This window comes from Brachyistius frenatus, unplaced genomic scaffold (assembly GCF_029030835.1).
Source record: "Brachyistius frenatus isolate BFR_SWC_R1_liver_20210118 unplaced genomic scaffold, ASM2903083v1 Contig_5, whole genome shotgun sequence".
Taxonomy (NCBI): domain Eukaryota; kingdom Metazoa; phylum Chordata; class Actinopteri; family Embiotocidae; genus Brachyistius; species Brachyistius frenatus.
The window spans coordinates 9,467,201-9,569,782 of record NW_027210604.1 but is presented as its reverse complement, the minus strand read 5'-3'; the positions used below and the strand labels follow the sequence as shown (position 1 = coordinate 9,569,782).

Sequence of the window (102,582 nt, the reverse complement as noted above, 5' to 3'; positions counted from 1 at the left end):
ATTCTTCAGCGCACATAAGTGTTAAGTGGATAACCAGGGGGTTCACTGGTGAGAAATAACGAACGACAGATTATTTAGGTTTTATCAAAAAGCCATGCAAAGACTCCAGCAGCCACAATCTACTTATGAAGATTAAGCAATTCAAACATTGTAGGGGGGGGGGGTATTTTCTGGACTCTGTTTCCACCTTTTTCCTGTACTCTGTGCTTTTACTCACAATTACTGTCATCCCTCTCACTTGTGTTCCTTTCTACTCTTTACCTTTGCATAAGACAATAAATAAGTATGGGATTGGGCTGCTCTTACCTGCACTTGTCTCTCCCACCACTTCGAAATTTTCCAGTGCTCATTCCAGTGCTCATTTTCTCCCCTGTAGGCACACATAAACACACATATAAGCTTGAATAAACTGTGCAATAAAAACAAAACAAAAAAAAGCTCATCCTTATTACAGTCTGTTTACCAGGACAATAGACCACCAGAGCCTGACAACAATAAACAAAAGAGACAAAGCCAAACCTGACAGCGAATCCTAAAAGTCATCTCTGAAATGGCTTTGTAATCATGTCTAATCACAGTTAGCCTCAGTCGTGTTAAAGTGACAGTGCCCTGAAGATCACATATAAACACACGAAGCACTTGGGAGCCATTTCAGGACATATTGTATAAAAGTTGTGGATGTATAAAAACTATACACAATCAGCCTTAACATTAAAACTACTGGCAGGTAAAGCATTAGGTAGCCTATATAGGCTATGTAACTGTCCAGCAATAAGTCCTCCATTCAAAAGGATTATGTTCAACTGTTATTCAATCATCACTGAGAGAGTTGTCGATTTATTTTAATGGTCATTTTGGAGACTATAATTTGTGGATCTGTTGAAATGCACTGGGTTACATTGAGAGGTGTTTCTAATGTTTTGTGCCTCCTATTTAAATGAATTGGTTTGACACCACTCAGTATAAACCAGTCGTTCAACAGCACCATCAGCTCCAAAATGACCAATAAAATAAATCAGCAACTCTCAATCAGATTGGATAACAACTAAGCATCATAATATTCATGAAAGGAGGCTTTATTGTTGGACTGTTATATTAAACTTTATCTTTCGTTGTTTTTTATGTTGTGGCTGATTAATAGATACAGTACTGCCAAAATGAATATGCAAGGGGATGAGTGAGTGCATAAAAAACAAACAGAAAATCTAACTAACTAACTAACTAACAGGGAGCTAAACCTGCACAGGAACACATTAGAGGAAATGTACAAAAGGAGCTGTGGTTGTTGGTACCCTTTTTTCTGCATATAGTTTTACAGTTGGCGGATAATTATCAGCAAATAACAATAGACTATTCATCATTTGTGACATAACTGTAACAGGTGCACATAATGTACACATACTTTTTGTAACTAAGATGACCAAACAATGTGACGCATTCAGATCATCATTTCCGGTAAGTGCACAACGATGAGACAACGCCACCCTGACGAAGTTCACATTAAATATAAACGCATTGACATGTATTATACAACATGTGGCCTATGTGTTCCAATGGAAGTACAGGAAATGAGATGCAGCTGTTAACTCAAAACTGCTCTCATTGCTTATTTCTTTAAGGGAAACAAAATAAGCTGAAAGCATATTTGTTATGGCAGTTACAAACTAACATGTTTACACATCCAGCAGAGATTTGTAATTATATTTCTGACCACAAAACACATGTAAGTCCAATATTGACTTAAAAAAAAAAAAAAAAAAAAAAAAAAAAAAAATCTATGTTAACACAAGAGGGAAACTGAACAATGTTCACTAGCTAGTCTTCAACTTTGTCTGCATACTGTTTGATGCTGGGCAAAAAATGTAAAGTTAGTATCAGAGTTGTGTTTTTTTGTGCCGAAAATGGAGATGTGAGTGGTGAGAATGAACTAAAACAGTAGTTGTGACCTGTAAAACCAAAACCAGAAGCTGAAACATGCTAAGTTTTACCACAGAGCCGAAGGTGACAACAAAGTATGGTCATGATTACCTCTACCAAGTGGGTTTTTTTTTCCAGTATGGTTTTGTTCGTCTTGTTTGTCTGTCAGCATGATTACGGAAAAACTCAGACCAGTTTTTATGACACTCGGTCGAATGATGTAGCACGAGCCAACGAAGAACCCCTTACATTTTGGGGCAGATCTCAATCACAAGGTAGAATCATGAATTATAATTCACTCCATTATTAAATATCATACATCTTAATATCCAATAGATGGCAGTAAAGTTCAATAGTGACAAAACATAGGCAGTTTTAGAAAAATTATGACTCTATATCACTGTCCACCTTCATAGGTACCAGTAATCATCTGGGATACACACGTACTTGTTCAAACTTTATACAGCTAGCAGTCATTACTCGGGGAAAGTGGTTTCATAGTGGAGAAAACAGAACTGCTACAAATGTGTTGCATATCATACAAGAATGAACTATTGACCTGGGCAGAGGTCTGCATGTTCAGAGTTCCCTTCTAGTTCTCTGTGTTTGTCTTCTTAAATTCCACATAGTCAACTGATCCATTATAAATAAATACTTGGATAACATCTTCAGCCATACCTGCTATCTGTCCAAATCCAACGCTTCTGATCCTTATAGTGGTAAAATGCCTTAATACTAATAGTCTAAACCTGAAGATAAATATCTATTATTTTATGAAAAAAAAAAAATGAATTAACATAAATGAAGCACTTGTCTGTGATAAAAGCATCCTTCTCTCAAATTCAGAAAGGTTTGTGACTTAAAAATAGTTTTGATATAAATATATATTAGTTAAAAACCTTTGTCTTATAATGTTTTTTTCTTTTCTTTTTGGAATACTTGCAGAAAACAAAAACGCCTGAAACAGTACCTTTGTCTGTGTGTTTGTCTTGTGGTGTCCGGAAAAAGCTGCAGACGCCGTGTGCACAGATGACAAAAGATCTCCAAAGGGGAGTCGAGAGACTGGATCTGTTTTCCTACGGTGAGTCCTGTTGTTTGACTGTTTTATTCTCTTTTCGGTTCCCTCACACGTTCTCAGCTGCTCTCCTTCTGGGTGCTAGGTCCCACACACAACCCCGGCTGGACTTAAAGCGTAACATCGGATCAAGCTATTATCCCAGGTTGGTTAACAACCCAGTGAGAAAGTGTTCATGAATGGACATGTCTGTTTATTGAATGTCACTGTGACGCATGGTATTTGTTACTCTAAAGCCATCTTTGTATGTTCTTAAATAATCTTTTACTTTCCTAACAGTATGGAATGTGTAAGGTGCTCTGCCTTACTGTGTGCTTTTTCAGTGTAAAACAAGTGGTGACTTTGGCCAGTGCCATGATGAAGAGGTTTTTTCACACCATAGAAAGCTCTGATTTTAATTAAGTGATTCCTGGCAATTGAAAGTATATGGTTTCTACTGCCTGGATTTAAATCATTTTAGCATTGAACAGCAAGATGACAGATATTTCCCAAAATTCAAATAGTCAGTAGTCAAAGACATTGTTTATATTTTTAGGATAAATTTGCTTTCTAAAGATCACTGTCCAATGTATATACAGGCCTTCATAATTTTATGAGTCTCCTAATTCATAAAAAGGATATGACATTTTGAAAAACTTTGATTTGCTTTCTTGTGGACATTTAAAGAAGATGATTTATATCACTCTCATATCTGTCAATATGCAACTATAAATCAGAAAACAGTTAGTATAGCATAAATGGGAAAACAGCATGCCTAGCTCCTTAAGAAAACACAAAATCAGCCTGCTAAAAGGTGCAAAACTCAATAATTAACTATTTATTTCTCATTCATTAAATCCATATAGAAAACGTCAATAAGCCCGGCACAGAAATAACACCTGAGAAAACCACAACTTACCGTTTTTACTAGAGGCTGGATGATAAACTGGCCGACCAATTCCAGTAGCTGATATTGGCCTTTAACATATAGGCATATCATTTAACTGATTTTAAAACTTTTTGACAGAACACAGAAAAATACACTTAGAGTGAATTAGAAATGGTTCTATTTGTGTTTCTTTTTGTTATTTATACACATAAATGTGTGTTTAAATCTCCCATATATACAGTATAAGTAAAGTGTATATATTATTCACAACTTCTTTAGTTTTCAGTCAGTTTTCACTCATAAGCTAAAAAACCTCAATAGGCCATAAAGGATTCATGTAGTTCCAAGTATTTCCTCTCAAACAGCTACAGACTGTGTAGAGTATCATCAACATCTCACAAAATGTGTAGCAGCTCTCTGTCCTGGCCCCTCTTGTGCCTCATAATCAGGATTTAAAGTAATCTTTGCCATTCAAAGCCTGATTAATTTTACCCAGCCTGCAGTGGCTGTGGATGAACGTGTGTGGTACAGTAGCTGCTGTCTGCTACTCTGTGGTTTTTGACAGCTCCACTGCGGGCACCAAAGAGACATTATCAAATTGCAGACTAAGTGGCCTTAATTAATTAAATTTGAGCAAATTATTGATTACATTAACCAGTTTATTTGTTTAATGCAGAGGTGTTGTTGTTCAATCTTGGAAATATAAAATGTATGCTCCATTACTTTATAAAGTGATTTTTACATCTATGGATTAAATGATAAATATATTTTTTTAAACATCACTTTTTCAGATCAAAGAAATTAGTTTTAACCATTTTGCAAGGCTCTGTGTTTCACATACAAAATGACAGCTTGAAGTGAATTTCAAAAATAGCTTTTTTATTGACCTTACCTCCTTGTCAATACTGATGAAATTCACAAATATGTCCAAGCTTCTCAAAGCTTTTCTAGAAATGTAAATATTCATTTTTAAATGTCCAACCTTCAAGTTTCCCAGAAAACTCACCTCCTTGTTTTTTTTTATGACTCTGTATGATATCCCTGAGGCTGCTACGATGAACTAAAATCCTGATAAATCATCTGTATCATTTATTTTCATTTCAAGAACATCATAGCTCGTGTTTAAAAAAACACATCAAACTTGTGTACAGTTGCTTTGCTTCTTTTTATTCATTTCTTTACGTCTCCAATGTACAGTAGTGTTATTAGAAGATAAGATGACAAAAAGGCACAAATTCACAATAAAAGAAAGAAAAAACAGGAGACAAGTTAACAGGAGTAAGAGAGAGAGAGAGAGAGAGAGAGAGAAAGAGAGCGAGAGAGATTTAACGATTTAAAAACAGTTTGGGATTATGGAATCATTTGGTTTCATACTCTGATTATAAATCGAGGAATCTAACAACAGATATCTATGAGATTGTCTCTGTTAAACCATGTTCTCTCACAACTTTGTATGTTCAGGCTCTTAAAATGGACCTAACTTTCACTATCTGTTTTCAAACAACCACATTTAATTGTCTTTGCTTTTTTTTTTTTTTTCCATGTGTTGCTATAAACTCCAACACTTCAGCACCCGGTAGAAGCTGCTCCAAAATGTAGAATAATTACCCTTCAATTGTCATCGCTAACCACAGGAGGGCAAAATCTAACTTGCATCGAGGCTCCACTGGGGGCCGACACTGTCATAATGTGGATCAATGAACTGACCCAAGCTGCCTTTATACGTTCCTTTTCGGTGAGAGAAGCGAGTGTAGTTCAGAGACTGACAACAGAGGTACAACAACATTCAGAACAAAAATATATATTTATACACTGTCCTGCCAATGAGAAGTGGTCCCAGTGAGGGAATAATGCGAGGAGGACAGGAAGTATTGAACAGGGTTTTTGCTTTGTTTAAAAAAAAAAAACATTTCCTCCAAATACAAACCGCACAGCAAGTCAGCTCTTCACTGCTTTGCTGGGGCATCCTAAAATCTGCAGCAACATCATCTATAACAGTATGTAACAATGCATTTATTCTTTTAAATGACTACAGATGACAATATTCCTAAAAATATCTTATCAGCACTATATTCCAGCAACTATAACTCTACAGTCCCTCACAATAATACTTCTGTGAGCGCGACTTGGTCGTTGTGGTCTGTGTAATACTGAATATTTAGCGATGGATTGAGAGGATCAAGTGTGCTGTAGGTTTGGCAGGACAGTCTGATCTATATATATATATATGTGTGTTCATCTACATTAATTTATTTACTATTTACAAAGTCAGTACATACAGTACATCCACAAATCTCCATGATTCAGTTGGTAGCCCCACAGACACTGAGTGAGATGCTTGATGGACACAGAGGTCAGACATCCATAGCCAGTGTTCTCTTCAAAGAGGAGGCAACAGAAAAGGGTTTGCAAGGATGGGCCTATAAACTTAATCAGATGTACAGGGAGATGAAAAAGCATCAAAAGATGGGACAAATTAAGTTATACATTTTTTTTTTTTAATCAAAGTCGAATAATGTCCAGAGCAGTTTTTAATGGACTTTTTTATGCCTTATGGCCAATAAAATAAAGTTGAATTTGAATACAGTGCGTCAGAAGATGACGGATAGTGATTGTGCAAAGACTTTGCTTAAAAATCTATATTTGTTATTATCTGTCAGATGATGAGGTCAACTCAGTTCCATGTTTACTGTGGAACCAACAAAGAAAAGCTGACTCTGAACAGATTAAATAAATTAAACTGAACAGACCTTTAGAATAATACAGGTGAACATTAAAGTAAAATGCCATTTTCAGGAATTTCATCAAGTTGATGGCAAAACAGTGATGACTCGACCTAATTCAAGAGGCCTTGGAATAAATAATGTCACTGCTGTTGAGTTGTCCATGTAGCTACAGTTGCCACTAAGGACAGATCAATATATGCTTACAAATAACAAAATAAAGGTAGTAAATATTGGGCCAAAACACTTTAAAAAAAAAAAAAAATTGATAACTGTACTTACTACAGGTTTTATTTGATAATTGCCAATAGAAAGCCCTTCAGTGGAACTGATATTTATACTGTTAAACATCCAATCAGATTCCACACAAGTGTGCATGATTATGCTTTTATAATGATATACATTTTGTACACACACTTCCAAAAAAATAGGTTTTTATTTCATTCGTAACTACAGATAAAAAAAATATGTATTTATTTCACATGAATTAACCCATTAGTCCAACCAGTGTAAAACGTTTGCTTTAGCATCTCTTTTGCAAATATCCAGATATAGGCCTCGTAACCATCTTCTTGTTCTGAGGGTAGTTATTTTTATAATTATGATCAAAATATGTTAATTGTGAATCAGTCAACATTATGGCATTGGCCTTATGACATTATCAGTTGCTTTCTCTTCAATGATTCCACACTGTTAACATATGTGGCGGATGTGATGTAAACAGAGGGTGGAAAACAGGACATTTATGGTAACTGAAGACAAATGAGGCCAAACAGACGTCAAGAAGAAGAAGGATAGTGCCCGCTGTTATCACTCCTCTAGCTTCATTTGTTCCTCGCTTCTTTACCCAGCTAGCATCAGCTCTCTGCAAAGACACACACTACTGTATATCACCCATGTACACCCATGCATATATCTAAAAACCACACAAATACAAATGACAGGCTTCAGATTCCAGCAGGAGGAAAACCACCTCGTCCAAAGACACGCAATAAAACCAGCATTTAATGAATCATTTTAGCTCGAGCTCTGCTTTGCTAAAACTGTTCTCATTATGGGAACAAATTAAAGATTAAGATAGATTTGGAATGATAGAGGAGAGACCAACGTGTCATGATAGTTATTGCTATTGCTGGATAAGACCATTTATCCACTGGAGATGACACAATGGGTGGCAGGGCAAGAATTGATGCAGAACGCGTGTCACCGTCGGATGAAAAAAGAGACAGTCCAACACTCGGCTATGGCTGTTCTAGTTGTCTACTGTAAGTTTCCACTGCAGTGATACCTTTTACTTGTATCCTTGTAGACCATCTCTCTTTCTCTGTAGTTGTGTATATGCATTACTGTATATTTGTATTCAGACATTTATCTTAACCTACTGCACTTTCAAGCAGTCTGAACAGCCTGATGAAACTGAAGCGCTAGCAATGATCTGTTGAAAGAAACGTGAAAAATATGGCTGGAAACCTTGATGACGTAACAACAACACACATACACGCACGCACACACAGAAGCGCACACACACACACACACGCACAAACTCACAAAGCAGCAGAAAAGCTAACGAATGCCTCGACGTATGAGGGGAGATACTGAGGGAAATAAAACATCCTATCTGGTAGATCAGGAGTCGAGCAGAGACAACGTAACACTCTCAGCACAATCCTGACCTTGCAGCTGTGGTTTGTAGACTTGCAACTTGATTTGAACAACAAAACAAAACACTGCGTAAAGCATGACACAAATGGTAAGAAGGTGGTACTATGACGAGTCAAAAAAACAAAAACAAAAACAAAAAATCACTGGATCAAAACGCAACACTGAGCAGACACAGCTTGGTCTGGAAAAGAATCAACATCCACAGACAAACTCACAGAATCATTTTAAAAACCCTGTTTATATATATTTGTATTTATATTCATATTTATATTTATATTTATACTTCAATACAATTATTCAGCTCCCCGATATACTGTATATATATACACCATTGGTATATCTTAAATAGAAATAAATCCTAAATTGCAGAGATTCATTTCACTATTCTCTGTAGTTTAGAACGATTTAGAGAGAGAAGAGAGAACCGACTGACAAGATCTATAATGTTGCTACTGGAGGCCTCAGAGCAGTTAATAAGATGGCGACGCTAGATGGAGAAAATAAATAGGGGACAAATGGGACTCGAGGAAGGAAGGATGGGGTGGAGGAGATCGGCTGAAAACTGGGAGTTTACTGGGTCCAGGTCCCTGAAAACCAGATTGTACTGCAGGAGGTGGATTTTGGACCGGCCGGTCAGATGTTGTATCAGTTGAGACAAAAGGAGGATGTGAATCCGCTGGTGTCTGGGTATTCTGGTCTGAAACATAGGAGAGAGAGACAGAGATAGGTAAGAGCATCAAGAAGAAGCACTCCCAATGTCTGATTTCCCTCATTCATATGCTTATTTACTATACATTACCTGTCCAACACCAAACAACAGATTGACAGTTTGTGAAGGATTTAGCAGCTAAAGAGTCACATAATTATCTCAGCAGCTGGTGGAAACTGAAACACAGCTTACTGTGTGAACATTGAATATGTGAATGATCTGTGTCTGCTAATTATGTAAGCAAACAACTTCCTAACAACTTTATAATGTGATAGTGTGTTGGTGTTGTTTGGTGATTGAAGAATTGTGACCAAGATGTTTCCTGAGCCTCACTTCAAACAACCTCAAACATATCTTTAGCATTTGGGCTAAAAATTCTTTTATTAGCTCTAAAACAATTGATAAACAATTTTTTTCAAGTGAAAATGCAAAACACTATCTGATTCCAACTTTTTAAATGTGAAGATTTTCTTTTGTTCTGGGTTTTACATCATTGTAAATGAGATATTTTTAATTTCCGGAATATTAGTTGAAAAAAATCCCGAAATTTGAAGGAATGACTTTGGACCTTGAAACTTGCCATGAGCAATTAGACAATCGATTACTCTAAAAAGAAAAAAAGAAAAATCACCGTTTCAAAGAATGTGTCTGCAGAGACTGTGAAACACCTACTGTATGTGGGTACAACTCTCTCACCTGATGAGCAGCAGCATTCACGGTCCGACACAACCTCAGTCCTCTAGAGCCACCATCCCTTTCACTGGGTCCTTCACTCTCATCTGACATACAGAAGAAACAACGTTCACACACAGAAAGACTGCAGATGATTGATAAATCACAGTTATCTGGAGACAAGTGCGTACATGTCTTCACTCCTTTGGTTTCAGACTATGATCGACTACTTAGTTTTAAGAAGTTTATATTTACTTATTAAAGGATTTATGATCCTCAGCAATCTGTCTGATTCTAAGTCTTTGGCTGTACTGAGCCCTGGAAACCTACATGTCTGTCAGTGAATGAGTAAAGTTACACCATTGGTTAGCCGAATGCCATGTGACTGAGTTTTTAAATGAAAAGCCCTCTAGCTTTTCATACACAATTCAGCCACATATGAGGTTTTGGCCTAGTCTGGTTTGGCTTACCTCATCTAGCTCCTTACGTGTCTCCTCTTCCATGCGACGAATGTCTTCCATGTTCAATTCAATCCATTTGTCGATCCAGCAGAAGAGCTGACGGTGGAAATTAGTGAACAAACGCTTCTCTTGCTGTCAAACAACAAAGGAGAATAAAGAGAAGTCTTGTTGTGGTTAAAGGAAGCTGATTTCCTTCCCTCTTTACCCTGTTTATCACCTAGCAGCTGGTGCAGCTCATATGTGCAGCATGATACTGAGTTATACTTTTCCCTTATTACCTGAAGCTGTCAGGATGTATTGTACGCATGCACAAGATATATAACACAAATGCACAACACACACAATGAAAATACTGTCCAGGAAGTTAAAATAACGCAAATATTTCCTGCAACACCAACATCATGTCATCAAACAGTTTGCGTTCAACAGTGGCTGACCTTTGCCCTCCTGGATGACAATTATAAAGTGAAAAACTCATAGTCAACAAACCTTTTGAATGAAGTTCTCCACTTTATTTTGCAGGCCCCACCACTTGAATTTGACAGTGACCAGTTTGTAGGCACACATGTGTGGGCAGTCTTTCTTGTTAGGAAGCTCCTTCTGCATGTACACAAATAGACATACATGGATGTTTGAATATTTAAAAGAGGTTGCTCAGTTATCATACGTATACAGTATATGGGCTCAATATTTTCTATTCATTTAATTCTATCAGCTGTGTTCAGGGCTGTTACCACAATTTTAGAAATACTATGGTCTTGTGCCCCACTGACACCCTCCAATAACTTTTTACTAGACCTCAATGATACAAACTTTCTATAGCTTATTTGCTTTTTTCATATCTATAAAAAAAAAAAAAAAAAAAAAAAATCCCATACCACTTGCAATTAAATTGATAGGGAAATACAAAAACCTTTATTTAACCCCCTCCCCCCCACCCTTCCAAAAAAAAAAAAAACAACTAATGTATTTGTTAGCCTAAAAACAGTTTAATTCAAATACATTGAGTTTAAAAAATATCTACTAATTGTAAAGGATATTTTGAGGTTGTAATATAAGCTTTTAACTGTAACATCTGACTCCTTGCCCAAGTGATAAAGGACATGACCTCAGCTACGCCTGGCTATGACAAAACGTTCATCCTGTATTGACCAGGAAACACTGAGTTCACAACATAGTTGCCAAGCAACAAATATTTGAAGTCTTTGTTTATTATGTGTTTAACAGTGGCTTTAAATGTATCTCAATCAACTGAGACATTTATAATAAAATAATAATATTAATATCAATAATACTGTACCTTCCAGTCTGGTCCTAAAGGTCCTCGTCCTGTCTTCACTGATTTGAACCTGCAAGGGTCCTCCTCTGGCTTGTAGTCCTGACGTGAGATGAGAAAAAACAGAATGAACAACATGCATAAGGTAACGCAGGAAGTAGCTGCTGTAATCATTTCAACATGGATCATAAGCTAACATATGCTCACCTTTTGCTCCACTTGGTGTCTGTCTGCAATATCAATATAGACTACATCCACCTTCTTCCAGGTTTCTGCATCCAAGCCGTGTACCTGAAACAGAACCACAAAGCACAGCTATGCGTAGGCACAAGTCTCTGCAGGCAGCTCAAATACAACAGAGGCTCAGGGTTTTGAAACATGATGCAAGTGGAAATGTAGAAAATTATACATGGGAGATGCATTCCTCTAATTAGTGTAGCTCTTTTTGCAGTTTTGCCTATTCTTTTTGCAGTTTTGCCTATTCTTTTGTGTGTGTGTGTGTGTGTGTGTGTGTGTGTGTGTGTGTGTGTGTGTGTGTGTGTGTGTGTGTGTGTGTGTGTGTGTGTGTGTGTGTGTGTGTGTGTGTGTGTGTGTGTGATCACATTCATATTTATTTATATATTGTAGCAATGTTCCAGTAATTATGAGAGCCTTCCACAATAATTCACAGAAACACTTTTGATTAGGAGACAACTAAAAAGACTGAAGTGGTGGCAAACACAGCAAACAGCTGAGGAAACAGTCTATAAACAAAAAACATTAATACCAGATGTGAGATACAGTAGGATTCCAAATCAAGAAGTGGAGATATAAAAAGAGCCCTTCTTTGCCTTGTACAATATTTAAAGTAATTCCATGAACAACACAAATTCTCAAATCAAAATTTCTGCTCGTACAAACATGCATAGAGCTTCACAGCTTATTGTTGTTTGTACTAATTACATTTTCAAGGTGTCCCAAGTCAGGTTTGTGCCATGTCTCAATCTTGATCAGGAAGTTATCTTTCATATACTCATTCTGCAGAGAAAAAGAGAAGTAAGCCTGAGTGAGGAGTAATTTACATGATACTATGTGAGCACGTAAAAAGACTATAAAAGTACAATTGACACGGCTCAGCCTCCTGCTCTCTCTCTCTCACACACACACACACACACGCCCACACGCACACACACACACACACACACACACACACACACACACGCACACACACACACACACACGCACACACACACACGCACACGCCCACACGCACACACACACACACACACACACACACACACACACACACACACGCACACGCACGCACACACACACGCACACACACACACACACACACGCACGCACACACACTTCACTGAAATAGATCAAATTTCTTTCTCAACTTTCAGAGGTTAATTTGCTCTCTCTTTGTGCATCAAAGCTTGGTGTGTCCCTTCTGTTGACATACATGAATTCTTTTAGATGTACATGGAAAATAAAAATACTTACAGTGATAACTGCAGAGCCGGATGAACGAAAGAGCAGCAGCAAACAGAGAGATAAAACAAATAATGCAGTTGGGAAACATTTTTGAGAATGTAAAAGCAGTTACAGAATTGGACAATGTACAGAGTTCAAGAGTAATTGTTAAAGTGTTTGTCAGTGAGTGGGTTCAGGTTGTGCCTCTGGCTGTCCTGTGTGTTTGTATGACAGATGGCTGTCTGGCAGCTGGCAGTGTGTGTGTGATATCAGCCTGAAAGGCTCGAATGATTGCATGGCTCTTCTCACTGGACATACAGTAAATTATTCAACTACTCCTTCAAGGTGACAGAGACACACAGGGAGAGACAGAGAGATACAAAGACAGATAGGTACCCAGAGGACGACAAGTGCTTCACAGATCAGCATCTTTGTCATTTGAGTCAATTCTATGCGTACTTTTCAAGGATTAAAATGATGATGATATTTAGTACCATTATTTTTTGGGATTAATTCACAAATAGGCCCCATCAAACTAATAAAATTATATTTCCTGTGCCACTAAAACTTTATTTGACATGGCCTGCATTTGAAAATATGAGCTTCAATATACGTCACAAACCACATCTGTACTCACTTCATATGACTTATACTGCAAAAAAGCATAATTACTTCTGCACAGAGCTTTGAAATAACATACTGTGTGCATTTTTTGTGCTAGTATGAAATGTCTGTGTGTGAGTGCCTACTACCTGTGCGACAGTATGGGTATGCGTTCCAGGCTTTCTCGTGGATATTGAGAGCTGAAGCTGGAGCCAGCATTCTGACGAATGATGGCACTTTACTGCAGGACAGAGATGTGAGTAGAGAGCAAACCTAGGTCAATTTAATGAATTAGAATTTTACTTATTTAACGACACTACAAATGAGGGAGCAGCAAGGTACATGGGCACAAAGGGCAGTTACTAAAATCAAGATAAGATCTCCATGCATGGTCAATAAAAAAGGAAAAACACCCTGCACTGTCATTATTCTTGACATGGTCCTAATCCTGAGGCTATCAAGGGTCACATACTTTCTTACCATAACCTTATAGACCAAACTTTTACTTGATGACCAATTCCACTGTAATCATAACCTAAAGATAAGGTTTGAAACATAAACATGAAGCAGTGCAGGTGATTGGCTTGCCATAAAGGACTGAGGCAGTGGGAAACTAGGATGATCAACATCGTAAACCTTATACCTGCTTCACGTCAGCATGTTAGCATTGTCAATGTAAATATATTAGCATGCTAATGTCACCTCAAAGGACCACTAACTGCTCCATAACAGCTGCAAGCACGGATTTGTTTTTTTCAAACTTTCAACAGAGTCAGACAAGCCTCGGCATCCAGTCAGCTATAAGGTAACATGGCTGCTGGTGGTAGCTTCATACAGTATGTAGCTACACATACTGGTATCAATCTTTTTATTTAATTCTTGGTAGGTAAGCAAATAAGCAGAATTTCCAATGTGTCAAACTATTTCTTGAGATGTAGTGGGTGTTTTCAGTTTTCTAGATGGGATGGAGAACCAGGAAGAAGACTTTAAAGTGATGGGATTAAATAGTCCAAAGCAGGTAAATGTATGAATGGATAGGAGCCAAGAGATGAGGCCTCGAGGGGGAAATTAATTAAGTCTTCCTGCGTGAACTTTGTAAGAGCCTCCTTTGAATCCTGTAGCATTTAAAATCTGTTGTAAAACTGCTTACCTCTGCAAATGGTAAATTTTGTGCGTGTACTGTCCCTTCTCCCCTTCTTTCTCATAGGGTTCATTTTTTAGCACCTCCACTCCTTCTCCTCCGCCCGTCTCATTCTTACTGGCCTCAGCCACGGAGTAGAGCTGACCGACCTGGTACTGAAAGAAAGAGAAAAGTGGGTTGAAGTAGAAAGTGAGATTGAAGGAGCTGTTTCCCCTCAAACCTTAAAAAGCTTAATTAATTTATGTTGAAGTCACCATGTATTTTGCCAATGAGGGAGGTTTCCCAGTAACCTACAGATATTTTCTCTCTTTTTTTAAAATCTTACATGGTGGATTACTTTCCCTTCTGATCCTTTCCCTGATCGCTACATTCTCCTTTCCTCGCCCCTGAATCCTCCTAATCTCTCCAGTTTACTGATGTCTGTCCTCCACCTTTTCTTCTCATCCCATCAACAACACTTTTATGCTGCTCACAGTCAGTTTTCTTTTTCACAAACTGTACATTGTCTCCTTCCCACAACCCCCTCTTCATCTCATCCCCCATCATCCTGATCTTGAGTGTGCATGTGATTGTTTAAACATAGGACAATGGATTCTTTCATTTCTTAATCACCTCTAATCCACCATATAACCTCTGCACAAAGCTGGAGCACACTTGCAACATCACAACAATGGAACAAATTGATGTAGTCTTGAGATAGTCTGTTATTTTCACAGGACAGCGATTACAGATATTCTTTATATAACATTGTTTGTAAGTGTAAAACAAAATACAATACAAAGAGAAAACTATCGATTTAAATATTTACACACATACAGGAGAGCAACAATGTTTCTTGTCCTCAACTTGTACACCTCGTTTGCAGAGAAAACCTACCAACAAGGAAACAGGATTTGACACTGAAAATGTATTACATTTATTTATTTTACATGAAGTTGGTAATAAGCCTGTCATGAAAATATTTAATCTCTCTTCAGTTTGAAGTAGTAAATGTTTGTATAAACCAATGATTTCCAAAGGTTTCTCTCTCTTTGATACCAAAGCTAACATTCATTTCTTGGATTCCCAAAGTGTTTTCTGTCAAACTCCATTATAACTTCAAATTCTCTACAAGGTTCAATAATGAAATAGCTCAATTCAATTCATGGTGGATTTTTGTTTAATTTAAACGACAATGAAACACTCGCATAGAATCATCTCCGATGTGAATATGTAATCATGCACCATAATTTATGTTGCTTGTAAATGTAGCTGCAGTTTTTACTACACTTACACGACAACATAAAACGTGTGACAAATCAGTCTATTTTTAGTAATCAATCCACTTAATCATATTAAGTAGTTTTTCCTCTGTCACCAACATTAGGTTTTTATCCCATATCAATTAATTTGACTGGCAGGAGGACATTTCAATGCTCAAACAGCTTCCTGAAACTTGGGAGCCTTAGAAAAGCCAATACTTTAGTAGGTATTCCAAAAACGTCAGATATCATTATAAACATAACTGAAATTAACAGTGATAGTGAATTGAAGCCAAATCCTCAACCAAGTTTAACCATCCAGTAGCACTGGAAGACTCAGTGGCAACTACTCACTGTGTTGAGCGCAGCAATGTCTGATGGTTAACATTGTAAAACTTGTTTTATCTACCTCAGGACTTCTGGGTGTTAAGATCGTGACTATAAAAGCATTTGTCAACAGAAAAGTTGCTTCACTGACTGCTCCTTTTAACCATGACCTTTTGCTGGCATTTAAAAGGTTACTCTGTCACAGCTACAGCAATGATACAAGGAGACAAAGGCAATAAACTGGGCCATGTGGGTTTAAATCACCTTCGTGTAAAGTGACCACTAAATGGGTAGTTCGGATTGATTTAAGAAGGGCTACATAAGGTTGTTATCCAGTCAGTGTATTTCTTGTAGTCGATGGGGGTTAGTATATCCACAGTTTGGACAAGGAGGCAGCTGCTTAGCAATGTACTGCTGCAATGTAAAATAAATCTATGTCTGCTTAGGTGTATTTTCACCATTTTGCTTTGTTGTCTGAGCCTTCTCCGACAGGAAACTGAAGCTGTTATATCCATCTACGCTCTCTTCAAAGCCACCAAACTCCTTTGACAAAAACAGTAATTTTACCTCTCAGATCAAAGGAGTTGCTGATTGACTCTACCTTGATCGGTTAGTTTGTTGGTATCATTGTTTGGCTTTGGTTTTAGCTAAACCACCAAAGTCACAATAACAAAAACAAACTAACCAATTGAGGCAGTGGTTGAAAAGCAACTTCCATTTCTGCAAAGTAAAATTACTTTTTTTCTCCGAGAGTATGGTGGCTTTGAAGAGAGCGATTTCACAGATTCAATTGGAAACGCTCGCCTGACAGCGAAGTAAAGAGGTGAAAAAATTATTCATACAGTGTACACATATACAGTATATATATCAGTTTAAGTGTACTCTGTATGAAGAATTTTTTTCACCTCTTTACTTCGCTGTCAGGTGTGTATATATACAGTATATATACACATATATATATATAAAACATTTTAGGTGGCTAAATCACATTTTGTGGCTGATCCCGTCCACAACAGAACATTGCTTAGCTTCTGTTGCAGTACAGCTGCCTGCTTCTCCAAACTGTGGACCTGCCGACCTCCATCTACAGCAGGTAATAAATACACCGACCATAGATAAGCACCTCATACAACCCCATTGAAAAAAAAAAATACAAACCATTTGTCTTAAGATAGTTGATGAAGATGGAATAAGTGTGACCATGGTGGTGAATTACGAGACACACTTATAAGAAACAAAGATTTGTCAAATGTAAACTGGAGACCGTTTCCTCTGATCATCTGTGGCTACTGTAACTATCAGCTAAATAAATGAGGTGCAGGAACAGCAAGGCCTCCTGGATAACAGTGTTGGACAAATCTGATTCTACCTTGCCTTGTCGGGTCAGTCTACGTCCAATTATGTCAGAACTCTCACTTTCACACAAATAAAGCACAGATAAAGCTTAAGCTTTTATGTTGGCCCATGACAAGACATTAACAGGAAATTCCATCTGAGTTTCACCACAAGGCTTCAACAGCCTGAACAGACAGTTATTCCCCAAAACAAAACCTTTATTCAAAGGTCATTGATCGTTCCGAAATGAAAGAATCTAACTTTAATCAAATTGATGACAGACTGAATCAAGTGTTTGGGTGGCTGCAAACCTCCATATATATCTCCATTTTGTGGTAAATAACACAAGACTGCTGTTTCAGATATTGGTATGAAGAGATGGAGATGGAGAAGATGAGATTCTAGAGGGTTGTGATTCAAGGGCAGCGGGGGGAGAGGTGGGGTACGTAACTCAACTGTCTTCAGGCTGTGTGGATCACATTTTAGTCAAATAATTCTTTTCTAGCACTTTTTCCGCCACCTAATCATAACATAGCTGACGGGAACACAATTTCCAGGCCTGCTGCTTGAGAGGAAACCTGCCTCATTATGCAGAGATATAATAAAGATAAAGGCTTCAAAAACACACAGTTAATGAGAAAGCAACATGTGTAGATCCGAAGCTTGCAGGATCCAGAGGAAATGCCACTGCAGTTAATCAGTGGAGCTTAATGCTTTGTCCACTGCCTTGTGGCTTTGAGTTTGGATGAAAATGTATAACATCAGAGGGTGTTTTCAAGCGTCATATTTGGCTTCTTGAAATCCTGTGACGTGGCACACTGCACAGACTGAGTGCCTTACACTTGTGCAGATTAAGTGGTCTAAATATTTATTTTGACATTAATAAATAGAGTAAGTCAAACGCATTTACGAAAATTAGATTACAGTCATGTAATAATCCTAAAATACAAGGCAGAAGACTCAGGGGGAATGAGGGGGGGGGGGGACACTTGCAATGTCATGGAAGTAGTTTCAGGTAACTCATTTACAATGCAGGCCTGAATAGAGGAGCTAACTGCAATGGAAGTGATGGTAAGACTGGACAGAGGCACATACAGAGAGAAAGAGAGCAAAGACAGTAAAAGATCCAGTGGTCTATCTGGATAGAACCCCCTTTACTATAATGGATGTTTATTGGATATCAAAATGTGAGTTTTTCCCGTGATGATTGCAATTTAATTTTTCTATGCATTGAGTAGATATGTGACATTCTCCTTGTAAATATCAAAAAATGTGACCAGAACATGTGGGCAGCCAAAATGTAAAAACACAGAAAAGTTCAACGGCCGCCCCCAAAAATGAGCAGCATTAATGATGCCGGCACTTGAGCTTCACTTTTCCAGATAAAGTGAACCCAAAAGTCAGATAACAAAAACTGAGCCTCTAAACCATTTTAGCGAACACATACACTCAGACACAGAGAAATATACCAAGCTTAAGCTTACCTCTTCCACAGAGATAGGAAGAATCACTCGACTGGAAGAGAAGGAATAATAAGAGAAGTTACTCAAAAAGTCAAACCTGAACTTTGTTACTACAGAACTTGTTGTGTATTAGTTAACTAGGGTAAAGGATTCATTTTATAAATGTTAACAATGCCTAAGCATACAGTAATTCCATTTAAACCAAATACAATGAAAAGACAGGGCATCAAGATCCAGATTTATTATGTTTTCTAGTTTTCTTGTCATTTTTTTGTGTTATTGTTACCTCCACCAAGGAAATTCTGTTTTTAGTGTTGAATGTCTGTTTGTCAGCGGGATAACACAAAAACAACCGGCCCAATTTTCATAAAACTTGGTGGAAGGGTGTTGCATTGGTCACAAAAGAATGCTGATATCTCTGTCAAGCAAATTTGTTCTTGGCTCAAAATGAGCTCAAGCTAATTTGTTTTGAGTGCACACTTGATCAAGTAGCAGCAGACCCATTGAAATTAAAATGGAAGATAATGGTAAAACATATGAGTAAGAGCATATACGTTACAGCATGTTGCACGACACAAACAATACAAATCATTTCCTGCAGTATTCTGCTGCGATATCTACTTCATCATTATGCTCAGTTAATGGGTTCAAGGTGTTAGGCTAATGCATTAAACCATAGGTAACTCAGCACTGCTGCTGCAGTGAAGCATAAAATAAAAATGATAAAATGATGTTATTCCTCTTGGTACAATTGAAAAAAAAAAAAAAAAAAAATCCATGCCTTGGTGTTTACAAGCTATTAATGTCACATATATGAATAATTTCAATAATTTTTGGTGGAAAATCCAAGCACAATTTACAGCCCCACCTACATGCATACATGAACATGTGAATGAAACCCTCATTTTGTACACGCATGCGTACACCACATCTGGCCTCATTCATATCATTCACATGCATTCAGCATCTTGAAAACGCTGCTCTGCCTCCTGTTTTTGACCCTCTTACATCTCATACTAAACATTGCACATGTACAGTATGCAGTTTTGTTGATTGTTTTGTGAGTGTGTGAGACATGCCCAAATTTGCATAATCCCACTGGCCTCTGAATGTAATCTGGGTCTAAGGCTCAGTCAGACACTGGATGGGAGACCAGATGCTCCAAGTCTGTAATGTCAAATGACGATATTAAAGGATTGAATTTACAGTATAGCTTTGATTTTTTTTTTTTTTTTTTTGTCGACTATAAAATTCTGTCAACTACATTAAAATATTTATAGTACATCTATTTTTTATTTTTTTTACAATGCTGACTTCTCCAAAAATTGGTTTTGTAATATTAAAACCTAGGCATCATTTTAAACACACTAATAGAGCTCAAGTAAAACAAGAACTGAAGTCACCATAATGCTTATCTACCGTTCTCACTCTGTCTCTCCCTCTGCAAGTCTCCTTGGTCTAAAGGTCTTGACAGGGAGATCAGGTGTCTCTCTGTTGCTTCAGAAAACAAACACCCCTCCTGCATCTTTTGTCTCCTCTCCTCTTCTTTTTTCACTCTGTCTTCCTCTTTTACCACTTCTATTCCATTCTCTTGGTCACATTATATTTTGTAGAGGCTCCTGTATTGCTATAAACCTGCCAAAGCTCATGGAGTTAAGAAAAAGTGGAGCAGGAGTGATTTGGGTCAGTGGTTCAGGTGAGCAGTAGAGTCCAGAAAAAAACCCTGTCTTTACTAGTCGGACAGGGATCAATTCACTGTCTCCTGACCCCCTTGATGGTATCTTGTGCGTGTGCGTGTGTGTGTGTGTGTGTGTGTGTGTGTGTGTGTGTGTGTGTGTGTGTGTGTGTGTGTGTGTGTGTGTGTGTGTGTGTGTGTGTGTTCGGATGTGCATGCACGCACAAGCCTCTTCGTGTTCTTGTGTGCTGACAGTGTGTAAGTGCATTTAGCATTTCATCGTGACCGATTTAATTAATTTCCAGGCAGACTGCTGAGGCCCAGACTCTCCCTAATCACTTCAGATCTTTAGCCATGCCATCACTCTGATCCTGAGCTTTTTTTGTGCTGGGCCATTTATTGATTAAACACGTGGTGGAAAATCAAGACAATAATTGGTGTTGATAAATTCACGCCCATTTAAACCAGAGTTTCAAGATGTGTGTTACATTTTGTAGTTCAGCTCTGACCTTGCCGTAGAGGCAATAAAAACAATCAAATTACATTTATAATTTGGAAAAAGACAAAGATATATTTTGAATGTTTTATTTAAAGAGGGTGCTGATCATCTAAAATTACTGTAAAGACGTGAAGGAAACCAGATTACTTTTTTACAGGTGGGTCATCACCTTCTTGGGACAAAGATAGAGTGATGTTGAAACCAAGAGCATACAAATGAATGACTATCCTGTCTGAAGTGATGACAATGACTAATATCAGATTTTGTTTTTTTGAAGGCCAATATCATCCCAATTCATCGGAAATTCATCGGCCTTGTCCTTATTCTAACGGCTAACTGATTCAGAGTATAGGCCTCAGTCAGTTTTCCTTACAGCACACAGAGGCCTGTGAAAACAACGTGTTAAAACAATGTGTTGAAAACTCTTTCCTTTCACACACACACACACACACACACACACACACACACACACACACACACTGCTAAATACACCCCAGCAGTCAAATTCTCAGAAAGATCTGACAGGTGCATCAAAACCTCGCCATTTGCCCTTTTTTTTTTTTGCCAAAGCTTTGCGCCCACTTCCTCTACTTGCCCACTCCCACCCTTTCTGCTCCCTGAGCATCCCTCCACCTTGGGTCATTCCACACCTCGCTATCCTCATTCCTCCAGAGGTAAATGCCGGGATGCTCCATCGGTCGTTTCACCTTCACCGCGCATCAATAACATGGCCACAGTGTCTTACAGAGATGGACGCTGGCACGGCACGACACGGCACGGCTTACGCCAGCCATTTCTCCCTCAGCATCACCGCTCCTCTCGAGCATCCGTCATTTTAGCACTACAGCAAAGGGAATTATACTATTCGCCACAGTGAAAGCCTCCCGATTACACTTGAGGGCTTGTGATGCAGGATGTGAAGGGCACAGCCATGCACCGGCTGCTGATGCAACTACAGCCGCCGCTTTATTATCTCTCGATTTATTCCGTGAATACTTTAGGGTGATGAGAGTGTCACATGCATGGAAAATGATCACGGACAAATAGGACGGAGTGTCGACATCACCCTGGCCGCACTCTTGTAATTCCCCTCTCGGGCGACTGGCCACAATGTCAGCGCTGCGAAACCAGACAGCCAGATAAACGCGCACACGTCCTTCTCTCTCTCTCTCTCTCTCTCACACACACACACACACACACACATGCACACATGCACACACAGCTACTTACAATTCCTTTATGAGCATTTTTTTTTTTGCGGTGCAGTAGACTATTTCCCAGAGGAGAGCGGCTCAATACCGGTCCAAAAACAGGGTCGATTCCTCCCTCCGTTAGTCTCTTCTTTCTCCGCTTGCTTCTCTCCCACCTCTCCCCCTCTATGTCATTCTACCTCCACAGTCGCTTATTTTCTTCAAATTCACTTCCTGATCGGGGCCGCGGCGCGGCGTTGCTGTTGCGCGCAGAGCACCGAGGCCTGTGCAGTAAGACTACACACAGAAAACGATGGTTCACTAGAGGAGTGGTCCGCGATTGTTCGGGTCGTAGCCTGCAGCCGAGACGTAATGAATGAAATCAATGAAAGAGATAGCTTAATTCTATATTTATATATAAATAGGCCGTAATGCTTACCCTAGTATTATTTTATATAAGCTTATTTTAAAAGTAGAACTACATTTATTTTGAAAAGTACGCTGATAATACAAAAGTATTAACTCAAAAGTTCAAGGTCGTTGGAACTAAAAAAATAACTATTTTTTTTTTACGTGACAGAAACTAAGATGAAGTGGCCCATCACATGATTATGGAATATTTCTAAACAGCAATATTGACATGTGCCATATAAGGAATAAAGAATCAGATAAACTGTTGATTTAAAACAAAATTAATATTAAAGAACACAAAATTGCCCAACACTTCTGATGAAGCTACTGGCCAAAAACTCATGAACTTCAGTGAACCGTTTTTCTTCAGAGTGTGCAACATTCTGCGTCATCGTGACAGCGATGACGTCGAAGCGCGGTTCTTCCCATCAGAGTATGACACGGAAACCACCGCTGGCTTAGACGCACGGTGCGTCAGCTCTCTAAGCCCATAGGCCCGGTGCACACTGGCTGCGTCGCGTGTGCGTTACCTCTTGCTGCTGGGTGTCATTTCATGTCGGCGTCCATATGAATGAATGAGAGCAGCCACACTGTACGTCTCGTGCGTCTCCTCTGCGTCTGACGCCTCGCGTGTGCGTCGCGTCATTTATCAAATAGACCCGACGCCTATTTTTGACGCGAGCCGCTTGCGGTTCCCAGCTAAAGAATACCTGGGAACGACCTGTGATCACATTTGTACTGTATAATCACAGCAGAAACCCGGTGTAGACTCCAATTATATCATGACCATCCTCAAACAGGTGAGGGGCGGGGATTTCTTCGCCGCTGTCTCTTAAGGGTAAAGATAAACCACCTGCCTGATTTTTGGTTGCAACTCATCACTTGTCGGACCTCAAAAACTTCTATATTAGTGGCCATTATCGAAAATAAACTCATTGATTCAAAGGTAGGACCTGCAGCTGCAGCACCGCTGCTGACACGCAGCCGGTGTGGATACACACACACACACACACACACACACACACACACACACACACACACACACACACACACACACACACACACACACACACACACACACACGCAACAAACTGCAGCCGAGACTTGCGTCTGAGGTAACGCACACGCAACGCAGCCAGAGTGTCCCGGGCCTTACTCGTCGCATCAGATGTGATTATGTGCCCCCACTTCCACTCCTCTCCACTACCTGTCGCTGATGGCGGACATGACATCATTGTGCTGTACAACGACTTTAAAACACGGCGGTTTTATTTGCCATAACGACCGGTTAGGCGGTCAAGTTTCAAAAGTCACCTTGATAGATCCACATAGAAATCACAGGCTGATCCGTAGTACTCTCAAGGACCCATGGAGGTCCCCAAACGATGCCTTTGGTCGTAGCGTATAGGACGGTGTTGATGCGTGATGCGATGACAAGGCATCACAGGTCCCTAATCCAGTCCCACCTCCCATAGAAAGCAGGATGTGAGTGCTTATGTGTGAGTCTAAAATTATGTAACGGGGAACTGCTGCTGTATTTATAGCGCATCTGTATCCGTCTGCCAACATCCGTTTATCATTCCTCTGTTTTCTCATCTGTAGGACCGCTTTTAGCCTCTGTAATACACATTATCTATCTATCTTTTTTTTTAATCTGCGTATCTATCTGTCTTACAAAGATAGAAAAGACTTTGTGCCCTTGTAGCACAAGCATTTTGTCTTATGGATTTGATCTGATAGAGCAGAGAACACGATGTGAATAGTCCACCTCTGACTTCATATGGCAGTGGTCTCATGTTGCTTCTTTGAACTCAGTGGGCTCACCTGAACAAACGGTCAGCCAACAAACAGTCGCTTCACCAGCAGCAGCAGCAGCAGCCGCCCCAGGACAGCAGAGCTCCAGCAGCCACTGTCCCTGATGTGAATGACGTTCTCACAGATCTCGTCTCAGGTGATGAGAAGGGCTGAGGTGTCAAGTGATAACCATCTGCTGGAGTGTAATATCAGGTGGCAGAGCAGAGTGCTGACAGACCTGGTAAAAAAAAAAAAAAAAAAAACTAACATGTAGTGAGAGTATGCCTGGAACATCTGGTGAAAATCCTGTTCAGAATGACTGTTAATCTCACCTCTGAACAAGATTCCTGGGAGATGTGGAGGCAGGAGACATCCTGTTCTTAAACACTGCTGTTAGCACAGAGCAGCATTTTGAACTAGTTTGAGTGTTTCTGGATAGCCTAAATGTACACATTTTTTGAAAGTTGTGCCAGTTATACCGACCTAATATTTCTTTTTGCACTTGTGTTTAAGATAAAATGAGAAATTAGTTTCTGAAATTATTTGCTCTCTCAAGAATTTGAAACTGACAAAGCAGTAAGGAAAACTGAAACTGTGAGTGATAGTCTGGCACAGGTTAGAATTTCACGTTTTTGTTGGATTGCATTCAATTTACAGCTGCTGGATGAAAACATCACTGATAAAGTGTTTCATAGTTATTTTGTGGTGCCAGGCTTGTCGTAGATGTTCGTTATACAGCCTTTTACAAAAATAGCTTTGTTGCTGCTCGTGTAGTAGACCGCCGTGTCTGCCTGGTTATTAGATAATGGCAGGTCACACTTTGCTTGCACTCTAGTAGTTTGTTGTTGTGCGTTAGTTGATGAAGCTTGATTGTGGCTATATGGCTGTGTGGCTGTACCGGGCATCAACATGAATGTCAAACTGTGAATTCATTTGTCTTCTTGGTTGCCTGCCCATTTATTTTAGTCTGCCTCATATTTCTATCCCTTATCTGACTAAGCTTGGAGCAAAAATTGTTGGTAAAAACCAAAGTGCCTACGGTGGTTCTGAAACAGCCATTCAGCAGGTGTGTGGTTGTGTTTAAAACTCCAGTAGATGGTAGTAAAGTTCAATAGTGGCAGTCAATGCTAGTCAACAAATACAATGACTCCATGTCACAATCCATATTGACTGATACCAGTGATTCTCTGTGATACACATACAGTATTGCTTAAACTTTAAACAGTACAGTCATTGTAGAGCACTCAGGGACGGTGTTTCATGGGAAGAATTAGAACCAATAGTACAGCTGACTATTACAGTTTCAGATCTACTTATCATTAAACAGTGGACTATTCACCTTGAGGTCTGCATTCTCTGAGTGCCCTTCAAGCTTGATGAAAGACACTACCCACTTCATCAGGAGGCTGACACCAAATTTTTGTATTTAGAAATTTGAAACCGTCAAAACACCAGTTGCAGTATGTGGAACAATTGAACTGTTAGACTGACATGTTTCGGCTTGTGGCCTTCATTAGGGTCAAAATGAAACACATTGCAACCAACAGGTCGGGATAGAGAGAAAAAAAAAAAAATTAAACAGGTAACTGGTGCATGACAGCCCTTCCTTACAAATTTGGGTGCTACCCCATGGGTACACCTCTCCAGTCTATGGAACAAGTATATCCCTTAATGGACACTCCCTTTGCCTCTTGTCAGTGTGGGGAAACAATGGACCTGGAGTCATATCAGCATATACCCAACCTACCTCTGGCACCCCATTGCCCCATTTTTTTTTTTTTACATTTTAGATTTTTTTTTTGTTTGTTTGTAGATTATTTTTCCTTCTCTGTGCATCTTGACAGTAGGTGAAGTTGTGCCAGAAAGTTTTAATAATTTTTTTTAGAAAGGTCATTTAATTTTTCTCAGTACATCTTTCATGTGGGAATAACAGTTCCAGCAAAAAAATAAATAAAAAATAATCAACTGTTCTCCCTGTGCTGGAGAACTGGGTTAATATCAGCTCTGTAATGCTAAGTTTTAAAGAGCCACAGCTTCTACAACCATGTAATAATGACACATATATTTAATGTAGCCTGATGAGAAGTGAATAAAGCAAGAACCTTTATTAAACCCCACAAATTCTTCCACATTAAACATGGTTTCCTGCTTAACAATACATGTCTACATCATCCTCAGTGATAGGAGGAGCTCTATGCAAACAACACAGTATACAATCAACGCATGAGGAGTTGCCGGCACAGCACCATTTAAATACAATTTAGGATGGAAACGTGAATGTAAAATAAATACACATATGAAGGCAAGAGGACCTCAAAATTAAAGTGGGACTATTGGAGAAGCATCAGGAGTGTTGATATGAGCTGAGTGTGTCTGAAAACAATTTAAAAGTACTGTATTTCCCTTAACAGTAGGCAGGCAGACTGGACAAAATATGGACTTTAAGCTAAGGCATCTGAATGATGACAGGAATATGGAAACACTACAGTACAAAAAAAAAAAAAAAACAGCTAAAGGAGGCATGAAATAAAATAAATAATCTAAACATACATGAACAATTTGCTTTTAGCAAAACATACCACAGATCCCCATAATACTGACCATTATCCAATACTACAGTATATGCTAAGCTACAGTAGTACTGTTATCAGATGTTAGCATGGCAAACAAAACAAAAATCCAGTTTAGTCAAAACTGTTGTCTCTACTCGCCTCAGAAACATCAGCAAAAACGCTTTTCTCGCCACTCTATCAATCATTAATGCCATTTACTCCATGTTTACCTCACACCATCTGTCAAAAAGCAAGATGAACAGATAGGAAGCACCGTGTTCCGGGATTTACAATCAGCATGATCTAAAGTTGACATATAACATAAGAAAGAGAAATGACTCATAACAATGGAATCGTTCATTAATTGGCTGGTTGTGAGGATGACATTTAGCAATCTTGCAGGTTTCTCAGGTGGAAAGTTATCCTTTTTCGGCTGAAGTGGGGAACATTAAAGCAGTCTCATGTGGAATGGAGCTGCCGTACAAGCGTGCCGCTCGCAGAGGAGGGAATAAAAAGAGACGTCAGAGGATTTGGGGGAATAACAGAGGGCAGATGCCTCTTTCCTTTCACAGTCTTTTCCTCTCTCTTTGTCTTCTTCTTTTTTCCCTCCACATTTCACTTTTCTCCTCACCAACTGTCCGTTGGACTTGTTTCCATGACAACCGTAGCATCCGTTTATCTTCGTGGGATTTTGGAAAATTGGGTGTGGTAGTGTGTTGATGTGTAATCGATGGAGAAGTACAACAATTATATGTTTAAATGTGATATATCAGTTGTACCTTTGTGACAGATTTCTTGTGTTTACGTGTATCATTGGATTGCCCATGTGTTGTCTTCGTTCTCCATTTTTTTTCATCTCCTTGTCCCTAGACGAACGCCTCAGGGATATCCGAACCGTTGATTTTGATGTAGATCTTGGCGTTGTCGTCTTTCTTGTGTTGCTCTTCGTGGAGCTTCAATCTGTACCAGATCAGGTGGAGAGGCAGCAAGAAGCCCAGCATACTGAGTACAAAGAGTCCGATATTGACCTGGAGGATGACACCAGAATTAGCCATGCCCAAGGGTTTCATTTGTATGTCTATGTGTGTTTGAATGTGTATGTATTCATACCCAGAAGGGATCTCCCCCCAGGGGTCCCATCATAGCCAAAAAGAGGGGTTGCTGCAGCAGAGCGAACACAGCACTGACCAGAGACTGCATGCCTGTTAAACTACCAAACTGGGAGGAGGGATACCTGGAAAGACAGACAAGCTACATTGAGTCTCAATTTGAAGATGCACTCCGCTGTGTGTGTGTGTGTGTGTGTGTGTGTGTGTGTGTGTGTGTGTGTGTGTGTGTGTGTGTGTGTGTGTGTGTGTGTGTGTGTGTGTGTGTGTGTGTGTGTGTGTGTGTGTGTGTGTGTGTGTGTGTGGTTACATTGAGACTTACACAGCAGCATAGAGGCCACCAACAGCAGAGTGAATGAATCCTCTTACCACAGTGTGCAAGACAAATGACACAATCTGAAAAAAGATAAAAGTAGAAATAATCACAGCAAATTTCTGGAGTGAAATATCCTGGTGGTAAACAAAGAGTTTGATTTTGGGAGTTTATTTTCTAAGTTAGACTACAGCTTGTGTTCAGTGTTACTCTTTGGTGGGTAATATTTTGGGGTTCATTCGCTGAGTGTTGAGGAGCATGATTCAACACTCCCAGTGTTGACTGCATAGCTTTGTTGCTGTATTAGCATTGCCCAGGATGCCTTAGTTATTTAATAAAGTAACCAAATTAAATCAAAGTGATGGGCAGAAATTATATTTAGTTTTGTTGAAACATGCTGTTTATTAATATTTCAATGATGACATAATGATAAATAAAATGGGGCGATCATTCAAAACCATAAGTGTACAAGGTAGGAACGTAACATATATACCAATCAGTCATATTAATATGTTGGTTAGTTTGCAACTTCTTACACAAAGTTTTCATGCAGCATTAATTGTTGCAAACTGTATAATCTCACTGCATATAATTGGTAAATATACATATATGTCGTTACCTTGTTGTCAGTCTCATCTAAAACCTTTTTAGTGTGATGACATTTTAACTCCATGAATGTCAAACAATACACACTTTTAAGTATTGACTGTTAACACTGTGAAAGAGTTCATATTCAAACAACTCAAGGTTAAAGTAAAATTTACTCTTCAAGGGCGTTGAGTTTTAACTCCCAAAGAGTTCACGTTCAACTCCTGAAAAGTGTTAAAAATCAACTCCAAGAAAAGAGTTACTTCCACTCTGCTTGAGAGTGTATTTGATGGTCTCACATGTACAAGCAAAAAGAGTTGATATGAACTCAGAGCGAATTTATTCCAAAGATATGAATTTGCTGTGAAGTATTCATAATCTTTTAAGGCATTGTAGTCAGATAGTTTATAAGAACCTTAAAGGAATAGTCTATTTAAAGAAATATGGCACTGAATTTCTTGAAATTATAGTTTACAGCATGAAGAAACAAACATCTTGTGGCTGGTAATCTGATTTGGTAGACAGGTTAGCTGTTTGTCTCCATTTCTAGTCTTTCTGCAAAGCTAAGCCAAAACTATTCAACTTCCACAATTCCTCTGACTGAGGAGTGTACTGTAATTTTAGAAATAAATTGCAGAAAATGTATCTGTTCTAAGTTTTGTAACATGTGATGGGAAAAACACTGTTCAGAAAATAAGCAGAAAAAAATTGTACAAATGCCGGAGGGTTGCAAAAGTTGATGATATTGACACATAAGTTGGACTTCTCACCTGCAGGGGGAGGTTGGGCACGAGACAGGTGATCCCGAATCCCACTAAAAGGACGTTTGTGAGGACAAATGCTCTCAGGGCGTTGGTCACCTTCTGGATCTTTTTGTCTCTGCGCTTTTTCTTTGGCTCACCCCTTGTAGTTGAAAGCACAAAGAAAGAAGAGAGGTCAGATTTTCAGGCACTGATGTCACACAGTTACATTTTATTAAAAAAAAGCTTCATTTATACACACTGTCAAATAGCATTAATGTCTGACTCTATAAATGGAAAGGGTTTAGGCCACAGGGTTTATCCTACATTGCAAAGGGACTACTCAGACTTGACTCACTTGCTGAAGGGTTCCTTTTCTTCCTCTCCATCGTCACATTCTTTCAGCTTCCAGTCCATGATCTGACCAATCACAGGAGTGGTCATCAGGCAGAGCAGCTGCAACACGCCGAAGATGGAGCTGTACAGACTCACTGAGAAAGGGATCAGAAGGAGTACAAGAGAAAAAGAAGAGAATAAATTACATTTTGGGAAAAATAAATGAGGATAGTGTTAGAGAGAAAAATAAAAAATATGACAAGAGTCTTTCTACCTGGTTAATGTGAGTCTACAGTTAATTATCAGTCCAAGGCATGAGAGCCATATTGAGTGAAACAACAGTGGATACAGAGATCTGGCTGTTCAAAAGTCAACAACATGCCATTATGAGCGTGATTTTATGGTTAGCGGGGTAATGATACATGACAAGTATGTTGTGAAATGGCTTATGATGTGTGCTCTTTGCTGGTGCTGAAGGGCAAAGTTAGTTAATGAGTACAACAAATGCTTCCTGGTGGTTGTAGATTAAACCTGAATGACAGCTGAAGGACTGGGTTATTGGTGTGGACAAGAGCCAAGGTCAACTGATGAAATAATGAAATGAGCTATGAGGGTCAAAAAAGCCAGGAAGTGGTGGAAGTGGAGCTACCATCTACTATACAGTATTGTGATGACAAAACCTATACAAAACTAGAGGTTAATGTTGTCAGCTTTAGCTAACTACCGATGCAGCTAGAGGCTTTTCATCTTACCAAGCTCCATCCTTTCCACTGAAAAGTAAATTTAAATCAAGTAAGTTGCTTTCAATTTTATATGATTCACAGTTACTGAGCAACAAATCACACACAAACACTCGAGTAAATGCTGGAAAACCGACCTGTGTTGAAGTCTCCATCACTGAGCGACTCCAGGACACTGTTCATGGCCCCCATGTAAAACAAGAGCCGAAGCTGAGTGATGGACATGGTCAACAGACTGAGCAGGAAAATCGGGGTTGTGATCGTTTTCAAGAATGACTGGGCTGCAGCAAAGAGACAGAAAACAAATAAGAAGAGGTAAATTACATGCATAAGAGTGAGATTCGAATTTTATTTAAATCCTGACTGCAATTTTGCACCAGGCGCTTTTTGATACTCTTACATTCTTCCTCAGGCTTGCAATCCATTTCCAGGTCCATGGTGGAGAGGCAGAGATTTCGTCCGTCTTTAGTAGCCATCTCCTTTTGCTTCAGGTTGCTGCTCACGCTCAGCCGACGGCCCACTGTGGTCACTTGGTTGTAGAACTGCTTCCCTGTGATTTTATGGTCAAAGCCCAACCAGCTGAACTTGATCTTCACACTGAAGTAACAGAGGAGGCGAGGGGGGATTAAAAAAGAAATGAGCGAAACAGGAATGAGGATAGAGGACAACGTGTGAAGGATAATGAAAGAAAATTAAGGGACAAGAGAAGGAGGTCATGGAGGAACTAACAAATGAAAAAAGTCATTATTACAAATAGAAATTGATGACTTGTCCCCTGCAAATCAGTTTAGTGGAAATGTTTTGCGCTAGCTTTAACATGGATTTAACAGAGGGATGACTTTAGTTGATGTATGATTATCAGCAGATAGACTTTAACCTGGCAGCCTTACTTTATAAATTTTTACACATATTACGCAATTATTTGTGAAACAGTTTCAACGGTGATGACTTCTCCTGCTTGGGAACATACATGGGACTACTTCATTAGTCCAAAGAGTTATTTATTGACTTTATTATTACTGATCTGTATCAGCACAATGCAAGTACATACTGTTACATCTGGATCTGTGTGAAGGCCTCCCAGAGTAGGCGAAAACTGTCTGGTTGTCCCAAAATGTTGCATGTTTTCATGTTTATTAGTGTTTTTGTGGTATCTGTGTGCCACTGTGTGTATCTTTGTTACTCACGTGTAGTCCATATCTTCAGGTCCCGGGAACGGTTCCAGCGGCCAGTTGAACAAGCAGTTGAAGAAGACCAGTCCAGCACAGGAAGCCCACACCACCAGAATAGTGATGAAAGATATGTCGAGGTCATAGATCACCTGCACACAAAACATGACCGATAAATATGAAATACAGTGGAGATGACAAATATACATTACATACAGATGAAATGTGCAACATTTTAGAATCATCAGTGGGATCAAGTAAAAAAATTCATGTTGCCATAAATAGGTGAAATGCCTTCATTCTGAGTTTGTGGTTGCAAGAAGAGTTACAGCAATCGATGTAAAATAGAATAATTTAGGTATACAAGTAAACAAATAGGAAAAGGGAAACTTTGTGAGGCCATTTCGCTTAGTTGTTATGATGCACTCTGTTAATATGCACTTTTTCAAGGCACTTTAAACAAATTGCCAGTGATTCAGTGTTTGTTACCTTGACACCAGGGAAGGTGACGGCAGAGGAGGCGTAGGAGCCAATCATCAGGGCGATGAAAGTCGAACGCATGTCCCCGAACATGCTCGGGAGCTTGAAAGAGAGGATTATCACATCATCACAACCTGTCCCTATTGTACTCCGTAATTAGGGTTTTGTGCAAAGTTGCAAGTGAAATGAGAGATATTGTGTTGTGTATCTAAGTATGAAATTAACAAATCTATTGTTAAGATTATGGTAATTGCAGCTACAGTGTATTTGAACTTAGAGATGAGGACAGACAGGGGACACTATGAGGATGGTGCTGACACAGATGGTACTGATCCTGGGGTCAGAGTTGCACAATGGGAACCAATTACCAAGCAGAACGGGGGGCTTGGGGGGTGGGGGGGGGGCACAACAAAGTGACATAGAAGCAGTAAAAACAATATAACATACACAGTTGTCTCACACATGAGACACTGCTGACAGATTCTATACAGCTGAAACAATCAGAAGGGGGAAACTGAGGTGAGGTGATATCTGAAAACAGAAGAGATGAAGAAGGTGAGGGATTTTTTTTTCTGTCTATTATATCCTTCACTTCAATTTGAGGAAAAAGAAAATACAGTTGAAAGAGAAAACGGGAGACAGTGGGTGACAAAGCACCCAAATACAAAGGTATTCACAAGCTGTTCTGGCTTCAAGAGACTGAACAACAACAAGCACATCCAATTATATAAGACTGGGGAAGCTAAGGAAGAGGTACGTGTATGTGTGTGTGCTAAATTGAGAGGGCATGTGCACTGAAGCGCCCAGGTTACAGTACTTCTCAGGACCGTCATCAGGAGAAACTGGCAAACTATTCCAATAGATTTTGAAACATTACAGATACATTAGCAGCTGCTGGGTGAACCTGAAGCGGAAAGGTGACCTGACAACTGACATTGGCAGGGAGCCAGCAGTGGCCGCTGAGGGCAGCCGAGCGTTACCCAACACCCCTCAGCTGAGAATGAGCGCCTGAAGTCTGAGGAGAAGTCATGATCAAGGAGTCATGGAGCAGGGTTGTGTCTAATGATTAACCTGACAATGAATGTTTTTCATGTCAGGTTGAGAAGGAGATGAAGTGAAACAAGGGAAGCATCTTTGGGCCGAAGCCCTATAGAAAAAGAGCAAGCAAAGTCTTAAATCATGGTTTTCTACATCAGTGACATGAAGGCTCATGGCAGCAGCTAATGAGAGATTTAGGTAGATGCAACAAATACCACATTGGAGATTGAAGATGTCACAGTAACAGCCTGTGGTGGTATAGAAACAGGGTGTTTTACAGGGAGATTTACTGGAGCAGAGCCCCTCTCTTAGTGAACAGCATCACCATGGTACAGCCATGGACTCCTGTGTGAGTCACCGGAGACTGAACTGATGGCGAGGGGAGGGAACAGGAGGATGAAGAGCGGCAGGGAAAGAATGCAAATGGATTGTGAGGGGTCAACCTTGTGAATTCTGGAATTCATGAAGAGCATCCGTTGTTTTTGTCTGCCTGTGTGTCAATGACTCTGCTCAAGGTTTGTGTCTGCAGTACTGATTATATGAAAAAAAGTTTAGGCTATAAAGGCTTTTTTTTGGCTCTACAGGGAGATGTATGAAATCTGATAAACAGCCTTAAGTGGTGTCACTTGAGGCAGTGTCTGTTATGGCTGAAGTTTGAAACTTTTGAGAGTGATGCATAGAGCTGGGTATTGTTCAAAAACAGTACAGGTACCTTGATTTTGATACCAGTTCCTGAACAATACTTTTTTCTCTATCAATTGTATAGATTTCATTTTAATAAAAAGAGATTTATTAAAAACTACAGTAAAAATCTTAAGTCTTAATACAGGCTAGAAGGGGGCATTGTAGCCCAGGTTGTTTTTGTGTGTCTAAAATTTTAATAGATGTCCCCAAAACACCTCATAGCTATTGCTAGACACTACAATTTTCCGATATTCCCTTATCAATTCACACGCTATCAGTAGACAACCTGAAAAATAAAGCCAACGCTGGTGCCAAAAGCTGTAGTTTCTGGAAAGGCCACTTGAGGCAGCAGAAATAAATATGTTTACAGCCAAGTACATAAAATGATTTTGGACTCTATAGCTCATTTCCCAGTTCGCAACAACAATATGGCGGTGAATTGATCCATTTAAATTGTATTATGCCTTAAAGTTATGCATACTTAAAGGTAGGGCTGGTTTGAGTGACAGTTGGCCTGCAACCGTCAGGCACTGCCAAGAGGGCGACACTAAGAGCCACCTGTACTGAGCTTCAAAACCGCTCTTCAAGACACCATTTTCTTTGGTCTTTGCAGTAGACACTAGCTAGCACAAGGAAGTTACTGCAGCGCACACAACTCAGATGGGTGTGTAGCCAAAAAGGTGTGTATAAAGACTGAAATAAGGTGTCCTAATGTACGAGTGAGATTTAAATTGAATGAGATTTACTCCTGCCTAAACATAGCAAGAGTAATGTAAGGTATCAAAATTTAGGAATGAAGGACAAGCCGTTTTTCTATAGTAGTAGTATACTACCAAAAAAGTATTGAAGTTTGATACCCAGCCCTAGTGATGCGGCATTTTTACTAGTCATGCTCGCCTATATTTGTTTCTAAATGCAAATGTGTGAATTGTTTATTTGTTCATCTCTATTACAGTAAATGGAGATGAGTAGCTCAAAAGCCAACATCTGCTATCTTGTTCTTTCTGAATCACAATAATAGATGCAGGGAAAAGTGTAAAGGAACCCTTGCCTGGTTGCCCATAGGAACACAGAGTTCAGTGTTAGAAAATACAGGACAAAATGGCAGACAGGAGGGGAGGGAGAGGGTGAGCAGGCTGAGAGCCAGCAAATTATTATTACAGAGCAGCAACAGTGAGGCAAAAAGCTCTGGAGATGGAAAATATCCATCGGCAGCAGGTAAAAGGCTCTACAGTGGGAGGATTACAAAGCATGCAACGGTTCACATACTTACTGTAAGAGAGGTGAAGGTCAAGCACATCCCCCCAAAGCCATTGAAAGTCAGGGCAATGAAGATAAGGACAGAGAGCTCTGCAAATAAAACAGATGTTAGCCCATCAGTCTGTCAGCAGACAACAATTATACTTTACATTGCTTCAAATATAGTTTCGAAAGGAACACGGTCTTCACAGGGACTTACCATTTGGCTTATAGGCTCCGTAAGCAATGAGTAGACAGGAAAATCCAAAGCATGTGCTAGAAGGAGAGGATTGTGTCAAGCACTTGTGATAACAATTGAAGCTGCAACTTATCAAAAACTATTTCCCCCCCAAAATCGAAAAAGAACTAATTTTTTTTCCTTGAACTCTTGGAATTTAACCATGAAGATAGTTTTACTTTTATCTGCCAAGGATATGACATATCTTTTGTTTGAGATTTCTGTGTACTTCCCTAAGCAATAAAGGCAAACAAAATTTGTACATGTGTCTTTCTAGATATTAGGATCATGATTAGTCGGGATAATACTTTCACTCCTTCCCTTACCTGCCCAGCAGTCGTAGCTTGCGAGGTCCATATTTATCCATGACAATCCCCAGGGGCAGCGTGATGGCCGAGAGCAGGAAGGAGCCCACTGTGAAAGCCAAGTTCAGCATCTCATCCTGTTCTTTGCAGACCAGCCAGCCATTCATTGTCAGGGGCCTGTCAATGGGGACAAGGGGCCTCATCTCCACCCCGTCTCCCAAACCCACCACACCGCCCTCGTTTTCATAGTAGTCAGCATACTCGTCTATTGCCGGCGTTGTCAGAGGTTGGGACAAATTGTAGCTTGTGCCGTTACCTGAGGAAAGTGATTGAAGTAGGTACAAAGCATTAGATAATCTTTTACAAGACAAGACAGGCATGCAAGTAGAAAATATATTGTCAGTTGTGATGGTTCATGGTCTTTATTTTTATGTTTCTGATACATAAAGTCATCCATAAAGGCAGAGTGCTGTGAATAATCCTACAAATGTTTAAGGCTGAGTTGAGTTGAAAATGGAGCTGTGGCCTGTTGTCATACAGATGATGAAGGTGAATGATCATGATACATCTAAATAGGTGACCACATGTGCTGGGAGCACATGCAGGGTTAGGTGTATAGTAAATCTCCAACTGGAAATAACATCATATCAGTATTTTGTCTGCAGAGGAAGAAGGGAAACCAAGAAATAAAGACAAATTTCTGCCCTGATGGAGTTTATACCTTAAAGATTAACATCTGAGATGCTAGTTGGATGTTATCAGTATGTTGGAGTGGCTTGGATAAAAAGTGATAAAGCTGACACTGGCAATAAGCTTAACATTATTATCGGAACCTGTAAGGAGATAATGTGAAAAGGTATGAAAGTCCAAGAGACATCCCAAGTGAGGGTGACAGGGCAGCAGCAGTTTAGGAACGTATTAGTTATAGCTGATGGTATCAGCCACCTGATGTTATTTGTAGTCACAGAAGGAAAGCAATGTGTGTGGAAAGACCAACTTTGTAACAAAGTCTTCATCAGGACACCAGATCATAAACCCTGTTCCCCAGCATGGAGCAAAGTCGAAGGGAGCAGCTGATTGTGCACATTGTTCTTGGTGTTGTTGTCACATGTGTAGCAAGAAGCTTGGGAAGCATGGTGCAAAATTAAAGATAGTCAAGGCCTTTCATCTATGGTTCAGAGAAATTCTGCGTTGATGTTGCGTGTATGAAATCAAGACTGTAATTAAGCACCAAACTAACACTGTTAATGTGCCGGTGTCTGTGGCTTTGTCTTGTCTGCACTGATATTTCCACCCAACTCAGTTGTAACTATCTGCTAAAAAAAAAACAGAAATGTGCTCTGTGTAAATTCCAGATAATAACTGCTTTATCAAACGGTGTCCAGAAGCAACTGAAAATGGTCAAACTAATATAAAAATACACAACAAACACAAAAACAAAAAAGAAAATACAGTACTATAACTATTTTGAACAACTTATGTAAAGTGTGGAATTGGTCCTTTTTCTAATGCCAGAGCCTATCACCTGTATCTATGTGTTGGAAAAATTACTCAGAGGCTTGGTTCAAAATCAAACACATCGGACATTTTATTCTTGCAAGAAGGAGCAACTACATGCACCCTCAAAGAGAGGTGTCTAGCAGTGCTCCCCCCAGCAGTTCTCTACATCACTCCTCCGTAGGGCAGCTTTTATACAGTTGACAAACAATTGACAGTCACTCCGATTCCCTTTGTATCTGCTTTCGTATGGTAATACAGAGTTGGTTGTAGGTCACAAGATAAGGACACAGGGGAGTCATCAATTAGATGCGGAAAGTAAAACAAAAAGAATCACTTGCAAATAAGATGGAACACAAAGGAAACTTTGCGTAGCCTGTTGACAAGAGACTTTCCAGAGCCACAATGCAAACAAGAGGAAGGGACAAATCTCTTTTTCCGTCACTATGCATTGTATTATGGAAAATCAGACAAGACAACAGAGATTCCCTTCCATAGCATGGCTGGTGGTCACTCACTATCACTATCCATTTAAAGTAAAGCTTCAAGCCTTCCCCTCTTATATCTGCTGATTTCACCATTTTGTTTTTACCGTCTCGGCCACCAGTTGTCAGATTTCTACTGTTGATCACTTTACTATCAGTTGTTTGCCCTTTATCAGTGTACTTTGAGCCTCCATATTACCAGTAATAAACGTCTGCTGTGGATGTCTTTGTCCCTCTACGACATGTTACATGCCTGAAAAGAGCTGAGCTGGTGCTGCTGTCCTCTCCCTCTTATATCATCAGAACAAGATAAAATGACTGTGGCAGACCTCCAGGAAGTCACTGTACAGTGCAGGATGCCCAACTGTTACTTCAGTGCTGGGTGTGCACAACATCATCACTGCAACTTTAGCAGTAACCTGTAAAGTGGTGTACCTTTGCCAGAAAAACTGAATGGAACTAGCCTTGAGTACTTTTAAGGGTTTATGGTTGAATATTAGGATGTGTTGCATTGAGTGATACTACAGATCAAACAAAGCACCAGACAAAGAATAATCGATAGAGAGTGACGGATGTTTGCAGCTGGAAGTACGTCCTCCTACAAATCACCAGACAGATAAATCAATTGTATAAACTCCCTAAGAGATAGAGTGGGTACAGAGAAAAATGGAATCCAACCAATAATCTTTTGTGAGATCAGCATTTCTGCCAGGCCATGAGGCGCATGACAGAGAGTGACCGCAGGTCCAAAACCCTGATTCCTCCCTCACAGTCCCTTTTTCTCCCTCTCTTCTAAAAGACCTGACTGTGTGCATCAATCCCACCTTTGTACTTAAAAACACAAAGGACCCGACACACTTTGGTCAAAGTGACGGAAGAGGAGGAAAAGAGAATAAGCTTTAGAGAAGAGGGACAGTTGATCCAGTCCATCATCAGTCCACACTAAAGGCGAAGCAGAATGAACACTGGAGCCCTTTAACTTTGGGCCACTTTGCCCACCTGCAACCCTGCTCTCTATTTAATTTAACTGATCAGGTTTAATCTCTGGAGTCCTTAAAAACAGCTGCTGACCCCTTCACAGGAAACACATTCTTCCTAAAGAATGGAAGCGGCAAGAAGGTAGTCGTGTTGCGTTGCATCTCTTGAATAAAAGGTGTTCCATCTTTCGCCCTAACTCAAGATGACACTTACTGTACTGACTGTAAAGACACTTATCTCCCACCAGTTTTTATATGAACAGCAAATCGTGGTGCATTTTGGGTGGAAAGGCAGTTTAAAAACTGTGGACTCTGCACTATAACCTCATGAAGGCAGAGGCAGAAGGCATTTCCCTTTTCTAAGTGGCATCACTGTAATTTTTGGAAAAAAATATGGAGGTGTAAGGAAACAGATGATTCCTTTGCCAACACAAAAGTACAAAAAGTTGGACTCACCCTCCTCGTTGCAAAGGTAAGAGTAGAAGCCTTCCGACTTGAGCATGATGAGGAGGGATCCCCATCCCAACAGGACAGCGGAGAAGAGCAGATTCTCAACAATGGCAGTCACTGCCATCCACCAGCGTCTGGCAAACGCTGTGGCCAAAGTTGGAGCCATGGTGGAGGGGAGGAAAATTAAAGACAGCGAAGTCAGAGGAGAGAAGTTTAGAGAAAGAGAGAGCAAGCTGGAAGTGCAGAGAGCCTCCCCGACGCTCAGGATGAAGGGTCACTTCTGTGAAGAGGAGAGTGCAAGAAGAAGGGGGAGGTTTTATAGTCAGCCTATCACTGGAGTCACTGAAGGATAGGAAGGTTAGGCTTTTATAAGATAACAAGATAAATCACTTAACTTTGAACCTAACATATAACTGATTGCTCAGTATAAAATAAAGAGAAAAGTTAGTGAGTATATGCTCTGTTTGTTGCGATACTTTTTAATTAACTGAAAGTCTCCCGTCTAATTAGATTCAAAGAAGAGGTAATGGCAGTTGTTCTAAACCAACTAATATACTAACATAGATGGATGGTGAATGATTAACTTGCTGGTACAAAGATCATTACATCACTCTGCTTTTGGAACAAAGAGCTTGCATCACATTATTGCAGAAGAAGAATCCATGGTGGCACCTAAGAGTTTCTGCTGTTTGGGGCAAAAAGTAAACTGGTCCAAACTGGACACAAACAAACAAATGGGGCTCTCTCCCTTCTCCCTCACCCCGTGGCCCCTTCTCCCTCTCTCTCTCCTCCACAACCCGTAAATGTCCTCTCATGCCCATCCAACCGCAAATTCTCTCTGCAATTACTTCGGAGCATCCAAAATATAAAGGAGCTGCCAGACAAACAATAAACAGATCAGCTCGCACAGCCAAACTTCCTCTCTCTCTCATACACACAAACAGACTCAATCCTGCACACGCACCCACACACAATCTGTTCATCCAGTAATATGAAAGTAGCTGCAAAGTTTGGTGTAAATCTCACCGAAAAATAAAGAATCAATTGAGCATAAAGCCTTTTTCTATGTCTCATTTATTTAAAGTTAAAATCTTTTTCCATCATTCTTCCTTTTTTTCTATAATTCAAAGCAATAGGCTATATAACATGTCCAATGAACAATAAACATCCTCACCTCTACAGCAGCACCCTAAGCTCCAAACTTTTTGATTTCTTCTTGTTGGCTTTATGTGACCACTTACATGTGAAATCCCCTCTCCTCACATGGCGCCCCCTATTGACAAGAGGCTGCCTAATGTCTGCTGTTTGGCCAACCTTTTATTTTGTATACAGGTTTTTCTCTAGCAGAACTCTATAATAATAAAAGCCATGTTGACAATATAGGCTATTGATTAAATGTGCCTTAATAGTACAGCTGTGGACAAAAAAAAAAAGCATAACAGTGACATTTGATGTTATCAAGGTCACAGTACAATGGGAAGTCTGACCGAGCGGTAACTGTGTGAGTGGAAAGGATTAATCAGGCCTAATTGAAGCTGTAAGAGGCCTGAGCAGATAATGATGGGGGCCTATCAACAGATGTTTAGATCAATTGATAGAGCAGGAGAAAAGCATGGAGCGGTGACTCCCCCGTTTCCGTTATTATGTCAGCTGTTTACTTGTTTACTGAAATATGATCTGCTCCTGTTTTAGGTCACAGACCCGCACTGATGGAAGCAGATTTAAGTCTTTAGTCTGGTGGAGTCTATATGAGTCTCTGGTATGAAGCCAGTGGCACCCATAAAGTCTTGAATTAGGTTAGTTTCTTTTCACTATTGTGACACATTATTATTTAAATGTACTGCAGTAGTTTCTCAACATCTTGCACAAGCTTAATCCGTGATGACGAGTTTGCATGATCAATGCGTGCTGACCGCAATATTTCCTCGATATAACCAAAACTAAACTGATACAAAATTCCATTGTTGGTTAATTACAACCCAACACATACTGTATTTAAACATTTTTGTTTGAAAGTTAAAGTGATATCAGCAGATTTATAGTAAACTTGTTTCCCAGTTTGGACATTTGCGGTTGTCTATTGCAGTGGACTATGTTTCAACTGTAATCAATATACAAATCAATCACAGAGTGACCAACAGTGATGAGTCTAAATAAACAGATATGGTAATTTGTGCCGGAATAGTGATCAATTTGTCAGATAAAATTGAAAAAAACCTTAACACACCTTTGATTGAGTATTGTGTGACGTTGATGGTCTCAGTCTTGGATCAATCATTCTACGTGAGTATCAGTCATTAGCTGATCAACTCTGTCACTGCTGGAGATGTCACAGTTTGGTGTCATTTCAAATGTATTTACAAACTCATTATCAGCACATGCAAATGCAATTAATCAATAGTGCATTGTTTTATTCCCCTCAACTGATTAAAAGCATGTATTGCTCTGATTAACTTCATTACAATTTTAAGAGTGGATTAGGAGGGCCGAGGTGTAATGGAACTAATACTTTATACCGCTGTACAATATTAAACTTTTAAATGTTTTTTTTATATTGTTAGACTCAATGAATTTTGCTGAAGGACACACTGAGAAATCATTGACCTGTTTTCCCGGCAACTTGTTTTCAAATGGAATTAACGCCACCTTGTGTTGATGGATGATACTGGCACGTTATGACAGAGGAGTGGAAAATGACTATTGATATATAATTATCACAATGCAGTTGATAAAACAGCTGAAATATTTGGTGGAGCAGTGCTTTGAAAAACAACTAACAATTTTGAAAACAGTGTAACAAGCCAGAAAAAACAGCAGCACAGAAACAATTTACAAATATAAAATGTTTTTTTGTACTGAGAAATAAAAATAGGCTTGAATTTTATACATTATTCTACAGCGGTTGATACAGTTTGACTGGCCTCATCCTTGATTGACATTTACATACAACACCTCCAGCAAACACATATGCAACAATGATTTTTGTCCCTGGATTTTTTTTTTTAAGTGCACTAACAACCACTGTTGTGGTTACACACACACACACACACACATACAATCCAGAGTCCCTCATCAGTGCAGGCGACCTACAGCCAGCAGGCCGAGTGTGAGTGAGAGCAGAAGCATCTTCATGCATGCTTTAGTTCCTGGTGCTGCAGCAGGAAAGACGACAAGAAAAGAGAGTGAAAAAGAAACGTGTTACAGCATTAACAAAAACAAAATCACCTGAAACCAAGTCTCCAAAACAGGTGACACTAATAGTTTAAACATTTACAAATCCGCAGCACAACATTTTTCAATGGAGTCACAAGAGGGCCTGACCCAAATAATAATTTCTTTCCCCTCTAATCTATGCTAACTAAGCAAAGCTAGATAACATTTAAAAAACACATTACACATGCATTACACAACAGCACAGAGAAAATGTGTGCTGTCCAAACTTTAGACCTATGATGTTGTCGACAAGAAAAATGACTGGTATGCCATGGCTGCAACCCAACCAAATGCAAATAGTAATGGTCTTAAAGGAATATTCAAGAGTTCATCCCTAACCCTAACCCAGTATTACATTTGATAGTTGTACATTATATATGTGGTAGTCATGCAGTGCAGACTTTTGAAATAGAAGCAAAGATATTATGTTGTTATTATTATTATGGTTTGCAATGTTACATCAAATTTATGTTGAATTGAACTGCCTTTACAAATAATTGTAAAAGTAATGTATGGGTGCTAAAAAGTGACACGATATTGTAATACTACAGTACTTTTGGATCAAGAATGTGCATGTGAGATGTTTTTAATAATCTATACGTCATTTGTTTAAGAGAACAGATCTTACCTTGTGAAGAGTTTTCTGCAATTGAAAAAGACAAAAAAGATGTCAGACAAGACTTATTCAAAAGATGTTGCCCCCTAATTATGTGCATACTCAATATGTGAATACACATATCCTTTACACACACACACACACACACACACACACACACACACACACACACACACACACACACACACACACACACACACACACACACACACACACACACACACACACACACACACACACACACACACACACACACACACACACACACACCTTTAATGGTAAAAGTGGTTTCCATGCCAGCGTGGATGTGATCAGTCACATGACAGTGAAGCAACCATGTCCCTGGGTTTCCAGCCACCATCTCCACCGTCTGGAAAGTCCCGGGGAACAGATTGAAGACATCCGCCCGGTGCACACGGTCCATCTGGTGCACCCACACAGATACAGTACAAAAAAGGGGAACAAAGAGGAAGTAAGCAAAGAAAAAAAAAGTGATCAGAGAATCTTCCCATGTGAGCACAGAATGGTTTTAATGTCAAGAATGACCGTAAGTGAACCTTGTAGGTGAAAGTCTCAGCGTGGAAGTGAACGGTGTGCATGTCCACTTCGTTGCCCATGCCCAGTAGATACCAGTCAACTTTCTGTCCTTGTGTCATCTCCAGTCCATGGAGGTTACCATACAGCTTACCATTGATCCCTGCAGTAGGCACATTTACACATAGAATCAGACAGGGGTTAGCACAAGTGTAACGAGACAACACAAAAAGCAGCTTTAGTGTTCATGTGTGCTTTATTTCTAGCCATTGTTTAGCTTCCTGACAGTTTCTGTACCCACCTTTGTCTTTATTTCCCATTAGGTAGTTGTGTATATGGCCCTGCCTGTTCACCTCCCTGTTGCCAGATTGTTATGTTGGATAGTGCTTGCTAAAGCCTCAGTTCAGTTCAGCCTCTTTGTTTTGGTTTGTGTTTTTGGGCGTTGCCCTACTTTTGAATTCTGCTCCAGCTGTAGTTCATGTTTCCAACAGAATGCCTTATTTTTTGTGAACCAGCCTTTTTTGGAAATAAATCTTGCTTTACTTTGACTTACTTCACCGGTATCGTGTATGTGGGTCTTCCGCCTTCTTGTGAACCGTAACAGTACATTGTTCTATGTGAGCTTGGGTGCAGTGTTTAAGCTTTTATTGTACATACCTTAAATTATATGTTTTATGTATTTAATTATACTGTATCTTGTATGCTTTATGTTGAAATCTGTGTCTGTTTTATATCTCACGAGGCTACAAGATAAATGTCTCGTGTAAACAGTAAAGTTCAACTATCAATAGCTATATTGTCAATTTTACATGGTCTTCTAATTTTGCTCAGTTCTAACCCTTTCCCTGCTGGGATGACCCCAGTTTCTCACAAGGATCAATAAATCTTGACTGAAATTCTTTCGTGGATAAGACTCTTCTGCTCTCCACCTCCCACTCTTCTCACCGTGCATCATGTTGCTCTCTTCAAAGTCCTCATCGGGCATGAAGGTCTCAGGATCGACGCCGAGGTATTTTCTGATGTTGTCATCCAAGTACCAGGACTGGTTTTCATCATGCACTACAAAGAGCAGAGCAAACTCCCTCTCTACGTCATTCCTCTGTCTGTAAGGCCCCTCACCACGCTTCAGACTCCCGGGCCTGCATATCACCAGAGGCCCCAGAAGACCACTGTACAGGTCCTGAACATACACAAAGAAACCCTCTCTGTTATAAACATTTTCAACTCCTATTTAAACATGCAGATGACACTGTGCTTCCGATCTGAGTGTTACTGTCTACAGGGAATATGTACCTTAATGAAATCAACACTGGAGTAGTAGGCATAAGAGATGCAATTAGGATCTGAGACTCCTGGACCGGAGCTTATAGGAACATCCCAAGTCAACTTGATAATATAGCCTGAAGGCAAGAGAACATAAAACAAACATCAATCCCACTTCATCTGAGAAAAGGCCTGTGATTTATGGTTTGATCATTTGAAGATCATTAGAAAACAACAGCATACATTTTATTTTTGAATGTGATTCTCACCAGATTCAACAGGAATGTGCATGCCGGTTGCTCTAACTCCATGTGCATCAATTGAGTATGGCCGGCTGGCCTTGTTCTTAAATGTGATCACGATCTGCTCTCCTACCTCTGCTTTAATTATTGGACCTGCAGTGGGAAAAAAAACCTTGTCATCTTCAGCTTTTGTTGTTGTTGAGAAAAAAAATACATAGGAAGCAACTAAACTTACCCATAATTCCCAAGTGTTGCTGGTTGGGGTGCCGTTTCTTCTGAGCTCTGAAGGTGTCGTCAGTGTATTCTCTATACACCACCTTCTTATAGCGTGAGCCAATTCTGTTCTTCCCTTTTCCCACAAATATATTGCCTGGACTGGGAGACACATACCAATTTGCTTCCATTCAGGAACAGTAATAAGTTATGCCACTAATCACAGGCTCTGGCTCCGACATTGAAATACATCATCCTACAATTATCTTGCTCACACACCTGTCCTCTGATGTGGCGTTGTGTTTCTCCAGCTCCCAGTCTCTCTCAGGCGAGTAGTCCCACTCTATTTCTTCAGCACTGATAAAATACTGCACAATCTTGGTTGGTTCTATGTCTGTGCTGTCCACTTTCTTCCCTGGGCAGTGCTTCACTCTGTACTGCTGCCTCATGCCAGCTGAGAAGTGGTCTGTTACTCTGCAGCTCACCTCATACACACCTGTTGGGAGAATGAAACAATGTTGAGGATTTGGACACGAGTGGCTACTTTTTTGGCTTAACCCTTAAAAAAAACCTTAGCATTTGAACTGCAGCTCTCTGAACACACTTTAGTGGTTTAATTGGGAGGGTTGAACTTCACTTTCCTGTTTCTGGTTACATCTGGCTCATATTCTTATTGAGTGTGAGAAGAAAAGCTTGTGCCAAATGAATGTAAGGGTGGATTGTCAGAATGTTTTCTCTTGATTCTTAACACCGAGGCATAACATGACTGTATAAGCATGCGGCAGTGATTTTGTGAAGCACTTTTTTTCTTAAACCCTACACCTAAATAGATCTAATCACAAATATTGGGCAACCTTTTAAAGATTTGGCGCAACGTCATTTAGTGGGGAATTTTTTTAACTGGGCTAGGATGAAGCCCTGAAATATTTCCCCGGATAATGTAAATACACAGTTATGACATTTCCTGTTTGTATTGTGTGGGCAGTAGTGTATATGTCACAGGAAGATATTCATACAAGGTTTTCAGAGCATGTTTGTGAAGAACAAAACTGCCTGTCAAACAAAACTTGAAGCAAGGATGAACTCTGACAATGCGTGTGAAAAAAGAGGATGTTGCTGGTGGTTTGCGGATGTGAGTGTGTTTGAGAGTGTACGTAAAGAGCAGTTTGGCTTACCAGGAATGTTTGGCTGCATGTCGACAGTGGCGGTGGTGTGAGGGAACAGGCTGATGGTGTCACGAGTTGTGCTGTGTTTCGTAAAGGTGTTCCCCTCAAAATAAACACCGTGGATGTCCCCCTCTGTGCCAAGCCCAAAAGTGTACCACGTAACTTTGTCCCCAGCGCACATCTCCAGTCCAGGAAGGTTCCCATACATACGTCCGTTTACAGCTGAAACAAAACGGAAGATTTATTAAGAAAAATATATATAAGACTTAGACTAAGACATTAAAATATGACAAAAATGGTTGTGTGACAATCGATATCAATCAAATGGTATTCAAACTAAACACACCATGCATCTTATTGCTCTCCTCAAAGTCCTCCTCCCCTTGATGTGTCTTGTTGCTGCCAAACCTCTCAATATTCTCATCCAAATACCAGCTCATGTTTTCATCCATGATGGAGAAAAGAAGGAAGAACTCCTTGTCTACTTTCTTCTGTTAAACACACAAGTGAGCAAACAGCAAGGGCATGTGTAAAGATAACAGCAGACTAAAACAAACAAAATAAATACTTCACTGTTTTAGACTCTTATTTTGTATCATGATTTTATTCTCATCTTAACTGTCTGTGTCACTAAAGTTTCAATAAATCAAATAATTCCACTTGCCCAAGTAGCACTGAAACAGTTAGTTTCTACAGTTTAATAGTTATTTAAGAAAACAAATTTACTGGATAAACTTTGTGACGCAGTGTGTTTGAATAGATAATGATAATGAAACAGCACCTGGGTTCCGTTCATCCCCAGCTCTCCTCTCTTGCACACGAGCAGAGGTCCTATTAACCCCGTGTTGGTGTCCAGGGCAGGGTCAGTGGCAGAGTAATACAGGTATGGGATACAGGGAGAATCAGATGAAGACGGGCCTTCCAGTACCTGCCAGGTGTAGGTGAAGTTCTCACCTGGACCAACGTGGGAGCCTGGCTTGTTAACACCTGTTCGCAGACAAAGAAATAAACTAACTAGGTCCACTGTAACTCATCGTCTGCACAAACAACAAACAAAGGGACAGAGATTTTATTTATTTTTCTATCAACGAACTTGGGGCCTAATAAAAATAGTAGATATATTATTCTTGCACGTGCATTTTAAGCATGATTAAATTAATGAGATAATTGCTGTTTAAAAACAGACTTTTGCAAAGTGTCCGCCTACTGATGGGAAAAAAGGATTTGTCTCTTCCTGTTGTTGACATTGTGGCTGCGGAAAGTCTCTTGTCAAGCAGGCTCCGAAAAGTTTCCTTTGTTTTCTGTCTTATTTGCAAGTGGTTCTTTCCGCATCTTCAACTGTTTGTCACACTGTATAAAAGCTGCCCTAAGGAAAGCCCTGCTAAAGAGGACTGCGGAGGAGAGGACTGCTGGGGGAAATCAGGCTGGGTAGAGCCCGGCTGGGGCGGGGACTGTTGGGGAGGACTGTAGGAGAGCCATGCTGGAGAACTGCTGGGGAGAGCCCTGCTGTAGAGAACTGCTGGAGCCCTGCTACAGAGGACTGCTGGGGGAAGGACCGGGGGGGGGGGGGGACCAGGCTGGGTAGAGCCCTGCTAGAGAACCGCTGGGGGGATCACTGCTGGACACCTCTCTTTGAGGGTGCATGTAGTTGCTCCTTCTTGCAAGAATAAATGTCCGATGTGTTTGATTTTGAACCAAGCCTCTGGAGAAATTTTTTCAACACCTACAAACTGAAGAAGTTTTCTGTTGTAACACCTTCTATTACAATGCAGTACATGCACAACTTTTATTTTTACTCAGTGTGATTAATCAAGTCCCCTTTTATGAACTTGCGCAGATATTTTAATTACAACTTTTAATCTACCTAACCTTTCAGTATGAATTCATCCAAAAAAGAAAATAGTTTTTCTGTTGCCAATTAGCATTTCAGTTCAATGACAAGTCATTTTCTTAAGTCTTGAAACAATGTTGATACAAGTGTATGCTTATGTCAGTCTGAACAGTTAACCACTACCTCCAGCTTCTGTTTATAAAAGACTCCTATAAAAATGAATCCTTTCCCCTTACAATTAAACGATATCATAACTACTTCAGAATGTCTAACTCGTATCTGTGGCAGTGTAATTGGCTGCGTCCTCACCATCCTCATAGCTGCTTCCCTGGAAGCGTTTGTCATAGTGAAGGCCATGGGGCTGGATGCTGTAGTTTCTATCAGCCTTATTCATGAATGTCACTGTGAGAGTGTCTCCCTCCTCTGCCCTCAGGACTGGACCTGGACAAATACAGAAGAACATTGTAACCAGAGAATAAATGTCGAGAGAACCTCTATCAAAGACAAGAGAGTGCAAATGTAAGCAAGACTCAAAAGAGTAAGTGTGAATTTTGCCAGATCTGGGATTGGTGAAAGAAGGGAGACTTTACCCAAGATTCCCAAGTCTCCAGGATCAGGTTTTGGGGACTTCATGGTGGTAAAGGTTTTGTCTGTGTACTCTCGGTATATCACTTTCATGTAGCTACCTCCGATCCTTCCACAACCTCTGCCAAAAAACACCTCTGATGCACTATGAAAGGAAGGAAGGGGTGGGGTTGTAGCAGAGAGGTTATGAAACACAAACTGTGAGGTGGACAGAGAAGAAGTACTGTGGCTCACAATAAATATGTCACCTAGATGAAGAAGCAGTGGGGAATTTCTTACAACGGAGAAAGTGAACAGAGCAAACAAGTGGCCCATCAGAGGGGCTTCACTGTGCCAGGTCAGGCCACAACAACAACAACTGAGTCACCGCATTATCCACACTGTTTACTCTAGACACAAGAAACCTGCCTCACCGCAGGAACGACTGGCTCACATACAGTATAATCAGCCGTGTCCAGAGACATACACACAAACAGACACCAGGCCTTGAAGAATTAGCAGGACAGACAGTGAGGAAAAGACCAGATTATGCAATAAAACAACACAAATGTCCATGGCCCAGGGTAACCTAAACAGTGTGGGAGGAAGCTGACATGAAACAGTGTAGGTTCAGCTCATGGTGCATTTGCCACAAACTTGAGCTTTGAATCACTAAATACTGACTGAACTCTCATTTTGCACTGACCCTTTGTTACCACTAAACAGACTGTACTCTATAGCAGAGGTCTTCAACAGGGGGTCTGTGACCCCTAGGGGGTCCACGGAGGTACTGCAGGGGGTCTGTGAAATCTTTGGTTGATTAGACAATTTTTCTTTCTTTTTTTTTTACAATTTGTTTTCCACAAATTTAAATGTCTTTAAATACACATTAACATGAATCCGACATATTGCAGCGAATGGATAAATGGAGGCAGAAGATGTTATCTTTCAGTCATTAATGCACACATTCAGCGACACACAGGAGCTCTCTCAAGCTGGTTTCACTCAGCGCGAGACTAACCTGGACCTGTCCCTCCACGCCTCCTGCACTCCTCCAGTTTAATAAAAAAAAAAAAGTTTATACAATATATATAGTAGGGGTCCCTGCTCTATCTCTCTATCAGTTTGTGGGTTCTTGGCCTGAAAAACATTGAAGACCCCTGCTCTACAGTACTCATGATATGATGTCAACATGTCTGCCCACCTGTCTGCTTCAGTAAGGGATACGTTGTTGATCAAATCCTTTCCTGAGGGAGCATAGTTCCACACGACTTTCTCAGCTGCCAGGTAGTAGTTCCTCACAACACCGTCCATCACAGTGGAGCTGGCCCCACTGTCACATGACTTCACTTCATAAAAGGCCTGCATGCCAGCTGGAACAGATAAACACAGACACACACGGATCATATTCACATAGATTTGTCAGGAACGTGGACCTTCAGAGTCTTAAGTAATCTTCGTGGCTGAAATCAACCTGACAAGTTTAAAGGGTCAGATTTAATGGTCTATAAAACAGAAATATATTCCAAGGTTCAGTTTATAAATTCAACTTGCTTTTTTTTCAGCTGCTGTCAGACAGAATGAGAGGGTACAAAATATGTAAAACTAGGAATGTTGTGGGCTAAATAAATATTTTAAGTAATAATTTCACTTTGCCTGAAAGGGTCAGGAATAAGAATAATTCATTAATAAAAGCTAAGTATGATACAAAGGACTGTACAAGTGACAGGATTATTCATAGTATGTTGGGCAGTGTGACTCACTCAATTCCAGGTTGAGTGGACTTTGGATAGCCCTAAAACACAAGTCCTTGCATGTTTCAAGCAGAAGTGAAAGTTCTCATTTGACAGACTAGCACTACCCCACAAAAATGCATTATTTCTTGTCAGCAACTCTGCACAGCCAGTGATGTCCCAGAGCAGAGAGGTCAAAGGTGACACAGAGGTTAAAAGTCAGGTATCCTACCCTGCAAGTGGTCATTAACCTGGCAGGTCAGCAGCCACTTTCCTCTTCCTTTCGGAACCATCGCTGCTGTGACAAACGTGGCTGGGAACAGGCTGAGGGTGTCGGTGCGGTGGCCGCGGTCCAGCAGAGTATTGCCATGGAAAAAGGCAGAGTGAATGTCTACCTCGTTACCAATGCCAAACAAATGCCAGGCCACTTCACGGTGCTGGCATAACGCGATTCCGGGCAGATTACCAAACATGTACCCATTAATAGCTGTCAAACAGAGGAAAAAAAACAGACTGAGGTCAGATGCAAGGACACAGAGAATACATTTGATTTTATTGTGTTTATTGAAGTTTGATATGAAGGCAAGACATTGTGAAAACTTTTAAAATAATAATAATTCCTTACACAATAATAATTGAGTAAGGCATTTTCAGATGAGGTGGACAAAATAAGCAACTTTTTTACAACAAATACTCTTTTGTCAACCTAATCTTTGTGCCACTTTATTGTTACAACAGTCTCAGAAAGACAAAAAAATGCCACTCTCACCATGCATCAGGTTTGATTCTTCAAAGTCTGGGTCTTCTGGGTCAACTCCAGTTGGATCAGAGCATCTCTCAATGTTGTCCTTCAAGTACCAGCTCAGGTTTTCGTCCACCACGTTGAACATCAAGAAGACGTCCTGGTCCACGTCGTTGCGGGCGGACGCATTGACGAACTCTGGCTTGGATGGATCTAGTTCATTAGTCTCCTTCAAGATTCCTGCACTCGAAGAGAAACATGGGATGTAGAATAGGGGCACATTTAATCTTTGTTTGCTTGTGGTTTCCCACCATCTTTGTTTTTCTTGTGAAGCTTTCCTTAGAATTTATTCAATGTAGTCACTAAGGGATCAAGGCTAGGGAGTGTTTGTGACTGGAACTATGATTAACGGATGTACAAATAAACTTGATTTGGCATACAAATAATGCACATAGAGAGGTAATCCAACTAGCAATACACCAATGCATTATGAAAAACATTTCCTTTGATGTGAAATCCATAAGGAAAAAAAGCATGTGGTCACGTATCTTTGTACCTTTCTTGCATGTGAGCAGTGCCCCGATAAGTCCTGAGGCGATGTCCTTGGGGGCGTTTAAGTGTGAGTGGTACACCCAGGTCAGGCAGTTGGCATCGTCATCTGTGGGGGCGAATTCTGGTCTGACCTCCCAGCGGTAGGTGTAGCTGCCTCCTGAAGGAACAGAGTCGTCCCTCTTCAGTCTGTTTGATGTCCCATCTGGATACAGAGCTCCTGGCAGACAAATACACAATGTTTTTGTTGAGTTCACTATCTGTTTCCTCTTAAAGAGCAGTTGATCCTGGATGCTTCCACTTCCTGTGAGTAGGTCTTAAGGGTATGGTCTTTTTAACAAGCACTACTGTGGAATGATGTAGAAAATATTAAGGCAAGGTTCAACATCGTATTATCTGTTTTCATTTATGTCTTGAGGTGTAGATATCACTCCCCCTTCCTCTTCCTCCTCCTGCTCTTTTTCCACGCCTCTCTCCCTTCCCACAAAAGGTGCAGTTTATATAAATTTACCAGTCACTTAACAGATTTGTTCTAAATGTCTTGTAGAAATATTGATATGAATCATCTGAATCAACTGTATGTGGTTTAAAAAGGAAAAAAACATTCTCCGGTGCAGTTTCGGTTCCAATTTCCTCATTGGTTGGTTCTTATTGCAAAACAATGAGCTGCAAAGTTCAGAAGACTGAGGAATGCTGTCTGATATCCGCTATCGTCCATAACAACCATTCAGTTCCTGAAATAGTACTGTGCCACTTATTGCACTGTTGGCCTAGACTGACTCACTCTGTCTGGAGGACATTAATGTCTGTCCTTTTTCTGTTGCAGCCTGTCAGTGTCTCGCTATCAGAGACAATCTGGCACTGAATAATATAAATAATATTTTATTATTCATATTTTGGAAAATGTCTTTTTTCCCAGGAGAAATACACCATGACCCGCATAAAATGCTCACCTCAAGGAAATGTTCCAGCAAAACACTCACTTCTCTGCAAACAGTCAGTTAGGGTCACTACAATTTTTAAGAAGTCCTTCTCCATTTTGTGTTTTTGAAAGATAGCAGTACTTAACGCTGAACCCAAAACCCATTCAGCTTGTAATTCACCATTCAATATTTGAAATATGTAGATATTTGCTGACAACTTTTCCATCTGAACAATTATGGTATTTATTATCTCTGATTAATTAGTGTTGTTTTTTCTGTGCCCACATACATTATACTCCTTCTGGGATACGTTACCCTCTGCATTCTTCTCATAGAAAACCCCATGCGGATGCATTGAGTAGCTCCTGGTAGCAAAGTTCTTTAGGTGGACCACGATGACATCATCAACCTCAGCTCGCAGTATGGGTCCCAGGAAGCCCAGCCAATCAGATTGGGGAACCAGGTGGCTGTAGGTAGCATCTGTGTACTGTCGGAACATAGCCTTCTTATAAACACTGCCAATATGGTTGGGTCCTCTTTCCAGGAATACAGATGCATGCCTGAGATAGCGTTGGAAAGGAAACATAGAACAATAAGAGATACAAAGTGGTGGCTACACAAAAGTGTAGACTGAGGGTAGATGACAATCCTGTTTTGGCATTTCTTCAAGTCGAGGTCAGGTTATTGTCTTATTCTACAACACTGGATTGTAATGACATGCATCTGTGCCAATCTGGCAGAAGGTGAAATACCATTGTAGGATTTCACAAAAGGCTCAGATATATCTTTGGGATTCAGTAATATTATTTATTGTCTAACTGACTACATTTCATTTTAGAGCGTACAGGAAGTATGACATGGATCCCAGAAGATGTAATTCTGCTGAGCAAATTGTATCTGGATGCAGCTCTTTAACAATTAGATATTTCATTACTGGGATCACTCATTTCTGAAGCCTAATAAAGTGTTACTGGAACTGTGGTGAGAGCTACTGCATATCCAGTTGATATCTAAAGCAACAGAGAGTTCACCAAGTGTTATAGTTTCACAGATGGGTTGCACTGACAACCTTACTGACAGTTTGACAACAGTGAGCACCTGATGAGAGCAAATTCCTCCTCAGATGATTAATTAATCCGTCTCCATTTATGGCTTTATTGACCTAAGTTGATCTAACGACATGCAACTACACAGTTATGGTAAAGCACACTACATCTAGATTTTTCATAACAACAGCTAACAACTGGTTAACAAACCCATCAACAAGGACAAATAGACAATATGATATATGAAGAAGATAAAAATGCCTCTTCAGTTTTTAAATATACTAAAATTGCTTGATTTGAGTAGAACCAGTATTGGGAAACTTTGCTGCCTGACAGAGTAAGTCAGGAAAGTCCAGTATTGTGCAAGGTTATGGTACGCTTCACAGATATTTAGCGGCCTACCAAAACGTGATACCATCTTTGCCCACCATCTTTGGCAATCTAAAATAATATAATGGTGGGCTCTTCTTCATTAGAAAATCCATTTGCATTTTCCGTCTGATTCTGTATGGCGCTTTTATCAACAAGTTAATCAAAGAAGTGGATGGGGTTGTCTGTTTTCTGCAGTGTACTGAATATCGGCAGCCAATACATCACTATAAACGCACAGAAATGTAGATAAAGGTTGTCAGGTATCCTATTAAATAAGAGATCATCCATTATCACTTGTCTTACCAGCAACCCCTATTTGTGATATACATTGTATATCAGGTTCACAGTATTATTTTGACTATACATCCAAAGTACAAGGGTCATAGTGATTGGAAATTCAAGACTTGAATATCCTCACATCTTTCTGTTTGTTCTTGAACTACAAATTCACATCAATGTCACAGTACTGCCAGTGTGATGCAAACTCTTCTCATTGAACAATGAAACACATGGTAAAGAAAACCTTTAATCTATTGAGAGAAGACAGTCATTCAGTGTTAGTCACTGTCATCTTTCCTGTGCATTTGCAAGACTGCCAGCAAAGCACACAACAATCTCCCTTCAGAGGTGCAGACACTATCACACCCTTAGAAGATGACATAATGCACAACTTTTGACCTAAAACTTTGTTGTACTGTAGTCTCAAAACTCTCGTTCGATTGTTTTTCCCCACACAGCAGCTTTTCTGTGCTGACTTCAGATCTGTAAGTAGGCTATCTCAACACCCCGTCAGTGAATTCGATAACCTACGACGTGATTGATAAACTAACTGAACAAACTTTTTCCAATTAATTTGACTGTATCACAACTCACTCATCGTTTTCGATGGCTTTCCCGTTAAGGAGGTTTTTTCCGCTTGGTGCGTAATCCCACAAGTCCTCAATGATCCCCACATAGTAAATTCTCTCCCTGCTGCGCTTCCCTTCCGCACCGCAGGAGAGAAGAAACAACAAACAACTCGCAAACAGCCCCAGCGTCCGTGCCATGTTCAGATGATTACACTTCCAGATGCAGGGCAGATTGTTGAGCGGCTTTCGGCTCAAAAGGAACAAGTGGAAACCCCGTTGACTTCTTCCCTTCTGAATAGCCGAGGTTCGTGCGTTTGGACTGCAGCACTTACGAAACTCTGTAAAGGAAAACAGTTAGTCTATTCAGCCAGAGGGCAGCGACGGTATGACCGCCTCCAGTGGTATCGGATGTGCAGGGATAATAACCACTTCGTGTTCTCGCGTTAATTATTTTTGGGTATAATTGAAATTGCCTGCTGGGAAATTAAGATAATCGAGCTACTTATGCTAAAATGCAGAGTCAAGCACCATGAGGTCATCTAATTTGGCATTAACCTTTCCAGAGTTGATGAATGTGCTTATTCATCACTTCTGAATGGCTGCTCTCTGCATGGTTAGCAACTACTGGTGGTTAATCAGTGAGAATGGTTTATATCAGCCAATAACAAGACCAACTTGGGTTGCCAGATTCTGAAATATTTTTTATCTTAACAAAAGAATAGGTTAAGTTGGCTATCCATTAATAGATAAACACTAAATTCCAAATTAAAGTTTTATGTTTTTTGATAGGCCAACATGGGAACTAAATTAGACCACCTGGCAACCAAGACGTTTTTGGTGACATATACAGTAGCTTAATCAAAATATTTTAAATGTATTTTATATAACCAAAGCATTAGGGAACAAACGACACCAAAACGTAGCTGACTGAAATGACATTGCACCATAAGATAGACAACAACCAAGGAGGATTTTTGATAGCCTAATTATAGATAATGTGAAAATCTTTGTTTCTGTTTCTGGCTCTGTGAATAAGTCTGTTTCTGTAAATTCTAGTGGAAACAACAACAAATCCTTAGGTTCATTTACATTGAATTTTTAAAATGACACAGCAGCATCAAATTACATATTGTGATGTTGTTCAAAGATGTTAGTGGTAGCCAAACTGTGCAACCACTGCAGTTTAAAAAAACCACATTTAAAACCGGGTAAAACTGATGAACATCCCTTTAAACCCAGTACCTCCATCTCCAAATCTTTCAGCCTAGATGTCATGCTTTACATCAAAGGGGTGAGGCTGACACCTGCTGACCAAGCCTGAGCAGTGCACAGAGACTAACGCGGGTGAAGCAATGACTTTATCTTTACAGTGCACTGTGGTGATACACAGAAAACTGTAGTCACAGAATGACTACAGTTGTCATTGGTGTGGTGCGTGTGATCCTTAGCTTCTTATATCTGATAATCTCTATAAATCAATCTGTACAGTCTGCACCGAAGCAGTGCGAGATAAAGTGGAAGAACAAGTGCATTACAGGTGGCTCGCCTGTTCTGTTATGTGCTTGTATGTAATATGGAGTCAAGTCAGGAGTTGATTATATTGTGTTTTGTTTGAAATCCAAGCCCACTATAAAGGAACACACTGTTCCACAAGATTACCTGAGCTTTGATATATTTTTAACCAGGTCTCATGCAGCCCAGTGCTTTAGTGTGGCATGGAACCCTTTAGAAATTAATCTGCTGTCCACTGGATGATTTCAATAGTATTTACAAGCTGTAGACCAATGATGTGGACTTTATTTGACTCTACATTCCCATTCTCAAATTGGTTTCAGCTGTGTAATGTTTGTGTTGTCACTTTTTATTACATTCTCACAAAAGAACTATCTCCACCACCACAGAGTTTATGAAAGAAATGCTGACAAAATCATGCTCGTCTGTAGACTACATTCATTCAATCACTTGGCTGGATTTGAGCACCAGCTGGACCATTGCACACTTTTAACAGTAATGGTTAATTTGTGTCAGATTAACCCTAATCTGATTCCAGATTTAGGTATTTAGTTTAAGATTTAGGACGATTTACATTTTAGGTCAAGTTTGAGCAGGTGTTCACTAGTAAACAAACCTGTAATGTTTCTGTTATAGCAAAGAACAAACCTCTTTCATCCAGTCACACCACATTCGTATTCATACAAACCTTTCTATTATTCTTAAATATAATCTATTTTTTGCATGTCTGTGTCTCTTAATGTTAAGATTTCAGAACTGCAGGTTTTGAGAATTAAGCATAGTGGTGGAAATAAAGGAGTCATTCACCATAAGGAGTAGCCCATACTTTTACTTAATACTTTTACCCAAGTACAATAGTACATACAGGATTTTGACTTTGAGTGGAGTATATTAACAGTGTAGCATTGCTCCTTCTACTTTACTTGCCAAGCAAAAACCTTGTTTTTTCATGCACTGGTCAATTTTGAAATTTTGGGCTATTTTGCCTCTGTAATATTTTCCTCCTTCTGACCAGTGTGGAAGGAAAAGGTCCAAAATAAACTAAATAGGTGTTTATTTTATGCCACATTGTCTATTTGTGTCTGATAGTATTGTCTGATTTATGGAGTTATACAAAGAGATATCCCAAATCCCTTCTGTAAAAACCCTTTTATATAGAGTCTATGGTAAAAACTTTCAAGAAAATCAAATGTGGATTTTGAATCTGGCTTTATTTGTTTATTTTTATTTAATTTAAACAATTCATTTAAATCTGTTCATCTAATTTATTTCACATGTTTAATTTTCTTCGACAAATTATTATTTGTTTAATAAAACAAATACAAACTTTGTTTGGATTTTAATGTTTGGATTTATTTTCTGGGAATTTAAGCAAATTAGCATAATTGTATTTGTATTTTCCTTATATGCACATCTAAACATAATTCAATTACATTTAGTTTTGGTCTATATAGGCGCAAATGACAATATTATCTCTGGGCACTTAATTTGGTAGAGACTTTATAACATATAATTTCACAAAACCTGTAAACAAAACAATTCTCCTGATGTGAGTTATCAATTGAGGAAGTTTTTTTTTGTGTGATATCTATCTTTCTGAATCTTAACCCTGTTAGTGTCTCGCCTTTAGAAAGGACTGTCGTGACTGCTGTTGATTAATCTGAAAAATGGCCCAGTCCCGACAGCGCCGTGCACGTGCACAGCTGCTCGTCGCCACGCGTCTTTACGCGAGCGCGCACGGCGGCGCGTGGCCGCCTCCTTCTTGCTGCTCATTTGCGGTCAGTGTTACAGACATGGCTGCTCTCAGCAAACTACCGCACAGCTGCTACGAGATCGGCCACACTTGGACCCCGTCGTGTGTGCAGTCTGCTGCGGATGTGACCAGAAGTGCTCTGGAGGCCTCCTTCAAAATTTACGTCCCTCTTTACCTGGTAAGGCGCTTCACCTGCAGCACTCGGCACTATCAGCTACATGAAGTGAGCCAGCTAACCAAGTGAGGCTAGCCAGTTCTGAGAAAACCACTTAAGATGAACTGGCGCGTCACTCGCGGTTCACTTGGGGACTATGTTCAAGTAATGTACGTGGAGAAGAAACTTGGGGCAAAAAAAAAAAAAAAAACGAGCTAGGTTGCCCCCTTTTAAAGATACCGCAGGCTAATTGTAGCAAGCAGAAAACAATCTGATAGTTTATGCAAACGACTTCCCGGAGTTAAATAGTTTAGATGCACTCTGCGCATCCTTTAAACACCGAGTTTGACACATTTAACTACCAGTCGTGAACACTGACAACACAGTGACCACCAGGCATTTGTGCTTTGCAGGTCGCTGCAGTCCTGAGGAGAAGGAAGAAGGACTACTACTTAAAACGGCTCCTCCCTGAGATCCTGTGGTCGACCTCTTTCCTCACTGCCAATGGAGGTCTCTTCATTGTTTTCTTCTGCATTCTCAGGTTAGTGGCTCCACGATGAGTTGTGGCTCGGTGTCATTGGATTTTTTATTTTTTATTTTTTAAATGTAATGGTTCAAACATTTAACATGAAACAAGCAAACTGACCCAATTATACAACGGTATGGCACTGTCCTTTGTTGACTGGTTCCCCCCCCCCCCCTCTAACAGTTTTCAGGGTTGCTTAAAGGTGCCTTGTGTAGTTCTCTTGTAGACAAACAATGGTTTTGTTTATATTGGGTGTCATCCAAAGGCTTTGTGCATATCTCTTAAGTCTAAATAAATTAAAGTAAATTAGTGCTCAGAGTGTCCTTCAGTTCACGGCCTCTCAGTTTCAAACGTTCAAAAATTAACTCTGCTTGTCACACTCCAGGAAACTGTTTGGAGGGTTCTTCTCCTGGTCTGCTGGGTTTGGCTCAGCATTGCCTGCCTCCTATATTGCAATTCTCCTCGAGCGCAAGAGCAGGTGAGATTCCTGTCTGTTTCTTTTCACTTTTTCATTTTCTTGTCTCAAACACATTTGCCAAGTACACATGGGTCACACTTTGTGGGACCTAACTAAAGCCACATCTCCACTGATGGTATGGCTCTACTCTCTTGTAGTACCGGGTACTTTTCTGGTTTCCACTGCAGATAGTACCCCCTCAAGAAGGATCGTCCCCCTGGATGTCATTGTCAAAGTCACCTCAACAAAATAGCCTTTTCCATCAACACTAGAACATTGCACAGACAGAAATTGCTAATAAAGTTCAATGTGGCCTCTGTGTCTCTCCTTAGGACTTCAGTTGTGTGACAGCTGGGGGTGTTTGCTTTTCTCTGAACACATGTCCAGTTATTTGCCTTCAGGCGGGCATGGCTTGCAGGAACACATATCGGTTGAGGGAACAGAGTTTGACGCAAGACTGACTTCTTTAAACACTGACTGGGTGCAAAATTTCACATCGCTTGAAGAAACATCGATCAAGCCATCGACCCAGGCCGATACTGTAGGTCAAGAAGGGGCTTTAGTTGTTGGATGCATCCCAGATATACTACATGTCTTTCCACATACTGGTTCTGTGTTTACTTAAAAATCTATGCATGTCTTTTTCCTGCCAGGAGAGGACTGCTGACAATATATATGGCAAATCTGGTAAGAGCTGCTCTCTTAATTTAAAATGATTTGTTATACGTGAAGCGATATGTATATGTAATAGTGTGATCTTGTTGTCAGGCCACTGAGACTTTGTTCCGCATGGCAGTGACACGAGGAATCGTCAGACCCATCAAACATGGCGAGGTAATATCAAAGGGAGCTGTGCAATGTGCATGAATAAACCTGATCGTAGATCGTGTCCCTTAAAGATGAAAGTTATATCTTCATATCTGTTGGTAAATCACACCAAAAAATATACCTTCACAATCAATTCAATTCTGTGTCATATTCTTTACACATGGTTTATCCATAAAGATCAGATTGTTTCTTAAAATGGCAATGAAATCTTTGCCACTTATGACTTTCATCACAGATCTCATCAGATTGCATCATGGTGGTGAAATGAGTTCCTTGTCTGATCTTCTCTTTCTCTCTGCTTCTCGTTAGGTGCTCTTGTTCTGCATCACTGCATCGCTCTATATGTTCTTCTTCAGGTCAGAGCAGCGCGGCGGGCACATTGTTACAGAGAAATGTGGAACATTGTTTGATTATAAATGACCTTCAAATCTTAAAGAAACAAGAGCAAATGTTTAAAGTTTGAGTTAACATTTGTTTTATGCTGCAGGAGTAAAGATGGACTCAAAGGCTTTGCATTCTCTGCATTGAAGTAAGTCATCCCTGTTCCTGTTTATGCCTTCATTTAGGCTGCTGACACTGTTTTGGTAAAGCTCATTGAGGTGGTGTGTGTTTTCTGTTCCAGGTTCATCATTGGGAAAGAAGAGATTCCAAGTCACTCTATGTTGGCAGACAATGTCTGCCCAAGGCCTCATGAGATATCAGCTGCTATAGAGACGGAGGATTCACAAGCGTCAGCACAAAGGCCCAGTTCCAGGAGGAAAACTCTGCTGGCCTATACCAGGGAACTACTGGAATCAATGTGAGCAAAAACACTCCTTAACACAGGGGAGTGTTATGGAGAGTGGCAGCCAATTCTAACTGTTTTTTTCGTTCTGTAATCTAGATGCAAGCGGGGTCCAAGACACAGATGTTGTAAACATTACCAAGACAACTGCCTTTCCTACTGTGTCAAAGTAAGCGCCCTTCTTCCCAAGATGTTATTTTTTTTTTTTTTGAACATCCTCATTTCATAATGAATTTATAATACTCACATAATTTAAAAGTCATTCAATAATGCTGAATTAATATTTTTTTGTTGTTGTTGTCATTTTTCACTACAGGGTTTTGTCAGGATGTTCAGTGTTGGCTATCTGATTCAGTGTTGTCTTAGAGTGCCCTCAGCATTCAGGCAGATGTTCTCTAAACCCTCACGGCTCCCCTCCCTCTTCTACAGCAAAGAGAACTTCCAGCTTGGGGCCTTTCTAGGCTCTTTTGTCAGTATTTACAAGGTACATTCAATACTTGCTTTTTTTCTCTTCTTTTTTTCCCCCTCGGCATCAACAATTTTCTTCCGCTTTATTTCTTTTTGGTTTTTAATTATATTTTGTGGTATACAGTGAACCCTCGTTTTTCGCGGGGGTTACGTTCCAAATAGAGACCGTGATAGGTGAAATCCGTGAAGTAGTAACCTTTATTTTTTTTACAATTATTATACAATGAAATACTCCATAATACATTGAAACCAAAGAACAAAACCTTTTTACAGACCCAAGCATTTGTTTAACAAATAAAAGTACTGCATAAATGTTTTTTTTACAAATAACTACTGTACTGTAAAATAATAATTTTAATCATCAATACGAACTGAAGGCTTCAAATTGCTGAGATCGGCACCGCCCCACTGCGACCCGAGTCATTGGATTAGAACGGGAGGAAATGAAAAATGATTATGAAAACAAATACAAAGTACAGTAGGACAAATAGTGACTCGTGTATTTCACTGCTCTTCTGACTGAGCCGCTGCATCCTGACTCCGCTCTGCAGCGGTTCTTTCTTCTAAAGCCGGCGGTGCAGGTGTGGTTTTTCGAGAGAAGAACATAGTTATCGGTAGTTGTTGTCGTATATATATTTCAATGCTTTTCCTTAAAAGGTTAATATGATTTGAACGTCTCCCATCCACTTCCCCTCTTTCTCTTTCACTCAGGGAACAAGCTGCTTGCTGCGCTGGGTGCGTAACATCGATGATGAACTCCACGCTCTGATTGCTGGTAAGCGAGGATTGTGTAAACTGTCAAGTAGAATCCCTGTTGAGGAATCCTCCTGGGGATTTTGTCATGTCTTTGCAGATTTACTCCATTTGACGACTGTTCTCCCCCCCCCCTCCCTCCCTCAAGGTTTCCTGGCTGGTCTCTCAATGTTCTTCTACAAAAGCACGACAATATCCATGTATCTCTTCTCTAAGCTGGTGGAGGTAACAGACAAGTTATTGATGTTTGAACGTAATGCATCACAGACAAGTTTAACCAAGTGGGGAGAAAGCTATGTTGCCAAGAAAATATATACAAACCAAAATCTCAAGGACAGAGAAACGGTGTTTGCTGAGTGTGATCTGAAATAGAATTCACCTCTCAAATTGTAACCTTACATTTATATCTGACATATTAATATTACTGTTTTATTGATAAATAACTGCATTTTTTTTGTGTGTGTATAAATTATAGTTACATGCAAACAAGACAAGAAACTGGATCACCCTGTAAATGTGAAAAGGTGTTTACATACACTGCAGTGACCTGGTTACAGTATATCTGTGCGCAGTAATTCGAGCTACTCCTCTGCCAATGTTGTCGCTTTTATTCACTGTGAAGCCGAGTAGAATTGTATGAAACAGTGATAGCTTGTAACTCACAGGAAGCACGTTGTCAGAATAACTGGAACAAAAAATGGAATTGTTTGTTTGTCGGATTTTTCTCCATGTCTGCTTATCTGTATTTGATAGTTTATCATTAACCGCACATGTAATCTCTCTCTTTAGACCATGTACTTTAAGGGTATTGAGGCTGGCCGGTTCCCTTACTTTCCTCATGCAGACACAGTCATATATGCCGTTTCCACTGCTATCTGTTTCCAAGCTGTAAGTGTCACGTGCATACCCACTCACATAAATATGCTTCAGACAGTTATTTCATTTTATTTTTAGCTGACAAAGGATATAATGTGTGACTCATTACTTTTGCACAGGCGGTGATGGAAGTGCAGAACCTCAGGCCTTCGTACTGGAAGTTCCTGCTGCGTTTGACGAGGGGCAGGTATGAATGTTTGCAGCGAAGTCTGTCAGCTGTCAAGCAATGTTTTTCTTTAAAGAGAAATCATAGTTAGGACATTCGTTATACTATAAAGCGTACCTTTTCTTCCAGCTGAGCTGCGGTACAGATGTGTTTTTCTCCGCTCTCTGCTTGATCTATGCTTTGTGCTCTCTTTTTCTTATTTTTGTTAATTTCCTCAATATTCTTCTAAAGAGAGTTATCAATGCTTACATTGATAACTAAAACGTTTATAGTGGAACTGCAGAATGAAACAAAAGTTTACTTTGGGAACATGGAAAAGTTATCAGCCCTGCCACAGACTTGGCTGTTAGCCTAGCCTAGCATACAAAGCTTCCCCAACTGGCATAAAACGCAGCTAATTGATGAGTCGGCAGGTTTGAGCGAATGCATGCTTGCACTGCTTGAACAAAAGATTGACAAGTTACTTCAAATCAGGAGCAGCCACTGTACAAGATGCTGAGCCACCATATGCTATGGGAAGGATGCTGTTTTTTTTTTTTTATATACATGGGATCACATTAAATGCAGTGCATCCTGTCACAGACCTGGCATGAATGTGTCTCAACACTTCTGGATCAGCGGCGGGAGCGTCAATTCTAACCTTCCCCAACGACGCCTATTATTGGCACGACATCCACACAAAGCATAAACTCCAGCCAGGACGTCTTGGTCTGACTTTGTCTGCCACTGACGCAAATCCAGCAAGACCCCAAACAAGAGAGAACCAACTTTCACTTTCGCAAAACGGGTAAAATTAAACAAACTAAAACCCAAGGAATGGCTCCAAAATCACTGCTAGGCTGAGGGCCAGGAAAAACATTGCTAAGCCAGACATTATTCTGATTGTGGATTCTATAAGACTATAAATCTAACTGTGGCTGACACCTCTGTCAGGGAGCTAACGGGGCTGTTGACAGTTATCCTCTACACAGCCAGATATGAGGATGATTAACTGCACTGGGTCTTTTTCATAGTCCGTGAAATAAAACTGCCTAAAGTGAAACTGAAAACAGAAGAGGGATTCAGACAAACTCAGCGACTGTCAGTCACAACATATATATTTATCTTGGGGCACATTTCAACCCTGGGGAGAGGAATTGAATTTTAGAAGACTACTTGGCCTGAATACACAGCTGACATCAGCTTTCCTCATCTGTGGGATAAGGTTAGATAATTTGAGTATCTTTTGGAACAGTAAACGTTGCTGTAAACGTGTTCATCCAAATATCACTGGATCCCTTACTGCTCGTCGCCAGCCTTCGTCGTGCACTTGAGATGCCATACCCAAACAAGAATGTGTGAATAAGCGCAAAAACAAATTTCCCCTCGGGGATTAATAAAGTAACTACCTAACCTAAAGGATAGTGCACAAAGGTAGACGGCTTGTGTTTTCCTCTGCTCCATCTCAATGAAAAGCATGCAGAGGACGTCTCTGTCCCAACACACTGGTACTTAAATCAAATTCACGGATGGATTTTAAAAGTGTATTACCCGTTTGTAAAGCACGGTCTAGTCTGGAGCCAAATTTGATTAACTTTTACGTAACAAAGCATCCAGACCCATTATCCCATCATCCAGAAAGATGGAAATGTATTACGTATGGATAACAAATTCAGCATTCTTTAGATGTTACTGAAGTGGATAAAAGGCCAGGAACTCAAAATATGAGTGGCAGACTGATGGTGGTGCCAGAATTGCAGAGTAATTGACATGGTAACATACTCTGGAGGGGTGTCATTAGTTCCTAATCAGGTTGATTCATAGCAAAAAGTAAAATAAAGCATTTAACATATTTACTGTTAAGCTTTCCAATATAAACAACTAATCCAATTGTGTGGTTTTTTTTTTGTTTTGTTTTTTTTAAACGTCAATCAATAGTCTTGAGAAAAGTCATTTTCTGTGTCCGCTCCTAGGTTTGCTCTGATGAACCGACAGTTGCTAGATGTGTTTGGGACTCAGGCCTCCAGGGACTTTAAAGGCTTTGTGCCCAAACTGGACCCTCGTTACACCACGGTGCCCAGCCAAACAGTGCTTCTACCAGAAGGAGACATCCAACTTGGATGACTTGGGATCAGGCTCTAAGAAGGGGTTTATGGTTACCTCAACAGCAATTGAACATGGTTGTTCTGAGTGACTAAAGGATTTTCTAAAGGGGTTTGAATTATTAATAAATGGCGTTGTGTAGGGATATGATTTGGACGATTTAAAAACAACAAAAAAAGCCATGATCTGTCCAGAAAAGGGTTTCACGAGTGTTAGTTGTGGTGCTGCACATTTTCTGAAAGGACTGAACACTCAACGGTAACTGGTCTAAGAAAAATGAAAGGTGTAATTTCATTAACAGTGCATCATCTGTTAAAATTAGATTGAAAGATTTGTATGTCCTAATGAAAATTCGAAATAGTGCAACACAGAGTAACAATGCAAGCCATCTGATTGAACAACAAATCTTTTATCGTTTGGTAAATTGTCAATTTGAATTTGGCAGGATGTAGTTGTGTGTCAGTTGAGTCAGTTTATACAAATAAAGAAAAAAAACAATTGGTTCTTTTTGAAAATAATGCTGACTTGACTAACCATACAACCACATTGCTTCTTTTTCATCAAGTTACCAATCGGTTTGTTCTGACAACACACTTTTCTTATTTGAATGATTGTGCTCACATCTGGGTGACATGCACTAATCTTTTAGCAATAGACACAGTGGTACCTGTTCTTTGACTCTGGTTTAAGAGCAGAAAGAATCAGATTATTTCTCAGACTTTTTTGAATGTGTATTTCTGAGGTCTATACAATTATGTAGCCTCATCAAATATTTAAACCATAGTAGCAATGGGATATTTGTCTAGATTGTGTTCTATGATGTAAAACACTGAGGTGGAGAGACACCCTTTTAGCCAATTATTTAATTAAAACAAGATTGATTTTCAAATGCAGTTGAGCATTTTTGCCCCCAAATCTCATTACATTTAGCTGACACTTTTATCCAAAGCAACTTACAACATAGAGCAATTTAGGGTTTGGTGTCTTGCTCAAGGACACTTAGGCATGTGGACAGGAGGAGCTGGGGATTGAACCACCAACCTTATGATTAGTGTGCAACCCACTCTATCGACTGAACCACAGGCTCCCACGCAAGTTTGTTTTAACTAGACTTGACAGTATTTGTTTCAGTAAAGTAAGTCACCATACATTCTTCGTGGGCTAAAAGAAAGAATCAAGGACAAGTTATTGGTGAACAAAATGATCTGCTACTACATCTCTCTTCAATCAACTTTTATTGTATTTCCTGAAGATCAGTCACTTCCCCTTGATAAAGTATGTGGTTGTTTCACAAGCTAAATCGACAGTAAATCCATCAATGGAAGCATAGTAAATGCATTGATACTTGCTTTATATTAAACTGTATCGTGATTGCTATCATTACTTGCACAATAAATCATTTTAAGGTGGGAAATCAACACAGTACAGATGGTCAGTTATCACAATTTCAATAATTCAACAATTTCCCCTGATGTTTAAAAAAAAAAAGAGTGGTTTCTTTGAAATGCAATAAACATTGATGATATGTAAGAAACATGGTCATGCATTGTGCTACAGTCTGCAGAGATTATTTGGTAACTGCACTTTGATGGTAAAGTAAGTGTGGGAAGAAGCAGTTTTTCCATACTGTGCACAAATGTCTGACGTTTACTAATGGCCTGCTTGTCACTGTGCAAACTAACTCACTTAGAGACATTTATTTTAGTTTCAGATTTTGTCTGATTTAGGATTTAAATTGGTTTCATGGATGTACAACCACAAGCAGATCCAAACATAGTTCAAATAAAGTATGTGGTTGTTTCACATAAGCTCATCATTTTTTTTTTTTTAAATACTGTTTCCTGGTGGTGTTGTAATCAACACCCACTGAGTCCAAGGTGAACTCCATTGTTTAAAATCCACATTGATTGAAAAGATGTTTACTGAAGAATTCAGTGCCACATTGAAGTGTTTCCTTGAAACTGCTGTTTTGAGAATTAAAAGAACGCGGCTCAGTCTGATTTTGATTTTTGTTAAAGATGTCTGTTAAAAGGATGATTAGAATTTTAAATCTTTCATGTTCCCTGAAAAGTGTGAATTACATATACATATTACATATAGTAACTGATGAACAGTCACAGTGGTTCTGCATTTAATGAACTAATGGGGACAGTAGCTTCTGTTCATGTAAAACTTCAACGCAAATTGCACCAATGCATCGTAATTTTTTCACGAGGATCATACATGATGTATTCAAGATGTAAACTGATCACATATAATGACTCTGTAAAATTGCTACATCTTGTACACATTTTATTTCTCTCGCAGTTATTTGACTTGCCAGATTGTTTACTTCAAACTCGGCATTCAGTTCCTCAACCCAGCTTCAGACACACCTGACCTCCATACAAGAAGCCATGAATGTGAAAAATGTGTGTTTTAATTAGAGGTGTGAGGTATGATTTAAATCTATCACATAGAATTATAATGCAACTGTCTACAAATTGTTTTATGTAAAAGGGGTGTATATTAAAATATTTTTTGAATCCAAATGCAGGACCTGTTTGTTTTCTGTGATAAATTGTCCCTCTGTAATTTAGCTGGAATAGTTTTGATGTACAGGGCTGTGCAAAAGTGTTAGGCACGTCAGCGGTTTGAATTCTTACAAGTTAAAAAAATGATTCAACCCCTGATGTGTTTTATGATTTTGTATAAAATTAACAATTTATAACATTGTTTTGGAAAGATTTGCACAGTGTTGTTATTTTTTCTGATTCTTTTAGCATTTATCCTTATCTCAAGGCCTCAAGATTAGAAATAGCTGCAATAATAGTTGCAGCTGATTTAAAGCAGTACTAAATACAATATTATGTTGCCACGGTTTCACAAACTTTCTGTTTCACAAAGGCTGTGGATAATTATAAAGCTGAGAAGATGACATGCCATCAGCAAAATCCCATAAATTTAAGTGTGCTCAGTTATACTGCTGTAAAGGACATCTATACATTTTTCACAGCCTCTTGAACTTTATTCCTTTTGTACCAAGTCAATTGTTAACTCGGCACAGAAGGTACAACAACAAAAAAAAGATGTTTTTAAAGATTGTGTTTGATTTGTATCTGGTTTTTTCATATTGGTGTGGCAGCTTTATGCAATTGTGTTATATATATATTTTTTCTTGCTGACTTATTTTGCCGTTTGACAAAGTTTAATATTTTACATGACCACACTTTAAGCTCTGCTCTTGCAGCAGCCTCGGCCCAAAGTGAACTCTCTTGATTTGTAAATTAATCATGATAATCATTTACAGGGAGGCACATTCTGCATTGTGTTTATGGAGGGCAGCAATGTGTCAGCTTTGTTTCATTTTCTACTCCAAACAGACAAGAAGAAGAAATTCATAACGGAAGTAAAAACATGTGATGTCAGGTAGAGGCATTTAAGCACTTCTGTTGTAGCAGCCCGCATTCAAAGTAAAAGAATAATAAAAAATAACCATACATTATTTCAAATACTGTACTTGAAAAGTAAATTGTGGTGAAGCTTTTGTTAGCATTTGTACTGAAACAATAAGAAACAGTAAAGGACAGATAAACAATATGGCAATATGGTGCAACATAACAATATCAGACCGACAAGCTGCTAGAATTATTGAAAGTAGCCTTCCAGTGCATTGATCACTGATCATGCCCACACTTTGTCTTATGATTAACACGTTATTTACTGAATCATTTCCTTAATTTTTTTTAATCTATCTAACATTTTCTAGGTTGCCCAATACTGAATTTGAATGAGGACTTGTGGCCACACATCTTAATTCTTATCGGACAATCAAATGTCCCTTAGGAACTGTAAAAGTAGTAAAACCTGTCACCAATTACCACCGTTGAACACTCTGCTTGACTTTAAGAGCAAGATGCAAGAAGACCATAATAGGCATAAAGTTGTTTAAAAAAAAAAAAAAAGTAGTCTGATGGTTTATGTTTGTAAAGACGAGGCTTTATTTTGGAGGAATGGAAACCGGAAGTCTCCACTTCCTGTGTTACCTTGACGAAAAGTTCGACGTTACATGTCGCCCTGTTTAATGAAATACCGTCAGCATCAGTAACTACAAAAGTTATCACTGGAAATAGATAAATAAACGTTAGTACGTGCCTATGGGGGGTAAAAACAAACAGCGAACTAAAGGAAATGTTCGGGTAAGTTGCTACCAGTTTCTGTAACGTAGCGTTGTAGGAGCTAAGACTGCTAGCGACCAACACTAGCACGAGCTAATGTAAACTTCAGGTCACCCGCTAACGCAGCGCGTGGCTCCGCTGGCTCAGCTGGTCCGTCACCACAAACGTTTACGTCTGCCTTATTACTGCTGCTGAATGTTCACAAGACCACACGCTTCTCTCCCGAAACTAGCCGTCCAGCAGCGGGCGAGCTGCCGAGGCGCTGACCCGGGAGGGTGGCGTCATCCCGGGGTTCGTGGGCTTCGGGTCAGCGGTCACGTCGGAGCTGAGCTACGTGCCAGCTGTCCACGGCGCAGAGGACATTGACAACCTAGTGGATGCTGATTTCCGCCTGGTGCTCAGGAAACTCTCCAAGAGGGATGTTGTGACGAGACTGAAAGTGAGTTTAACTTACACACACACACACACACACACACACACACACACACACACACACACACACACACACACACACACACAGTTCCACATAATACAAACAAAACCTCTTCAGAATCAAACATATAATCTACAAGTGCCATTGTAAACACATAAAACACACTTTTCTCTCCGAAATGCCACTTTAAATAATAGAAAATACTGTGTGGAAAAACCTGATAAGCAATCTGTCATTGGATATGTTTTGTTGTTGTTGTTGTTTGTTCCAGATGTGTTTATTGATTATGTGTAATCTTCTCAGGCTGTGCAGGACTTTGGGTCCATGTGTCAGGAGCGGGATGCTGAAGAGGTAAAAGGGGTCCTACCATACTGGCCAAGGATTTACTGCAAGATATCAGTGGTGAGCTTGTCTTTCATCAGGCATTTGTGAAATTTCTTTTTCCGTATCTATTTTTCAAATTGTTTTTACATTGTGTAAATACTCCATCTTTAGTAAATAAATAATCCAACTTTCTCAACCTTCCTATCAAATAAAAGTAAAATACAATTATCGTTTTGTAATATCTCGGGGAAAAAAGAGGCTGCCTAAAACCAGACTAGAGAGTTATTGTGTGTGAGTGCTGGATTTTGGTGTGTGTCCACATTAGAACAATTTAGTTTTTGGATTATGTCTGTCAGGATCACGACCGCCGCATCAGGGAGGCTACCCAGCAGGCCTTTGAGCAGCTGGTTCTAAAAGTGCGTCGCAGCTTGGCCCCCTTTCTGAAGAGCTTGATGGGCCACTGGATTCTGTCCCAGTGTGACACCTACTCACCTGCAGCCTCTGCTGCATGTCAGGCCTTCCAGGCTGCATTTTCACCCACCAAACAGCCCGAGGCTCTCAGCTTCTGCAAGGATGAGATCCTTAATGTGAGTAGTAGTGGTCGCTTTAGTGATGACAAGTGGATTTTTGATGTACTGTACCGAGCTAAATTTAACACGTTTTTTTTTAAATTTTTTTATGTTTCAGGTCCTTCAAGATATTTTGTTAAAGGAAACCGCAGACACACTGAGTGACCCACAGTAAGTGAAGACTTTAGCTCTTTACAGCTTCTGTGTCCGACCATCTCAGTGTTGGCATAATGATGGTATACTTTTGTCAGTGTTTGCTGAGTCGCTGGTTCCCCCTGTTTTCTAGAAGTGTGACAGAGGAGGAGAGAGAATCCAAATATGTGCGCATGCTGACCAGTTCTTTGCTGGGGGTGAAGAGACTGCTCTCCCTGCTGCTGCAAAATGACAGAGAAGCCCTCGAGCAAAGACTATCACAACTTGTTAACTCTGCGAAGTTCTGGAAGTACAGCAAACACAAGACACCACAGGTACTAACACATGTAATTCGTGGCCTTATTTACCTGGTACGCATGTACAGTCCTGGATGAATTTGTTGGTACCTTTAACGGCTCGTCAAAACAATGTTTCATTTTTATTCAAAAGTGATTGAATTCAAAGTAATTTTCTCATGTATACCTGCAGCCTTTGGTATGCCATAGAGTACAGCAAAGAAAGTGTGAAAAAAGATAAATTATTGGTTCTTCTACAAAGATTATTCAAAAATTCCCTCGATAGATTTAAAATAATTGGGTCGTAATGATTTTTTTTTAATGAACTGTTAAATTAGTATCAAACACACTTATGTTCGGTCTTGTTATCAGTCATTCAGCCTGTTTAAATGAAGAGAGGTGGTCACTCTGCTGTTTGGTATTATTGTGTGCACCACACTGAACAAAGCAAAGCAGGGAGCTGTCTGAGAAAATCAGAATGAAAATTCTATGCTAATAAATGCTACCAGACTCCAAGCAGCTTCATGTTCCTGGGACTACAGCTGCAAATATGAATAAGTTTAAGGTCCATCGGACTGCACTCAAAACTACCCGAGTGCAGCTCCAAGAGGAAACTTGACCCCAGACTGAACAGAGGGATGGTGCGAACAGTACTCTTGTTATTGTCATGTTCACATGCGATGGCGAAATGTTAACAGAAAAAAAGCACGAGAAGTTAAGTCGCATCACATTTGTGCTGCCAAATACCACCTAATACACATGCTGTAATCTGTTGTAAAGATCTTTCAGTCATTGTTGCGTTGTGCTGCTCCACAGGTGAAAGGGGCGTTTTTTGAGATGATGTGCGCTCTGTGTGAGTTCACTCCAGGACTGGTCCAAGCTGAGGCAGCACGACTCTGTCCCGCTGTTCTCCTCAGTATTGATGACACAGATCCTGTAGTACTGCCTCCTGTGTGGGAAGCTGTTCTTCACGTTGTGTCTACAGTCCCGGTAAGCTTGTGTTTAAGGCGTGACCTCACGTATACAGTAATGCTAATTCTATTATGTTTGCTATAATGTTGTGGACTGTCCATGTTCTTACAGTAGAGTTGATAGGTAGTGCGCGGAGGAGTTATATTTGCCAGCACGAGTACAGTCACCTGAGTGGATGTGTTTCATTCTTTTGTTGTGCTAATTAATGGTTAAATTGCATCTGATCTCTTGAGTTTCTGCTCCTCTTTCAGGACTGCTGGACACATGTGAATGCAAAGAAAGGCTTCTTACCTAAACTGTGGGCTCTATTAAAAGACGGTGGCAAAGGCATGGCTAAAGCACTCCACCCTAATCTGATGCCGCTCCTCAGCAAACTGCCCCGGCAGGTCACGGATCCAAACCTGGACTTCTACACAACCTTCTTCATGGCATTCATACAAGGGTAATTTCTTCATATACATGTATGTGTGTGTGTGTGTGTGTGTGTGTGTGTGTGTGTGTGTGTGTGTGTGCTTGGGCTGAGTGATAAATCACAATCACAAGTATCATGTATAATGTTTTTAGAATTTTTGTTTTTGTTTTTTTTGGTCTGCGCAATTTTTTATTTCAATCTACGAAAATTTGTTATTAAAATTCATAGGTAATACGGATATTTTAAAATGGATTTTTACTGATGTAATGGGGAAAAGTGGAACACAGTTCTGCTCCGTGTAGTAATTTGTTTATTTTGTATTTGACTTTACGTCCATTGTTTTATATCCTGAGACATTTTGATATCAAATAATACACGTCGAGGTCTCGTATATGATATTTCTTGCATCACACTGTTTAACTTTAAACGTGTCCATATTCGCCTCAGTCTGTCTAGTGAGCGTGCAGTGACCAGCCCATCAGAAAGTGCCGTTATAGTGACATCATTTGTTGAGTGCTTGCGGTACGTCGTACTTCACAATACAGAACAAGAAGAGGACCATGGGAAAATAAGGACCATGCTTATCTCACAGCAGGTGGGACCACACAGTCTTGCATACTTTTCCCATCGTGTCAAATCTGCTGAAGTCCAGATTTTTCCTGACGTTCTCTTCTCTTTTTGCAGCTCCTGCCTTTACTAGAAATGGCTCTGAGAAATCCCTCCCTTCAGAATGGTCCTCTTTTCCTTTTGGTCACCGAAACGCTCATTTCCTGGGAGAGGAGGGCCGGTTTACACGGTGACGGCGAAGCAAATGACAGCAAGGATGTTTTTCAAAGACTTCTAGCAGACATCTGGGAGGACCTCGGTCTTCTGTTTGTGCGTTACGTCGACAGCGAGGAGGCAGATCCACAGGCTTTGGAAGGAGTAGCCACCTTGCTGGAGGTGAGTTTACTTCCAGACATGTTCCCTACTGAAATTTCAATTTTGACACCTAAGGATACAACAGATCAATATTTCTGTCAGAGCAATTTACATTTGAAAAAAGCGGCCAAAGTTCAGCTGAGGAAATGACGCCTAAATAAATAAATTCTCTCCCGTATTTCTGCAGGTGATGCGTTACCCGCAGAGAGTAAAGAAAAAGCACGTCCAGAAGAAGAAATCTGTCAGGATGTGTTTCTCAAAGCCAGAAGATGATGAGAAAACTGGAGTTGAGGGAGATGATGTTGAGAAGCCTGTGCAGACCGTGTCAGGGCTCGTGAATGAGAAAGCATTTGAGTCCCTACAGACGCAGCATTTTGAAGAAGTGGTGTGCCAGCTGGCACAGCTGTGTCTGGTGCATGTGAATGAGAAAAACTCAGAAAGACATCTTGTTTTCCTCTCCCTTCTGCTGCGGTCTTTCCACACACCCAGGGTCTTCAGTGTGAGTCACACTCTACAAATTACAGATTAGTGTATTTTGATGTCAGTCGTTTCTTCTTTGTTAAGCATTCTTGAGTTTTAGTCGTTCTGGTCAACTAATCTATATTCGTGTTTTAACACCCCATCAAGTTGTCTTTATATCTGTGAAACATATTGGTCTTGACCATGAAAAAACACTGCTATGGCCTTTTAGGTTCACGTTTTTTTAACGAACCTTTCAATTCCCTGATGCTATAAATGTTTTTCCTGAACTGTGCTCGTCTTAGACGTTGGTTGAACTGGACAATAAAATAACGACGGACGGTACGGAGAAGGACGAAACGACCACGAAAAATCCAGCAATGCAGTTCCTGCTGGAGCGGGTGGTGGCGTGGCTGGCTGAGAAGGAGCGCAGGGACACTGAGCATCTGGTGGAGATGGTCTTCAGCTCCCTCCACTGCTGCAGCCGACAGGAGACCACGCGCATCCTCAACCACATCACCACGGTAATATTAGATGTAGACGTCGCAGAGTTCATGCATCATATCATATTGATTTGTTGTAGATTCAACTCCAACTGAGCTGCTGTTACTTTATTGACATTCACTCTTCTCACTCTGCTTTCAAGATGGGCTTACAGTGGGGAATTGTCCTGCAAATTATACAGAGGGTATGTGTCATTCACTTTGCATTGATTTTTTTTGTTTTTGTTTTGACCAATGCGTGTTACCTACTTGGAACAATGTACATCGTTAGAAACGTCCGTGCTGTGCTGCTCTCCGTTCTGTCAGGCATGTGCAGATCCTGAGACTCTTCAGAGCTGCTCTGATTGGCTGAAAGGTTCAGTTCTGGGTGAACAGCTCCTGGGATTGACAGAGGAGTTGTGCAAGGTGGGCAGCAGCTCACGGGGTTCCACCTCTGCTACAAGCAGCCACAGTTGGACGCTTATCAGCCTGGTACTCTCTCAGCACCACAACAACGGTGAGCAAAAACACGCTCACACCAGGAAAGCGCTTTTTTTGGTTTTTTTTTTTTTCACAACGCGTGTACATTTTCTTCTTGGCAACCAAACTGTATAATCACGATTTTCATCTGTTCTACATTGCGCAGAGTCTCTGATAGGCGAGGTGTACATGGAGAAGATCTTGGAGAAGCTCCATGCCACTCTGTCTGAGACCAAGAGTCTGTCCGACGCGGGCAACATGGAGCCGCTCATCTCCTTCATCTGTGACGTGGCCTCCACTTTCTTCTCTTCTGTACAAGACTGTCTTCTACTACTCTCTGCTGAGGAGCTTTTGCTGACCGTCTTCCAGCTCACTGCCCAAGATCAAACGCACACTCACCTGTCTGGTGAGTACTCGTGCATTGTACAAACATATGTATTTGTCAGGTGAGATAAATAACTAATTTGTGTTGATATGGCTTTGAAAGACTCTCTTCTAGAAAAGCTGAAGAAAGTGTGTGTAGCTGGGGTCCACTCACTGGTCCAACACTGTGAATATGAGGTCACAGAAGGTGGTTTCCTGCATAGTGCAGCTGTTTGGGTGATGAATCAACTACTCACCGTTTCTCTGGATATTAAAGGGTAATTAACATCCTGCTCTGATGTTTAAAAATGGTATATCAAAAAAAAAAAAGAAGTAGATTTGACAGTAAACCTTTCCCAAGATATGGTTCGTTGTGTCTGAATCGGTGCAGCAATATCTTAAAGTTTTGTTGAAGTCAGATCGAATGTTCTTTTTTTTAGTTTACAGGTTCTGGTTGTGGCTGTGCAAAGCGTCGTGGAGACGATCAATTCTGCCTGCGATCGAGCCTCTTCCATCCTCATCCAGTTCTCCACCCTCTTGATGCCCAGCCAGCCTGAATGGACAAGAATCAGACAGGCTTTACCTCCTCAGGTCAGCTGGCCAACACCTCATCCTTACTCTTGGAAAATTCAGGCGCGATCATACATTAAATCCTGCTCACCAAACATTTGACTTTGCATTGTTCTTTCTCTTTTTTTTTTTTCCTGTCGTCAGTGGATCAAAACACCTTTACTCTCTGGCCGTCACAGAGGAGTGTGCAAAAAACCCTCAATGGACATGTGGAAGTTTAGGGAGTCAAACAGGCTGCCAGCCCACCTATGTGCCTGTGCCCTATTGGGTCAGGTGGCCCAGACCGTTGCATTCATACCTTGTGGCCAAAATGAGGCAGTGTGTCCATTATCCCTTACAGATCTCAAGTACACAGGTACATACATGGGACACATGAACTATATCCTTCTCTCACCTTTGTGTGTTTTACTTTTTATATGTGCACTTTAATGTTTTTTTTTTTTTTTTCTCTCAACAATCTTTGATGCTGTTTAATAATGTTTTGGCATGGCATGTTTTGTCTGTCAGTTTCAGAACTGTTGTATGCACTGCAGTGGTGTAAGGAAGTAAAGTACAGCCCAACCATGGTGTCGGCCTATCACAACCTGCTGACTCACTGGGGGCTGGCAGACGGACTCCACAACCAGATTCCAATGAAAACCCTGCTAGAGACTCTCTACTCAAGGTGAGGTTCACTCATATTCATTTAGTACTTGGAAGAGTAAGCACAAATAAACGTAATAAGATCAGAAGATTTCATAATATTCCTGATGAACAGAGCTCCAACTTGTCTGGATCTGCAGAGACATGAAAGACATGGGTTTGGTTTTAATTCATTGGACTATGCTTTACCTGGCAATTAATAACAACAAATTTACTACCAAAAACTGGAAGATCATACATTTGTCAGCTTCTGAAGGAACACTTCAGCAGAAGTCATCAGCTGTATGTTATAGTCTCATGTGTAACTTCCCCAGCAGTAATTTAGGACAATATTCACTGAATGTACGGTGTTTCACTTTGTTACCCTTTAGGGCAGTGACAGACGGAGGTCTGTGGTCTCTGACGCTAGACAACTACATCCACACTAATGTCTCAGCAGCCACTCGCTGTGCTGCTGTGAGGAAGCTTTACAGTAGTGCAAACAGGTCAGTAATTTGAATTCATAGTATTGGAAGCTGTTATGTGATCACTCTGGCCTCGGTGTTGGGAACTGAAAATGGTCTGTGTTTGATCAGTTTGTTCCCAGTGTCTCAGAGCAAACTGAGCACGCTCCAGGTGCTCTGTCCGGCAATGGAAGACGAAGACAGAGAGACTCTCGTAGCTCTGGCTACTGCTGGATTAATCAACTGGCAAGAGGATGACAGTGAGAATAACCACTTAAACACACACACACACACACACACACACACACACACACACACACACACACACACACACACACACACACACACACACACACACACACACACACACACATACATTGACATTTTGGACTTAAGTAAGCAAATAATAATGTCGTGCTGTGTGTTGCAGATGTGTACGGGTGTCTGGCAGTGCTGCTGTGCTGTCTGAAGGCCAACACACAAGTAGAGGATGAGTTTGTACAGGCGGTCCTGGCCACTGTGATGGAATGGAGGAACAGCCAAGAGGACTGGTTTCTGTTTGGGAGGTAACGTAATCACACACACCATTAATTTGATCTTTGGAAGTCTATACTTTTTTAGACATTAAAACAAAAAAAACAACAACAAAAAAAAATCATTTCAGCGACCTGTCGAAAGCAACTGCAGAACAGTTGAACCTTTGTGTGGAGATGATTCGTTTCCTGTCCTGGCTGGTGACTCATTGTCCGACAGTTCTCGGGGGAAACCAGTGGGACTTCTTGCTCTGTTCTATGTTGGCGTGGTTGGAGGTGAGACATATCTCGTACGTATTATGCTGCTCAGTGACTTTGAGGTCAGAGGCCGGAGTTTACTACAGAGCTGCCAGTGTGGATGATTACTGTCCCGAACTCTGGTGTTTAAACTGTCCTTTCTATTCTTCTCCGTTTCCCCCACAATAAGTTATTGTTTAAAATACAACTTTGTCCACTTTATTGCCGATTGTTCTTCATTTGTAGCTCTGCACTGCTGTTTCCTCACCTCTTTGACTTTATTTGCTGGCTCCCAATCTCAGACGGCCAGTGAGAATGTGAGCAGTCTGTGGAACCCATGGGTGCAGCTGTTTGTGTGTGAGAACGCTGCATTAATAGTGAAGCTGAACCAGTTCTTCACGTCACCTCCGTCCGATGTGCTGGAGAAGCTGCCATCAGAATTGGCTGGCGAATGGACAGATTTCTTCATCGAGGGAATCTACAACCTGCTGTTACCTCTGCCTGTCCATATCACAGGTGTGTGTCAGTTTTATTATTATTAGGATGTTATGATGTCCGGAAATTAAGTCTGTCCTAAAAAAATAAAAATAAATCAGACACCCAAACCTACCTACTTTTCATTCCTCCATGCCGGCAGCAACCCCGTGACTCGAAGCGTGATGTCCTCGTGTTATCCATCTGTCTGTCCGTCCCATTCTCGTGAATGCAATATCTCAGGCATGCCCCAAGTTCATTTCTTCAGATGTGCTGCAAAGATTTTAGTGGTCAAAGGTCACTGTGATCTTTCAGCTACAGAATTAATACACTAATTATGACAACATTTTACTCAAATGTCTAAAAGGATAAAATGATGACATTTTACATCCAAAATGTGAAAGATGAACTTCACTGTGACATGCTATATTACAATACAAACAATGTATCACGATTCTTGGAATATAATGTTAAGATTACCACTTTATGGTCAGAATCAGCTTTATTGGTCAAGCGTGTGAACACATACAAGGATTTTTCCTATGTTTTTTTTTTTTGTTTCTGTCCATACATTTACGAATGAATACAGATAACATGCATCAGAACATATATTTAATTTTATCCCTAAATAAAAAAATCATAGCTGTAAACTACAACATGACTAGTTGAGAGGCATAAAATCGCAAGGCAGTAATTGTAGGTTTTGTGTATGTAAATTTATGGATACAATATTACTAGGTCTATATTTAGTTCTTTTTTTTTTCTCAGTTCCTTTGATCTTTACTTATTTATTCCTTGGGTGTGTATATATATACAAAAAAAACATTTCATTCGATTGTATGGCACTGAAATTATGTTCACACATTTTGAATCTGTCCCAAACTTGTCATTATCGTATAGAAGTTAAGGCAATTTTATGCAAGTACTGTATGTAGGATTCCTGATTTCATACGTGGCAGCGCTTGTGTTTGTTGTGTCGTTTCAGATGCCTTCACCGAACCAGACGACCCCGTGTTCCCTCTGGCGGTGCTGCAGTCGGTCGGTGTTGCTCTGACATATGTGCCAGTGCAGCAGCTGAATCAAAACTGCCTGCCATCACGGTTCATCGCGGACCAAAAGACCAACCTGCCAGAGCCCCTCCAGACGCTCCTCAACACTTTGTGCCCTCTGCTGCTGTTCAAGGCCAGACCTCTGCAGATCACCGTCTACCACCTGTTGGAAAAGTAAGGTCTTTGTTTGAGGGTGTTTATTAGTGTGTAACTTTCCCTAAATTAACCGGGGAAAAAAAAAAAAATCGCTTTCGCTTTGTGTCGTTAAAGTTTTCTACCCGTTCTGAGATCTTAAGCATCCTGCGGGGAAGTTTTGAACTTGACACCTCACGCTTTACCACAAACGATTGAACACACTTGCTTGTTGTCAACGCAGGGTCATGCCTCAGCTGCCCGAGTGTGATGGAGAAGGAGACAACAATAAGTCTGATGACGATAGAGATGAGCCGTGTCTGTAAGTTAGTGGGGGGATGTGGGTTCTATAAACATGGAAGTTACTGGTTTCTCCGCATTGCATCATTTACGGTCTTACAGGACAAGATATGAAAAATTTGTGGACTTGGTGAGGGCAAAATTTTTTTTTAAATGATTCTCACAGTTGCATTTGTGTGCTCAGTTCTCCTCCAGCTTCTCTAATGGCCGTCCTGTCGACCTGTGAAGAGCTGTGCGATAGTATCCTGGCGGGGGTTCAGGTGGGAGAGTTTGCTGTGGTGCAGCCTCTCAGTGTGGAGTACTCCTGCATCCTGGGATACCTGCTGGCCTGGAAACTGCTTCTCACTTTTTTCAAGTCCTCACCCTCCCATGTGAGTGATATGATAAGTCCTGGCATCACATCATCACATGTTTGGATCTCATCAACCGTTTTTTTTTTTTTTAAACTTTAGTTTTAATTTTTTAGTTGTAAACAAGGAAGCCAATTTGTACGTTTCGCAGTGATCAAACTATTGACTGCCCTTCTGCTGTGTTTCAGCTGCGTGCCCATTATGCCCAGCATCTTAAGAGAAGCTGCTCCCTGAACAAGCTCCTCCTCCACCTCTTTAAACTGATGCCCGAGAACCCGGTCTACCCAGGCCAGGGAGCGGAGACCAGGGAGACCAAAACCTTCTTCACAGAGAGCCTTTCTCCGGCTGTTGACAGTAAGTCAAGCAGCACGGCCGCACGCCTTCTGTACTGTGAGACGTCAAACAAGCCTAAACTTCCCTCTCCCGCGTTTTCTTTTCTGCAGAGACGGACAGCGTCGAGTGGGAGCTCCCTCACCTGGCTTGCAGTGTGTACTACAGCACAGTGCAGGACCTGCCTGCCATGGTGAGGCTGTGGTGGAACAGCCAGGAGAAGAGAGTGAGCGCAGCTGCAGAGAAGTTCACAATAAAATACGTCAGTCCTGTTCTCTCAGCCCAGGAGATCTCATCTGTCCACACCAGCACTCAGATGTTTGACAGCATGACTGTAAGTCAGAAAATACATTGCTCCGTGTGTAACTACAACTTTTACTAGTCTTGGCTTGCTGTCAAATACCTGCAGACTGTGAACCGCAACATCTCCACTTAAGACCTTAAAATGTCAAAAATTAGTTGAAGCAGCCAGATCCTTCCTGCAGAAATGGAAGATGGTGGGTTGAGCTGTTTGCCAAATTGAGTTTTCTTATTTAGAGAGGGTTATTGACTTTAGAGAGCTATAATTTTTGCACTTATTCAGTATAAGACTGACTAAATATACATTGGCAGCAGTTTCAAAGTTTCCGTTGTTTTGCACGTTTGTAGACTTCTTGACAGTAATGCATTCTTTTAATGTCGTTTGTCTTAAATGACAGCGTGTCTACAGTTTACAGCCCATATGTGCAACTTTTCTGCCCAAGCTGTTAAGCCTTTGTGTTTTTTTTAATTTATTTTTGATTTCTCCTTTGCAGTTATTTAACCCTTGAGAACCTTTTATCTTGTGGTAAATTTGCATTTAGTAGGAACAAATCCTGCGGTGCAACACCTGCCTTTCATTTGAGGATGATGCCTTCAGTTGGAGTGGGATCCTGTCATTGAAATGTGCAGCGGGTGCTTGGCTTTTTGACTGAAAAACCTCCAATGACAGCGGTGAATTTATTTATTTATCTTGCTGCTCCAGGTCAAGGCCCGCTCGGCAGCACGGGAGGTGATTGCTACCTATTCTGTGGATGATATCTTCATTGAGTTGGTGATTCAGCTCCCACAGAACTACCCTCTGGGCTCCATCACTGTAGAGAGCGGGAGGCGCGTGGGCGTCGCCGTACAGCAGTGGAGGAACTGGATGCTGCAGCTGAGCACCTACCTCACACATCAGGTAGAGACACAAATAACGGATTTAAATGTGTACTGAGTGGGGACTGTTCTTCAGCCTGGAGAAAGGTTATAAGCCTGCCAGTTAAGTTGATGCTCAGCAATACAGGCCAAGGCAGCTGTGGAGATGCTTTCTTTTTAGGGATCAGAATAGAAAACGAGCACGAAACTACTGAGAAAACGGTGTGTCTGTGTCCAGAATGGCAGCATAATGGAGGGCCTGGCTCTGTGGAAGAACAATGTGGACAAGCGTTTCGAGGGAATAGAGGACTGTATGATCTGCTTCTCTGTTATCCACGGCTCCAACTACTCCCTGCCAAAGAAGGCTTGCCGGACCTGCAAAAAAAAATTCCACTCGGCATGTTTGGTGAGTTATGCACATGTGCATGATCGCCAGATGTTAAAACTATCATACTGATATACTTTGAGTCTATTTTTTCTAATCTTTGTTATCATCATAACGGAGAAAGTTTGTTTGTGTACGAGGTACACAGTGCGATGATGTTTGTTTCCCCTCTTTCTGCAGTACAAATGGTTCACCTCCAGCAACAAGTCCACCTGCCCACTGTGCCGAGAGACCTTCTTTTAACACACCCTCTGTACATCAACCAGGACTGCATTGTTCACGACTACACCGAGAAGCTTATTATAGAACGTATCTACATTGAAGCATAATTTATCAGACCACGGAAATGTGCAAGGCATTGTTTGGTTCAGAAAATCTTGTTGAGGACGAAACTAAAGTAAAGCAGCATCTAGAGACGATTTTAATTGGGCAGTGTGTATGTCAGTATTCAGTTGTGTTTATAGCAGTGCTTCACTGTAGTGGGTATGCCCAGGGTCAGCAGCTTCCTGCTGATGTTGTCATTTTTTTATACTTTTTTTTGGGGGGGGCTTAATTTTTTATCATTTGAAACACGTGTGCTTCAGTCGTTAAAGAAGTGACCTGTTGAAATTTGTCATTTTCCAAAGAAAACAAAATTGTAATGCCAACAGCACGGTTCACCAATATTTCCTAATATTTAGGAGTGTAAACAGATTATGTCTGGTTAGTGACATACATTTCATCTATGAAAAGCAGGAAAGAGGACTTGTGTGGGTTTTTAATATCAAAATGTTATTAACAGCTTCACAGACATCAAAACCTAATAATATGTGTCTTAATCTGTGCCCACAAACGGCTGTAAATGATGCTGGAAAGTAAATTAATTCCAACTCGATGAAATGGGTCTTTTGATTCAACAGAACGTGGGTCAAAAAATATCACAAACACAGAAAAAAGTAGAAAACACCTACGTAGAAAGTCATTTGTCATTGAAGTGAGTGCTTGAACGTTCGTGCATGCTGTGCATCGCTTAAACATTTTTAAAGATCTGAATGTGATAGACTACAGCGAGCAATGTCAAAGCTTTATGTGTTAGGATCAATGGTCTGTTATGAGTTTGTAATGGCTTTGTAAAGCAACACAAAAGGCTGCTCTTGAAGCCTTACAGGACGGATTACAGAACCACAGTGGGCGCGCGCATTTTCCTGAAGACGCGAGTTGTTAAATACCGAATGCGGGGATTTATAAACGTGACAAAAACTGCCCTTGTTTAGTTACCAGCATTTTTATGTGACTTTGACTGTCATACTAAACTTTTGCTGATCTGGAATCCTTGATGGGTGGAGATGTGATTGGCCATTCCTCCTGGAAAATCCACAGTTTCAGATGCCACACTTGCTTGTGTGCCTAGTAAAGTAAAAATATAAATAAAATGCTTTTTATGAAGTTAAATCAGGATAAAAGTAGTCTGTGAAGATTCTCAGTAATCTAGATCATGGTCAATAGAACTGTTATGCAAAGGAACCTATTCATACATGTCTATAAGACTCACTTGATGACCAGATGGGTCTTGGATTACCTCGACTCTCAAGGTGTTAACGACGACACGAGAGGGACCACTCCAGTAAATTAGAACCGGGGGGGGGGGGGTCTCAGTTGAGGCACCTATGTGTGTTCGAAGGGGGTGGACTGCTGCAAACAATACAAAATAATGTCAAGGACCATGTAACAGTGATTGTAACTCAAAGAAATTCACAAGGCACAAAAGCAGATAATAAAATCCTCCCAGCATACATTTATTTTCTCTATTATTTCACTACAATTCTCTGGCACGGTTCATCACGGGGAGAAAGAAATCTCAAATTCTGACGATACAAATCAAACACTGAAAATTCATAGCGGTTGTCGCTAGTATTGCTGAAGTCGATTACACGGTATCCTTGGGACTATATTTGCAGTTCCCGCAAACGACCGAATAACGCCATTCCAGTGGGACGACGTCAATAACGTACATTTCTTTTACAACCAGCTGAACCAAAATCCAACCACTGGTTTCTTAAATGACTGTGCAGTGACAATTTATTTTCTGTACGTCCAACAACGGAGCAGCGTTTCCTCGACATTTCGTTGTTATTGCAGCTCGCCAGCTCCGAGACGGTTTTCCTGTTCGGCGAAGTCCTGCTCGGCCGTGTGTGGGCGGTGAGGAGGGCGGAGTTATTATAGTTTCGGACTTCCGTGGCACGAGTATTGCTATTAATGTATGAATGAGTTTGCTAATCATTTTGACACTTTCGCAGAGTCTATCTTGCACCCACGCCCTCTTTTCTAAGTAAATGGCAAAGGAAAGTTGAATTTATTCAATATGGGGCCTTTAAAGTCAACCTAAATAAATGCCAAGCGCTTTTATGAATTGTTATGTTGACCTGAGCCTCCAGTTGCAGTCCTGTTACTGCCATACAAGTATTACTGTAAGTTAACCTGTGCTAGTTTCCAAGAAAAGATTGTAATTAGCCTCAGCGTGTGACTGCTGCACCAGTCTCCCAAGCTCATTTATCTCGGGTCCACCTCCTCCTCATCTTGAATAATTTATCTTTTTAATGGAGGCTCGCTCTCATCACAGTTGTTCCTATGGAATTAATTATGACAGATTAAGCATGATCAATGAATTAATCCCGATCATTTGGTCTGCTGTCTGTGAGTGTGTGCGTTTGTAATTCATTATTGCGGTCAAGATTTATCAATACATACAGCCAGCATCCATCATCATCTGCCCTTGACCTTTTTAATAGCCATTGATCTGTTTGCCAGGCATAAATATTTATGGTGAAGCCCCCCATCCCCCCCTCCCCCCATCTCCCCCCTCTCTCTCTCTTGAGTTTTGACAGAAACACAGACAGCCTCAAATCTTGCTGCTCATTATCTGCTTGATTAAGCAGTGGTGCAAATGTTATGAACTACAGTACAGCCCTGTGTGCATACTCATAAAATAGGTCAATCCTTACCACAAGATGGCAGTATTATCACAAAGAATGGCTGACGCCGTTGAGTTAAAACTACTATTTGAAGAATTGTGTGCATATTAACCTGGAAGAAAAGGGATTACTGTTTTGGACCATCTAGGGAGATTGAATTACCTACAAGGATCAAGGTGTTTTTTTTTTTATTTTTTATTGTCAAACGCCCTTGTCTCATGTTGTTATTCAGCCAAATAGTTTTTCATTTCATCCAAATAATTAGTTTGAAATTTACAAAGGGAATTAGCAAGGGATCCCACAGGGACTATTACGGTACCATCTTTAATTACTCAAATGAATTTGATGAATAAATTCACTCACAATAGTGGGAACTATTGGATATGACAGTTGGAGAGCAAGGTTAAATGTTGCTAATATACCCGTTTACGTGACTGGGAAGCGAGAGAAAGACGGGAGACAATAGATCAGATGCCACATGTGTCTCCTTTCTTCATACTGAAAGTGCTTGAGATGCCGTCCATGCATTCGCGATCACTGACCCACGTGCACGAAACCGCTGCAACTAATCAGCAGCCATCCTGTCTACGACCGGTCAGTTCAGTGGCCTTTCTTGGCCTTCGAGGCCGGATTGGTGCAAACTTGGTTACTTCAATAATTAGCCAGGCCTAGTTAGCTCGCATTTAGCTCTCCCTGACCCATTTGTTAACCTGTTAGCATTCCAAGCCATTGGTAGGAGGTTGGTCCCACCCACTCGGCAACACTGAAGGCAACTGCTCAGCTCTGGAAATGGCTTTGAATTAGTCAGTGTGTGTGTGTGTGTGTGTGTGTGCGCGTGCGCGTGTGTTTAGTGCACGTACAAGCACCTGTGCCTGTCAGTACAACTCTGCTGATATTAGATCTGTTGAAATGAATCCCACGCAGTCATTTTGTTTGCCTCACCTCCTCTATCTCTCAGTGTCTCTCTCCCATGTCCCTCATCATACAGCAAATATGAAATTACACACAGCATATAATCAATATCGGAATTTGAATGTAATCCTGGGGATTTATCAGGTTCATTTATCCCAAACCAAAGCAGGGAACCTCACAATCGGGGCAATTTCCTCAACTGCATTCGACTCGTGTGCAAAATAATCAATTTGATCAACATTTGCAGTTTATAATGAAGGTAATAAACAATGATTATTGACCTCAGTCTATCGGCTCGTAGACATGCATTTGTATTAGTCATTACAGCTGGGAAAGGCTGTCTGCTCTGCCACAGTTTAAATCTACTGTTATTACTCTCATCACGTACAGGCCTTTTATAGATTTCTATTACTGCTGCCGTGTTACCGCAGTAGTGGAGGACACCAAAGACCAGGTGACTGAATGCGCTGCTTTCAAAAGACTCCGGCTGCGATTCAGGACAACAACGAATAGATTTAAAGAGAAAATGTTAAGACTAAAACGATGAAAAAGAGCAAGAAAATCAAGAATGCACACAATGTAGCATGTTGCCACTGCATAAGTGGTAACGATAAAAAAAAAACATTGTAAGTACTTGTCTAATTTTATTTAGAAAGCACTTTAGTAGTCATGTGTGCATATTTTATTTGTAGGACTATTAAAAATACATGTTTTCTATATCTTCTATAAAACAGAACAACAGCAAAGAGGCTAAACATTTTTAAAAGTGTATTTTAAGCCAAAGTAACCAACCTTTTCTCATGAGGACTGTTAACTCTTAAGTATTCTGACGCACTGTTCAAGTTCCCAGTCAAGCAGCAGCAGCAGCAGCAAATGTCTGCCAACAAACAAAACTGGCTGTGTACTTTTTGTCCCACTAGAAAAACCTCCTGCATGTAGCTCCAGTCAACCAACTCCAAAGTGGGGGCCTTAATCAACATGGAGGCACATGAGATCTGGAAAAAGGAATGTGAGCATGACCAGATCCTTTTAGATGCAACTAGGACAAACGCATGAGTGGTGCTTCCTGAATATTTCAAGGTCGCATGTGTTAACTCTTGCACATGAGTTAAATGGGCAGTAGCTCAGTTCATTCTGCATTCTGTTATTGTTTTCTTAAGTAGGGTTCACCTGAGACAGATCTCTTATCGTGTCCCATTCCCTAAATTTAGAGAAACCCACAGGCAAGTCCATATATTGTACAAAGGCTTTATATATTGTGATAGAGGCTAAGAAAATGGGCTTCTATTCCCTGAGGCAAAATCTGATTTACTGTTCTATTTAAATGGCCACACTGTTTTAGAGGGGCTGCTGTTTCCATAGCTAAACCCAAGGGCGTTTGGATACATCATGCTGTAAAGTAACAAGACATTTAACATACAACACAGAATGTGCACTGGAAACCACTGCACTTAACTCACCCAAATCAAATTGTGCGTCTCCATCCAACATTTTGGGCCCGTTTTTGTCATTCAGTCAGGGGAAAGCAATCAGTCAATCTGCAACTTTCTTCCACACTGAAATTTCGTCAGCTACAGCCAATATTCCCAAGCATTTCAGACCATGTGCCTCTATACACCAACCCAACTTTCCCCAAGTGCCACCTCCCACTGCGGATACCAATAATTTATCTTTTTTGAAATAAAATCCAACCATGCAATAGCCAGAAAGGCCTAAACAACAACAAAATAAGACTTCAAAATCCAAGAATACATTTAATATTGAGAGCACTCACAAAAATCGATCAAAATCCGAAGCTCCCTGCAGCTTGCTCTCTCTGACCTGTTAAATCGTTTTGTCACTTGTCTCTCGAATTCCTAATTTCCCCTCATTCTGCTTGCTATAACCAACTACTAAGGATTCCAAATCCAACTGCGTCAAGCCAACGTTAGCATATGCTGTCAGACACAAGCGGCAATCAATCATGACGTCACCCAGTGGTTTGTGAACTGCCGTTTTGAAGCCTCGAGTTCGGTGTTTTGGCTGTCGCCATTTTGCTATTTTGGAGCCAGGAGTGACCATATTTGGTCGAGGTGGGGGAGGAGCAAGCGATGGATCTGACTTGATTTCCAAGGACACTACGCCTGCCCACCTATTGCGGAAACCTGACCGTACCAAAGGCCTGCCAATCAAACAGACACGCCCCTGAACATATTCGTTTTTATCTAATTATTAATGGAAATATTTTCAGAAGGACTGCCAGAAAACTAATAAAAAGAAGTGACTTTAACGAATGACACCAAAATGAATCTTGTCAGTTTAGAGCAGTTTGGAGCCAAAAGTGACCATATATGGACAAACTGAGAGGGACTGAGCAGTGGATCTGACTCGATCTGTTTGAAAACCAGACACTACTACGTCCCGCCCACCGATAGCAGAAACCTGACTGCACCACAGGTCTGTCAATCAAATGGACACGCCCCCCAAAAAACAACGCTTTTTGAGGCCTATTTTCTAATAAATGACGGGATTAATGTTAGATTGAGCACCAGAAAACTAAAAAGAAGGTATGACTTTTGCTAACAACACCAAAAGAACTTGTCGGAAAAATGTATTGACTTTGTGTTTCATGAGTAAAGTTGAACGGGAGTCTATGGAGACGGAGGCTTTTTGGAGCCCACCCCAAGCAGCCCTCGGTGGTATTGCAGTTTAAGGCATTTCCGTATTGGCCTCATTTTTCTGACCTGGAAGCTATATCCACTTTTGTATTCAGTCTAAGGTCGGACATCATGTGACGCAACCGTAGGCAGCTAAGATATTTCTGAAATATTTAGATCATTTACAACTCATTTTTGCAGCATAACTGTTATCTAACATTAAATTAAATGAAACTTTTTTTTGGACTTGCAATTGTCGCGGCAGGCCTTTCAAGCAAGGCTCTTCTGTTCTACCAGGTTGGAGCCTCGTGTTCCACTGGTGATACGCTCGCCACAGTTTTGGAATCAATGAACTACTGGAAGGATTTGCAAGAAGTTTGCATGGAATTTTGCACAGACAATCAAGGACATATTCGTCAGCCTCAGCTGTACTTTGTATTAAAAAAACTTCTGCTTTTAAGTTGTGTCATGTTAGCATATTGACATTAGCATTTAGCTCACAGCCTGTCTGTGCCTTTGTACAGCTTCAGAAAGTTGCTAGTGTAGCAGTGACCTCTTAGTATCACTTTATAAGAAAGGCATGAAGCTCAAACTAAAGTTTGATATTGGTTGTCCTTAAAAAAAATAGCTGCACACTTCAGAGAGATACCTTTTTAGTTACTATACTGATCCTGTCTGCCTCAACTGTAAAGTTACTGTGGTGAGTATATCAAAACCTGATCCTGCCTGGTTCTGCTTGTCGCCATCAATCATCAGAATGGCTCAGCTGATGAACAAGTATTCAGCGGTATAAGGTTCGATGCAGTGCCACAAATTAAGCAAGAAAGCATCAGATCCTTAAAGTTTTTTAACAATTAGTTAAATCCTAATTGCCAATTACTTTGATTTGTAATCCTAAAGGTATTTAATGAGCTCATTTAATGGTGCCATGGAGCATGATGGAGTATGGTAATTGGTTTTTATAAGAAGTGTGAAAATCAAGGTGTGTTCGTGAGGTAGGTGGTGCTACTAATTCGCAAAGCCATTATGGGACATTAAGAGAAAAGTTGAAGAAAGAATCTCCCCAACTGTACAATTTTGGCTAAAAATAGACACACGTGGAGTTTTGAAGTGAGATGTTTTTGGTGCTGGCAGCTCTCTTCTTTAATGATCATCCCCTGATGATGATGATGATGTTTATGTACATCCCTCTTCAAGGGTAAAACCGAAAGGTAAAACAAGTCATACCAGCTGCTCTTGCAGCTTTTTACAGCTGTAAAAGTGGACATCTCACTCTCCAGTTCTAACAAGGTCGGAGCTGTCAGGAAAGAGTGAGGCCGGTGAGTTAATATTACTGAGGCCATGAGGAAGAGTCATCCCTCATACACACAGCAGACGGAAGATGGGAGGAGGGAGGAGGGAGGAACGGTGTGAGACGAAGGAAGGAATGGAGATGAGTGTGCAGGAGGAGAGGTGGGGGAGATTAGGACGGGGAAGAGAGAGAAGAGGCAGCAAGATAATGAAGAACCGGAGGAGCGAATGGGGGATGAAGGGTGGAGAAGAAAAGAGAGAATCTGGCTGCCCTACCCGAAAGCAGCATTGAAATGACAGTTGTCTGCGGCCAATTCATTCCACTGATAAATGCCCTTGGCTTTACCAACCTTTACAATGAGGGATGCATGCAAACTACGCTCTCTCGTTTTCTCGATGAGAGCAACTCTTTTGTAACTCTTCAGTTTTAGATAAGTTATATCCGAGCAATCATTATAAATTCCCTTTAAAGGCAGACAATTTTGGCCGATCTGAAACATAAGTCACCCCTATGCTGTGTTCTTACACAGCCTTTACCTTTGTGACATTAGCGTAACTCAGTCACGCTGGCACCAGTCAGCAGCTCTCATCCACATTTATCCACCCTGCTTATCATTTTTCTGTTGGACAGGATGTATTGAATTAATTGCTAATAAATAAAACTAATTATGCTTATGATAATGGAATGATAATTCAACATGAATTACTCATTCAGTGCGCAACCAGGACACTGGTATTTCATTGACTGAGTCAAGAGCAGGGAGAGAAGAGAGAGATACCTGAGACCAATGCTGCCTTTGGCTTAATACTCACATTATGTCAACATTATCTCACTGTGCAATAGAGCCTTATCAAAACTAGCAAAAATAACAAGGTAATCAATTAAGTGAACCATGCAATTAACTTAATCAATTGCTTGTATGCCCAGGAGTTTCCTGGGGCCTGTGCTGTGGACCACATCACTGCACTGGCCAGTGATTAGATTACAGAGTTAGTAATGCCATTTGAGTCTCAAGTGTGAGAGCGGCAAAGTGGAGTCCCACTGGTTGCTGTAAGCGTCTATCTCCAAATTAACAGTATCATGCATCAGCCTGCATCAGCAGCATAAATAAGGGAGCTATTTATAGGGGTACAGATTCCAGTGGACTGAGACACTTTCTCTAAGTCATCGTAGTGCACAGTTTAAATGTCGTGATAGAAAATGGCGTGCAGGGCTTTTGTTTCCTGAGGAGGAAGGAGCAAAATTGCTTTGGTATCTAACAGACAAGTGTTTTACTTACTGTGTACAGATACACAGCAGATGGGAGCAAAGGAACAGTCCTTCCATTTCCTACAGACCCGAGAAATGTCAACAACTGAAATATATTTTATTTCGGACCGTTCTCTGTTTGGCTTTTTTGACTGGCCCACAACAACAGGGCCAGCCCTATAAAGGCAAACATATGTCACAGAGTGAGTGAGTGATTCAATTATACAGTTAGTCAGCCAAATACTACGACTTCCTGTTGCCATTTCAAATTACAAGCTGCCTAGTGTTTCAAATACCATATACCGGGTTTTGACTGAATCTTGTTGTATGCAATGTTAGCCAGATTTAAAAAGGCAGTAGTCTCATTGTAGTATGGGAAACTCACCAATCTACAGTATATCACCATAATACAAATACTCGGGAGGATGAAAACTTGTATAAACTGGATACTGTATATATAGTAAAAGCATCAAAAATTTATAATTAACGGCAATGCTTTGAAATAACAACAAAGGAAGAAAAGAGAGGCAGCATACAACACTTGGAGCCCAGTTTAACACCAGAAAATGTCCAGTGAAAAAATGTGACGCCTGATCCTGTGAAATTGTGTTGTTTGCCAAACGTCCGCCAAACCTGCAAAGTTCCCAACTTCAACTCTAACGGGTATTTTTTCATCCAAGAGAAAAAATAAATGATAAATTCTGATGGAAGAACATCATCGTTCATGTAACTTTTTTTTAACAAGTCTTAACTATACTCTCTATGAACTTTATCGTTCATAGAGATAGAGATAATAATTTACCTTTACTTTGACTGACTAAAGATTGATGCTACCTTTACTCCATCTATTGCTCAGTGAGAAGCTAGTGCATAACATGACCGTCACTGACGTTATACAGTGGATTTCATTTTATCAAAACATCACACTTACTCATAGACAAAAACAAGTTGTGCCCATATTATCGTTGTGTTTGGCTTCAGGTGCTCAAGCAAACAGAAAATTGGATTTGAGGTGTTCAGAATGCGCACGCACACACACACACACACACACACACACACACACACACACACACACACACACACACACACACACACACACACACACACACACACACACACACACACACACACACACACACACACACACACACACACAAAGAAACATCAAGAATTGATTTGTAGTCATTCAGATTGGTCCTCCTCTGTTTGACTGCCAGTAATCTTGTGCCGTTCTCTGTGCAATATTGAAGATAAGAAACCCTGTCATTACTGTAATGTGCTGTGTTTGAGCACCGTGCCACTACAGCAGACATCATGGCTGGATTTCACCAGAACAGAATGTGTCTCTGTCCCTCTGTCTCGTTTTCTCTTGTATTATAATGAACATGCTGACAGGCGAATTAGCATGGTGTCACGGTGGTAGTGTGCCCCAGCGACGTGGCTTCACAGCTGTCCCACTGTGATAGCACACTGCACTCTGTTGAAGAATCATAGTACAGCCAATAAAACATGTGGGATTGTACCTTGAAATGGGCTGACTGTACCTTTATTTGGATTCCACTATTGTTTTTTTCCAGTCCTATGCAATTTTGGCAATATTTTTAAAAGCTGCTTTTAAAAATAAGGCTGTGGCCATGTCTAATTTCAGATCAGTTACGCTTAATTTGCTTACAGTGATGACAACTACAATTAAACTGAACAAAAGGGATATAATGGGGCTGTTTTGATAATTAGTGCTCTTACTGTACAATCAATAACATATTTTATATTTAGGAATATAAGTTATTTGCATCAAAGAGTCAAGTTTTAATAATCAGTCACTTTTCACAGAGTGGACCAACCAAAAATGTCCTTAATTTCCCCAAATCTCACTTTCATACACTTCTAATACCAAAGACTATATATAAAAGTGGATATAGCTTCCAAGTCCGAAAAATTAGGCCAATGCAGAAGTGCCGTAAACTGCAATACCACAAATTGCCACTAGGGGTTGACTCCAAAAAGCCTCTGTCTGCATAGACTCCCATTCAACTTCTCTCATGAAATACAAAGTCAATAACGTTTTTTCACAAGTTCTTTTGGTATTGTTAGCAAAAGTCACTCATTCTTATTAGTTTTCTAGTGCTCAATCTGACAGTAATCCCGTCATTAATTAGAAAATAGGCCTCAACAAGCTGTGTTTTTGGGGGCGTGTCCGTTTGATTGACAGGCCTGTGGTGCAGTCAGGTTTTTACTATCGGTGGGCAGGACGTAGTAGTGTCTGGTTTTCAAACAGATCAAGTCAGATCCACTGCTCAGCCCCTCTCAGTTTGTCCATGTATGATCACTTTTGGCTCCAAACTGCCAAGATGCCAACAGCCAACATCCGAACTCTAGGCTTCGTATAGGCAGTTCACAAACCAATGTGTGATGTCACTGTTCAATTCAATTCCATTATATTTATATAGCGCCAAATCACAACAGAATATTTTAGGGCACTTGACATAGTAAAGTCCTTACTACAGAACCTCACAACATTATACAGAGGAACCAAACTATCCAACAATTCCCACTTAACCGACTGGGAGGGAAAAAAAACTCCCTTTTAAAGGGAGAAAAATCTCCAAGAGTGGGAAGGAAAAACTATTTTTTAACATGAAGAAACCTCCGATAGAACCAGGCTCAGAGGTGGGCGACCATCTGCATGGACTGACCGTTGGTTGCCACTTGTGCTTACCCTGTCCAAAATAGCTCATTTAAGCATTATTCTTACCCTAGCTTAATCTAATTTTCACGTTAAAATGACTTGAAGAAGTTGAGTCACCACAGTGTGAGTGTATAAACAGATTTAAGTCCCCACAACATGAGTAATACGAGTGTACTGACACACACACACACACACACACACACACACACACACACACACACACACACACACACACACACACACACACACACACACACACACACACACACACACACACACACACACACACACACACCATGCTTGAGGCCTGCACCTGAGTCCTTGTACTGCAGGTGAGAGAAGTGGGGGAAAAAAAACCCTGCTGATTTTAATTGAGTCCCCCTGAGTGAGCTGGAGAATTTCACCTATCACTCTAACACATGGCTCCTATTTTTAAACACACACCGCCACACTGGAGAGGCCTCCTCTTAATAGGCTCCCCTGGGTTATAGTGTTATTGTTGATTTCCATGCAGAAGACACAAAGACGTACATAATCAAATTCACATGTAAGCACGCACAGAGAAACCATGCATGCATGAATGCATAAACACTAGCTGAAGGAGATCCTGCTCGCTCTGTCTTTGTCTCTCTCTTTCACTTTCTTATAAAAAAAAAAAAACCACAAACACAGTGTCTCGGCCTCCAAAATCATACTGTTACTATGGTCAAATTATTTCTATAAACCTGAACACAAACCAAAGTTGGTGGTGATGTGAATGTAAGTTTTACTGCCCTAAGTTAGTGTCTATTAAGAGAGAGAGCACGGGAGGAGTATTTAAATTGTGACTGCATATTTTTTCTTTTTTGTTTTGCCAGATTTACATCAGTTAATAGAGTGCTTTAGTGCAAACTGTCCCAGATTTTCTCCTTTAAGCTAGTGAAGCAGGTTTGTATCTCCATTCTTCCCATCTGATTCATTGGGAGAGATGGTTATAGAAGGGAGAAGCATGACGTATGTGTTGGGAAAAGTTAAATAAGGAGACCCATACAACATTGTTTTATGAGTTTAGAGTAACGTTCTTCAATATTCCTCAAAGGTCATGTGTGGTTGTTGGAGGATGTTCAGCGTCAGGGCCCAGAAAGATAACGACTTAATTACATTTTTGTGCAATTTGCCGTCACTTCTGTCAATATTTTCCATTCCATTTATTGTCAATTAATGACACACAGATCTGGTCCCATAAATGGTTCACAAAAAACATGAATACACATACAATGATATTTAAAAGGAATTAGATCTACTCAGTAAAATTTCATCCTTCATTCCAGCCATTATTTCTCCATCAGTGATCTTTCAAATTTTTCCCCAAATTGTGCCGTGGCCTAATTTATAAAATCTGTTCGATGTGACTATAAACTAAGATATAAACTACGTCAGACATTTTAATAATAACGGAGATATCACTGCCAAGATGGTTTACAGATATGTGTGATAAATTACTGGTACAGGCACTAAAAACAGAGACAGCTGTTCTGCTGTTGAAGAACCTCGACACAATCAGTTAAACTGCACTTCCTCTTCGCCGTGCTTCTCACTGACAGATCTAATGAGTGGTGGAGCGGGCACAAGTCTTGATTGCAGACAGATGTTTAAGGGAATTTGTATATCTGTTTATGATTAACTGTGGGGAGTGGTAATGAGGCTTGTGTCCGTATGGCCATTTACAAAATGATACAAATTTGTAAAACAGAAACAGGTGTGTGTTCGGCTTTGTAACTCTGACGAAACGAATGCAGATTTCTACTAACGTACACGGTTTGAGTCGTGAAACTACAGTTTTTGCCCTGCGTTTCTTATTTCCTCCTCATTCCAGCTTTGGCAACGCAACAGGCCTCTAAGCGTTGTGTTTGCTCTATTTAAATAAGAGGTATTTTGTCTAGAAATGCCAACACTGATTTGATCCAGTCTCTGAATCAGGATTAGTCCGTGAACACACTTGGCTGCGTGGCGTGTGCGTTACATCAGACGCACGTCTCGGCTGCAGTTTGTTGCGTGTGTGTGTCCTTCCTTTGAATCAATGAGTTTATTTTCGATAATGGCCATTAATATAGAAGTTTTGAGGTCCCACAAGTGAGTAGTTGAAACCAAAAAGCAGGGAGGTGGTTTATAAATCCCCCTCGCTCTGAGGTGAGGCACACAGACACACACAAGTACTCACGCCGACACAGAGGAGAGATACAGGGAGAGAAGCACGGACAGTGCAGGGAAGAAATCCCCGCCCCTCACCTGTTGGGAGTGTCTAGAGAATATAATTGTCTACACTGTGTTTTTATTTTGAATATAGTGCAAATGTGATCACAGATCATTTCCCCGTATATTTTAGCAGGGAACCGCACGCGGCTCGGGTCTATTTTATAAATGACGCGACGCAGCAGAGACGCACGTCTCAGCGGGCAGTGTGGATGCTTTCATTCATTAACATGGACGCCAAAATGAAATGACGCCACGCCGTGAGAGGTAACGCACACGCGACACAGCCAGTGTGTTCCTCGGCCTTAAGCTCGTCTCTTTTAGTGTCTCTCTCCATGGTGCTGAAACAGTCAAACCCAGTTTTTCTCTTCCTGTTTTTAGATCAATTCAAAAAGAACTGACTGCTGGCACTGCGGTGCAACCTCATTTTCTAAATGATATTTCTTGGAGATCTTACTCAATTGTACTGTATATGCATACTGTAAAGCAAATAGTTTGCTTGTTATGTGTGGAAAAAAATGACACCCGGCAACAAAACTGACTTTTTTTTTCATCCCATAAAGTAATATAGGTGGACCTCATGCTTTCTACACTAATTTCAAAACTGTTTTTAGAATTTTTTTAAAAATCAGGCTTGGTTTTAAGTGACAGTATATTAATATTGAATAAATAGGGCTCTTGTTACATTGAAAACATGCACAAACCTACTTCTAAATCAAAGAAGTGTATGATATTCCCCTGTATTTGGCCTCAGAAGCACCTCTCTTTAGTGTCCAGCAATAGTCTGCCAACAAGGGGGTCCACTTTCCTTACATCACTTTTCCACATTCATGTTTGTATAATGGAACAAAAAAAACTATTGGTAAAAAAAAAATGTTATTCAACGTGCAAAAATTCACAAGAAACAGGTGTTTTTTTAAAATATGGGACAAAATCTTTGTTAACCAGAGTAATCTCTGTTGCCTGTTGCCAGGCCCCAAACTTTAAACTTTACTCAAACAATATGTTTTTATAGAAGTGACAAGGGCACAATTTCATTCACTTCATTATTGTACAATGTTTTGACCCCCTTCCCCCCACCTGTGACCCTCCTTTGACCTCTCTAATTTGCATGTCTCTCAGACAGAAGGGGAATGAGGTAATAATTTTTTCTCTTCAACTACTTTTAAAGCCATCGGGGGGGCTATAAAACACATCTAAGACTTGCCTGCAGTCTTGTCATTAGTATTCATCTTGCTGAAAGATTGAAAGAAGTTTTGTCTGGACAGTAAAATTACCTCTCAATCTTTTTTTTTTTTTTTTTTTTTTAAGAGTGTCTGGAGGAAAGGTGCTCTGGAGCACGATCCAGTGAGTCGCCATGAAAAGTTGAGCCTTTCCAAGTGCAGCTTTTTACTAATATCTATCACTAAAAATCATGTATTATTATTATTATTACTCACATTAGACCGTCCTCAAAAGGCCTTGCAATGTCTCTAATAGCATTGCGATGCCACTTGCCATAAGCCATGTTGCTTTCTCCTTTGCTTTGGGCCAACGATGGCTTAAAACAGGTTTTAATTATAAATTCCCCCTGCGTTGCGTTCCAAATTTATAAACAGTCATTACTCGACATGTATGTTGTTCTATGGCGCCTTACTTGGTAATGGTAATTTGTATGAGTATAATACGACTTCTGCCTCATGCTGTCAGCAAAGTCAGATGAGCTAAATCATGTCCCTAGTTGCTTTAGATGTGCCACAATTTGTCAAAGAAAAAAAGACATGCTCATGGAAACATTTTTCTTTTTGATTCTGTGTGTAAATTGTGTTTACAGCCCAAATTAAGATTTATTCTCATTACTAAATATGATAAGATGGTGTCTGTTTACAACACAAAGAGAACAAAAGTAGCCAGCATGTTGATTAGTTAATTACTCAACTGCACAGAAAATCAGGCTTACTTTGATGAATTTCACACATTTGTTGATAGAATTCCAGCTTTGCAGAGGCAGAAGAAGAACAGGATGCCACACTCAATGCTAATTCAACCATATGGCAGCTTAAAACTCAAACATCACAGTCACACAGTTAAACAAACTCAAGTTGTACAGCAGAGAGTATGCATTTCTGGTAAATATGTAAAATATATTTGCCACTTATTTTATATGCTGTTTTCCACTTAGCCTTTGCTTACTTGAACTGAAATGTGTCTGATGCTGTGCCCTTTGGATCTCTATTGATTTTAAGTAATTTTCTATGCTTTTTGATTTACATTTAGCCTTAAATCTGGTTGCATTCACATTTGCATTTTGATACCTCCCCTGCACTGTGCATAATTATGTGTATTGATGTGTGGATTACGCAAGAATAGTCTGCCTGGTACTTCGACATCCTACTTGCACTTTTAAACTTTCCTGCAAAAAATGTGGAAACTTTGATGTCAGCATCACTGCAGCTGCCGTGATTTAAAAAAAAAAAAAAGTTGTACGTCAGCTCACGTTCCCTAAGTGATGACATGAATGTGTAATTTTTTAACAAACATAACGTCTACAGTGGTCTGTGTAACCTAATTAAGGCAGAGCTGAACATTGTAGCAGATAAGCGCACACGCGCACAAAGGTGGCCCACTGAAACATTTGTACTTTCACTTTGGCAGCCGATCTAAACTGGGCCAGGCAGGCCTTGGAGGGAGAACGAAACAGGACAGAAAGTATGGCAGCCAAATGGAGATGTGGAGGGGCCAGAGGGCTGATGTGGGTGAGGAAAGGAAAGAAACATGAAAAAAAAAAAGAAGACATGTGGGAAAGAGAGACGTGGCAGGGTAGAAAAGAGGACAACGTTTATGCAGCCACTTCAGTTTAAAAACACATTGACTTTAAAAGTTTACCAACTCACTGTTTTTCAAGAAAACCCTGTTACCATATTCAATTCATGGTAAAAGTTTAGGTGGATTTTATTTATTCCAAAATTTCAGCACAGCATTAAGTCAACCCAAGTGGCAACCAACAGTGACGTCACCCATTGGTTTGTGAACTGCCGCTTTGAAGCCTCGAGTTTGGATTTTGGTTGACGTCATCTTTGTATTTTGAAGCCAGAACTGACCATTTTACTTGATCTGATTGGGAACCAGAGGACACGAGGCTCCGCTCACAGATAGCAGAAACCTGACTGCTTCACAGGATCTCATGGCCCCCCCAAAAAGTCTTCTTGAGGCCCAATATCTAATTAATGATGGGATTATTTTCAGAATGATTGACAGAAAACGAATAAGGAGTGACTTTAACTAATGACACCATTTCATGAAAGAAGTTGAATGGGAGTCAAGAATGACAAGAAAGAGCCATAATGAAGCAAACACCTAGCTGCCCTCTGTGGTATGGCACTTTAAGGCACTTCAGCATCAACCTCTTCCACTGTTATATGAATCCTTTGTCTAATCGCTGTCCACCCATATGGGGGTAGTCAAATGGACTGTTAAAATGATAACAATTAATATGAATTTCAATATATATCTAGAAATTATGGTTCCTATTTAAATCTCCAACTTCCGTACATTGATATTCAAACAGGTTTAAATCTCAATGTACCAACTTTTTTGATGAGTATACCTGCTTTTTCTTTTCTTACTTCTAAATCTGACATTGCTTTGTCTTCTCACGCGTCTTTGAGTTTTGAAATGCTAAACTGAAGACAGTCATGTCGAGGCTTATGGCTTGTAAAGGGATACAAATGTCCTAACATGATGCTGGAGCATGTCTGCTCTCTTATAGGGTTTGCAGTTTGGCTTCTAAACCAGAAATGTGTTACAGACGTTAAACAAAAAGGTGTTTGCTTACGGTCCAGCGCATGGTCCTCTCTAGCCCATCTTAATGGCACATCTTGAATAAATATTTATACAGGGCACTGGGGGATATTAAAAAAACATGACATGCTAAGATGGGCTTTATTCCTGAGGAGATAGACATCTATGTAGAGTTAGCAAAGGAAGAAAGGTGAGGGAAAGAAGGCAAGGCAGTCATTTGTTTGGTGATGGTGGGCCAACAGATGACTTTTGCAAGGACATGTTTGCTAGACGTCCGCTATGCAGTCTACAGTATGTAAGCAATGAATGTAGCAACCCTAACAAGGACTGCTGTCTCTTATTAAGAGCTTTAAAGAAAATATCCTGATATAGTGGGTGCATGTATGCATGTGTATGTATTTAAAGAGAAGTATGTTGCTAGATGAGTAATAATCATCTACAGTGGCTGGGTTTACTAGTTTTTAAACCAGGTTCAGGGGTCATGTCATCACCGTGAATCTTCAGTTAATTCCTCTTCATGAATCAATTCAAAAACTAACGTATAAATAATCTCCCAATTTTACATTGCTTTTGTGCTGGACTGGTGGGTCATAAAAGAAGGAAAACGATGCACACATGTTCATTATGTGAGCAGAAGGCTTGGGCACTCCCCTACATTTTTGTTGCATCATTTGTATCTAGAAAATATAATGGTCTGCGGTACGTTAGCAGTTAAAAGATGTATGGTAAATATCTCAAAAGCATGCAACAGTACTATATTTAAGTATATCAATATAAAAATCATGAGATAATTCATTGTGATAATTTTATTTAAGTTAATTAACTATTGTTAATACCCTCAAATTTAAGCTGAGATTCACTTTCATTTCCAGTTCAATGCATCCCAACATGTTACAGGAATCTAGAATTATGCATGCTAATAATATTGCATAATAATTCCCACCATATCATTAGTGCTGCCGATATTTACATACCTAAATTAAAACTGCAAGCAGTGATATGAGGGCCATCGCATGCTGCACGTCAGGGAGCCAGCGGGTCGGGGCATACTTAAAAAACATGAAATGTCGTATAAATTTATGAAAACAAAGTCACTATAGCGTGTCATCCAAAATATGAAAAAAGGTCATACTATAGCATGTTGTCCGAAATATGAAAAAAAGTCATACTATAGCATGTCGTCCGAAATATGAAAAAAAGTCATACTATAGCATGTCATCCAAATTCATGACAAAAAAGTCATACTGTAGCATGTTGTCCAAATTATGAAAATAAAGTCGTAGCATGTCATCCAAAAAGTGAAAAAAAAGTCATACTAATTTTCTAAAAACATTTTTTAACATACTCAAAAACTCCTGAAACAGGGACTTTGTTTTCATTTAATATTTTAAGTAATTTTTACCGAAGGAAGGCTTTGAATGCAGGTGTTTTACTTGCAGAGTATTTTCAATGTCAAATTGCTACTTTCATTTAAGTAAATGATAAAAAATATGTCTTCCACTACTGCAGAAATCTTTTAAAATTCCCTTTAAATACAGCCAGTCTAAGTCAGATGAATAGTTACTATTTTGAAATACAAAGTGGGAATGAAAAAATTTAAAATTAGATTTTTTTAAAAATCTATTTCAAAAGCCCAGAGAGAAATCATATTCAATCAGTTGAGAATAAATGGTATAGTTACAAATATATATCAAAAGGACATTGATTTTGTCATACTCACATAATAATTGCTAGTGTGATACAACATTTTCAATTAAAAGAGACAAATACAACAAATTATTTTTAATTAAAATTCAGATTATGATTTATGTAATTGATTGCATTTATTACTTTCAACCTCATTCGTCTGCTATTACAGTTCAGGTTGATGCTGTGAGTTTTTGTACTAATATCTGGAAAGTTGTGCTCCTTATTCTCTCAACCACAAAAATCAATCAAAGAGAGACGATAATTGATGCATCCAGGAAAAGGGACCTGTACGTACTAAAGATGTTCCGTTTTTAGAAATAGTTTGGGCTTTTAATTTGAAAGTTGCCGGTGGACGCATTGTCTGTTGAGCTGATGCTGGGACGGATTTCACTGTCAGACTTCTACAGATGAACAAACAAAAATGTTTTTGATGCTGCAGCTTTGCCATACAAAGGATCACAACTGCACTAATACACCATACCAAAAGTCAAAACACACCCTTAATGAGACGGTAAATGTGCAGAGGTGAGCAGAGTATAACGATGTGCATGATGCTGAGTTTCCCTCGCATGTCTGTCTTCCATCAGCAGTCCGGACACTTTGCTCTTATTGGGCAAAAATACATTTTTGTACTGTACTCTTTATTTTGTACTCTATGCACAATTGTTGTAACTGCACTTGCTAGAAATAGACTTTAATTAAGCTGTTCATTTTCCAAAGAACTAAAATTCACACACTGCAGACATACAGTCCATGTTGAACATTGTCAGAATACGTGTCAGAAGATTGATTCTTCTTTTAATGTAATACTTAGTGATTCCAATCTCTGTGTTGGCTATATTCCTGCATAGTTGGCCATTTATGTATGCAGGAAAGGGACTATTTAATCCTCTAATCATGATCTTG

The 102,582-nt window shown here is 40.2% G+C and overlaps 5 protein-coding genes across 7 annotated transcripts; 2 read left to right on the top strand and 3 right to left on the bottom strand.

Annotated features, from left to right (window-relative positions):
• Positions 1-6,839: 6,839 nt before the first annotated feature.
• Positions 6,840-22,630, bottom strand: pitpnab (phosphatidylinositol transfer protein, alpha b). Its single transcript, XM_069721515.1, has 12 exons — positions 22,336-22,630; positions 18,953-18,983; positions 14,575-14,720; positions 13,574-13,665; positions 12,852-12,859; positions 12,306-12,380; positions 11,571-11,654; positions 11,388-11,465; positions 10,577-10,687; positions 10,097-10,219; positions 9,651-9,733; positions 6,840-8,942 (listed from the first exon to the last, which is right to left on the bottom strand). The coding sequence occupies exons 1-11, from the start codon at positions 22,350-22,352 to the stop codon at positions 9,686-9,688; spliced, it is 813 nt and encodes a 270-aa protein (XP_069577616.1). The 5' UTR covers positions 22,353-22,630; the 3' UTR covers positions 6,840-8,942; positions 9,651-9,685.
• Positions 22,631-26,581: 3,951 nt separating this feature from the next.
• Positions 26,582-40,685, bottom strand: slc43a2b (solute carrier family 43 member 2b). Of its 2 annotated transcripts, XM_069721248.1 has the most exons (14): positions 39,444-40,685; positions 36,050-36,344; positions 35,706-35,761; positions 35,520-35,596; positions 32,534-32,626; positions 32,063-32,196; positions 31,276-31,472; positions 31,013-31,156; positions 30,888-30,905; positions 30,158-30,290; positions 29,830-29,962; positions 28,481-28,554; positions 28,163-28,286; positions 26,582-28,080 (listed from the first exon to the last, which is right to left on the bottom strand). In XM_069721248.1, exons 1-14 carry the CDS (start codon positions 39,601-39,603, stop codon positions 27,919-27,921), a joined length of 1,800 nt encoding a protein of 599 aa, XP_069577349.1. In that variant the 5' UTR covers positions 39,604-40,685; the 3' UTR covers positions 26,582-27,918. The 2 variants fall into 2 exon arrangements, with proteins under 2 accessions (XP_069577349.1, XP_069577357.1); XM_069721256.1 differs by lacking the exon at positions 30,888-30,905.
• A 1,137-nt stretch (positions 40,686-41,822) lies between these two features.
• hephl1b (hephaestin-like 1b) lies at positions 41,823-55,645 on the bottom strand. Of its 2 annotated transcripts, none has more exons than XM_069721223.1 (20): positions 55,318-55,645; positions 53,342-53,586; positions 52,111-52,323; positions 51,582-51,794; positions 51,045-51,299; positions 50,284-50,452; positions 49,106-49,245; positions 48,825-48,956; positions 47,466-47,671; positions 47,031-47,175; positions 46,694-46,906; positions 45,798-46,014; positions 45,541-45,680; positions 45,333-45,458; positions 45,094-45,200; positions 44,746-44,980; positions 43,824-43,963; positions 43,537-43,690; positions 43,279-43,293; positions 41,823-42,589 (listed from the first exon to the last, which is right to left on the bottom strand). In XM_069721223.1, the coding sequence occupies exons 1-20, from the start codon at positions 55,488-55,490 to the stop codon at positions 42,510-42,512; spliced, it is 3,318 nt and encodes a 1,105-aa protein (XP_069577324.1). In that variant the 5' UTR covers positions 55,491-55,645; the 3' UTR covers positions 41,823-42,509. The 2 variants fall into 2 exon arrangements, with proteins under 2 accessions (XP_069577324.1, XP_069577334.1); XM_069721233.1 differs by having other exon boundaries at positions 47,031-47,172.
• A 2,947-nt stretch (positions 55,646-58,592) lies between these two features.
• On the top strand, positions 58,593-68,182 carry tmem135 (transmembrane protein 135). The gene is made up of 15 exons (XM_069721211.1): positions 58,593-58,735; positions 59,125-59,252; positions 59,623-59,715; positions 60,348-60,381; positions 60,463-60,528; positions 60,832-60,878; positions 61,010-61,051; positions 61,145-61,321; positions 61,406-61,475; positions 61,623-61,790; positions 62,486-62,549; positions 62,676-62,752; positions 63,317-63,415; positions 63,523-63,590; positions 65,522-68,182. Exons 1-15 carry the CDS (start codon positions 58,598-58,600, stop codon positions 65,670-65,672), a joined length of 1,422 nt encoding a protein of 473 aa, XP_069577312.1. The 5' UTR covers positions 58,593-58,597; the 3' UTR covers positions 65,673-68,182.
• Positions 68,183-69,682: 1,500 nt separating this feature from the next.
• On the top strand, positions 69,683-84,021 carry ltn1 (listerin E3 ubiquitin protein ligase 1). Its single transcript, XM_069721200.1, has 32 exons — positions 69,683-69,829; positions 70,041-70,247; positions 70,545-70,643; positions 70,922-71,152; positions 71,253-71,305; positions 71,421-71,601; positions 72,379-72,552; positions 72,786-72,976; positions 73,394-73,541; positions 73,631-73,888; positions 74,055-74,366; positions 74,632-74,850; positions 74,973-75,014; positions 75,136-75,325; positions 75,455-75,694; positions 75,776-75,929; positions 76,092-76,242; positions 76,366-76,576; positions 76,729-76,885; positions 77,235-77,348; positions 77,439-77,566; positions 77,737-77,872; positions 77,971-78,115; positions 78,379-78,592; positions 79,536-79,773; positions 79,976-80,053; positions 80,216-80,402; positions 80,570-80,735; positions 80,825-81,045; positions 81,715-81,909; positions 82,105-82,272; positions 82,432-84,021. The coding sequence occupies exons 1-32, from the start codon at positions 69,788-69,790 to the stop codon at positions 82,492-82,494; spliced, it is 5,313 nt and encodes a 1,770-aa protein (XP_069577301.1). The 5' UTR covers positions 69,683-69,787; the 3' UTR covers positions 82,495-84,021.
• Positions 84,022-102,582: the final 18,561 nt, after the last annotated feature.

What these genes read in the sequence shown, in the direction of transcription:
- pitpnab (XM_069721515.1), bottom strand. An exon ending in ACTTGGGACACCTTGAAAAT is followed by an intron (nt 11,655 to 12,305) that starts GTAATTAGTACA and finishes GTTCTGTTTCAG; the next exon opens with GTACACGGCTTGGATGCAGA. An exon ending in CACGTAAGGAGCTAGATGAG is followed by an intron (nt 9,734 to 10,096) that starts GTAAGCCAAACC and finishes TCTGTATGTCAG; the next exon opens with ATGAGAGTGAAGGACCCAGT.
- slc43a2b (XM_069721248.1), bottom strand. Translation starts at nt 39,603, where the DNA reads ATGGCTCCAACTTTGGCCACAGCGTTTGCCAGACGCTGGTGGATGGCA. An exon ending in TTACCTTTGCAACGAGGAGG is followed by an intron (nt 36,345 to 39,443) that starts GTGAGTCCAACT and finishes CACTTTCCTCAG; the next exon opens with GTAACGGCACAAGCTACAAT. An exon ending in TGACCTTCACCTCTCTTACA is followed by an intron (nt 32,627 to 35,519) that starts GTAAGTATGTGA and finishes CTCTCTTTCAAG; the next exon opens with CTCCCGAGCATGTTCGGGGA.
- hephl1b (XM_069721223.1), bottom strand. Translation starts at nt 55,490, where the DNA reads ATGGCACGGACGCTGGGGCTGTTTGCGAGTTGTTTGTTGTTTCTTCTC. An exon ending in ACTGCTCACATGCAAGAAAG is followed by an intron (nt 51,795 to 52,110) that starts GTACAAAGATAC and finishes CTTCGAGTGCAG; the next exon opens with GAATCTTGAAGGAGACTAAT. An exon ending in CCAGTGTTGATTTCATTAAG is followed by an intron (nt 44,981 to 45,093) that starts GTACATATTCCC and finishes GTGTATGTTCAG; the next exon opens with GACCTGTACAGTGGTCTTCT.
- tmem135 (XM_069721211.1), top strand. Translation starts at nt 58,598, where the DNA reads ATGGCTGCTCTCAGCAAACTACCGCACAGCTGCTACGAGATCGGCCAC. An exon ending in GTTTTCTTCTGCATTCTCAG is followed by an intron (nt 59,253 to 59,622) that starts GTTAGTGGCTCC and finishes GTCACACTCCAG; the next exon opens with GAAACTGTTTGGAGGGTTCT. An exon ending in ACTCCACGCTCTGATTGCTG is followed by an intron (nt 62,550 to 62,675) that starts GTAAGCGAGGAT and finishes CCCTCCCTCAAG; the next exon opens with GTTTCCTGGCTGGTCTCTCA.
- ltn1 (XM_069721200.1), top strand. Translation starts at nt 69,788, where the DNA reads ATGGGGGGTAAAAACAAACAGCGAACTAAAGGAAATGTTCGG. An exon ending in TCCTCAACCACATCACCACG is followed by an intron (nt 74,851 to 74,972) that starts GTAATATTAGAT and finishes TCTGCTTTCAAG; the next exon opens with ATGGGCTTACAGTGGGGAAT. An exon ending in GTCTACCACCTGTTGGAAAA is followed by an intron (nt 79,774 to 79,975) that starts GTAAGGTCTTTG and finishes TTGTCAACGCAG; the next exon opens with GGTCATGCCTCAGCTGCCCG.